The sequence below is a fragment of the Cyprinodon tularosa genome, unplaced genomic scaffold (genome assembly GCF_016077235.1).
Source record: "Cyprinodon tularosa strain WSP-4 unplaced genomic scaffold, ASM1607723v1 ctg564, whole genome shotgun sequence".
NCBI classification, from domain to species: Eukaryota; Metazoa; Chordata; class Actinopteri; order Cyprinodontiformes; family Cyprinodontidae; genus Cyprinodon; species Cyprinodon tularosa.
The window spans coordinates 378,482-507,461 of NW_024039301.1; the positions used below are offsets into that span (position 1 = coordinate 378,482).

A 128,980-nucleotide genomic window follows, 5' to 3' on the forward strand; every position below is an offset into this window, starting at 1 on the left:
TCTTTTGTTCTTGTCTTGTATTGTATTTGTTTGTTAAAACGTTAAAAACCAATAAATATAATTATAAAAAAAAAATAATAATAATAATAATCCGATTGTTTCAGCCCTACTATTTTACATCTAAAACCCTATACAGCCTTATGTGCCTGGCTTCAGCACAATGATTCAATAAGAAGAAAGAGACTGGACATAAATAGGAGAGTTTCAAGACCAAATACTGACCAAAAAAAACACATCTCAGAGTTTTTTGGAATAATAAAAAAAAAATTATCACAATGAGTGATGGTGGGGTTCTACATTTTTCCCCTTTCAAGATCCTGATGGAAACATGAGTTTAGATCTCTACCAGAAAATCCTGAATGAAGGCAATCAGGTTGTGTCTTTTAACTCAAGCACGCTTGATTTATTTCAACTAACATCAGAATTTAAGGTAGCAATGTCAGGATGAAATTTAAAATCACACTTTTATTTTTAAGTATTAAAAAGGCTACAATTCATACATTACAATAGTGTTTAAAATGTGACCGTTTTCAAACTAAATCATGACAGATATACAGTAGTTACCACAGATTGCATAACTACCAAAAATCACGGTGCATCACTCAGCTGAATTATCCAATCCTGTGGAAAGAGTAGCAAATACAGAATGTAAAACTTAATTTTTCTTTCAGAATATGTATTCTGATCAATTATTGTGTTACTTCCTGCTTTGCTGCCTTCTGCAGATGGACATTTTGAGGGGAGTGCAGTATAAGTGGATGAAAGTAAGAATATTAATCTTTAATAAAAAATATCTTTCCATATATCGCATAAAACATAGATCAGTTCTAACAAACAGCTGCACACTTCGAGGTAACCTAAAAAAGAAACACTCAAAAGAGAAAGCTTGGGAATAAAAACATATTTATATAGATATTGTACCATTAATAATAGAAATAAGGCTTATACAGCTATCATGTTTGATATGCACTGTAACTCACAGTTCTCCTACACAGTACACTTAATCACAGTTATAAAGATTTCACCAGATTCTATATAAAACAAAAGGCATTGCTGGATAAGTGGTTGAAGAGCACAGTAGGAACACTGGATGTAAATCAGGATGGGGAAGACTAAAGATTCCTAAATGCTACACTAGAATCGCACTAGATACAGCACATTTATTGCACGTGTGTCTTTTTAGAGCACACTTAGCCCTCCCCCCCTTCAGCACGACGGCATTTTGTAAAGATACCCACAAGATCAGCATGTACATATTTCTTCAAACATACAGCAGAAAGGGTTTTAGAAGGCCGACTCTGATGGTGTGGAAAGAAAATCACTATTAAGTACCTTTTCCTGTTACTTTGTATCCACAAGAGTTCAATGGTGAACTTTTCCTTTAAAGAGTCGGATTCATTAGTGCCTTGACAGGTTTTTGGCTCACAAGAAATCATTATTACCAGAGATCTGTGTATTAGAGCAGCTTTTTTAATCCGGCACTTTCACAGTTGGCTCATCCCAAAATTTACCCATCAGGAAAAAAAAAAAAGATAAAAATAACTATAAAATAATGTAAAAAAAAAAAGGCTCAGACTGTTGGATTAATATTAATAATACAAATAAAGTTAAAGTAAAAGCACAGTAGAGCATGGCCTCGCTTATCTTTGATTGTCTTGCATTTGGACGGCTAGTCAGAAAAGTCCCACGCAGCGTCTGTGGCGTCGGCGGCGACTGAGGACGGGGCGTGATGTAGGGAGCCTGGTGAGGTGGAGACTGGATGGTCCTCAGGGCTTGAGAGGGGCACTGCTGGGTACATCAAGCTGAGGAAAGAGTCTCTGGTGTGCCTCTTCACCTGCAACAAAGCAGACAGAGTCATACGTTGGACATTCAGGACAGACAGACATGCACACTCACACTTAATGCACTCGATTCTGATGCATTTTATTAAACTTAAATAAAAAAAAAAGCTTACTTGCCTTGGAGTTAACCACTTTGTTTTCAAAAACTCTAGTCTTAGAGTATTAAAAGCATTAAAGTCTATATTATACATATATTCCATCCCTTTTGATTCTGAATTCTTTATTCCTTATAAGGAGAATCATACAATTCCTAAAAATAAATGATTGTCTTCAGGGAAGCTTTGCAGGATTGAACCCATACCTGCTTGAAGAAGGCATGGCTCAACAGTTCCGAAGCGGACGGTCTATGGAGGACAATGACAACACGTGTTAAAAGTCAACATGTTTGTGTTGGAGTAAGTTCTGCATGTTTGATGAGCGCTGCAGCGACCTGCGCTCCGGCTGCTGCTGCAGACACAGCTGAACCAGGCTGTGCAGGGTAGCAGAGTGGTTTTTGGGTGCGGGGCTCTGAGGTCGGTCGGTGGGAGGAGCCGTGGCGCTGTGAGTGAGGCTCCCGGTGGCGACGCTCTCCCCGATCCCGGAGTCCACCCCGGAGCGAGACACCTTCAAGCCGCCCATCTCTCCCAGCGGGAAAGGAGCCACATCCAGCAGGCAGCAGTGGGAGCCGCGTAGCTTCTGAAGCAGCATCTGAACGAGGCGATCCATTCAATAAGCGAGACAGATCCACACACTGACCCGGAGACGTGTGACGAAAGAGATTACCTGAGTGGGAGGCATATCCTGGAACGGCACCCTGCCACTGACCAACTCACAGGCTACGATACCCAAACTGTAGATGTCCGACTTCACGCCGTATCCATGCAGGTCCTACTGAGGACAAAACCACCAAGAGAGGAGAAACATCACTGCTGGACCTAAAACAGATTCTTACAAGGAGTAATACCGAACCTGTGGCCTAAGTCCTGCTGTTAAAATGGTCTAGTCAAAGCCCAGAGAAAAACTCAAAGGCTCTGTGGCGTGATAGAAGCGAGATGCTTGAGCGCTGACCTGTCGTAACAGTTCCGGGCTCAGCCACGGCAGCAGCGCCGGGCTGTGGTGAGGCATGTCGAACACCGCCCTCACCCTCTTTCCGTCACGCATCATGCTGTAAATACTGTGAAGGCCTGAAAGGTAGACTCGCCCTTCCTCCGAGAGCAGGATATGACTGGCCTTCACCCCCCTGATCCCAGAACATGAGGAAGAAGAACATTAAAACCTTTACATTCAGGTTTACCAGTGCTTTTTATAAAAAAAAAAAGCACTTCTTTTCCACCCACCGGTGAACGTAGCCCATCCGATGCAGATACTCCAGTGCTTTGAGGACACCGTACAGCAAATAGGCTATTAGGGATTCACTCATCCCATCCGGGAAATACGTTCTGAGTAAGGCGTCTGCAGAACCTGCAGGAAAACAAAGAAAAAAGGCAATTCTTTAAGATATCCTGAGCTGAAAGGTTTTTAGAAGGTAAAATGGTCACAAAGGGAAAGCGAGGGTGTGGCTGACCGTAGGCCATAAGAGGCGTCAGCACCCACAGCTGGCTGGAGGAGCTGAAGACCAGGCGAGAAGTCAGCAGATTTGGATGGCGGAAGAGTCGGGCTAGAAGAATCTCACTCTGGAATAAAATGGAGATGCATACTTGTTTATTTTTTACACACTTTATTAATATCAAATTAAAAAAAACAACATTTTAGCTCCTTTAAGCCAATCTGTAACTCATTAACAGGTCATGTCACCCTTAGAAACAGCTGCCAATTATTACTGCAGAGGATCTTTAGTCTTTTTTTCCCAGATTTGTTTCATTTGGGCCATAATGGAGACACAGACCCTCTTCTCTTTTTCTCTTTCTACGTTTTTTCTGTACATATTTAAGTTCAGACTACAATTAAAGCATCATCTTAAAGAATAATGTTGTGATAAGCAACTTCCTTTTCATATAGAACCACGTTTGTTTGGATTGTGTCTTGGCCTTAATTCATATTTGTTAATCTTAAAATAGGCAGGAACAAAAAAGGAGAACCAACATAAACTTTTTTTTAAATTTATTTCTTATGAGCCACATCATAATGTTAGCCAGAATGTATAGATATAAATGAATATCTTTCAAGCAGTTTTTTTATTAGTAGAAAAAAGCTCCTAGCTGAGAAGCGCTCACACCTACAAATTGCACATTAGCAGACTTAGCTTCTGATTTCATAGCCAAGAAGATCAGAATTAACACAAAAAAAAAAAATGCAACAGATGATAGGGGGGCTTAAATTCACTCAAGGCTGCAAACCTCAGTTTTAGTGGGGCCTTAATCTAACAAGAATTGTGCCTTCAAAGAACCCCTGCACCCTGTGCAACACTAACAGAGAGAACAATGCTAATAAATACGCTCTGAAATGGTAGAAGATCATTACGTTAGCCTTTGAAAAGTAAAAAAATAAGAGAATTGATCTTCATGGGAGCATTAGGTTTATAGAACTGAATAGCTACATGAAAAGCTATAGAATATTTAATTTCCTTGTAGATATCTGACTGAGCTGTTAGTTTGTGGGTTTGGTTTTAACATCTCGACTGAATAATGGCTCTTCTTAAGGTTTATCTTTGTATGTTTACAAAACTTCAGCCTAAAATATAAAGAGCCCCAGATTATAAATCATGATTTGTTGCCTAAATCAACTGCAGAGGAACAGGTTAGATAATAGTGGTTATATAGGTGGGCTTTTGTGTTATAACCATGTTTTGTATTAAAGACTAACACACATTAAAACAAGATCACAGGTTTCATAAAGGGTCTAAAGGCTAATTATTAGGTCACCATGAGCTGCAGCAGTTCCTCCTCGGTGCACTCGTCCAGGTTGGTCTGCTTGACGGCCACCAGCTGGCCGGTGGGGATGTGGCGCGCCATGCTCACCCGGCTCAGGTTATTAAATCCTTTACCTGCGATCAAACTGAAATCTCACCATCTTTCTGAAAAATTCACTTCACATTAGAACTTCCATTTTTTTTTTCTTTTTCTTCTTCCATTCGGGTTGTCTCACCAAGCTCGAACAGCAGCTGGTAATGTGCCGGCTCGGGTGACAGCCCTGTGATGTCATCGCCGCCGGCCGGGCCTTGCAGGGTGTATTCAGAACTGTCAAAGCTCTGCGAGGTGTCAAACACATTCATGGAAACAAAAAACTCTTTAAACTCTAAATACATCCATGTTTGCAGTCAGAGTTACATGTAAGAATCAATTGAATCCAGTAAAACAAAAACAATCCAACATTTTTTTATTCCTTTCTTTAAACTCTTCATCTGAGGAAATACTTAAAAGACTTTGAGGTCACATGGATTATGCTCCTGTGCAATGCTTCCAGCAGGTGGCGCTGTAACCCAAGAAGGAGCAGAGTGAAGCATGTTTTTTTTCTGGTGATGCGGGCAGAGGTGCACACATTCCCTCTGCATCACATCGCCTCAGCAGTACATGACTAATTATTATTAATCAGTTAATAATAAATCTCTATCATGAACTACTGCATTAGGAATGGAGGATGATGTTGAGGCTAAGGGGAGGGTGTGCTTCCAGTAATGTCAAATATCACAGTCCCTTAAAAAGCATTCATAGCCCTGATATTTGTGGCTGGAACTGGAAAATGTGAGAACATTTTTTTTTTTTTTTGCAAGGCTTAGTTAATAATTCTGTCCTCATATTCTCCAGCTTTGAGCTTTTAAACAGCTCCAGCATTCATGTAAGGACCCGAGCCGATGGCAGATTATTAAAAGTGAACGGGTGGATGAGCGTTGGAGCTGGCCCGAGCCGACAGCATATCCACTACTGACCAGAAACTGGTGGCTGGTGTCTTCATAGCGGTCCTCTATGTCCATGGGCTGGACCTGAGCGTGGGATATACAGGAACAGTCCTGGGGAAGGGGGTGGAGGAGCATAGGTGAGACATGCCCAAACAGGAAGAGGGGAAATGGAGCTCAGGATGGTTGCAGGTTGGCAGTGAGAAGCAAGCATCAGGAAACATGGCGCAGGAAGGCATACATGGGTAAAAACAAGGTGATAAAAGCCAACAGAAAGGGAAAGGATGACCTGCTGTGACTTAAAGCAGGTAGAAAGGTGAGTGTGTGATAAGATAAAGCGTTTAACCTCCTTTAAGGACGTAGGGAACCTCAAATAAATAACACATGACATTTGATCATATTTACAGAGCCCCTAAAGGGACATGGAGGGAAAAAATTAACTAATGCGAGATCTCGCAAAACTATTGCAGAATCTCGCAAAAGTATTGGGGGATCTCGCAAAAGTATTGCAGGATCTCGCAAAAGTATTGGGGGATCTCGCAAAAGTATTGGGGGATCTCGCAAAAGTATTGCGGGATCTCGCAAAAGTATTGGGGGATCTCGCAAAAGTATTGGGGGATCTCGCAAAAGTATTGGGGGATCTCGCAAAAGTATTGCGGGATCTCGCAAAAGTATTGGGGGATCTCGCAAAAGTATTGGGGGATCTCGCAAAAGTATTGCAGGATCTCGCAAAAGTATTAGGGGATCTCTCAAAAGTATTGGGGGATCTCACAAAAGTATTGCAGGATCTCGCAAAAGTTTCTTTTTTGCGAGATCCCGCAATACTTTTGTGAGATCTCGCAAAACTATTGCAGGATCTCGCAAAAGTATTGTGGGATCTCGCAAAAGTATTGTGGGATCTCGCAAAAGTATTGGGGGATCTCGCAAAATTATTGCGGGATCCCCCAATTATTGCGGGATCTAGCAAAATTATTGCGGGATCTCGCAAAAGTATTGCAAGATCTCGCAAAAAATAAACTTTTGCGAGATCTCGCAAAACTATTGCAGGATCTTGCAAAAGTATTGGGGGATCTCGCAAAAGTATTGCGGGATCTCGCAAAAGTATTGCAAGATCTCGCAAAAAATAAACTTTTGCGAGATCCCACAAAAGTTGTTTTTTTCCCCTCCATGTCCCTTTAGGGGCTCCGTACATATTAGATTGTTAAATAAAAGGAAATACACATTTAAAAAGTGTGTCTTCATAGCGGTCTTCATAGCGGTCCTCTATGTCCATGGGCTGGACCTGAGCGTGGGATATACAGGAACAGTCCTGGGGAAGGGGGTGGAGGAGCATAGGTGAGACATGCCCAAACAGGAAGAGGGGAAATGGAGCTCAGGATGGTTGCAGGTTGGCAGTGAGAAGCAAGCATCAGGAAACATGGCGCAGGAAGGCATACATGGGTAAAAACAAGGTGATAAAAGCCAACAGAAAGGGAAAGGATGACCTGCTGTGACTTAAAGCAGGTAGAAAGGTGAGTGTGTGATAAGATAAAGCGTTTAACCTCCTTTAAGGACGTAGGGAACCTCAAATAAATAACACATGACATTTGATCATATTTACAGAGCCCCTAAAGGGACATGGAGGGAAAAAATTAACTAATGCGAGATCTCGCAAAACTATTGCAGAATCTCGCAAAAGTATTGGGGGATCTCGCAAAAGTATTGCAGGATCTCGCAAAAGTATTGGGGGATCTCGCAAAAGTATTGGGGGATCTCGCAAAAGTATTGCGGGATCTCGCAAAAGTATTGGGGGATCTCGCAAAAGTATTGGGGGATCTCACAAAAGTATTGCGGGATCTCGCAAAAGTATTAAGGGATCTCGCAAAAGTATTGCGGGATCTCGCAAAAGTATTGTAGGATCTAGCAAAAGTATTGGGGGATCTCGCAAAAGTATTGGGGGATCTCGCAAAAGTATTGCGGGATCTCGCAAAAGTATTGGGGATCTCGCAAAAGTATTGGGGGATCTCGCAAAAGTATTGGGGGATCTCGCAAAAGTATTGCAGGATCTCGCAAAAGTATTAGGGGATCTCTCAAAAGTATTGGGGGATCTCACAAAAGTATTGCAGGATCTCGCAAAAGTTTCTTTTTTGCGAGATCCCGCAATACTTTTGTGAGATCTCGCAAAACTATTGCAGGATCTCGCAAAAGTATTGTGGGATCTCGCAAAAGTATTGTGGGATCTCGCAAAAGTATTGGGGGATCTCGCAAAATTATTGCGGGATCCCCCAATTATTGCGGGATCTAGCAAAATTATTGCGGGATCTCGCAAAAGTATTGCAAGATCTCGCAAAAAATAAACTTTTGCGAGATCTCGCAAAACTATTGCAGGATCTTGCAAAAGTATTGGGGGATCTCGCAAAAGTATTGCGGGATCTCGCAAAAGTATTGCGGGATCTCGCAAAAGTATTGCGGGATCTCGCAAAAGTATTGCAAGATCTCGCAAAAAATAAACTTTTGCGAGATCCCACAAAAGTTGTTTTTTTCCCCTCCATGTCCCTTTAGGGGCTCCGTACATATTAGATTGTTAAATAAAAGGAAATACACATTTAAAAAGCAATACCGGGTTTAAGAAGGAAAGCAGCAGCCTCGTATATGACAAAGTAAAAACCAGGAAGTGTAACCATCACTCGAAAAGCAGGAGTTCAGGCAGTTTAAGACGATGTCAGCAAGTTCACCCCGAAGTCACACTGTGCCTCATCTAAAGATCATTACAGGGTTTATACACGGATGACTCTAATTTAATTCTTTTTTAATGCTCTTAGAATGAATTTTTATGACACGGAATCTGTTATACCTTATCTAATATATCTGATGAAATTGTTTTATAAACTTTTTTTTGTATAAACCATTTAAAATGCCACTATAACCACATTTAATGAATTTTGATGCCAATTAAGGCCTTAATTTAAAAAATAATAATTTGATGACTTTTAAAGATTTTTAATGATCCGCGGAAAGCCTGTTCAATGAAACAGAATTACATGCATGGCTGCACGAGTTAGGCTGACAAAGATGAATCTAGAGAACACCAAAAACATCTGGAATTAGCAAGACGTTCCTTGTTGCTACATCAGAAGTCGGCCATAAATCCCTCGGTCTCCCAGTGGCTCACAGACGTCATGTTTTTCCTAAAACTTTAGAAAATTAAATCCATGTTGAGAGGATGTACAGACAAAATTTCCACGAATGGCAACCCTGTATTTCCTATTTCACTAACCTAAAGGTACGACCACATTGACTGTTTGCCTGTTCTGTGTGTATATGTGACCGTGCACACATGCATATTTGTAAAAAGAAAAAAAAGAAATGTGAACTTTATTTCTGTGACTGGAATTATTGTATTGGGTTCTTTCCCCTTGAAAATATTTGGGGGAAAAAAGCAAATAGAAAAAAACAACAATGTGGAATAACCTCTTGTCAACAACGGAGACCAAACTGAAGATGTTAGCCATGATGCATGCATGACATTAATTAGCTAAACTGAAAAGAATCTTCTTCATAATGCATAAACATCCTGTAGATAGTCAAATATGCTGTATGTTCAAAGTAAAAAATATCCAACATAAATTATGTCAGGATGTTTGTGAAGGTGTGGTGGGTGACGATAGATGATGGGTGCCCAAGTTATGTTTAAATTCCCTATAAAATAAGAAATCAGACGTAAATCTGCTCGCTTTGAGATCAAAAATATTTAAGATCTAGCTACTTTAGGCTCTAATTTAATCTCTTAAAAACAACAACATTTCATCGATCTGAGAAGAAAACCATGCTGCCTTAAAGTCTTACCAAGAAAGACATGGAGTCCTTTTGGCGAAGGTGGAGTGACAGACTCTTTCATTCATTCGTTCAAGCGCTGCAGGGGTCCGATGGTGACAGAGGGAGACAGCAGGATGAGGCGCAGCAGTGAAGTATGAGACACACTGAGAATGCTCCTGTAGATGAGGAGCATCCATCAGAGCCGCTGCGGCTTACCTGGCTACATCAGCTGATCTGGAGCTCCGAGGAATCTCAATCCATCAGTGGAGGTCCATGTTTAGTGGAGATACCAGACTGATTCCTGTTGAACACAGCGGTGTAGTTAAGAGCAGAGGAGACCCACTATTAACAGTTATTAAAGCTGCCAGGAAACGTCCTCCATGCTCTATGGGTCAATATAGAGATTTTGACTTCCAAATAATTACATTTCCCAAGATTTGTTGACACCAATAAAAATCTATGGTGACAGATTGGAACGAAAAAACGAGCCACTAGTGCCACAAAAACTCAAAAAAATTTTTTTAAATAAATAAAATTACTGTTTTGCAAAAATGGATTCGAAATATAATAAGTTAAGTTTAAAGAATGTTTTTCAACAATTAAATAGGCCTGCTCTACTGTGTATTTGAGAAATTTCTTAAAATATTTAACAAGAAGCTGTGTAGAACTTTGTAATTATTGACTATATATATACACACATATATATATATATATATATATGCGTATGCACATACATATGTATATACGCATATATACATATGTATATACACATACATACATATATACATACATACATACATACACACACACACTCACACACATATATACATATACATACACACATATATAGACATACATATATATATATATACATACACATATATATATATACACATATATTTATACACACATATATACACGTATATATACACATACATATATACACATACATAAATATATGTGTATATATATGTATATACGTATATATATACACACATATATACACGTATATATACACACACATATATACACGTATATATACACACACATATATACACGTATATATACACACACATATATACACGTATATATACACATACATAAATATATGTGTATATATACATATATATGTATATATGTATATACATTTTTATAATACAGTAAATTTATCGACTACTAAATTAATTGACGATTATTTTAATTATCGATTAATCAGATCAATAGTTTCAGCCCATATATATATATATATATATATATATATATATATATATATATATATATATATATATATATATATATATATATATATATATGTGTGTGTGTGTGTATGTGTGTGAGTTATTTATTTTTTATTTTAATTTCGTTTTAATTATATAGCAAACACTATCAAACCTATCCAAAACCCAGTTGATATAATCAGTTTTAGATCTAAAGCAGTAACCTGACTGGCAGCTGATGTTTTAATGGAAACAGACTGAGATTAATGCAGCTAACTTTCTATGCGTTTTCATCCTCTGTCCTGTTTTAGTGTGAAGCTGCTGCTCACCTGAACCTCCCGACAGTTCGGCCACATAAACACCTTAAAGACACAAAGAGACGTTGGACAGTCCGCGCGCTGTGTCCTTCACACGCTCCATCTAGCGCGGCTCCTTCCCCCCATTACAATAGCTGCACGTAAACAACTAAGATTCCCCTGAATGTTTGACAAAAACAAAACAGACAGCTGTCTTGGGGGGGGGGGGGGGGGGGGACTTTTAATTTGACACCGATAACCGGCGCTTGATAGAGGCGTGATAAGGTTTGACCGTCGCCATTAGATGATGATGGCAGCTGTGAAACGCCCAGAGCTGAAGTTGGTGTCCGATTCGACGCTTCCTGTTTGGCTCATGAAGGCCACTATGGTTCATTAATTAAACACTTCATATTTTTCATTCTGTCTTTGATTTGTACTTTTTAGGGCAGAGTCGAAATTTTGCAAATTGTAATTCCAAATAAAACTAATACTTGTGTTTAAAAGAATTTAAAATGAGCACAGATTTATTTTTATTGTGCTGCTTTTTAAGATGTTTTTTCTTTATAATCTAAATTTAAAGGTATATTGGGGGATTTTTGTGAATTTTATGAAAAGACCTTCCCCTTAATAAAAAAAAAAAAAAGTGGTTAGAACAGTGTGCTTGTTCTCTGAGAAGGTTGCAAGGTCCCAGTTCGCCTGCACTCTGGGTCCCTGAGCAAAACCTTTAACCCCACACTGCTCCCTGGACACCACACAATGGCAGCCCAGGAGATGGGCTAAATGCAGAGAGTGAAAAGTGATAAGTGTGAGATTAATAAAGTTAAATTATTATCATTATTATTATTATTCAATTATTATTAAACGTGTGCAAGAGGGTGCACAAGCCCATTTTTCCTTGTGCACGTTCTGTTTGCATCGTTCATACAAGTTTACTTTCCAAAAAAAGATTAGCAATATTTCCGCTATGTCAAGTGAAAACGGAGACGAGCATGCAGGACGGCCTTACATAAACATATCACCACAGAATGATTGACAATTAGGAGGACTACTTATCTTGATGATCCACCTGGAAAAAGAAAACGCTCCACTAAACCTTTAATATAACCATGTTTCCTCCTTCGTGTCGTCTATCTGAGAAACAATTTATCCATCAGATTTGGACCGGGTAAAAGGGTTCAACATACTTTAGCTGAGTAAAATATGAGTAGAGTATTATAAGTGTTATAAAAGGCTTTACAAACAGTAAAATAAACCAGTTATAATGGACTTATATGCAGCAATAGCAGCTTCATTTTGCCTAGGAAGGGCATCTACAGGGTTAAAGATGTATTTATGGTCATACTGGAGCATTTTATTAGTTAGGTCAGACATTGATGCTGGATGAGATGATGTGGCCAAAGCATTGGTACCGATGTGATTGTGCATGAGAGGAAATAGAGGAAATGGAAAAAGAAAATCCCCCACTATACCTTTAAAATCACAGAACATCACAACATCACTCCTTTTTAATTTTAAAGTTCAAATAAAGGTTTAATGGCAAATTGACCAAAGCATTGACATTCATTGAACAGCAGATAAAAAGACAAGATAATAAAAGCACCCAGGTTGCTTGTATCTTTAAAATTGTGCATTTAGTTTGTTAAGTAGACAAAAATAAAAATAATATTTTTCTCTTGTGTGATGTGAACAATACGGAAGAGGATTAGGGCCACTGAAAAAAAATTTAATGATTTTTTAAATTTTATTTCAGTATAATATGAGAAAAAAAATCTCATAATTCTGACTTCTTTCTAAGAAGTCTGACTTTAATCTCGGAATTCAGACTTTTTTTCTCATAATTCTGAATTTTTTTCTCATAATTCAGACTTTATTCTAATATTTCAGACTTTTTTTCTCATAATTCAGACTTTGATTTCAGAATTCTGAGATTATCCAATAATTATCCAGATAAAGTCAGAATTGTGAGAAAAAAAGTCAGAATTTAGAGATTAAAGTCAGAATTCTCAGAATTGTGAGGGGAAATGTCAGAATTGAAAGATAAAGTCAAAATTCTGAAAACAAGGTCAGAATTCTGAGATTAAAGTCAGAATTGTGAGATTAAAGTCTGAATTCTGAGATTAAAGTCAAAATTCTAGCTTTTTTCGCATATTATACTGAAATAAAATGTAAAAATCAGTTAACTTTTTTTTTTTTTTCAATGGCCCCAATCCTCTTCATTAGAACAACATGTGTGGGGCCCCTTAGTGAAAATATTTTAGATTTAGAGAATTGCACTTAGAATAATGTGGCGGAATAACCCTTTAAATTCAGGAGGCGAGCATAAAGCTACAAATCTGAGGCCGACTTCAGCGTCATGCTTCTTCTCCATTGTTTGAGGCTTCGCTGAGAGGATTGCTACTATAACTGTTCACCGTCGGAATTCCACATGCAGTGGAAGTATATCGACACCGGGTAAGCTTTCTAACGACTCAAACTCCCGCTAAAGACGTTAACAAATCTCAGTTTGAGCTCGCGGAGGAGTTGCTCGCTGACGCAACGTTCCGACCATCTGCCGTCGAGGCGCACGAGACCGACCGTTACCGATTCTAACTGTTGCCCGTTTAGCTCATTAATACGGTAATAGAAACCCTGTATAACACTGTCTAACATTAAAATACTGTTATTTTAGAAAGAAATTCGATGAAGGCGTTTCTTTAAACGTGCCCAGCTTTTTGTTTACAGCTGAAAGGCCTACTGAAGGGCTTTTATTTTACAATGTGACTATCTGTAAACCAATTATTTTTTTTGTAACTAAATGAACAAACATTTCTGATTTGAAACAGTCTTAAAAAAGAGATAGAGGTTCAAAGCAGGGCAAAACACGGCCATCAGGGCCCCACAACTTCCCCTTTCACTCCTAATTTCACCAATGTTATTATTATTTTGCCTCTTAATATGTGTATATCATCTCAATTAACTATATTCATTGTATAAACAAAAGGAGGGTTGTTTATTTAATTATTTTCACATGAAAAAGGTGTTTACAAACTTCTATTATTAGTTTTTTTTTATTGATGATTTAGATAATTAAAAAAGGAAAAGAAAATCAGACAATGGGTTAAGTAAATAAAAATATGCAGCTTTTGGTGTATGTTTTAGGAAACTGTAAAATAAATATAATGGTTTCAAGTGATCTAGTTAAAGCCTGGGCTTGACAATGAATCAACATGCTTTGATATGACCTTAAACGCATCACTCAGGGTTCAGATTCCTCGATTCCTGCTGCCTCCCCTTTCTATGGATGCTCCGCTGACCTCAGATCAGATGTGTTTTTGTCTAAATGCGTACAGCCTTTGTGCACCTAAAGAACATCTCCAAGATTAAGGGACTAACGCAGCAGGATGTTGAAAAAGTAATTTATAAGTTCATTTTTAGTCAAATGTATTAATTCACTGGTGTATCCACAGGTTTGCCTAAATTAGATCCAGAATGCTGCTGCCTATATCCTCACTAAAACTAAGAAAGTTGAGCACAGCACCCCACTTCTAGTCGCGTAACAGCAAAATAAATAAGCTTTAAAATACTTCTGTTGGTTTAAAAAAAAATAAATAAATCACTGGATGACTTTGAACCAAAATACTTCAGAGAGTTGTTGACAGTTTATTTTTACCTCCTACCTTCGTCATACACTTTTGTAGGCAGTTCCTGTCCTCCCTTTCCTTCCTAGTGTCCTTCCTTCGTTTCTCACTCCCTCCTATTTACCTTTACCACATGTCTTTCCCTCTCTCTGATCTCATTTCCTGTCAGCATACTGTCAAATAAAAAACATATAAATCTTTATATAAGACCAGACCAGATTGATAAATCTAAAAAATAAGTCAATGTAAAGCTCCAATTTTTTAAAAGTTGCAAGAAGTATTTTTAAAACATAACTACAGATATATCTGGATCCATTCCAAGGCTTATATATAACGCAGCATTTTAGAGTCGAAGGTTGTGTGCCTTAATCTCCTTTACAGAGCCAGCTGTTTCAGCATCACTGTTGTGTAAGAGGATCTTGAAAGAGGACTGTCGACCGTCGTCAGCCTATTTCCCCATACTCAAACCCACACAGATAAACTGTATCCTCACATCTAGATGGTGCAGCACCGCCGGTGATGCCTATGAGGTGGGAATTATTTTTGTTTAAGAAAGCGAGAGCCTTATTTAAAGCGTACAATAGATAATAACAGCAAAAAATGCTTTTAAGATAAAACTGGATCGGTTAAATGTTAAACATATTAAAATGAACATAGCCTATTGAACCATGACCTAACACATTGTTTAAAAAAATAATAATATTAATAATAAACTTAAGATAAATACATAAATGAAAGCGCATGTATTATAAACTGAAAATGCATTACTGTGCTGCTCTATGATCTTACTGATCACTGCTTTCAAATAGTAAAATAAGAAAAAAAATAGCTCATGGCTCTTATCTGCATTTTTCCCTGATTCCATTGAACTGAACAATATGAATGAATAAAATAAAATACAAAAATCTATGGCACACAAAAAAACACCAAAAAATTTAGTGATGAATCACGGCAGCGGAACCAGAATTCAGCCAAAGGTTCTTCAATAAAGGCGTTTATTAAACAAAATAAGCAATACCAAAAAGGACCAAAGAATCAAAAAGACTGAAGCGAAAATAAAAGGAGCCTGGATGGAAGGAGGGGTGATAGAACCACACGCTGCTAAACGAGGGGTAGGTGGGATCCTCACGCCAGCAGCAGAATACCAGGAGGTAAACAGTCGGCACAGTCAGGGCAGAGGTCCGCGCCCCTAAGCAGCGCTCCGTCTCGATCAGAGTATGGTGCAGATCCCACCTGCCCCTCGCTTAGCAGTGTGTCCGCATCTATCACCTGCAGAATCAGCTCCACCCCTCCCTCCATCCAGGCTCCTTTTATTTTGGCTTCACGCAGCCACCTACGCGCAGCAGTTGCGGAAACTGCGCTCCGCCTCCTCAGACAACAGACTTAAGCCCAGCTTGAATTGTTAAACCAATCAAACATGCAAAGCACAACAAAAAATGTGAATAAAAGAAAGACACAATCATGTTTCAACCTGGGAATGTAGTGTTGGTGCGTGCAACACAACCGCACCAACACTACATTCCCCACAATGCAACGGTAGCCCGCAAAGTCACAGCATCACGCACAATAATTTCAATAATTGATTAATCTAATTTATTGTCTTAGCCCCAATGATAACCTTGTGTAAATATGTGGCATTTTGACCATAAATGCAAATAAAATTTGTAACATCACATATTTGCATCAGACAAATAATTATGTGATTGGGAAGCTCATCCTATAAAGAGATGCTCTTTCTGTCCTCCACTCTTTAAGGTCTGTGTGATTCCCTATAGGGAATGGAAAGCAGGACATGTGGTAGTTTATTTCCGAACCCAGAAATCAGCATCTGGTTCATGGTAACGAAAAAAAAAAAAGGAAATCCATCAACTTTCTACTTTATTTCCGAGAAATCTGTTCTCCTAAAGGGCAGATTAGACTTCTGCATCCGAACACATCAAATGTCGCTTTTGTTGATATGCTTGTGCGCCGTTGGTCTGGAATTTCTAGGGACGCGCAGCAGTTTTCCGTCCAAATGCAAGGGGGAGCCTACTCGAGAAATCGCGAGAACTTCGGCGGCGGAAGCTTTTATCTTCCAAAACAACAATGGCGCGTCTGCAAGATATCACCGTCACAGCGATAAATCTAGAGTTGCTAGACATCGAAGAGGAACAGGTTCTGTTAATGGAGTTGGCAAAAGGACCGATTAACCTTTCGTCGTAGTTGTCCATTGTAGTTTTTCCGCGGGTTTTAAAAATGGCGCTCCCCGGCACAGAATCGAGAAGGACGACCACACAGACAGCCGGAAAGGCACACCAAGGACCAATCGCAGCTGCTTTTTGTCTGCGTGCTTCCGCTTGAGGCCTGCATGAGTTTGCGACTGTCCGACACGTAGTCAGGATTTTTTTTAGACGGATTGACGGTTGCAGAGGCGATGCGTCAGAAGCATAAATTAGCCTTAACCCTGGATTATTCTCCCATCTGTTGCAGGTAAAGGTGTGCATGAGGTCACCGCCCATCAGCACAGCATCAGGATGTGATGTCACAGCAGTGACTGCCTTCCTGTCTTGTCCAGCTTTGTGCTCTTTGGAGCGGGGAACCCTCGTTCCCCCCTCTGAGGACGAGACATGTTTGAAGCGAAAACGCGAGCTGTGCAGAAGAAGGAGTCCAGCACGGAGACGGGTGAGGATCCGTTTTCGTCATCACGTACAGGTTTCCTACGTTTTTGCCTTTTCTTGTGGATCCACTGCCACGTCATGAGTCATGACACACGTTGGTGTTAACAGCCCTGCCTCTCTTTAGTACAGTATGTCTAGTCGTTACACCAGATGCTATTTTTAGCTCATGTCCCAGTTAACCACATATCTGCCCAAGTGGAAGGTCATTGGCTTGTTCAGCTCCAGACCCAAACAGAGGAAACACTCATTCATTCACTGAAGCTGCAGAGCAACACAAAGAGAACAAGACTTTAGAAATCTTTTCCATGTCTGAAGATTCCTCTTTTTGGAATTTAAAGTCTTTTTTTTTGTTTTGCAATTCTCCTGTGAGGGATTTGCACAAACCAGCCAGGAAACCACTGAAACTTTTGAAAAAAAAGTCTTAATTTATTCCAAAAATATTCAAAAAATGATAAACTGGGCCCAAAAACAGAGGTCAACAAAACAGAATTCAATTGAGGCTTTAACATAAAGAACTAAAGCACAAACTGACCTAACAACCTAACAAACAGGACATGAGGGAAAGTTAAATAGTGGCTGATCAGACCACTGTTGACACACAAGGGGGGTAACTGACTAACAAACTAATAAACAAATACATTTAATTAAATAAAAACTGGCCAGACACTAAATACTTTTTAAATTTAACTAATTAACAAAATTATCCAAACTAAGAATATTTAAACAAATTTCCCTTCCCATTACAAATGGTTCGACCCGCTGATTAGCCTGCAACCACCAATTGAGGAAAGCTGGAGCTCATTGCAGCCCTCCATCAGCAGATCCCAAGAACTCAAAGAAGAAAGAAATTAATCAATTGCTTCTTGACAAAAAAAAACAACCTGACAAATAAAAAGAGCTTAAAATCAGGAGCTTAATTATTCTATTGTCTGCTTGGCTTCCAGATGAGGGGCTGGGCAGCAGCGGGAGGCATTACACCTCCAGCTCTCTGGGCTCCTGCTCGGCCGGCTCCGGCTCCCTGTACCTGTCCGACAGTCAGGACTGGGTGGTCTCCCCGAGCTGCTCTCCGGATGAAGCCCCCGCTCAGACTAACTCCATCTCCCCCATGCTGGCTGAAGAGACTCTCCGGTACATGAGTAAGTGTGCATCAACATTCATCAACAAGGTTCTTGGGGCATCTTGCACATGATGGATTCATTTTACAGGGCTTACTTCCTGTTTCGTTAAAAATGGGAGGGATTTTTGTTGTGGATAAAATCCGACACAGAGTTGATCTCTGCATCTGCCTTGTTGTGTGTGAGAACTAAAGAGGAATGCACTGAGCCTGGCAGAGTGTAGCACAAGGGCCAGAGTCACGAGACCGGGTCTAAATGGCGGGAGGTTAGGGGAGGGGGGGATTCTTGGGAGGACAGACGGGAGGAAAGGACAGTAGAGAAAAGAGACGCAGCATGCCGGGTTTAAACATACGCAATGAAGAGGTTTATGATGCCGTCGCCGTGGAAGGTGAGCACAGCAAGCTCTCTGCTGGTTTGTTCTCCGTGTGTGCGTTTATGTTCAGCAAGGTCAGGGAGAGCATGGAAAGAAACGCTTCGGCCATGAGAAAGGAAGTAGGGTGAGTCTTGGCATTGTTTACTGTACAGTCAACCAAGTGCTGGTGAGCAGGAACTGCGCTTCTAGTTCAAAAAAAGGCTGCTTCCTTTTTCCATTCTGCTACAAAGCTGTGCTTTAAAATGCACCATAATCTGCAACTAAACACTAAAAAAGGTTTGGATGAAATTAGGGCTGCAACAACGAATCGATAAGATCGATAAAAATCGACTTTTAAAAGCGTTGGCAACGAATTTGATCATCGATTAGTTGTGTCGCGCGATTGTTGCGTCATCCGCCGCGCCGTCATCACTGCCTCTTGACTGAAAGAGGAAGAAAAAAAAATATGGCAGAGCGAGTCAGCGCCGCAGGTGCAGTGTTGCCAACTCAGCGACTTTTCAGACCCCTCCAGCGACTATTTTTCAAAAAAGCGACTAGCGACAAATCTGGCGACTTTTTTTCGGTGTCACTGGCGGCTTTTGGAGACTCTAACGTGAAAGCATGTATCGTTCCTACTCTGCCGTGGGGCGCCTCCCCCCGCTCCCGCAGGAGTCCCTCTCAGCGCTGCAGTCAAAGCCTCAGCGTCCAGACTGCAAATGAGGCGCGCATGCACTGGGATTGACGGCGCAAATTGATCACAATAATTAAAATAGCCTGCGCTTTGTAAAGTGAAAAAAGGGATAACATGCAACTTTTTTCAAAATAAATTAACATGGCACGGAACCACCATGTTTGTTTGGTTTTAAAGTGGGGAGACGTTACGTTAGTTTCTCAGGTAGCTCATCTGATGCTTTCCTTACCGTGTTAGTAGGTTACAGACAGGGATAAGGTTGGCTACTTATTTTACTTTTAATTTCATTTGAATTAGCTTAAGCAGCGTTTACATTTACTTTATAAATAAATTAACTTGCAAATTATGAGGGCAAGGCTTTTAAAGTTTAAATCTTCTGGCAAAGATAAAGTAAAGAAGATCCTGCAATTTATGGAAGTAAAGCAGAATAAAATCCAGCAAGATCAGTAATATGTCAATTAATTATATTTGCCACATTCCCATGTAAATATCTGTCTTTGGAGGATGTGTTCTTTAACACCCCTAGTTCTCTCATTTTTATTCCAAATACAATTTATAATTTGAATCACAGGGCTATTTTTATCTCTATGGTTCAGTATTTTCTCAAGTAGCAACTTTAACTGCTGTACTTTCCTGTCTTAAAAGGCCGAACTCTTCTAGTCTAAAAAAAACTCATTTGTTGAAATGGGGGGCCTATTGTTTGAACCCCTTAGGGGCTTTAAAAACAAAAAAGTATTTTTTTGCGCTTTATGAAACAAAGTAGCCTATATTTTGTGGATGTACAGCTACATTTCTCATGTAAGTTTGCGTAGTTTTAACACAAATATTTATTTTTCATATTGCACCAGTACAGTTAATGAGCAACCTGTACTTGTGTGCTTGTTTGTTCTGTCTAAAATGTTTATTTTGGAATAAAGAGGTTAATATAAAAAATATTTTTTGTCCGATTCATCGATTAATCGAAAAAATAATCGTCCGATTCATCGATTTTTAAAATAATCGTTAGTTGCAGCCCTAGATGAAATATTGTAAAGTTTCTGCAGCAGGTTTCAGTTTATATCTGCCTCATTGGTCTATTAATAGCTCTTAAAGAGGTTCGGTATGCTGTATGCGTCAATGCAGAGACAAAAATAAGAGGCTGTGACTTCCTGACATACTTTAATTTGACTAAATACGGTGTATTTTAAAAGTATTCATACCCTTTTACATGATTTTAACATACTGTTAAGAGAAGAGGAGAGCTGGGCAAAGGTTTTAAATAAGGAGCTTTGCAATGGAAAAAAATCAAAATCTAGATAAGTCATTTTTCTTAAAATAAGTGCATTTGTTCTTGGATTGAAGAGGTAAAAGAGACATTTTGCCAATGGAACAAGACAATTGGCATTTAAAATAAGAAAACACAATTCCATTGTCTTATTTCAAGTGCAAATTATCTAATTATCTTATTTTAAGAGTAAAAATACTCATTCCATTGGCAAACTTTCATTTACCTGCTCAAATTTAGGGTAAATACCCTTAATTTAGGAGATTTTTACTTATTTCTAGCTTGTTTTTCCAGTGTGTTCAGCTGGAGCCAAAATTAAACTTTTAGCCTACATGCACTGCTTTGGTCAAAACCACACTGCAGCCAGTTTTATAACAAGGTGTTGGCATTATAGTGCTGTGGAGATTCTTTTTTTAAGCAGGGAAGGGAAGCTTGTAATTGAAACTGATTTAAGAAAAGCAAGAAAATCCTGGATGGAATCCAGTTGGAAGGCGGCGACCAGAGCTACAGTGTTTCAAAATGGCCTAGTCAAAGTCTAGAGAATCCGTTTTGTATCTCCAATATCTTAAAGTTCTACCCAGAATGTTTATGAATCTGACTGCAACACATTTAAGATTCATCATTAATCACTAGCTTTAGTTAGAAGAATTCAAACTGTTTACCAAAACATCAAGTTAGTTCAGGAGTGACTGAGATTCAACCTTTGCTTCATGGCCTGATGACTGGTTTCCTATACGACCATAGGAAACTGTAACGCATCGTAATGTTGGGTTATTGGACCAAAGGCCCAAGCTGCCGTAACACCAAAGCGCCGACGTTTCATTGGAAGAATAAAAGTAATAAATGTCTAAATAACTCGCCTCATTATGTAAGAAGTTTAACTTCTCGGTTATGCAACGTGTTGTGGGCAAAGTCCAGTTGTCTTCCTTCTATGTAACTTTCTAGGTAAACGTAATAAACACTTGGGAGCATTCCTGCAAGTCAATATGATCAAAACTGTAGCATGGATGTGGATTACTGTAAGCCCGGCGATACGCTCCAGCCGCAAGGTAAAGCGATATTCCCGTGCACACGCTGGAGCCGGTTTTTCTGGGTTATCTTCAGCCGGCTGAGATTGGAGGAAAGGGCAGCGGGACCCAGAGGTCGTTGGAGGCTCTCAAATTACTGAATGGGCGCCCCGGTCTGTTTTCAGCAGCTGCATCACTTCTTTAGATTCAATGTCTGCTTAAAGGCTTTTATTACATTAGCAGAGCATGGGGGAGGAGATCTGATCTTTTGCTGCTCTTTGCACTTAATTATCCTTCGAGTCGTTATCCTGAAACTGTGTCAACTATGTTTGTTATTCAATCAGTGGAAAAGTATTTTAATAGGAAAGTGAAGAGAATAAGTCTATCGTTGTAGAAGTACGAGGCTTGATTTGGGAAGATGCCTGGCCGCTCCGACTGAGTGATCAGAGCTGCTGCTTCTCTTTAAACAGGTGGAACTGGGGGAGCTGTCTGTGCAGCCGGCTGAGACCCGCTCAGGTGCTAAAAGCAGATCAGACTAATCATTAGATCCTCAGGGTGCCTAAAAACTGATGTATTAAAGTCTCTCCTCTCACTCTTTGCTTCTCTCTCCAACTTTATGCCCCCCTTATATCTGTTTATTTCCCTTTCTACTGCTTTTCTCTGTTGAATTCTCTTGTGACAGTGCTTTGCAGGCGTCACCTTCCTCAATTTTCTTTCACCCCAGTTTTAACTCTTGGTATTTTACTCAAACTAAAAGGTAGTATTTAATGGTTAGGACTGCAATTCATGATTTTTAAAATTATTCTTTTAAGAAAACTAAATCCAAGACTTGAACCAGTTTTTATTCAGGCCACCAAATCCAAACACCTTCTATTGCAGCAACTGATTCCAGATACAAAGTTTTTATATTTAACATATTAAACCCCAGAGTTAGCTCAGACAAATAAACCCCCATAGAATGATGCTGCCGCCACCTGTGGGACACTTTTAGTAATTTAATTTTATAGTCAAAAAGTTTAGTTTTTAGAGGAATCTGTTCCCCAACATGACTTGTGGGAAACTTCAAGTACATTCCTAGATATTTACAACTTTCTTACAGTAGTGACTTTGTCCAAAACTAGTAGCTTACCCTATTTGCTGAGTGTTTTATCTCTGCAGCTCCCCCATAGGTCCCCGAGCATCCCATATTCTGATGATGGATTAAGCAGAGCTCTGTGAGATTTTCTTTTAATCTGATTTCTCCAAAAGAGTCTGAGGCTACTAGTACATGCCACACTTTTCAGATTTGTTATTTTTCTTTTTTTTTCCTTTATTCAGTGATTCTCTACTTTGTGTTTGGCTCTCACTATTAAAATGTGGAGAAAAGAAAATGTAGGACTATGAATACTTGCAAAGCGCTGCATATATAAACACGCTTCTTAAACTGTAACCTTTCCTTCCTCCGCCTCTCTGTAGCTTATCTTGCTTTGGATCCTGCTTCTTATTCCCACCATGGCTCTCAGAGTCTCTCCAAAGGTATTCGGCTCTCCCTCCCTCCCTGCCTGTCTGTCTGTTATTCCAACTTCCTGTTGAGCATCAGTGTGCGACAGTGGCTTATGTTTTCGATGCACTGAGGCTTGGAGCCGTTTTCTGCTCGTTTGCTTTTAGATAACAGCAGTAGGTGAATAGATCTGCTGAATGTTTAAAAGCTTTTATAGAACTTTTGGTTTGGCGTCTTATTTTTATTTTTCTGAGTGTACGTTGGTTAGGTAGTTAGTAAATCTAGCATTCCATTTGCTTTCTGTAGTTTTGGGTGAAAATGTGCTTGTTTTTTCTTAATTTAAAGTTTTGGTTTGAGTTGCATGGGTGTAGATTTTGGTTGATGTGCTGCAGCAATCATGGTAGATAACATGAAATCTAGCTTAATTTTCCTCGTTTAGTCCTCAGTTCCGATCGAATGGAGCAGATGACCAAGACGTACAATGACATCGAAGTGGTCACACATCTTTTAGCTGAGGTATGCGTCCCTTGTTTTTTTTTTTTTTAAACAAAGCTGCAGCCCGTTAAGCGTATGAACTCTTGAGTGTCTTGTCGTCTCATTGAACAGCGGGACAGAGACTTGGAGCTTGCAGCTCGGATCGGCCAGTCGCTTCTGCAGAGAAACCACCTGCTGCAAGAACGAAATGACGCCTTGGAGGAGCAGCTTGCACAAGCTGTAGACCAGGTGCTTATTTTTCCACAAAGTTTAACATCAGTCCTTTGTATCATTAATTTTAATGATTAATTTTTTTCCAATCAACTCTTCTTAAAATGTTGGATAAGTTACTAAATTAGATCAGTTCGGGAAGCGGTACTCTAATACAAATCTGCAAGAGGCCACAAAAAAATCTTTCAATGAATTAAAGGTCTTTTTATCACAGTTAATCTGATCTATATAATGCATATATATTCAAATACAGCAAGTCAAACATGTAAGGAATTAATAGAAGAAATCCTTGGTTAAAAATATATATAAGTGGTACGAAAATATTATACATTCTATACTTTCTTAGCCTCAGATTGAGCTCTATTGCTTCTTGTTTTTATAGATAACACAATAGTCTGAGAACATTTATTTCTGTTTTCCTACCAAGAATTTTAAAGATATGTCTTTTTAAGATGCTTAAACTTGCCCTAAATATGCTTCTGAGTCATTTTTATTGTTCCTTTCCAGGTTAACCAGCTCCAGCATGAGCTAACCAAGAAGGATGAACTCCTCCGGATAGTGGCCAGTGCCTCGGAGGAGGGTGAGCAAGACTCCAGCATGTCGACCCCCCAGCAGCCACCTCAGCTGCTGGGGGGGACCGCCGCCGCCACACTCAGCCAGCTGGAGCATCTGCAGAACAAGCTGGAAGAGCTGGAGGAGGAGAACCAGGCGCTGAGGTCTGAGGTACAGTTTAACCAACATTACAAAGAAAAGTATTTTTCCTGATTCTATCCAACCCTCTATTTACCTTAGCTTCCAGTCAAAGCACTATCTTATTACTTTTTTAACCCAAGATATATATTTTTTAGATATAGAAATGGAAATATTGTATTTTTTTTCTTCCAGGCATGTCAGCTGAAGAGGGATACTGTGACGTATGAGGAGAAGGAGCAGCAGCTCGTCAGCGACTGCGTTAAGGAACTTCGTGAGTCATTTGTACACACACACACACCTAAGGCCTTTTAACAAAGAAGAGCTGTCAAAATCATTCTTATTTTGTGATATTACAACTAGAAAAACTTAATTATTACTAAGGATTATATGCGATTGACTGAGGAAGCAGTGTACAGTTGAATTTTTACATAATTAAGGTCAGATTTGTGCTTTGTTGACTCATTTCATTGAATTTCAATTAAGCGTTTTGAAATCTGTCTAAAATAAAAAGCAATCAAACTTTTGAACCGTTTTCTATCAAACTGCAGTAGCTTTGCCTTGTATTGATGGCTCTCCCTCATCTCAGGCGAGTCCAACAGTCAGATGGTGTCTCTGAGCGATGAGTTGTCCCAGAAGAACAAAGAGCTGCTCAGACACCAGGAGGAAATCGCTCAGCTGCTTTCTCAGATAGTGGAGCTGCAACACAGAGTAAAGGAGGTGAGCACACCTGGTTTTTCCTAGCTTAAACCACATTTAACAGAAAATAAATAAACATCTAAAGTCTTGTTCTCCATTGACGGTTCTTTGAAGCTGGCTCTTGAGAAAGAAGAGCTCAGGATCCATCTCCAGGCCGCCAAAGATGCTCAGAGACAGCTAACAGCAGAGGTACAGATTTAGCAACTCATGCTGAATTTTATTATTATTATTAAGCATAACTTTTACAGGAGAACATTTGAATGTTTAGACTGCATCTTGTGCTTGTTTGTGCTCCCGGCAGCTAAACGAGCTGTCAGAAAGGAACGCTGAGTGTGTGGAAATGCTTCATGAGTCACAGGAGGAGATTAAAGAGCTTCGCAGTAGAAGCAGCCCCTCCTCTGGGATGAGACGACACCTCTCCTATGGTCTCTACCCCATGGTAAGAAAACATACGAGTTAGAAATAAATACACATTATATTGCAATGTTTTAAGTTCCCTTTCTTGGGAATGTTAACGCCATTCTGTCTCAGGAATCGCTAGCAGCGGAGATTGAAGGCTCAATGAGGAGAGAGCTAAGCATTGAGGAGGAGACCGCCTTTGAAGACCAAAGGTTGGAGACCCAAATGGGACAGAATTTTTTTGATAGAACATCTTCCATCTCTTTAGGCCAACTTGATCAGTTTGAGCCCTTATTACAAACTTAAACATACACAACAGTGTCATCTGCATATAATCAAAATGTGCAAAAGCATGATATATTAACCCTTTAAAATGAATTGTATCATATTTGATCTCCCCAGAATTTCCCAGAAGAGAGTCTTTCAAACTGTTCGCTCGGTTAACGCCTCAGCTTCTCGTGCTGCTCTGGCCGCCCCGCCTATCCCCGGTTCTGGACAGAGTTCTTTAGTTATGACAGCCCAACCTTTCCCGTCTGTACAAGGGTAAGGCAGTATTACCTTTTTTGACCTGCCATCAAAATACCATGACATATTTAAAGTGGTGATGCATGTCCGCTTGAAGGGAGGAGGTAAGAAGGGGGCAGCCAGGATCGCCAGGTGGAAACGACCTTACCAAAGCTCTCCATCGCCTGTCTTTACGGCGACAAAACTTCCTGTCTGAGCACCAGTTCTTTCAAACGGATTGTGAGAAGAAGCTGCAGACCCTGTCGGGGGCAGAAGCAGATGGGGAGGGCAGTGGCTGCAGCTCCCCTATGGGCAGCGTGCTCTCCTCGTTTTCAAACCTCTCCGATCTCACAGTTGCTTCCACCGTTTTCAAGACGTTCTTGCCTGAGAAGCTTCAGATCGTCAAGCCGATGGAAGGTAATGAATTAACTGCCACCTTATGATTTTAATACTTACTTCATAACATGTTTGAAATGCAGCGGTGGAGCTTTTAACTAGTTTAGTTCAATTACCGTATTTTCCAGACTACAGAGCGCACCTCACTATAAGCTGCGGCCACAAATTAATTTTTTTTTTTTTATGGAAACTTGCATATATAAGCCGCACCAAGCTATAAGGTGCTGATATCTACTGAAGCTTCTCCCACTAAACCTGTAGGGGGAGCTCTACATATAGCCTCTAGAGTAGGGACGAAGAAGAATGCTAGCTCCCGTTAGCTTGTTGGCTCACAGCAGTAAGAGCTTCTACTCAAAGATGTGCTACTTTAGCTCTTTATTTCAGCTCTGCAGGAGTTGAGCCCAGTCTCTTCATTGGTTCGGCAGCTTTAATGTGGCAAATAAAGGCCAATTTATACTTCTGACGCATAGCCTCTGTGCGCGAACACGCGCCCCATGCACCCCAAAAAAATCCTGACTACACGTCGGATGGTCGAAAACCCGCGCAGACCTCAAGCGGAAGTGCGCAGACAAAAAGCAGCTGTGATTGGTCCTTGGTATGGCTTTCCGGCTGTCTGTGTGGTCGTCCTTGTCGATTCGGTGCCAATAACGGATAACTTCGACGAAAGGTTGATCGAGGAGGTTCGGAAGTACAACCACTTGTACGATGCCTCAGACATGTTTTCTGAAAATAAAGACTCCTGCCAGCGCCACCGAAGAGGTTCTCGTGACCATCCGCCGAAGTTCTCGCGAGTTCTCGAATAGGCTCCCTCTAGCGCTTTGGCGGGAAACTGCTGTGCATCCCTAGAAATTCCAGACCGACGTTGCAGAAGCGTACCAGCAAAACTGGTTCGCGACCAGACGCAAGCGACATTTGATATGTGCGGTTGCAGAATATAATCTGGCCTTAAATGTCAAAATATTTGAATTCGGGACATTTGTTCTCCGTCATGTCTACTGCTAGCATGTTCTTATGCTAAATGAAAATTAGCCCCTTATTCTTTTATTTCCAACTTTGACTTCCTCCTCTGGCGGTTATAAGCGGCATGGTTCAAAGCGTAGGAAAAAAGTAGCGTCTTATAGTTCGGAAAATTCGGTAATAGTTTTCTTCTATAGACGAAAAAAGACAGAAGCTTAATTCATGAAATTTTTTAACACTTGCATGAAAATACTGCGAGACTCGGGTTACGTCTCACTTCGATGACAACGTCAGCTTAGATTTATGGCCATTTTAAAGTTTCCTTTCTTTCCCATCTTTGCTCATTTAGTGGAAAGTCATTTGAACCAGTTTACTGCATCTGTTGCCATGAGCATCTCCCCAAGTGGCTTAACGTCACATTAGCATGTCAAATAATTTATAAAACTTGGCCTATATTATCAGACATTCAAAAAATTTATTTATAAAATTAGCATTATAAACACCAATATGTCTATTGATGTAATATGCAGCTCTGAACTGTTGAACAATTCAAGTTAACTTGATTAATAGCCGTCTGCAGTTTCTGTTGAGCCTTTAATGCCTTCATCATTAAGATTAAAGTAGAAAACATTGCAAGATGCTAAAATAATCCCATCACTGTGTTGTAAACAATCATGCTGCTTCAAAATGTTCCTATTGTCTTATATTTACAAATTAAATCTAAAATCTGTTGCCCAATAATTTCTGATGAAAATTGAAGGGGATAATTTTTCTAATTTGTTTCGAGGCAAATTAGTTTTAAGCTCATTTTAGTTTTACTTCCTATCTTAAAATTAATTAGTCTCAAGTGTAAGACCTACGGTGCAGAATATATGATAAAAAGCTCAATATTTAGCTTTTAGTAAAAACTTTAGTGTCTTTGTAACGCAGACATTATTTATAACTGTTAGCTAGACATAGTTTGACTGACTTTATTTAGAGTTTAGTTTTAGAAGACTAATTAGTTCCTAAAATATTGTATTTATAATCTAAAAGTCTATATTAGTTTAAAATTAGCTGGATTATGTTAGCTTAATTGCAAGACTTGCAAGTGCTAATTGCTAATCTGAAGAAAACTGCCAAGGGTGAAGTACAGGTTTACATTACAGTAAAAAGTGTTTAGTGCTGAAAAAATAAATGGGTTTTCTATATTTTAAATAATATTCAAGGCTTTTGTCTTATTGTTTAAGCTAGCCTTTACAAGTAAGTGTGTTAATGTTAGCATTTCTTTATATTTTCTTGTTTTACAATAAAGCTTTAGTCTAAATGTATTAAACTCATTTCCCTTTTTTTTAAAACAACAAAATAAAACCTTTTATAAGATTGAAATAATTATGTATTTTTGGCTTTTGCTCACCTTTGGCAGCATTACAGCCAGAACTCACCTTTAGTATATGTTTGAAAACTTGACAAGCCTGTTTATTTTTTTTATCTTTTCTTCCATTTCTTCCTTAGTTTTGTATGTTTTGCTAGCAAGGCAAGCAAATATCTGCTCTTGCAGCCATATTTCCTGCTTTTATTTTACCCTGATATGTACTCTGAACAGGATTTGGAAAAGAAAAGGAAGAAGTTAGTTTCAAAGATGTCTCAATCAACCAAATTGTGCACAGCTGGTCCCTAATCAGGTCGAAGTAATCAGGATGCAGCTGAGCCTAGTTTCATAGCAAAGAATGTAGTTTTTTTTTAATGCAATGCGTTGTTGTAATATTTAATACAATTTTATGCATTTGCGAAAAAATATTTTTACAACTTTTAATATAGTTAGAGGTTTGATAGGCTTTGTAATAGTATTTTTTAGTTTGGTACACATCTGAACTGAATGAGTGAATGAAAACTATTGTTTTCTTAATATTGTGAACATCTGTAGGTTCCCTGACGCTCCATCACTGGCAGCAGCTCGCCAAACCTCACCTAGCCACCATCTTAGACCCACACCCTGGAGTTGTGACCAAAGGATTCCGGCCTCTGGCTCAGGATGCCGTGTTTCGGCTGTCGGACATGGAAGAGGATGAGGAGGGCGAAGAGCACCGAGGGATTGCAGTCCTTGAGAAAGGAACAACTGAGAAGAGTAAAGAGGAGCTCGACGGGGAAGAGGAGGAGGGCGGAATAACCTTCAATGTGCGCTCTTCATCCACGCCCGAGAACAGAAACCACCCCGTTGCACCTCTCACCAGTGCGCTTTTACCCTCCATCCGACCAACGTCACCCGGAGCGCCTTCTACTTCCTCCTCTGTCCAGTTGGACCTATGTTTGACACCCAATCAGGCAAGAAATTCCAATCAGTCGCCTCACCCCATCCCGGAAGCTTCTACAACAGCAGTCCAATCACAAATTAGAACTTCCACCTCTATATCATCTTCTCGTGGTAAAGTATTTGTTTAAATTTCTAAATCCATAAATACTGGATAATAACTTGGAGATGTATTAACAAGCTTTGTTTTGTGTCTAGTCCAAAACCCAGGGAAGAGTGAGAGCTCCACATTCTCTACCTACACCTTTACAACCTGTCGTATTCTCCACCCTACTGACATAACACAGGTCACACCGAGGTAAGTCGACTTTAATGCATGAAGGAAAAGATAAGATTCGTTTTTAGATTAAGAGGCCATGTTGAGTTCTCCAAAGATTAGATGGATGTTGACCTTTGTAACTGTTTTAAAGATGGTGACTCTACCTTTTTGTTTTGGTTTCCTAAGTTCCCAGTCGTCCCTTCTTGCCAATACGCCCAGCTCCATGAGAACCGGTCCAAGTACCCCTGTGACTCCCTGCAGACTGAGTTTGGGAGACTCTTTCCCTCCTCGACGCCTTCCAGCCCCCCCCGGCGGGCTGGCCAAACTGCTTCTGGAGAGAGGTATCTCTGCACAAGTTTCCACTGATCCCCCCACTCTGTCGCCAAGATGTGCTCCACGGCAACCCCTGTTACGACTCATGCCTGGCACACCTCCAAATTCCCCCTCCCAGTCCCCCACACCCTCCCCCGTGCCTTCAGAGTCTCGCCAACACCCGCCTGATAATTTTCTAGCCTCCCGTCCTGCTGAGCTCTTTCTCCAAGACGTGTACGGTTTGAAGCTGGGCCGAGCCCCACACCCGGACCTGCCAAGCCCATCCCAGGAAACCGCTACTCTATCCTCTAAGCCAGGCCAAGACAAGGCCAACCTGGTTAGCGTCGGTCTGGTAGAAAGACTCCGTCGTTTGGGCGTCGCTAAGGTGCTGCACGGTTCAGAGTCCGACGCTGCAGCTCCGCACCAAGAGTCTGCCACTTTTGTGTCAGCAGGCGGGGGAAGCTTGATGGACGGCCTCAGGCGTAACCAGAGTCTCCCAGCGATGATTGGTGCCAGAGTAGGCAGTAAATCAGCCGCTAATCCTACCGCGCCTCCTCATCCGACATCCCTAGCTATCCCTCCAGCACCATGGGGAAACCCTAAAGAACGACGGCGACATCTCGCCTCCATCTCTCTGCCTCCGAGAAGTTCAAAACACTAAAAGCATTCATACCATAATCCTCTAGGTTTACACCTCAATCCCAACTCTTTTCCTCTCTAGCTTTGAAGAGAGTAGAAGGAGGAGGAGGAACAGTCCTTAATTTTAATGAGGTTGATTTGAAGCACAACTTGTACTCATCTGCCGTTAAGCTCGACCTTTGCTTGACTCTTAAATTGAGTTTGCATTTCAGTAGTTCTCTTGTGATGCTCTGGAAGTTCAGGTGGAACTAGATGTAAGTTTGCTGCACAAATAAGAGATGTCTTCCTTTTTATTGTATACTATTCCTTACCTCCTCCTCTATGTCCTTCCTTTTCTCATTTCTTTCCTCCTTGTGTCCTACCCCATTTCTGTCAAGCGTTTCTTTCCATCTTCTGACGTATTTTCCCCATTTCCTTGTCCTTATTTCCCTCCGTTTTTTTCAATTCCTTCCTTCATAGTTTCTATTCCAGCTCATATTTAGCGTCTTTCCGCAGTAATAACATCTTCCCTAAATTCATTTGAAATATTTTAGATTTTAAAATTAAACTCTGGAAGGTTGAGCGTAGAAAAAATCTGGGATTTTTACATTTAGAAAGTCATAGAAACCCAGTGGGGAGGAAGTGGTCAGGTAAGTGTTTGAGGGTTTGTGGAAGTCGATCAGAAAGGATGAGAGAGTTTTTGAGGAAGAGAGAATTGTTAGAAGGTTGGTAAAGTGTCGACAGAGTAAGTTTTCATCTGAGCATCCAGAGTCTCGCTTTTCTAAGGGCTTGTTCTGTGGTCGGTGAGCAGAAATATTGAACAGTATCATTCCTGCTTGCATCCTTGTAAACTTAAATCCCATCTCCTGTAAATTTAAGCGTTCGACGTCAGTGGAGGAGTGATCCAACATGCTTTAATTACATTAAAACACTATTTAGACGACTTACAGCATAACATAATACTGCCAGGTTGATTTTGTAGTCCAGCCATGCCTGTAAACATAACAGTGTTTGATTGATTTTTAATATTAACATACCATAAATTTACCGTCCATGTGCTGTGGCAAAAGTGTCTGCATGAAAAACATTGCCTACATGTCCCAGCATGCATCTGTCAGCAGACAGGCGGGTCTTGGTTAAAGCAAGGCCTGAAATAAGATGGACAAAAACAAAAGGGATCGAGGAGGGTTTCTTCAGGTCTTTGTGTTTTGTATATTTTTAAGAATAGGAGGCCTTAATTAAAGGCAAGCACTGTTTTCATGAAAGTTTGTTGTATAGTTTGCACTTAGTTGGTTCAGCTGATCAGTTTTGAACTAAACAGAAAATATTTTATCTCTTCATTAGACAGGTCAGCTTCAGACTGTGAGGAAGGAGAAAAACGCTTTTCTGATCAGTTCTGCGGGTTAAGGGAAAATGCAGTACAAACATTGACCAGCAGATGGGGGTATTTCACATCTATAAAGTACTTGAAATAAGCAATGCCCCCTAAGTAAACATCCCAAAACCTTAACCTTCTGTTCATGGCTAACCTTTACTGACTGATGTTTTAAAGTATTTAAATCCAGAAATTAATAAACGTGTTTGTTAATAAATAAGCTAAAGATTTTATTTATGTTGCATTTTTTTCCACCTAAAGGGAATCCATGTGAACATAAACTTTATTTTTGTGAGAAGTTAATATTCTGCCTTGCACATGTTTCAATGAAGGGTTGTGGAAAGGAAAAGGGACTTTCTGCTAAAATGGAGAACCTTTGATTGATTGCATCTTTTAGATTTGTTGTTGTTGTCATATCCTGTTTTTCTTGTCGAACAGAAAGCTCAGCTTCATGGCTTTTTGGTGGACAAAGATAACGCAGAACTTCCTTGTTTCCCTTCTGTAATCAGGATTTTATGTTATTGCCTTTTTTTTTGTAAAATAAAGTTACTGAAATTAAAATGTCTGTTTTTTTTAATATAAATTTGATTGAACAGAAGCATTTTCCAAGAGGATACAGTCCAACTTATTTATTATGAACATGATAATTTAGGTGGCAATGTCATGCGATTTGCAGGCAGGTGGGAGGAGCTAAATAAGGTGAAATCCTTTAAGTTACTGCAAAGTAAGAAACGTTTTAAAACATTCCTGACATGGAACATGGAGGTGGCCCCAACATGCTGCGGGAAGTTTGGGACACTTCCCGGGGAAGAACAGACGCATCTTAACAGCAAAAGATTTCAGACTAGGGCAGAGTTTAACTTTCCTGCAGGTTTGGATCGAAGTATATTCATGTATTGGAATGGTCTAGTCAAAGTAAAAAAGTCAGTCCAGTTGAAAATTAGTTGCCAGGTTTGTTCATATATCCAATCTGAGCTAGAAAAGTTTTGCAAAGAAGAATGAGTAACATTACTGTTCTGTAAAAATGCAAAGCAGATAATTAATATCCCCCAAACATGTTTAAAAAGTATTTCCACTTTGCAATTATGCACCAGTTTCAATTGATTTGTCACAGAAAAAAATCAATAAAATACATGAAGATTTCTGGCTGTTATTTAGGGGGAAGTCGTGGGTGCATTGGAGTCCAGAAAGAAATCATGGAACCACACTGGATAATTTACCTCCCAGTTTAAATGTCCTCATCAAGGAGCTGTGGCACTGCAACCTCATAGAGGACAGATCTTAATGCTGTCGGAGCTAGCTGAAAACTGTCCAAGGGCGAAGTCCAGACCAACCCCGACCCCGCTCCCTACTCCAAAGGTGGGATAAAGCGGCTGGGTGAAGTTGGCCCGGAAGCTGTGGAGGTGCGTCATGTTGTCCGCCACGCTGTAGAAGGACAGCATTCCCGTAGAGAGATCCACGTAGATGCCCAGACGGGGCGAGTAGGTAACCAGAATGTCCCTCTTCTCGTTGTCGTGCATGGCCAAGCAGCAGGTGTCGGACAGCTCCAGGGTCCACGACTGGGCGTTGTAACCGAGGCCGGAGCGGGCGTCTGTGCCCTTCCTGCTCAGTGCCCCGTAGGCCACCCCCATAGAGGAGCCCCTGCCCCTCCACTCCACCTCCCAGTAGGAGCGCTGGGAGTTCAGCGGGCTCTGGCACATCACTTGGGTCCAGCCGTCGAAGCGCTGCGGGTTGTCAGAGTATTGCTGTGTCGGTCCTTGCAAGGTTGCCTTAGTGTTGCTTTCAGAGAGAACCAACCGCTTGTGAGCCGTGTTGGGGTCAAGGGTCAGGCTCACAGAAACTACAGGATAGAGAAAAAAAATATTAAATTTAAACAATTAAAAAGAAGTTTTAGTTTGTAATTCTTTGTCCACTCACACTGAAGGAACTCCTCCCTGGTTCTGGGTTCTGGTGCCTGAATGCTGTCAAGGTTGATTTCTCTCACTAGGAAAAATCACAGCCCATGAGCAGATCTTAGAGTTTATCCTTCGCTGAGAAATGAAATGTAAGGTTGAAATGAAATGTAAAGAACAGCGTGGACTCACAGGCAGGGAAAGCTGGAGCTTGAGTCATGGCGTCCGGCAGAGGGGTGTCCAAGAACAGACCTGGGTTAACTGTCCAAAGAGAAACAACGATCAGAAACTCACTAAAAGCTGGGAATTTATTACAGACAACTGATAAAGAGCGGCCATCTTACTCTCTGTTGGTGTTTCAGACACAGTGTCCATCGCCCCTGAGGAAACAAAGACAGGTTAGAGGAAAAATAAGATGTAGACTCCTCAGTTTTTATCAAATTTTGAGATTTTTTTTTTCCTTGACACGGCTATGGAGGAAGCATAGGGGCCTTACATGGGTTCCCTCCTGCATTATTAACAGGGGTGGCCTGGTTGGTGCCTCGCCGGCGTGAACGAAATATGCTGTTGATGGACGCATTGATGGACGCCATCCGACTGAAAGCTGCAAACATTAGAAGAGATAAATATTTAATGAGAATGATTTCTTTTACCAAATGGAGGTTGCAGGGTTTTATTTCTGCAACCTCCTTTTATATCCACATGGTGGCGAAAGAAGACAGCAATGGAAACGCACCATTGCTGGATGCTGGAGCTGGAGCTGGAACTGGAGCTGGAACGGGTACAGGAACCGGTACAGGAACCTGAGCGGCTGGGATTGAAGTCGGAGCTGCAGCTGAGGCGACTGAGATCTGACTGGACCTGCTCCACAGAGACCGAGCCCTGCTGGGACTGGGCTGGGCCTCTCGCTCTGTTTTAAGGTCAAAGGTGAAGAAATCAGTTAAAGTGGCCTTAAAAAAAGTATTCACACCCTCTAACATGCTTTCTGATTAAAACCCTACCAGTCTTGACCTTTGGAGGGGCTTTTATTTAAGTTCTCCAGAGTAAATGGGGCTGAATATAAAGTGCTGGATTCTTTAAAGCCCACTTACCAGTCTCTCTCTCCTCTCTTCTCCGTCTGTTCCCCTGTCCGGGAGAGTTTGTATTTCCTCTGTCTGCAACAAAAAACGATTTTTGTACTCATTTTTCTTTCTTTTCTTTAAAGATAAAAAAGCTCTCTTTTAGAAACCTCACCTCGGGGTGTGTCCCTGCTCCTCACATCGAGGGCTCCTGGGCCTGTTGGACATGGAAAGCACGTTAAGACTTTTTTTCTAAAAGCAAATAAAGAATAGGGGTTGCAGTACCTTGTCCTTTTCGGCCTTTACTCTGAAGACCCAATGGAGATGCAGAACGGTTGTTTGAGTTGATATTAAACACTAGAAAGAATTGGAGAAGTTCTTGTAAGTATTATTTATATGGTTCCCTTTGAGTTAATTTAGAGAAAACTCACATTTAGCAAATCCATCTTTCACTCCAGCCCGGCCGGCTAAAAATAGATCAGACACATTCTCGTTAAGGAAAAAGGCTAAATATGTTGACCGATCATCTGATGGCGAAAAAAAAAAGCAATGCTTAATACTTACAGTTCTTCAGAGTATAAAGTTGGGTGCTATTGACTGAAAGAGATTAGATGGAATAAAAGTTATGAGATGAAAGAAAATGACCAACATGAAGCCAAAACCAGAAAGGTTCTGCTGACGCACCTTGGTTGGCGATCTTCCCCAGCTCCAGATTGCACAGATCCTCCACCTGGTTCCTGAGGGCCAGGATCGCTCCTCCAACAGGATCAAAGGTGGCAGTCAAATTTACGCTCACATCCTCCAGGTCGCCACATTCAAGGGGAGCGCTCATCGAATCGCATGTCTGAGCGAAGACAGGACAAGCAGTTAAAAAAACTTAATTAAAAATAAAACAAACAAACATCCGAAACAGAAAAAAAGGAATTTGAAAAATATCAGCATTTGGCAAAAATGGGTTTGAATCTGAAAATGCAATAAAAAGGAAAATAAAATAATAAAAAGATACTTAAAATTTCAATTCTTATTATTTTACATATCTTTGTCAGTTTTTCAGATAAGGTGAACATTTAATATTTAATTTCAACTTTTATTTTTACTATGTTTTGCAGATATCCAATCATTTTGACCCCTCCCTGACTCCATAGATGTCTCTTTACAAAGATATCCATGTTCTAGAAGCATCTGTGTTGTTCTCTGCTGTAATATTTGAATGCAAAGCAAACAATCCTTTTTGTTTCCTGTTCCAACAGTAATGCTGTGCAAACTAAATCATTTCCCTTCCTTTCTAAAGCAACCGATTAAAAGTTACAGTCATGGTGTCGGTCATGCAGCCTGCTGGTTAATCAACCACTTAATACCACAGTTATACTTTTTTATATCTATAATAATGAAAATAAACACCTTTAACCAAAGTGCTACATAGAAATACAGGAAATTGTTAGTTAATATTTCTGATCAGGTTTCCATAGGTCATATATATTAAAATGTGTGTTAACTGAGTAAAACTATATGATTTTTACTTAAAAGAAGTTTAGTTTCTCATATTGGTGAGGCTTGTTTATGTTTTATTATTAAAAATGGTGAAATTATCACCTAAAATGATGTTATGTCCTTTCTTGGTGAACTTTAAAAGAGCTTTAAAAGTGTAAAATGATAAAATATTACTCTGTTATGTAGATTTGTAAATGTATTGTAAAGATATTTTGGTAGGTACGGTATAAAAACCTTTGCTTAGGTTGATGTTTGCTTTCCAGTGTTTAATGAGAACATATAAAGTGATTAATAAAAGTAAAAAGTTGATCATTTTGACATGTCTACATTAGTGACTGGTGACCTGCTGCTTTTTAATCAATCATTCCTACCTGCAGGTAGTAGATGTTGTCTTCGCAGCTCCCCAGCTCCTTCATCTCTCCGTCCCTCCTCTTTCTCTCCTTAATCTCACCCTCCAGACGCTCGACGACCTCCTGGGCCTTGCTCAGCTTCTCCAGGCTGGCCTGGTCCAGCACCTCCTCCAGCAGCTCCTGCAGACGTTCCACGGAGCGCTGCAGCTCCCTCAGAACGCTCTCCGTCTCGTCGTGGACCTTGTCTGCAGAACGCTGTCATACACATGGAGACCCTCTCACCAATTAGCTCTGACACCGCCGCCTTCAATCAAAACCTTTCATTTTTCCCGTGACCTCACCAACCTTCACCGCCTCCATCATCTTCTTCATGTCTTTTAGCTCCTGCTCCCGGACTTTCAGCCTCTGCTGGTTCTTTGTTTGGATTTCTAACAGGACTTTCTGCAAAAAAAGATGAAACCGTGTAGAAGCATGAAAAACAAGACGAGCAAAGGGAAACACCTGTAGGTGCCACTGACGGCATTGTGACTATGGGAAGCAGCGTAATAGGACAGGAATGTTGTTAGGCATGAATTTAGAGTCATTGCTTTACAGAAGGCGTAGAGGAAGAATACATGAGGCAGAAAGCCGTCAGATAAAACAATGAAAACCTCACAGGAGGGTAGACATACTGTATCCTGGAGTGTTGTACCTTCAGTGCCTCGAATAAGTATTGAAATGTTATTTATTTACATTAAAACCCCATCAAAGAACACAGTAGAAAGATAAACTTTTGACTATTTTGAAACAGTATCCTGCTATTGATTAAATGTATAAAACTGATCTTTTTATTAGTGATATTTTCAGTTTACTCAGGGCTAAAAGGGGCATAAGTCAGAAATAAATCATGACAGAACTTTCATGCCTGTGTTCAAAATAGTATTTACAGGAAGAAAACTTCACATCAGGAATCAGGTGTGTCTTAAGAAGTTGATGGAGAGATAGATGGAGCGAAATATGGGGATAAAACCAGTTGGAGACTGAAAAAGACTTAAAACTTGAGCTCTTTTTCACATTCTAATGGGATGTCAACATGTAAAATACAACCAGGGCTATTATGAAGAGGCTTAGATCAGATTACATTGAAATATCAGAATGTTTCAGTCAAATCTGGGCCTTAACTGAAGTGGGAATCTTGAACATTGATTAAATATGAGACTCTAGATCAGGGGTCACCAACGCGGTGCCCGCGGGCACCAAGGGGCCCTCAAGGACCACATGGGGTGCCCTCTTGGTCTTCTGAAAACAGAACAACTCACTCAGTGGGTTAAGTTTAATTCTTTTTTTATTCTGTTGCTCTTTTTTTAAATCATTTATGTATTATTTCATCATGTTAACTATTTCATCATATTTCAGTAATTTCAAAATGACAATATTAAAAAGAAAATTAGAAATGAGAAAAAGAATAAAATAAGAATAAAAATGAGTTTTTATGGACGATATTTACTCCAGTTCATAGGTCAGATTTGGTAGCCCGTCCTATGACTCGGTAGCCATGAAGTAGCCCTCAGCCTTAAAAAGGTTGGTGACCCCTGCTCTAGATGTTGCAGACAAAATACTAACCAAGTCCTTTTTTGTGGACTTGTAGTAACCCTGACCTTCCAAGGTCCAAGGAATAGAGACCTTTGCAAGGAGTGGCATATATTGCACTGAATTTGGGCCAAACAGGTAAACAATAACGGAAAGTGGTCCGTGAGGAGCCATCTTTTACACACCTGTCTCTCGATTCGTTCAGCCTTGGTGGACACACACTCGTGTTCTTTGTGTAGGTTGCTGGTGCACAGCCAGCAGACAAACATCTTGCACTGGCGACAGTAGAACTCCTGTAGGTACTTGTGCTGGGCGCAGATCTTCTCCGCCAGGTTGCTGGTCGGTGGGATGAGCTCATGCTTTTTGAGGGACTTCTTGGTCTGGTGGGGCTTCAAGTGGGTATCGCAGAAGGAGCTCATACAGACCAGGCAGCTCTTCAGGGCGGCACGCTGCTCCCCTTTGCACATGTCACACAGAGCTATTCCATGGGGTATGGCTGGTTTGGGTCCAGCACGAATACGCATAGACTCCCGCACCTCTGATTTAAGGGCTCCTTTGCGGAGCTGCTCAACGGCCTCGGCAAGCATGGTGTTCCTGGACAGGGAGGGCTTTGGGCAGAAGGTCTGGCGGCACTGGGGGCAGCTGTAGATCCCTTTGGGGTCATCCTTTGTCCAAAAGTCCTTGATGCAGGCCATGCAGTAGCTGTGTCCACAGGGTATGGTGACCGGATCATTTGGAAGATCCAGACACACGGGGCAGTTAAACTGCTCCTCTGTCCACAGCTTGGTACTCATTGTGATGCAGCCAAACACGACCGGAGGCAGAAGAGGGAAGATCAGGGATGTTTAGCCGAGTTCCTCCAAGATCCCAGAGGACAGCGTAAAAGAGAGCGATCCAGATATAAAGGTAGGTTGTGTGGTGTGTGGGTTCTCAGGAGGAAAAGGCTATGTCTCAGGTGAGAGTAGCCAAAAAAAGAAGAGAATGGGTGGGGCCAAACTCACCAGGCAGGTCTAGCAAGGAAAACAGGTGATGGCAGAAAACTGTTGAATGCATGAAGGGGAAGGTGTGAGTGTCCGGTCATTGTCATGATCCTGTGATTACGGACTAGAAAGCTTTCAGATATTCATTAGATTTTTTATTTTCTTGGGGTTTTTTTTTTCAGCAAGGAAAAAAAATCAGTTTAGCAGTGATTTTAAAAGTATACACTTTTGTTACTTAAGTACGGTAGAAGTATAGATACTGCAGTTTAAAACACTGGTAAAAGTTGAAGTATCAACTTGACCTCTTTACTCAAGTAAAAGTGAAAAAGTATGTGCTCCAAAAACTACTTAAAGTATAAAAGAATAAAGTAACCTTTAAAAAAAACAGCCAGATGCCACTATATGAATTGAAAGCTTAATTTTTAGACTATTTTGAAAAGTTCTTTGAGATAGGGCCAAGGATGAGAGAGGTCTTATTGGTCTCCGTCTCCCGATACGCTCTCGCCTGTGTCCGACCTTTCAGACATTTCAACATCTTTTTCTGAATCCAACATTGTAGCATGGTAGAGACAATTCACATTTCCAGTTTGAGGAACATCTGCTTGCTTCTCATGGTTTCCTTTAGCTAACCAATGATTGTTTGTGTTATATGACTCATCCAATTACACTAATTTTCACTAGATGTGGATGGCGCCAATGATCTGCATTGGATGGCGCACATGACGTGAAATAAATATTCATAAACATTAAACCGAAGCCAAGAGTAACAAGTAACCTTTGTTTAAAAAATGTTAGGAATAGAAAGTACAGATACTTGTGTGAAAGTGTAATGAGTAGAAGTCAGAAGTAGGAAGAATAATAAGTAATGGGGTAAAGTACAGATACCTAAAAAGTGTAAAAAAAAAAGTGCTAAGTATAGTAACAAAGTATTTGTACTTTGTTACTTGACACCTCTGCAGTTTAGGAATATATTTAGGGAGAGTTACAAGCAATAAGGAATAATATAACAACAAAGTTTGATAATCTGTGAGCGTTGCATAGGAGATGGTGAGAGGAGAAATAGGAAGAAATCATAGAAACACCCTTAAAGACGTATGAAATTAGTCAGGCATCTAAACTAGAAAGTATCTGATACTGGGAAAATATATTTACTTCCTTAAAAATAACTCTCAATATAAAAATGTTTAACTTCAGTAAATACAAATATGCAAGTACAAATACAAAAACTATCTAGACCTGCCTATCCATAAAATACCACATTGAGCCTGAATAATAAAACTGTGTTTTTGTATAACTCATCCAAAACTTTACTTTTCATATAATCAGGCTTCAATTATGACTTATATAAATAAATAAAAAATCAAATTTTTTAAATTAGAGTTGCTAACAGTTGCCTAGGCTGACAGTGGCTAGGCTAATTGAAGTTAGCCCTGGCAATGTTAGCATTTAGCAGAGCTGGTTTTTCAAGTGGCAGCTAAAATACAGTAAAACCTTCAGGTCAAACTTTTTTATGGGTAAAGTCTGCAAACAACCAAGGCTTCATATTTACATCATCACACTACAGCTAGCTAACATCTAAGCCAATTAGCATTACCTAGTTGTATATGCTAGCTACCAGCTACTTAAAACAATGTATATAATTTTACTTTTTTTTGTCTTAAAAATTAAATACAGGAAACTTGGTCCTCTTAAAACTGGAACTCAAATCTGTCTCATATAGATTTATGGTATATATTTTTTTCAGATTCACCACTATACAAGGAAGTATAGTACGGTATAAAAATGAGTGTTTTCTATGGTTGATTTAATTTTTCTTAGAATTTGCTGTATTTAATGCTAGATCTGTATTTAATGCTACATCATCATTTGAGTGTTTTGCTCCTGTAATCAACTTTTTTGGCTGACAAAAATATTAATTATAAGTACCTTTTTTAACCAAAATCATAATGCGAAACAAAATGTGTGCTATGAAATTATCTGTTTATGCGAAAAAGAGCTAATCCTGTTTGAGTGACGCAACATGGGATGTTTATCAAATCCTATCCCTCCCAATGGGTTCACTTTCCAAAGCTGGCTATTTTCCAATTTGGAGGCGTATAAACTGAGGGTTACTTCTTGAATATCATAACACCGTTTGATCCATCCTGAAAAAAGTATGTGGCACAACCCCTTTAAGAACAAAAAAAAGGGTAATCTTGTGTCAAAGCAGTTGCCGTTAAACAGGGTTATTAGACAAGACAATTATTTAGCATCAGATAGTAGCACTGACATTGTTAGGATTCAATTATTAGCATAATAAAACACAAAATTCCTTTAGGATTTCCAAAAGAAAGCTTTCAAACAGAGCCAGCCTTTCTGTTATCTGCTGAAATTCTCGCTCTCTCCAGCTCTTATGTAGCCTGAATAAACTGAAAACATGTCTCAGTGTGTAGTAAAAATTTATTAGTTACTCATGCAATATATTTTGCAGTCATTGTATCCTAATAAACTTAAAAACAAAGAAATATTTAGTGAAATATAATCACAGGTTCTGCTCAAATATAAGAAACTCCTTCTATTTATAGTTTGAGAGCAGCTTTTCTCCTCACAGCAGGTTGGCCCCGGAGACCCCCACCGCTAACAGCATGGTCCAAAGGGTTGCTGCAGCAGCGGCTGCCGCACCGCTAAAGGTCTTGTCATGGGCGTAGGTGATGATGTGCAGAGCCCCATGGTAGGCCTCCTCGCAGGTCGGCTGGATCTGGTCCTCGGGGAGTTCAAAGCCGTACGTTCCGTTATCTCTCAGCTCAAAGGTGAAGGTCAGGGGGATGTCCTGCATTCGAGCCCAGTCTCTAGATGAACCTGAGTTGGCATCTGAAAAGCGGATTATGTTTCTTTGATAAAATGCTTCAAAACTGTAATTTAAAGGAGCAAAAACAATGTCCAACATACATAATACATCCGGGGAGGTTCCTACTGTGTAGTTTTTCCCATGGACTTTCCAAATGGCTTCAGCTGCACCCTTTCCCACATTCATCTGAAGAGTCAGACAACAGCTTATGTCAGGTAATCAGAGAACAATCCAGAGATCTCTGCTCTTCATTGCTTTATTGAGAAAAACCTAATGGAAAATAGCAAGGAGTTGTTTACCCAATCCGAAACCTCTCAGGGCTTCATCTGTATTCATGACTTCATCTATCACTGACATATTATGGCAAAATGAGCAGAAAGATTTTGCTCAGCTGCGCTAGGCACCAGAGAATGACAGCGCTGGCCATGCACAAACACTTCGGCGGGGGAGTGTGAGAACACGCAAGGAAACGCTGCAGCCCCGTTTTAGTCACAGGGGGCCTCGACAGAGACCAGCCAGGACTGAGCTGTTTTATTTAAGATCTGTTTTCATGTTGAAAACATGGATACGTTTAGAAAAGATTGCTAATATCTGTTGTTTTCTTTCACTTTTTGGGCGATATTAAAATTTCCCTCTCATGCAGCGTCTGATTTTTGAAAATATAAGTGACTGTAATGATTAAGTTGCATAATCTAAAGAGTCCTTCACTTTTTTCCAGCTGCAATAAGGCTATGAGCTTCGCTTATCAAATAGTGCTGTATCTGGGCATATAACTGGAAAATTAGGTGGAAGGAAAACCTGCGGAGGCAACTGTGATAGTTTCAGACCAAACTACATTAAATCCAGATACTAGAGTCTGAGGGACACAGGATCTAAACTGCAGATGTGGGTTAAGTTTCCACAGTCACTGATCCCTGCTTGTAAGCTTTATCCAGATGCTAATTTTGTCAACCATCAAGGCTTTGTCCAATCTACTAAGTAATACCTGAAAACACATATAACATCTCTATATAATTTTTACAATTAACAGATTTTTTTGTTGCTATGACTACCAGAAAGAACAGAAATGCATGCTTTAACCAATATACTGATAAATGCATTTGAATTTAACGACTTAAATAAGCACATTTTTCTACTATATTCCACTTCAACAATACTGTTGCTTAAATGCTTCCCTCTGCTAAAAAAGACAAATGGATTGATGTGTATAAAGTTCCCTCTTTAAAAATGATTACCTGAATTATTCAGGCTCTCATTCATTACTACACTGCAAAAAAAAAATGAAATCTAAATAAGTAATTTTTTCTTTAAATAAGTGCATTTTTTCTTGAATTAAGGATTTAAGTAAGACACTTTGCCGATAGAACAAGCCAATTTACACTTAAAATAAGAAAAAAACAATTGCATTGTCTTATTTCAAGTGTATAATATCTAGATACCTTATTTTAAGAGTAAAAATACTAATTCCATTGGTAAATCATCTTATTTACCTGCTCTAATTAAGGGGAAATACCCTTAATTTAAGACATTTTTACTCATTTTTGCAGTGTATCAGGTCTTTCCCAGCTTCGTCCTGCATGTTCTTCTTTGCTGTTTGCAGATGGGGTTTATGATGCATGCAGTTTACTTACAGAGCAAACTTATTACATAATTTGTCATGGACGATCATTTAAACTTTTTTTCATGAACTCTGCATAGAGTGAAGCTGGATGAGTGTGTGGGAAAACATCTCGATTTGTAGAAATGTGCACATAAGGCTGCAAAAACTCCAACTGCAGATGGCCCTGCATAGCTACAGTGTATTGCATGAACAGAACATGCATGACTGTGTCTGAATGTAAATACCAGCTCCTCATAGTTGGGGGCGGTGAAGTTGGGGTGTCCGTAGGGAACCAGGAGCAGCTGGCCGTAGGAGTGGATGGTGAGGAAACACAGGAAGTCTTCCTTTCGGCTTCCGACAAAATAAGTTACGGCCTGGGCTTCGGGCTCTGAGATGGGCCCTCTCCCACAGTAGATGTTAAAGGAGCAGTCAGACGACACCCCAACGGCTAAATAAGGAGAGAGGAAACCTGAATCAGAAGAAACACCCTTCCTCCCCACTGACCAAACCAAAAGTTTCACTGCGTCGAGCTCAGCATCAAACGATGCTGATGAGACACTCACTGCCCCAGTTGGCATCAAAGTTGCGGTTGAGATCGGTGCCGTAGCAGCCGCCTGAAGGTCCTGGTGACCTGTTCTTCCTCCACAGTCGGGTCTGAACAGATCAGAGTGTTCAGTCAGATGTATCTAAATTCAGCGACACAAGAAATGAACCACTTGACATTTTTTCTGAATTTGCTGCCGTCTCCTATAGTTTGGGCATGAGGATCACCGGAAATCATCTTCAATGATTAAACCAGAACTCATTTCTACTCGAGTGCTGTTTTCCTAATAGCATATACTCTCATGTCCCGCTCACATGGGGCTCCAGAGTTTTATAGGAGATTGGACGACTTTAATTGGATAAATATCCATCAAGATACGGGGAAACTGACTGAGTTGTCCTTCCAGGAATACATGTAGCCATCTATGTTGAGCACCGGCGTGATGTAGAAGTCCATGTTCGTCATCATTGCTTCCATTTTAGCATCTGTTTTATATGTCTGGAGAATCTGATTCCAAAGAAAACAGATGGAAGGAGCTTAATACAGGGCAGAAAACTTACAAACAAAAAACCTACATGAATTAGCTTCTGCTTTTTGGTTTCAACACACTATAAAACAATGCAAGTTCTGTAGATCCAGTCTATTTACCTGTCTGACAAAGTACTGACAGAAGGCCGGAGCGATCCACTCTCTAGCGTGAATTCCACAGTCCATCCAGATGGCCTTTTTTTTGGCTTCAGTTTTCAGACCAATCTGGAAAACCGGAGCAAATGCGTCTAAATTTAAACAGCCTGTCTTTTTAAACACATGCATTTTATTCATCCAACATCTGCTTCACCCTCAGCAAGCTTATAGTCCTGTTCTCGTAAGTCTTCCCATAATCCACTATGGTCACCACATCGGGGTGATCCTTCTCCATCTGAGTCATCCAGGTGCTGATCTGTAAGGCGGAACAATTGAATCACATAGGATGCGTGTTTTAGTATAATTTAAAGCAATGACCCGGTTCCCTCACCTTCTCCATTGGATGGTACTTGTAGTAGTCATGCTCCGCTCTGTTGCTTGAAACACAAAATGCATTAGAACCTACTTCTACTCCTCTATTTTTATAAGAACAAATCTATTAATAGAAAAAATTCCGATATTTAGCTCCTAAAAAAATAATAATTGAATGAAAAATAAAGCAAAGATTTTTTTCATGATTAAAACCCACCTCTCCAGCGTTAATACCCCCGGCGCCAGGAGCAACGGCACAAATAAGAGACCCACCACGTTCATCATTGCGTCTTAGTTGAAGGAAACGCTTGTTTGATACTTTCCTTTGCAAAGCCTTGATTTACGTGATCTGATAAAGCTTGACCTTTGCCCCTGCTAAAGACGGACGGCGGACTAGCGTGCTATCACTGTTATGGTTAATGCTTCATCTTTTAGGAGCCTTTATTACTTTACACCTTTTATTGTCGAAGGTTATTGCTGCTTTGGGGGTAATCATCGAGCAAGTTCTCATATGTTAAATGACCTATAAAGATATGTAAATACAGCTATAATAAGGTGGACTTAGCCACTTAGTATCACAAAACACATGAATAAGCATATTGCTTCTATTATCTGACAGTTAGTGTTGAGAAGTTGGAACTCATTCTGGGTTTTTTACACCTAAACACGTCTAGTTGGATCAGTAAAAAGTAGTGCATTACTGCAAAGTATCCTGATAAATAGTTTTAAAGAGGTTTTAAACCTAAAAATATTAAAGGGTGGCATGGATTAGTAATTTTGCTGCTCTGGTAGCTGCAAGGGGTTTTATGTATATCCAGATGTAGAACAGCTGACGCTCAGGTAGATTAGATTTTGAAGGCATGCTGCAGCTTCGCAGATGGGTTTAGGCCTGGTCCGTGATTGTACCTCCAAAAAATCTTTATCTTTTTAAACCCGTGGTTCTTTAAACCCTGCTTTGAAATTCTCCTCAACCTTTCTGCTGTGTCTCTTGGCCCACATGAACTAAAGTTTTCCATTCAGCAAGTGGTCAAAAAACATGGAGTACAGGCAGAGGGAAGCTCTTGTTATATAGAAATGCACATAAAACAATAGTTTGCTTGTGTTTTTTCATGGTTACCAAACTGTGATTGTTAGTTATGCTACGAATCAATGGTTTATGTGCATCAAGGCGCCTCAGGAGGTATTGGAACGCGTCTTGAGTGCTTCTGAGCGTTTGAGTTGACGCAGCAACTTCTGCTTGTGTAGCGTGGAAATTTTTAACTTTTGCTTCTTCTTACAGCTGCCTTTGACTCTGTGGACCACTGCTCAAGTGGATCAAGTCCTAGCGCGACTTGAGCAGTGGGTGGGCATTAGGGGATCTGCTTTCATGGTTCCAGTCTTATTTGACTGATCGGAGGTTTTCTGTGCAGCTAGGTGAATTCACCATCTTCAGCCCCTCTCAGTTCTGGGGTTCCCCAAGGCTCCATTCTTGGACCTATTCTTTTTATTCTTTATATGTTACCATGAGGGTCAATTTTCAGGAACCATAATCTTTCTTTTCATGGTTATGCTGATGACGTCCAGATCTACTTTCCTTTAGCATCAAAATCCAACAACCACATACGGTCATTTTCTGACCGCTTAAATAATGTGGATAACCTCAAACGTTTTGAATCTGAATGAAAGTTGCCATGATTAGACTAAGGTTCAGACCTAAATGCAGAGGACCAAACAGGGAGACCAGGGAAAAGGTTTAACAGGTTTTATTGAAGAAATTATTCAGAAAGAAGTGTTGCTCTGAACACTGCTCAATCGGAACTGAAAAGTGAGGGGAAGACACAGCGGTTAGTTCAGGCTCAGTGGGAAATTTGACTCGTGAACTTGGAGAAGAGGATTTGGTTGCTGACTCACGTTTCCATAGAAGTTGTTGAATCCTTGACTCCAGTCTGTATGCTGTAGTTCCAGTGTTTGTCTGATTCGGTGGAGGGCGGAACAGGGTTTACCCAGAATTCAGTTTTTAATAGGTGAACGGCAGAGATGTGTCAAAAAATACTCTGGTAAAAGTGGAAGTACTGATTAAACTTCTTTACTCAAGTAAAAGTAACAAAGTACAGGCTTGTAAATTTACTTAAAGTATAAAAGTAAAAGTAGAAACCACTTTTTTCATGCCGTTGCCTACATTTTAAATGGATGTCTGCCAATAGGACTAGATCTCCGTTGTGTTCATTTTCAATCATCTCGTCGTCCATGCTACTATGCTAACGCCACCGCCACCAAGCTGCAATGATTTGCCGTGAATGAATACCTCAGAATCTGTCGATTCATCTTGTAGTGGTGCGTCAAATGCAACGTAGATTCCCATCCAATTAGATTGAATTTGGTATTGATGACGTGAAAAATAATAACGGTAACTCCATTGAAATGATTCAAAACTAAAGTAACGAGCCAATTTTTAAAAATGTAAGGAGTAGAAAGTACAGATATTTGTGTAAAAATGTAAGGAGTAGAAGTAAAAAGTCGCCATAAAAATAAGTAGTAAAGTAAAGTAAAAATATCAGAAAAATCTACTTGAGTACAGTAACGAAGTATTTGTACTTCGTTACTTCCCATCACTGGTGAACGGAGAAAACTGACCGCCACTCAGATTTCCTGCGGTACTTGAACAGGTCGTAGTGGAGATTAATCCCTTTCTCAGTGCGAAGCTCAAACGATCTCTTGAGGAAAGTGGATCCAAACCTCCTGTTTGAACCCCAGCTCAGTTTGTAGCTCAGTTGATCCTTCCAGGGAGAGAAGGTCTGAAAAATCAAGTTAGCAGGATGACTTCCCCAAACTGGCAAACACTCTGGTGTCGAGGTAGTGGCAGTCAGCAGCTTAAGAACACTCCGTTAACGAGGAAACCATCAGCAGGTGCGTAAGGAGGGCTAGGCGCCTCCTGGTGGAGGAAGGGAGACAAACACAGAAACACAAACACACAGACAGGAGTCCTGACAAAAGTAAGACAAAAATTATAATGTTTGGTTGTAGTCCAGCAGTTTTTCCTCCTGGCTCCTTGGGCCCTCTTACACCTAACATTCGATCATGAGTAAATAATCTTGGTGTGATATTTGATGACGGTTTGAAATTCGATCGGCAGGTTAGTTCAGTTGTAAAAAACAACTTTTACCAGGTAAGAATTTTATCAAAAGTGAAAGGGTACCTGCCACACAGAGATCTGGAGACTGTAATCCAAGCTTTTATTAATACATGATTGGATTACTGTAATTCTTTATATGCTGGCTTGGACCACTTTCTTTTAGACCGTCTGCAGTTTGTATAAAGTGCAGCTGCCCGTCTTCTTACTGGCACACATAAACATGGCCACATATCACCCGAGCCTCGCTGCACTGGCTCCCGGTTCTTTTTAGGATCGATTTTAATTTTATTGTTTGTTTTGGTCTAGCCCACCAGTATTTGACAATGCTTCTCCAAATCCATGCCCCGGCCAGAACGCTGAGATCCTCTAATCAGTTGCTACTGTTCATGTCTAAAACCAGATTTAAAAACACACTTCTTCTCCCTGTCTTTTAATCAAGTCTAAACTAGGAACATTTTATTTCAAATTGTATTTAATTTTAAAATTTCTTTTAAATGAAAAATTTATCCTATTATATTTTATCTCCATTGACTTTTTCTTTTTGCATTGTGTTTATGTATTTTAGTTTTCCGTTTTTATCTTATGCTCTGCAACTGTTATTCCTGTACACCGCTTTGGTCAACCCCGGTTGTTTTAAATGTGCTTTTTAAATACAGTTTGAGTTGAGCCATCAACCAATCAGAGAAGCCGATCTGGGAGCTGGCAGGGAGACAGACGCAGTGCTGCTGATGCAGATCGCTATGATCACTCCTCTGTTACTGTTTATAACGCCTAAATTAACTAAAAATGTCGAAACCTGCTGGCAAAACATGTTCGCTTTTATTATCCTGCTGCCTTCACTTTGTACCACATACCTGAAAAACGCTAACATTTACTCCCAGCTACCATGAACAGTAGCAGAAACCCCCCTGAGAATTTCAAATGACAGTCTACGGCCGGTATGTGGGGGTCTGAGCGGCACAGACGATGTTTTCAGGTAGATTTTCTCAATGAAAAACATATTAAAACAACTTTTTACCCACTTATAACAGCAAATATAGCAAAGCCGCTCTCTGCTATTGAACACAAGAGCAGCAGACGCATCCGTACGCATCAGGACACACTTTACTGGACGCTAGTAGACACTCCTGAAGTGCGTCTGACCTTAATGTGTACAAGCTTAAAAAATTAAGCATCAGGTGCTTTTTTGCTGCTTTTTGCTGTGCACGGTCTGAACAAAGCATTAGACTATAGCACAAAAAGAAAATAGAAATAGGGGATATTGCAATTTTTTGACAACAGTTATTACAATCATTGATCAAATACACCTAAAGGACAGATAATACCAGAAATAAGTGCTTAACAAATGTTATAGTTCCAGACTGTATATGTTCCAGCTTTTTTCGGTGGACTTCACACGGCTGTTTGAGTAATACTGATGGTCTTTTGCATATTTGTAACAACAGGCATTAAGGGTTTAAAATAGGTTTACTCTTATAAATAATCTGCGTCACATAATCTTAATAATATATAACATGTGGGGACTCCCACTCTGGGTCCCTGAGCAAAGACCCTTAACCCCACACTGCTCCCAGGGTCAAATGCAGAGAGTTAATTTCGTCGCTCTCTACTTGTGACAGTGTAATGGCAATAAAAAATTCTACCACTGTAGTAAAACCAATACTGCAGGCCTGAGGGCGGCCTGCAACCATTAAAGGAATAGTACACCCAAAACATGATTAGCCTTCATTTTCTACTCACCCCCATGCTGAACAACACTCTGGAGTACTTTTTTGATATCTCAAATGCATCTGGAGATCTGGGAGGCTTCTTGCTGTCTGCTGACATTCAAATAATGGAGGTCTATGGTGCCCGAGACAGAAAGGTCCATAAAAGTCCACAAAAAATGTGTCAATATTCCTCCATACTGCTCGTCCAATGTATTCCAAGTGTCCTGAGAGGGTAGCATCCAGAATTTACTCGAAACGAAGTCATTTAGAATGTTTTTAGAGCATAAACAGTAGTGTATAGGATTTCCTGAAAGCCCGTTCACGAGTCTACGGAAACCGCGGCAGACCAACCCAGACGAAAGTGCACATTCAGCTCAGCAAAGAACTCATGCTCTTCCTCAACACTGAAGTCCTCAGACATTTTTCTTTCGTTGTTTCTTTCTTTGCACAGGTAAACAGCACATTTCTTCTTCTACGCTTGCATTATCGGCAGAGCAGACGCTGAATGCGCACTTTCATCTGGTTTGGTCTGCCGGCTTCCGTAGCGTCGTGAACTCGCAGGCGCGCGCTTTCAAGAAATCATATACACTACTGTTTATGCTCTAAAAACATTCTAAATGACTTCGTTTCGAGTAAATTCTGGATTCTACCCACTCAGGACACTTGGAATACATTGGACGAGCAGTATGGAGGAATATTGACACGTTTTTTGTGGACTTTTATGGACCTTTCTGTCTCGGGCACCGTAGACCTCCATTATTTGAATGTCAGCAGACAGCAAGAAGCCTCCCAGATCTCCAGATGCATTTGAGATATCAAAAAAGTACTCCAGAGTGTTGTTCAGCATGGGGGTGAGTAGAAAATGAAGGCTAATCATGTTTTGGGTGTACTATTCCTTTAATTTAGCTGGTATTTTGCTCTGATTCGGGGGAATCTTCCTAAAAGTAATAAAATTGAACAACCAAAAGCCATATAATAGTGTGTTAAACATGTGTAAATGTAGTTAACGTTGGCCGGATACATACTTTTACGTTGAACACATTATAAAAGATAAGATGAGATACAAACACCATAAAAAAAAAGTGATGAATCTCTGTAGATTATCAGTCATCTAGGCTGTAAAAACAACTAATGGAAAAGAGCAAAGGTCCAAATCATATATGTTTACCCTGCACAGTATTCCTGCCCATTTAAACCTTTTTCTGCATCTGGACATATTGCAATCACGGCGCATTTCCAGAGTCTCTGTTAAATATGGTTGGAAAATAAAAAAGGTCTCTAGTTCAGCTAATCTGCACTGAAAGAATGAACCATTTCAGAAGAATCTAACATTGCATCCCTGAGAAGCCAATAGAAGCTTCTAACAGATGAGTGATGAGCAGAATCAGTGATTGAACTGGTGCATGAGAAATATTTACATATTCAGAGCTTCTGGAGGGAGCAGCAGGTTGCAATCAGCGCTCCTTGTGCATCCTTAAATAGGTAAACACATGGTGCCAAATGTGGCACAACAGGTCTGGTTTTAAAAAGCCATCATATTTGGACTCTTGTTAGATAAAAAATGCTCCTTCATGTCTCAAGGGAAGCTAGTTAAAACTCAGATCAATTTGACTGTGGTACATTAAAGATAGTTATGATGCCAAAAGGAGAACTAAATGATGTAAAGTATATTTGATTCTTGATCCTTAAAGGTGTGTTTCTGTTACCTTTCCTTCAGAAAGCTTCTTTAAGACTATTGGATATTCAGTGGTAGCATCTTACCAGCAGGGGTCAGAACAGTGCTAAGAGTAAAACAGACTAAATGACAGCTTGTTCTTTAAAAAGGAAAGGAAAGCAGAGATGGGAACTGGATGGAGGGAGATCCAGAAGAGCAACTGAAAGTGATCTTGTTGGGCTTACAGAAACTGTTTTTCTGGGTCCAAATCAGATGGGCCACCTCCCTTCTTCATCAAAAAAATAAAGTTAAGGTGAATAGAGTAGCTGATCATGTTTACGTGACATTTTCTGGGTGTTTATTGGGCATGTTGGACGCCTACATACCCCTTCTGACCAGGGAAAACCTTGCAGTCTACTAGAACGTGCTGGAAAACATTGCTCAGCTCATTGGAGGGCTTCTCTGTTCTCCATCATAATCAGCTTCCTCAAAAAATCATCTCAAAATGTGCATTTTTCATGTTGAAACATGCATGTTAGGTCTTATTTAAAACCTGTTTGACAGGTTATAAATCAAGTGGCTTGTTTTTTTTCTTTTGTGTCTTTGTTCAAATCAGAAAAGTCGATAAGAGCACTCTCTCTGCAGAACACAATTTTGGTTATTCTCCTTGATTTATATTACCTGTAGAAAGATACTTACATACTATAATAGCATTAGCCTAGCTTGCTTTTCCGAAAACTGCCTCTGATCAACCCTCTGAAATCATTTAGTCGTCACATTGGCTCCTGATCAGTGTTAAATGCTTGTGTACATTTACATCTATTGAGTAAGAGATTGGGAAACGATGGTACATGAATGTGACAAACTGCTAATGTTGCTACGTTCCCTTGAACCTGCACACACACAAGTCTTTTGCGCACCCTCACGAGAAAAAAATTGTCATGAAAAGGGGTCTGAATGAGCTCTAGATAGATTTGTTTCTCCTTAAATTATTAAATTTGAATAAAAAAAAAAGTTTGGTATGATTGTACACGTAGATTACCGGGTTATGACTCCTGCAAAGACTGATGTATCGAATCAAGAGAGGTCTCCTGTGATCGCCACACCCTCTATGACTGATTTGCTTCACTCAGTCTCCTAAATGTATAAAATAATTTGCATTTTTGGTGGTTTAAATCTGGTTGTGTCATGATTTTATCCAAAGATTTGACCGACATGCAGAAAACCAAACAGAGAGACCAGGGGAAGGTTTAACAGGTTTATTGAGAACTGGTAGTGATGGGTCCAGTTCTGCTCTGAACTCTGGTGAACCGGGAATGAAAAGTGAAGGGGAAGTTCCTGTGGTTAGTTCAGGCTCAGTGGGAAATTTGAGCTTTGATTTGCAAAAGGGAATAAAGGCAACAGGACTCACGTTTCCAGAAAAAGGTGTCTTTCTTTGAATCCAGTCGGTGTGGGTTGTCCCAGTAGTAGCCTTGCTCGTTGGAGGGCGGACAGGGTTTAACCAGGTTGAGGTGTTTCCTTGAGGAACAGAGGAGCTGACTGCCACGTAGATTTCCTGCGGTACTTTAACAGTTTCTTGTGGAGATGAATCCCCTGCTCAGAGAGAAGCCCAAACAATCCTTGGGGAAAAGTAGATCCAAACCACCAGTTTGTATCCTCAGCTCTGTTTGAGGCTCAGACAATCCTTCCAGGGGGAGAAGGTTCAAAACTTCCAGTTTGCAGGATGACTTCCCAAAACTGGCAAACACTCTGGTGTCGAGGTAGTGGCAGTCAGCAGCTTAAGAGTCCTCCAGTAATGAAGCAACAATCCGCAGGTGTGTGAGAAGGCCAACGAGAACCAGGCGCCACCTGGTGGTGGAGGGAAAACAAACAAAAACACAACCCACACAAACTGGATTCCTAACAGTTTGCAACTAGCTAATGTCTAAATTTAAATCTCTCTGAAATTTGGTGACTTTATTGTCACGGTACAGGATACGTTACAGGCAGCATTTTTTTTTTTTTGGCAGGATTAATTACCTGTTATCATCCACGTCTTGTTCATTTTGTTCCTTGTTGTTTCTCTAACTCTCATCACAAGAATACTTGGTTTTAGAGATAATGCATTGAAAATAGCCTTTAAAGCAGTGCTTAGCATTTCCTCAACAAAATGCACATTTCAGTCCTTTGAAATGAGTCAATAAAGCAATGCTTCCTTGTCTTTTTCCTGCTGTATTTTTCTCCTTTTTTAGTTACCCTCTGAAAATGAGAATGCTTGCCATCTTTTCCACCCCCCTGACAAGCCAGGTCTTTGTTCCTCTACCTCTGCTGACATGTGCATCATGTCTTCCTGCCAGTTGCTCATAAGATTCAGAGACAAGACCTGTCTGAGACCTGTGCACTGTGCACACCAACCCTGTTTGTGTCTATGTGTGCCCCAGATACTGAATCAAAACACATATCACAGGTTCTTTCTTCACGATGAAGGATGAAAGCTCTAATGCTTTTAGATTAGAGAGACAGGCCACTCCGTTGCACTTAGATGCAACCTTAAAAAACAACTTCCTCTCTATAGGCTGTGACTGCAAACACTTACAAACACGGATACCTAACTGTACTCCAAGCATTGAACAGCTTGGGGAACTTTAAGGCTTAAAATGACATAACGAATCACCATGATAAAGCGTTGACTCATGTATTCATCGACACCATAATGGTTTACCAAGCTTGTTAACTTGGAGCTGCGCAGATTTGGCAGGAAAATATTTTACTGCACATTCCTGAGGCGTTAAGAGTGTGCATAGATCATTCTAAAAGTCATCTCTGTCCGGGCTACAATGACGTGTTATAATTAAAGTCTTGGGCATTTGATTTGTTTTGGACTCTTACATTGATTTCTTTGGACTCAAGCCTCACTTTTGGTTTCCTGAGCGTTAGATAGAGTGTGATTTACAAGGCGCCACACAGCTTAATGGGTCTAGATAGGGGCCATGCTGCTGGCCTAGGTGTGCTCAGCTCTTGGCTTTCACTACATACTCACTCATTTGTTTTCCCCTGAGTATCTAAGGTCGTTAATGTTGCAAAAAAATGTTATAGAAATAAAAAAATATATATATTAAAGCACTGTGAACTAATCAAAGGAAAGAAGTCTCATTCAAAGCATTCTTTCTGTCTAGGCTTTTCATCCTTTGCAAGATACTTCACCTGGCTTGCCTGCTGTTACTCAGAGGGCCCTGTGGCACCATAATGTGCTCAGACTTGATGAAGCCCTATTAAAATACAGGTCATTTACCAGAAAATTTAAAAGAAAATGATAAATTCTGGTTAAATACAGAAAATCAAACAAATAACAGCAACTACATTGAAAAAAACATAACTGTGGCAAAGTGTAACAGCATAAATTGTCAAAGTTCCAGGAAATTAGCATAAAGTTCCTGGAACTTTCACATGCTCAGACTAGCTTTTTAACTGTGCTCAAGCAAGCAAACTCCTTCAAGCATTTACTTTACAAAAAATATAGTTTCTAAAGTAATTAAAGAATTTAAGACATTAAGCATGTCTCAAACTGTCCTTATCATGCAAAAGCATTTGTAAGTCCTCCATTACTGCTTTCATTTTATACTTTTAAATAGAGACATCTTAAGACGGTAAATAGAGACATCTTAAAGCTTAAGTGTGTAATTTTTAGCGACATCTAACGTCCAGACTTCAGACCGCAGCAACATGAACATCTCCCCCCCACCGCTTCTCCCACCCAACAGTACGGCGAGCGTTACGGGACAAAATCTCTTCCACGACGTCCGCATCACCTACCTTCTCAAGTGATGAGGTTTGTTTACATAGATAATTTTACAGATAGTATTTCATTAGTCTGTGTAGGGTATAGATTTCATGTAGACTTAAAGGAATAGTACACCCAAAACATGATTAGCCTTCATTTTCTACTCACCTCCATGCTGAACAACACTCTGGAGTACTTTTTTGATATCTCAAATGCATCTGGAGATCTGGGAGGCTTCTTGCTGTCTGCTGACATTCAAATAATGGAGGTCCATGGCGCCCGAGACAGAAAGGTCCATAAAAGTCCACAAAAACGTGTCAATATTCCTCCATACTGCTCGTCCAATGTAATCCAAGTGTCCTGAGTGGGTAGCATCCAGAATTTACTCGAAACAAAGTCATTTAGAATGTTTTTAGAGCATAAACAGTAGTGTATAGGATTTCCTAATAGCGCCCCCATGCGCGCTCACGATTCTACGGAAGCCGGCAGACCAAACCGGAAGAAAGTGCGCATTCAGCGTCTGGTCTGCCGATAATGCAAGCGTAGAAGAAGAAATGTGCTGTTTACCTGTGCAAAGAAAGAAACAACGAAAGAAAAATGTCTGAGGACTTCAGTGTTGAGGAAGAGCATGATTTCTTTGCCGAGCTGAATGCGCTGGTTTGGTCTGCCGGCTTCCGTAGAATCGCGAGCGCGCATGGGGGCGCTATTAGGAAATCCTATACACTACTGTTTATGCTCTAAAAACATTCTAAATGACTTTGTTTCGAGTAAATTCTGGATGCTACCCACTCAGGACACTTGGATTACATTGGACGAGCAGTATGGAGGAATATAATACAAGTTTTTGTGGACTTTTGTGGACCTTTCTGTCTCGGGCGCCATAGACCTCCATTATTTGAATGTCAGCAGACAGCAAGAAGCCTCCCAGATCTCCAGATGCATTTGAGATATCAAAAAAGTACTCCAGAGTTTTGTTCAGCATGGGGGTGAGTAGAAAATGAAGGCTAATCATGTTTTGGGTGTACTATTCCTTTAAGATAATAAATATTCCCGTAATGGGTGATCTCGCAATCGCTAGTTTGTTGGCTCTGCGCTGCCGTAGCGCAAAGATGTCTGCCTCCATGGCTGCGAGACCCGCTCCTATGTAATTATAAATAACGAATTCTAAGGCAACGCAAATATTAAGGTTAAGAGGCTGAGCTCGTAGATGATGATAAATAACATAGTTATGTATAATATATTACATTTCTGACTGTATATCCCTGTAATTATTACACACTGTAGCTTTAAGACGGTTAGTATGTATTAGGATGCATGTTTTCTAACCCAAAACAAGTTTTTGGGCCGATATATAAAGAGTCGAACTCAATGGTAATTCTGAGAGTTTGAATTGAAAAAGCTTCATGGATTAGAAGCGAAATATCTTCAAACTTGGAAATCAAGTCCAGTGATTTGTTTTTTCAACAGTTTTGGAATCTTTAAATCAAATTATGATTTCTTTAGTTAATAAAATCAAGTGACTCATAAGGTAGTCAATTTAATTCTGTGGTTGCTCACTTTAAAACTAACTGTGCTGATGCAAAATCAAAAAACGATGGAGGGTTTGGGTCAGCAGGAATGTGGCGGCTGATGGTCCTCCAAATGAAATACTGAAGTATTTAATTGTTTTCATTTTGTCACAGTGTTGGGTTTTTAATATGGACATCCTGATTAAAGTCCATCCATCCATTTTCTTACACGCTTAATCCCAACTGGGGTCGCAAGGGGTTCCGGTGCTTATCTCCAGCTGTCTACAGGCGAGAGGTGGGGTACACCCTGGACAGGTCACCAGTCCATCGCAGGGCAACACAGAGACAAACAGAACAAACTCACACCTACACTGCAAAAAATGTAAATCTAAGTAAGTTAATTTTTCTTAAAACAAGTGCATTTCTTCTTGAATTGAGCAGGTAAGTAAGACTCTTTGCCAATGGAATAAGACAATTTACATTTAAAATAAGAAAAAAAGACTATAGTCTCTTACTTCAAGCGCATAATATCTAATTTATCTTATTTTAAGGGTAAAAATGCTCATTCCATTGGCAGATCATCTTATTTTCCTTCTCAAATTTAAGGTAAATACACTTGTTTAAAGATATGTTTACTAATTTTCAGAACGTTTTTGCAGTGTAAGGAGAATTTAGAGACTGTGGGAGGAAGCCGGAGTACCCGGAGAGAACCCACACATGCTCAGGGAGAACATGCAAACTCCATGCGGAAAGGCTGGGAATCGAAACTGGAGCCTTCTTGCATTGCTACCCCCTGCCCCACTAATTAAAGTCATGTATATCAATTAAATGTTATTCTAGACTTTGACTAGACCACTTACTTGGTTTTGTGCAATAGAGAGGTTGACCTACAGGTTTAACTTTAACACTAGTCATAATGAGCAGCCGCAAACCATTATTGACTCTTAGAATTTGGTTGATATTGTTATTCCATTGGTGTTTGATACGTAAAAAACTAAATGTTGGATTATAAATTATTTGATATAAAAATAGTTGAACAATCTAAACCATTTCAGAATAAAATAAAAGGGAAAAGAGAATAAACATGTAAAGGGATACATACATTTTCACTGTACTATATAACAAATTGTTCATTATATAAATGAGCAGAAGTGAGTGCATTGAACCGAATGAGCTGCAGGTGAAAACCAGTTCTTTAGTGGTTCTAAATTAAACAGAGCTTGGCTGACTGCGAAACTCCAAGGAAAACACATGCTAAGCAACAATTTGACTTTATTTGCACGTCAGTATCAACTCTGAAGCAAGCTAAATCTGCTGCAGTGAGAGGTTGCTAATATTTAAGATTCATTTTTACTCCATCTTTAATGGTGGATGTAATATTCCATCAATTATGTTGAAATTAATTAACGTAGCTAAGCTGCATGTCACAGGAATCTATATGAAAACTGATAAGGTTTCTTACTAGCACACTGGGAGTTTTCATCTATCCTTTGTCACTGTCTTTTAGTTATAAGTTAAAGTCATATTGCATTAAAATAAAAACCTAAATTATTAATTGTCAGAGTTTCAGACCTGGAAAAACCTCCAGTTATCAGATTACAGTCATTTGAGAGGTTTTAGGTGTCATTTATCTTCCTGGCTGCCTGTCTAAACCTGATGATGAAAACAGCTACTACATCAGTCATCTTTATGCTTATATGAACTGACGCTTTGTCATAGAATCCAATTAAATCCAAGTACTTGTAGCTCGAGTTCAGCGAGGAGGTAGAAGGAAGGAAGGAAGGAAGAGACTTTCCGTCCAATCAATGTTGCCAAACAAAATAAAGATTATTTTACATTGTCCTGCAGGATTTTCCACTCAGGTTAGGGACACAAATATTTCACTGTCATCTTATTTTAATCTACTGACTTTAAAAGATGTCTTTAATTAAATCTATGAGATTCATTTTATCAACAATGTGTGCCAGTTGGAGGGCTTTTTCACCTCTGTTACAGAGACAAATATCTTTGGTGGTTGAAGGTGAAACGTCGACTCAGACTCTAATATTTAGCTTCATCCAGCTTAATATTTAGATTCAACTCGGATCAGCTGCTCTGTCACTGCTGAAGAAATGCATGCTCAGAGCATGATGCTGCCACCACAGCAACTCATAGTGGCAATGACACACGCTAGATCAACGTCATGTTAGTGCAACTAGCCGTATGACGTTTCATTTAAAGGAAAAGTCCTGAAAGTACTTTAAATGTGAAATTATTACATACTGTTCAGTAAATGATAAGTGCTTTTAATTAAGAGTAATTTCATTTGAATGTGCTTTACCGGAGACATAGGTGTGTGTCAAAGAACACTACTGCCACCTTTTGGTTTGTGATGGAAAAGGTGCGGTATCGACTGTTGATCAAGTTCCAGTGCTGTATCTAAAGTTTGTCACAACGCGCTATTATGCAAGTCATCCTGAAAACATTTTTCTTCCAAACGTTGGCTACATATTACTTGGTTTTTTTTTCTCCGGCCAGAAGTTTGATGGCAAATCGTCTCTCTTCAAGTTGGCAATCCAACGACGAACCTGTCCGTGGAGGATCAGGAATCAGAAAGGTGAAATCAAATATTTTTTTTCACTTTTACCCGATGTATTACAACATCCAACTGCTATGCACGTGGGCATTGTCAATTTAGCTATAGCTCTTGTGAATTTCAATATTGAAGTCCTCTGGAAATCTAAAATAATTGTTATTTTTGGCGCAGTGGGTAGCACTGCTGCCTTGCAGCGAGAAGGTTCTGGGTTTGATTGGTTCTGGGGTCTTTCTGCATGGAGTTTGCATGTTCTCCCTGAACATGTGTGGGTTCTCTCCGGGTACTCCGGTTTCCTCCCACAGTCCAAAAACACGACTGTTAGGTTAAATGGCTTCTCTAGATTCTCCTTAGGTGTGAGCGTGAATGGTTGTTTGTCTCTATGTTGCCCTGCGATGGACTGGCACCCTTCGCGACCCCGCTTAGGATTAAGCATGTAAGAAAATGGATGGCTGGGTGGATGGATTCCAGATGTATCTATTTAAAGTACTGATTAATGCTAAAATCATTAAATCGTTGCAAACATATTAATTTTAGGTATAAATAATGACCCGTTTCTTTTATGGGTCCAAAAGTGAAAAGGACTGGATGCACTACACGCTTCAGATTTGTACCTCCAGTAAATACTGTCCTCTTCTACAAAAGTAAAAAATACCAGCAAAACCTCACCTAGGTTAGGATGTTCTGACCAGAAGAGTTTAAAAACATCAGACATACCGATCTTGACCTGTGCAAAGCCAGCAGAGATCAATACGCAGCTCTGCAAAGTGCAACTCTGATTGCTAGGTCGGAGGAGGATGGATGAGACTTTTGGCAATGCTTTAATAAGCTGTTATCAGGGCCTGGAAAAAAGAAAAAAAAAACAGCAGCACATTAGCCGGGCTGGAGCAGCGTCCACACATATATAGATATACCTCCCACACATTACAGCGGGATGAAAGCACTTTAAAACCATCAGCAGGGCCGACAGCAAGTACCCAACAAAAACAAACGGTGCAGCATGCCTCCCCCACAGAACAAGCTGTCCCCCCCTCGACCCCTGCAGCCTTTTTAGCATCGATATCTGCTCCTCAAGAGGTAACGCATGAACCGAATGGAAACCCTGAGGCTCCACTGATTCGTTCCTCATAAACAATGCCGTCACGCCTCACCTCAGAGGTCCCCGGACGTCTCGTATTTTCCTCCCAGGTCGGCAAAATTGCCAAATGGAAAATGTAATAGTTGCTTTACAGAAAACAAAAACAAAATCTCTAATAGATTGTTTGCTTTGAAAAGAGGTTATTTCAATCAGGGGGCGGGTAAACAAGCCAGTGGCGTTCATGTAGGACGTGTCAACCTGTTTTAGCGGAAACACAGGATGTGTGGCGTCCATGGCTTCATAGCCGGGGCGCCATGCTGTTCTTTAAATCACCAGGCAATTTAAGGAAGAGGGCTTGTTACTTCTCTGTGAACAACTTTAGATTGTTGCTGATTGACCCACTCGTCACTAGACATGCTGGAAAGATTCGAAAGATGTTCCCCTGGTGCAGAAAAAAACAGCTGCTTCCATTGTTGGAGAGAAAGTGACAAAAAAAAAACATGTCCTGCAATAAAATAAACCCTAAGAAATCCTGAAAGATCTGATCATAATTTTTTGGACGGATATATAGCATATTTTACGTAAAAGTAAAGCACAAATGAGCAATGCAGCTTCTTCTTTGTAACACGGTTCTTTAAAATACCTCTAAATAAAAGGCTGTGTAGAGTAAAGTAGGGTCAGATAAGGTCAAAACTAAACAGGAAATAACCTAAGTCTGCATGTGATTTTCATCTTTATGGGTTTTTTTAACTATAAAATCTATTTAAGCTAAAGATGTCTCCAGATTTTTATTAATAGTTCTGATTTAGGGGAACTTATGAGGCAGTTTTCGAGCTTTAAATCATGCAAGGGATTTTAACCCACAATAAAAAGCTTAAAGTCAACAGATCTAAATGTTTGGTTTTTGATGCAAACAGGTTAGACATTGGAATGATAACAGAGAAGCATGACTGGAAACATTTTTTAACAATCGTTGTTCTGGAGAACCAATATCAGATGATAACTCAGAGCTGCCTGGCAAAATAAAGTGTGGCTTTAATCAAAATCATTTCCATTCTACTTTTTTGTCATGTGTGCAAAGAGCATAGTGGTTTGACTCCTATTTAGGATCTTTCTGGATTTTGCATCTTGCCGCTCCCTTTTTCATTGCTGCTAATCCAATGATTTTCTTAAAGCATTGATACAATTAAAGACAATTAAAGATGGTTTAAGTTACAACATCTATTAAAAAGTAAGCTGTAGAGATCCTCAATTCAGATGGGAGAATCTGAAGACTCTCTAAACATGAAAAAAAAGCCTTTATTGAAAGAAAGTCATAAGTGGTGCAGTTTGCTAAAAACCATGTGGAGAAAACACCAAACACATAAATGACGGTGGTCTGGAATACTTTGGCCAACACTGTGTGCAAAGGAAAATTAACTGCTACCTTATCCTGAACAAAACATTATCACTGTGAAACACGGTAGTGGCAGCATCAAGCTGTGGGGATATATGGAAGCTGGTCAGAGTAGGTGCAAATCTGAATGAAGGTTGAAACTTTTTACAGGCTGGAAGATTTAAAACCATGATATAGGTGAACCTTAAAATGAGAGAAAATTGCTGAACATACAGTAAGAGCTAAAGGTGTACAGACTGTATTCTGATGTAAGAAAGGAAACAGTTGAAAAGCAATTGCAATTGGGTTTGAATAAAGTTGTTGGATTTTTTTTTCCTTATATAAATAAAATAAAGAGAAATATTTCATGTTGATCCTAATATTTTTTGAAAGATTTCATTGGTCGGAGAAGTGCCCGGAAGCTCATTTGTGGGTTATTGTCGCAGTCGTGGGGCTGCTGCAGCACCCCCTAGTGGCGAGAGGGAGATTTAAAATAAATGCAGGATTTATAAATTTCTTATGAATATTTTGGGAACTTGTTTTGACTGTTTTTATTTTACTATTATGTGTATTTATTTGGAATGTAATTTAATAATTTTGAGTCCCAATCGACATAACTCTGTGGAAGTTACATTGTCAGTAAGTAAGAGCATAGTGCCACCGCATCCTTTCATATCTATTCGTGCAGTTTAACGTAACCATAGTATTTTAGGGTGTTATTTTGATCTTGTGTACTTTGTGTAATGGATGTAGAGAACTGTTCATTAATGTTTAAATAGTAAAATAATATAATTATTTCTTTGTGGTTTGTGTAAAAGGATTTGGGAGCTAATAGAGTCAGATGTGACATAAACACAGTGACACAGGTTCATCCCAGCTGACCACATTGTTATAGTGTCATTATGCTGTGTAATTAATAGCGCATATATTCACCTGAGAACTGATTATGTCTGTGTGTTACAGAGCCTGGTTGCATGCACTAAAGTGTATATGACAATAAATGAGTGAATCTCAATCTATTTAATAATTTATTTTTATTTTATTTTAAATAGGCCTGCCTCCTGTTCAAAATGACTTCCAGTGGCCCTGGTCCCAGTCAAAGAATCTCAGGCAAAGAGACCAATGAGTTCATTCAGAAAAGCGGTTATGCACATTTAAAAGGAATTAACTCTGCAGGGCTGATCATAAAGAAAATTAAGCTAGGTATCTTTTTCCTTCCAACCGTAATTATAAATCTCCTTGTTCTGTTTCAGCCAGGGGCGGATTTACCATTAGGCAAAACTAGGCAGTTGCCTAGGGCCCCAAGTTCCTGGGGGGCCTCATAAACCTAATTTTACGTGTATTGTTAATACAGGTATTACCCATTTGTGCACATTAATTATGTTTTTGATAAAATTCCTTTCTCTAAATTGCCGTCACAATGCTTATATTATTAAGGTGTCCACCCCGGCGCCCTTTAGTGTCCACCACATTGGAACAGCCCATTTGCTGAGTATGTGCAGAAAGGTCTACTATACTTTTTATTAAGACAGCATGGATGTTTAAATATATGCGTCTATTTGTTAGCAAATGCTGTAGGGAAGTTTAGATTGTCTTTATTTGGAAAATATGGATGTTTTGCTCATTCCTGTTGAGACAATGTAGATTGACTGAGGGGTGGCCCTTTCGGTGTACATTGGTTTTTGACAGGCCGCCCCTATTAAAATTTTCTGGGAACGCCTCTGCTGTTAATTACGGAAGAGGATTAGGGCCACTGAAAAAAAATAAAAAGAAGTTAATCGATTCTTAAATTTTATTTCAGTTTAATATGACAAAAAAGTCAGAATTCTGAGATTAAAATCAGAATTCTGACTTTTTTCTCAGAATTCTGACTTTAATCTCATAATTCTGACTGAATTCTGGCAGCTAACAAACATGTTAGTATCAAGCTGTAGCCATGTCTGTTTTAGAGATTAGCTCTCTTGTTTTAATCACTTTCTGCTCTTCCATTAATGAAATAGCATCACTGGGGACCCCTCGGGCACATAAAAAGTTGCCTAATTCCGTCATTTTCCACCATTGTGTTACTGGCTCCCAAACAAATCACATCTTCGTCAGTGAAGCTGAGTGCTCCCACATCTCTTCCTTCATGGTGCCCATCTACATTAAGATCCAAAAATTCTGAGATTAAAGTCAGAATTCTGAGATTAAAGTCAGAATTCTGATTTAAAAAAGTCAGAATTCTGAGATTTAAAGTCAGAATTCTGATTTAAAAAAGTCAGAATTCTGAGATTTAAAGTCAGAATTCTGATTTTAAAAAGTCAGAATTCTGAGATTAAAGTCAGAAATCTGAGAAAAAATTCAGAATTCTGACTTTAATGTCAAAATTCTGAGATTTAAAGTCAGAATTCTGACTTTTGTCTCAGAATTCTGAGATTTAAGTCAGAATTTGGTGATTTAAGTCAGAATTCTGAGTTTTAAAGTCAGAATTCTGAGATTTAAAGTCAGAATTCTGATTTTAAAAAGTCAGAATTCTGAGATTAAAGTCAAAAATTTGAGAAAAAATTCAGAATTCTGACTTTAATGTCAAAATTCTGAGATTTAAAGTCAGAATTCTGACTTTTGTCTCAGAATTCTGAGATTTAATTCAGAATTCTGAGATTTAAGTCAGAATTCTGATTTTAAAAAGTCAGAATTCTGAGATTAAAGTCAGAAATCTGAGAAAAAATTCAGAATTCGGACTTTATTGTCAAAATTCTGAGATTTAAAGTCAGAATTCTGACTTTTGTCTCAGAATTCTGAGATTTAAGTCAGAATTTGGTGATTTAAGTCAGAATTCTGAGTTTTAAAGTCAGAAGTCAGAATTCTGAGATTTAAAGTCAGAATTCTGATTTTAAAAAGTCAGAATTCTGAGATTAAAGTCAGAAATCTGAGAAAAAATTCAGAATTCTGACTTTAATGTCAAAATTCTGAGATTTAAAGTCAGAATTCTGACTTTTGTCTCAGAATTCTGAGATTTAATTCAGAATTCTGAGATTTAAGTCAGAATTCTGATTTTAAAAAGTCAGAATTCTGAGATTAAAGTCAGAAATCTGAGAAAAAATTCAGAATTCGGACTTTATTGTCAAAATTCTGAGATTTAAAGTCAGAATTCTGACTTTTGTCTCAGAATTCTGAGATTTAAGTCAGAATTTGGTGATTTAAGTCAGAATTCTGAGTTTTAAAGTCAGAAGTCAGAATTCTGAGATTTAAAGTCAGAATTCTGATTTTAAAAAGTCAGAATTCTGAGATTAAAGTCAGAAATCTGAGAAAAAATTCAGAATTCTGACTTTAATGTCAAAATTCTGACATTTAAAGTCAGAATTCTGACTTTTGTCTCAGAATTCTGAGATTTAAGTCAGAATTTGGTGATTTAAGTCAGAATTCTGACTTTTGTCTCAGAATTCTGAGATTTAAGTCAGAATTTGGTGATTTAAGTCAGAATTCTGAGTTTTAAAGTCAGAATTCTGAGATTTAAAGTCAGAATTCTGATTTTAAAAAGTCAGAATTCTGAGATTAAAGTCAAAAATTTGAGAAAAAATTCAGAATTCTGACTTTAATGTCAAAATTCTGAGATTTAAAGTCAGAATTCTGACTTTTGTCTCAGAATTCTGAGATTTAATTCAGAATTCTGAGATTTAAGTCAGAATTCTGATTTTAAAAAGTCAGAATTCTGAGATTAAAGTCAGAAATCTGAGAAAAAATTCAGAATTCGGACTTTATTGTCAAAATTCTGAGATTTAAAGTCAGAATTCTGACTTTTGTCTCAGAATTCTGAGATTTAAGTCAGAATTTGGTGATTTAAGTCAGAATTCTGAGTTTTAAAGTCAGAAGTCAGAATTCTGAGATTTAAAGTCAGAATTCTGATTTTAAAAAGTCAGAATTCTGAGATTAAAGTCAGAAATCTGAGAAAAAATTCAGAATTCTGACTTTAATGTCAAAATTCTGAGATTTAAAGTCAGAATTCTGACTTTTGTCTCAGAATTCTGAGATTTAATTCAGAATTCTGAGATTTAAGTCAGAATTCTGATTTTAAAAAGTCAGAATTCTGAGATTAAAGTCAGAAATCTGAGAAAAAATTCAGAATTCGGACTTTATTGTCAAAATTCTGAGATTTAAAGTCAGAATTCTGACTTTTGTCTCAGAATTCTGAGATTTAAGTCAGAATTTGGTGATTTAAGTCAGAATTCTGAGTTTTAAAGTCAGAAGTCAGAATTCTGAGATTTAAAGTCAGAATTCTGATTTTAAAAAGTCAGAATTCTGAGATTAAAGTCAGAAATCTGAGAAAAAATTCAGAATTCTGACTTTAATGTCAAAATTCTGACATTTAAAGTCAGAATTCTGACTTTTGTCTCAGAATTCTGAGATTTAAGTCAGAATTTGGTGATTTAAGTCAGAATTCTGACTTTTGTCTCAGAATTCTGAGATTTAAGTCAGAATTTGGTGATTTAAGTCAGAATTCTGAGTTTTAAAGTCAGAATTCTGAGATTTAAAGTCAGAATTCTGATTTTAAAAAGTCAGAATTCTGAGATTAAAGTCAGAAATCTGAGAAAAAATTCAGAATTCTGACTTTAATGTCAAAATTCTGAGATTTAAAGTCAGAATTCTGACTTTTGTCTCAGAATTCTGACTTTTTAAGTCAGAATTTGGATTTTTTTCCCATATTAAACTGAAATAAAATTTCTGTCAACTTTTTGTATTTTTTCAGTGTCCCTAATCCTCTTCCGTAGTAAATCATTTTGCAAAGCTGTAAATGTTGACTTGCAGCTTTGGTCTGAGCTGTGATGAGTTGAATGAAGCGAGAGAGGGAGAGAGAAAGAGAGAGAGAGTGCAAATAAGAGAGTGAGTGAAGAAAGCTGCACAGTTCCCCGTAGCAGCGCTGCCTCATTCCTCCACAGCCTGCCTGCAGTCCGCTCGCTCTAAGCGCCTTTAGCCGCTCTCCAATTAACATCTGCAGCCTTTTCAATCACTTTGGTCTGTTGGAGCCAGACGCGCACAGCTCCACTCCTCGCCAACTTTGCCTGCGCGTCCTAAAAATCTCTGCGTAATGTAATGAAGAAAAAAGGCAACGGTGACAAATATTTCCAAGCGAGGAGGGTTTGAAGCCGGTCCTCACAGGTGTGGTAAAACAAGGGGCGCTAATTGGCCTGCCGGACTGGGAGGATGGATGCGCTCGCGGGGAACGGGAGCGCGCGCAAAGTGCTGGGCGGCTGGGGGAATATCAGCGGGGAACTTATGGACGATAACACGAGCTGCTCCAACAGCTCTGTGGGGAACCGACCGGCCACCAGAGCGCGAGGTAAAACCACACCTTTTCTCTTATATACATATATATGTATATATATATATATATATATATATATATATATATATATATATATATATACATGCATAAAATAGGTTATTTCTAATATATATATATATTTGGTTAATATAACAAAGTATTAATAATAAAGTTATCTATCTATCTATCTATCTATCTATCTATCTATCTATCTATGCTTTCTTTTCTGTTGTATATATATATATATATATATACATGGACAAAATAGTTATATTTCTAATCCATACATATATAGTAAATATAGCAAAGTAATAATAATAAAGCTATCTATCTATCTATCTATCTATCTATCTATCTATCTATCTATCTATCTATCTATCTATCTATCTATCTATCTATCTATCTATCTATCTATCTATCTATCTATCTATACATATATGTATTGCCTGTCTAATTTTTTAGGGACGTTTGTCAGTTTCTTTATTTTTTTCTAAAAAATAAGGTTTTACCACATAAAATCTTTCTCTTAAAATTACCATTTATGAATTATTTCCTCTTTGCAAGAAAAAACCCATTGGTGGAATTAATGGAATATGTTAAATGGTTGGTGTAGAAGCACAAACTAAAATGAAAAATAAAAAAAAGCCTCTTGTCCAAAGCCTCCCGTGCACCGGTGTGTGCTTCATCCAGTGATGATTTGCAAGCCTGTTTTTTTTTTTTTTTGTGTTAATCAACTTCTCCAGCTCTGCTGTATACAATAAATCACAGAGCTGGGCAAATTTACTGCCGCTTTCTTCCCGCCCCTGCATCAACAACGACCAGATGAATACTGTGTGAAAAGAAGCTGTTTTAATTCACAATGTTTGTTTTGCATGTTTCTAATTCGGAAGTGCTAAAGAAATTAAACCCAGCAGTGGAGGAGATAAAGCCCCCTGAGTCCTCTATCATGGCACCAGTTGCACATCCAAGACTGACTTGCTAATGAGGTCTGAACAAGAGTGAAGCCTCATTTTAATATTTTCTCTTTTCTGTCTCTGCGCAGTATTGAAAAGAGATTTGAAATACTTCCCCCAATAAATAATTCAGCCATTTCTTCACCTATTGAGACCTACTCTTTAAAACCTGAGATGTAAGTGAGCTGTGAAGCTCTTTAGCAGCACATGAGCTCAGTTACTACAAAAAAAAGGAATCAAACACCTTGAACCTTTTAAGTTTTAGATTCATAGAAATGCTCCATTTTTGTTCCTAGTCCCCCAAACATGGGGTGAGACTGGGTCTTCATTTATTTAGCAGCATTATTTACCTTCATCATCCTTCTTCTTCAGGTCAGAAGGGAGCATTGGAGCCTGTTTTTGCATGTTTGTTTCTCTAAGGGGTCTGTATTTATGACAGGAAATTAAAATCCCTACCTTCACCACTTGTCTACATGATTTTGTAATTTTCTACCAGGACTGAGCTTCAAATGCAGCGGTAGTATATTTGATGTTTTATCATTTGAAAAATGAAAGAGAGACAGACAAAAACAGATTCTCTTGGTCTTGATATTAAAGACGTGCGGAGGTAGAAAGCCTTGCAGGGTAGGGAGATGAGACCAACAACAAGCTTAGATTGGCCAACAAAGGCAAATAACTGAGGGTGCCAACTGAGACCAGACTGAAACCAGACTGAGAACAACTGAGACCAGACCAGTGGCAGGGGAGAACAACAGAGCATACCAGTTCTATAAGAAGGGTGAGATTTAGTCCAACACCAACTGAAAAAAGGGTCAAGGCAAGGACTAGACTTCAAAGGGAGACAAGACCATACAACCCTAGAGCAAAGCATGCCAAGACCAAATTTTATAGGTGAGGCACAGCCAAGACCTGAGTATACCAAGACTGTAAGACTGTGAGAGTGATGAAAACTGGTCCAAGACCAATGGCAGAGGACACAAAGTTAAGACCAAGACTTCAAAGGCATGCAACACCAAGAATAGGGTGTACTCAGGGCCGTAACAACCATTGAGGACACAATGATCGTGTCTTCTGTATTTTATTAATTAATTCATTGCTCAAATTGTGCAACATATTCTCATTATCAGTTCGTATGAAATCGTACGAAAAGTTTTGCACAGTATTTCGCACGTTTTTGAAGTTTTTCTTGAAAAAGACAGATCAGTGCGCATGCGCAGGCAGACAGACGAAAAAAGCAGATCCGCGGACGGACATAAAACTGGGAAAAACAGTGCAGTAATTACTTCTTCATGTCTCTAACTACATTGTTTGCTGTTTTGTATCTTAGGGTTAGGGTCAGGGTTAGGGTTAATTGTATGTTAAATTCTATGTTATTGAATGGTGCGTAAGATGCGCATGCACAAGGATATCTTGTCTCGAGGCAAGACGAAAAAATACGACGAAATACGGCAAAAAAAACGTCAAAAACGTACAAAATTACGGTGCATAACTTTTCGTACGATTTCATACGAACTCATAATGAGAATACACTGAATTTTGACATTCACCAAAATAAATTCCAGTTAAACTGACTGTAGTCAGTCTATCGTGAAAGCATTCGCTAAGATGATTTACTAATGCCTACTTATGGCTTTATACAGGAATAAGTCGGACACGTTGTCTCTTCTTGGTCTCACACACCATTTTTTTGCACATGCTCAGTGTAACACAGTAGTGCACGTATGCAGTTTAACATGGCTTTGCAACACAAAACAGAAATATACTCAACAAGGACGACGATCTTGGTCTCTCACTAAACTGTGAGGTGTTTTATATTTCAAGAAAGAAAACTAGCGCAACTATCTAATAAAAGCAGCTGTTTAAACCTCCTAAGTCAACATGCACTCTCACTATGGTAACTAGATGTTCTGACTCTTGACCTCAGTATTTTTGGGCCCTGCGTACAGCGCTGGGTATACTAACATAAAATAAAGACAAAAGCATATAAAAATTTTGAAGGGCCATTAACAACAGGGCAGGAGAACAAGAGCAGTGTTAGAAGATTTTCAAGAAATTGTTGCAATTACAATATTTAGTTGTTGCTGCAACTATTTTAAGAAAGTCTGGCTAAGGCAGCTCATTCGAAAGCTAACATGGGGCTCCGGACTAACTGGATCTACTTGTGTGTTTAACTTTTTCAGTAGGTGCATTGGTGCATTTAAGTAAACCAAAAATTTTACCTAAGTAGACTCTTATTTTTTTAGCATTAGCTGTAGGCAGAGCTAGTGGGAGAGCCAGGTTCACCTGAAAGATTAAACTCCTCTAGTTTTCTTCCTTTTTTGTGCTGCACAGACAGAAAACTTGAACTTTTCCATATTTTCCATCTGAAAGGCAATCATTTGTCTTTCAATGATTGCTAAATGTGTAATTTGAAGTTTAACAGATTTTCTAAAAGTATAGGCTTGGTAGAATTGGACACTTATCAAATCCCATCCCCATCCTTTAAACAATTATGGTCAGTCGGTTTCCTTCATAATGATTCTACAATCCACTTAAATACATAAAAACCCCAAACAAAACAACAAAAAAGTATTTGCAAAAAAAACAAAACAAAACAAAAACACCCAAACATACACCAATAATTAACATTTAAAAACAAGTACAAAATTATAACAAGGACAATAAATAAATGATGGTTAACCATTTATATCTTATACCAAAAGCACTATTTAAGCCCCGCACCTATCCCTGTATTGCTTAATAAACATTCCTTTATCTTTTTTAAACATCTTTTATCTTATTTTTTTGATTGCACAACCTGTTTCAGATCTACGTTTCACTATTTCACAAATCTAGTGATCTTTTAATTTTTTCCACTTTATATAACCCCTCGAAATATATTCTTAAATATTATCAGTATATATAATCTGCTTATTGTTGTCTAATTTATCATATTTGAAAGGTTTAATGAATGATAGATAATGACAATGAAATTAAATTGTTTAGAGAGCTGTCTAAACAAAAATTTTCTTTTGTTTTACACTTGTGTAAACAAAATGATAAATAAATCTGTCTAAGTCTTTAAGATTTAAAGTGCTTTGGCTGCCATAATGAAGTACATTTACCAATAAAAGTGACATGTCTCTACAAACTGCTTTTTTGTAAAGTTGCATCATTTGACGTCACGTGGGTGAGTCAAACAATCCTACTTTAGCTCTGTGTGAGAGTAGGTAGTTCCATGTCATTTTTGAGTAACGAGTTTGGTGAAAGTTTGACATTGCATTTATTGATCATAAACACGGTCAAATATTGTGTTTGTTGAACTCTGATGAATGATGCTGAACTAAATGAGACTTGTTCCCTCAGAGAGACGGATGCCACCACTGTTCCAGGCCAAATGCCAATTATAAAGGAGCAGACGACTCAGCAAACAGGAAATCACACTTGCTAGTGGATGTTGGAGAAACTTTAGATAATTGGAAGATTTATTTTCTCTGGCGACGAAGCGCGAACAAGAAGTATCAGTGCCCCACTGGCAGCTAGTGTTTCCTCACTGCTTACCACCTAAGGTTTTCTGTGCTTGATTTGTTTTCAAGTTCTAAAAGCAAATCACCATACAAAATCTCTTAGAATGATGTATTTGGTTCAGAAAAAACAGCAGGAGGCTGCTGTACTGAACTATCGCGGTAAAATCGCCTCCACTAACTGCTCTCAGACCACAACTCTTTTCTTCTTTAGCCATTATTTCTTCCACGGGTCTCTCTTTGCTCTCTTGGGCATCCAACAGGCTCAGAGTTATAGAGTTGTAGTCCATCCAATGGCGTAAATATCAGGAAGCAGAGACAGCAATTGCTTACGGGCCCACAACCTCTTAGGGGCCCCATCACTGACACCTGGTGGACCCCCTACGTAATTGTTGACTACGACATCTATTTGTAAATGTAATGGTGTGAAAAATTCCGCTTAAACTTACCTGATATTGAAGTTGCTGTCCGCATCGGACCATATTTATACCGCAACACATGCTAGATTTCAACATGATGGTGAGCCGTTTAAAGACGACACCAATAGCAAACCAGACAGTGGTACTTTTAATTACCATATTAATAATTGTGTATAGTTCATTAGACGGTTGGTAAAAAATACACTCATATAATACGTTTCACCATAACCGTTATGTCCAATGTGTTAGCGATGATGGATACCAAACAGAGGTACTTAAGCGGATTCCAGAAAAGAAAAAGCAAAGAAGAGCTGCTGGAAGAAGGAATAAATTTCCCATAATAAACACGTTCTTTCAAAGAACCGAAGAGGGAGAGGTGGACGTTGCTGCTACAGTGAATAAAGATTGCGACCAGGAGATGAATGGAGAGAGTATGGGTGAGGAGGGGGCTGTGAAGGTCAAGGTAGCCCGATGGCTTGTTGTGCTAACATCAGACATCCCAAGTGTCACGGAAGTTCCGGGAGTCTCCCTAATATAGATAGTTGTTCACAGATGCCCGCAAGTTGGATAAACTGTTCCGGATCTTAGACTATGCGAAGTGGTGTTTTTTTTTAATGCTAGTAAGAGCCTGCAGGCAGTACAATAATTAATGCATCATGTGCGGATTGGTTCCATAAGCATCTCCCTGAAAGGACTGAAAGGAACTTGAGATGTCGGTAACGTGGTATATTTTTGGTATATATAATTTTAATACCTTAACAGTAATGATATGTGTATAGCAAAATACTTTGTTTTGACAATATTGCAGACATTGCTGTTTTCTGATTTTTTTAAACATGAGGGCTGTCATGTTGTCTGTGCTGCTCAATAGTGAGCAATGAATGAAGCATCAAGTAATGAACCTTTAGGCAAAGCATTGGGTTGGAAGCCTTCATTGCCCCTGAGGCTTCATTTGGCCATCAATAGGTACGGTTAGTCAAAAACAGAAGCAACAAAGGCTAAAAGTTACCACTTCAGCTTAACACTCTGGGATTGAAGTGCTGGCAGCCAACTCCTTAAGTAGTCAGAAGCTGATGAGGAACAGGTGCAGGCAATCAGCAGAGCAACCCAACCAACCATGCTCCCAGTTGACCTCTGGAGGATGGTGTTGAAAACTGCAGATTGGTATCCATTGTTCATTGCTGTAAAGCTATGCAAACTCGAGTCAAACTCTGTTCTTTAAATAATCTTGACTGTAGGAAAAGTATAGCATAAGGCTGATATCTAGTGATGGGTTAATGGGGCATCTTGAAACATTTCAACACATTGCTAAACTCTATTGGTACTGCATAGATACTGTCTTACTGACCCCTGCTGGACCTTTAAAGATACTACAGGTAGCTGATTTTACAGACGAAACTGAATTGATTTGATGACCTAGTACAATTATATAATTTAAGTTATTGTATGTTATATTGTATTATTTCATATCTAAGTTTAAATTGAAAATATATTTGATGTTTTTAGACGCGGCCAATAAATGATGTAAACATATATCATAACGTGAAATTTTAAATGGAAAATGTGAATGAGAATGCTTGTGGATTAGGATTTTAAATCATATTGTTAAAACAGTAAGTGCAGTAAAAACAGTAAATAAACTAAGAGTCAATTTGAAATTACCCTTAATTCAGATAAGTTGAGTGATAACTGAGAGGAAAAGGATGACACAGCGATAAAGTTAAAATAAAAACACAAGGGCTGAAACGTTCTTATTACTTTTAGGTTTCTCCAAAATTGTTGATAATTTAAGCGATAAACCACAAAAGACATTTTTTTTTTTTAGCAGATGCATCATGTTGACAGATACGTTTTTAAACAGTTTAGTGTATCAGTCAGTTAGACATAAGTCCTGTATCGGTCACATGACTTTCTTGAAACGACACGCATGCACCGACGCATCAGTGTTGCTGGACCCATCACTACTGATATCCAACCTTGTGACTCTCTGCTGTAGAGTTATTAAAGGCTGCCCCAAACCACATATACTAAGTTAAGTGTGGTAAATTGATGTACAATAGAGAATACAAAGTGATTTCTGATCGTTAAAATGTTTTTCTTTGTAAATAATCGAAATGCTTCTTGACTGTTTTGACAGTAAATGCTTATATGATTAACCATTGTAAGCCTAACAAAAAAAATTTTGTTTACTTTCTAAAATTGCATGCCAACAATTTTCTTCTACATCCATATTCTTATTATATTTTCCAAATGTAATTTTAGTTTTACCAAAATTTAAAGCCAGATTATTTAAGTCAAACCAGAGTTTTAGCTTTTTCTTATATGCTTGGTGATGATTTAACCCTTTAAAGCCCGATCCAAGAATGAAACAAAACAGAAAATAACTTTTTTTTGGTTTGAAGTCCTTATTTGGCCTTTTTACAAAATATGTAAAAAGAAAAAACAGAAATACATTTTTGATATTAATAATTTATTACTATGCGATAAGTCAAGATTATTTTTTGTGTAGTCTTCTGCCCTCTGTTATCAGGTATATCTGATTGTGTACAATAGGATTTTGAGCAAAGTTTTTACCATTAAATTATGCAAAAGGTGTCAGACACAAAACATTTCAGAAAACGTATGTATCAAATATGATACATTTGGCATTACAGGGTTAATCTAGCAGTTTCTGTGATATTGTTCCCAAATACAAAATTTCTATCATCTACAAGTAGGGGTGAAGAAAAAAATCGATTTGAGCTCAAATCGCGTTTCTAACATTAAAGATTCAGAATCTATTCTCATTTTCTTTAAAAACAATTTTTTTTTTGTGGGTGTGGATGTGCCTCATCAGGCACCATAGTGTTTGATGAAATCAATGAGCAGTGTGAGCTATGCACGGGCATGCAAGCATTAGTCTAGCATTCTAGGTTGTGTGAGCTACTGTGTTTGTTGCCGCGAAAGTATTGAGGACGGAGAAAAAGAAATTCAACCGCCTCCGCGGTCTTTAAAAGCAACCATTTGGAAACACTTTAGATTTTACCTTCAACCCGGCCCGGCTAAGAAAGGGCTTGATATGACTCATGCGATTTGCAGAGATTGCAACGGTAAAGTTAAGTATTTCGGGAGTACTTCAAATCCCCATTCTCATCTCGAAAGACATCACCCAAAGTTGTTGGTAGAATTGGATAATTCAGTAAAGACAGTGCCAACACGACGTGCCAACCAGCGACCATTTTGGAAAAACTGCCATATAACTGTGTACGGGCAAAGATGATAACAAAATCCATCGCTTGTTTTATCGCAAAACAAAAAAAAAAGCAGTGTATAAATCCAAGACATGTTGTCACGGATTTACCTTTCGGTGTTTACATTATTGCAATAGGTAAATTAAACATTTGCAATTTTAAAGTCTTTATAAATGTACTCTTCTTTAATGCCAGCAGACTGGAATAGATCCTGAGAATCGAATCGTTTTTGATTTAAAAGAATCGGGAAAAAAATCGAATTGTGACCCCAAGAATCGATTGTAAATCGAATCGTGATAATCCCAAAGATTCACAGCCCTATCTACAAGTATCATTTTTAATATCTTTGAAACCATACTTATATATTATCAATATCATAAAAAATCGGGATCCCAATACCGATCCCTGGAGGACACCACAAGAAATGTCCAGAGAAGGCAAAACGCATCATTCTCAGTGTGAGGGATTTCTGTCGATTTATTGAAATGATGCTAACAGCTAGGTTTTTTTAGATAGAAAACTTTGAACCAATTTGGCTGTATGATCTGGTTTAACTGTCTCTGTAAAGTGCATTAAGATGAAGTGTGGGAAATTGCCGCCATTTAATTAAACTGAAATGAATCAACCAATTTCATGTTTTTCTGCCTGTTACTCAGCATTTGTAATAGTTATCATGCTTGACATATTTCTTTGTGATTTGCTCTTTTTTATTTTCATTCCTAACTGATGTGATGCTTATTGCGATTGGAGCTTTTAAGCTTATAGAGATGCTGTAAAGCTCAGCTGACATATTTCTCATCACATTAATGACTGAAGTCTCATAAGAGCAGATCGGGTCAGGCAGGTTCCTTTGTATTTGGAACATCTGTATCCACACCTTGGCGGTTCTTGGACTCTGTCTGCTCAACAGATGATTCAAAGTGGCACTTTGCTGAGCACACTGTCCTTCTGAGAGCCTGTGACTTACCATGATGGGGATTTCATAAGCATTAAATTAACACAGCTTGTCAATGAAAGGCTCAGCATTGGGGAACAATCAAAAAACAGGGAAACTTCTTACAGAAGATGAGCTGTTAGCTACACTGATAGTATACAGTTATTTCTTTACCTTCAGTTTATAAGTCTCTTGACATCTTCCTGTACTAAAGATACAGATTAACTGTTTAGAGAGGCTGAAACTAACTGCTAATCCAAGAGGGTCAAAACCAAAACAGACCTCCACTTTATCCAAAAACAGAAAACAGTTGAAGTTCTGGAAGACGACCGAGAGCTTATTCCAGACAAAGCAAGAGTTCAGGAAGGTTGGAAGCCTTAAATGAAGACCCCTTGGAGACCTGAGCAGAGACTTGCAAGGCCACCAATTTTGGTGGAGGGAAAGTGTAGGATGCCAACTAAACAGAAACTTTGGAGGCTGAAGATGTCAACGAAGGCATGGAGGCAGAAGTCGGCCGACCATAGAGCTGGAAACGATACAAGGGCAGACGAGGACCAGCAGACCAACAAAAAGGCCAGTAGGTCAGCTGAACAGAGTTCTCAGGGGCAAGCAAAGAAAAAATCTTGCAGCTTGGCATTGATGGTGTGATAGCTTCCAGCCAACCTTTCAAGAGAAAGGGAAGAAGTCATGGGAAAATTAAGCTCTGGAGGCTATGGCTCAGGCCAGCAATCTGGAAGTTTGTCGGACTCTGACTGTGACCTGGGGATCTGAGGCGACGGGAACTTGGAACCAAGTTGGTGGAGCCCCGAAAACTTGGAGCATGGTGAAATATTTTAACCATGGTGGAGACAAGGACACTTGCATATAGTAGAACTAGGCCACAGTGACTTTGAGTTTTGGCGGAATGCAGAGTATTTGGAGCTTATGTGAAGCTTTGAGTGCTCGAAGCCTCAGGTAGGGCTTTTCCACCGATGTCGTCACGCCCTCAAAACCCCGCCCGCTTTGCATCCAAAAATTCAAAACACATCTCTGCAATGTGATTGGCCCGCCAGTTCTAGGGCCTGGGGGCATTGATCGAGGCTAGACCACTCGCAGGCAAAAATGATTTTGGCGGTTAGGGCTAGTTTACTAGGCTCTTTCTGAGTATATCTTTAAATAAAATCAATGTTTCTACAACTGCTTCATGGTTCAGAAAATGCATGGGGTGTCCACAGATTATTAACGAAGGATTTTTTTTTTCTCGTACACACAAGAATGTTTTTTTTCCAGAAATATTATACAGAGAAGAAATTTCCAACCAAAGCTTCTTACAAACATATCAGAGTTCATCGATCGATATCGATCGATACCTCCTATTGATCCCTGATAATATACAGTAGTAGCCATTCAATTTCCTTGATGGGTCCTTGGCTGGTCCCCTACAATTCATTTTTAAACATCAATCTTTGTACTAATATATTATTACTGTCATGATTTGTGAACATTAAGATCTAAATAGAAGCTCCATCTCCTGATCAGACCCTGTAATTCAGTGGGCCATTTTAAATGGTTGCTACTGTAAACTGAGATCTCCTGCTGATCCTTAATAGCTTTGGTCCAAATATCCTGCTAACCCCTCAGAATAAGATCAGCAGCTGCCCATCTGACTATATAACCAGCGTTCAGACCGGTCCCTAGTGCCAGATTATTACGAGCCATCTGTGAGTTTAATCCAGCTTTCCTGTTACCTGTCTTCCTGCCTGATTCTGTTGGCCTCCAGAATCTCAGTGATTGATGCAGAGGCTGTGGTGTACTTCCTAACAACAGTAGCAGAAGTAGAAGCTATCACACACTACTGATCGCAAGGGACGCTAACTTAAGCTGCAGTGTCCACCTGATGCATGGTGAAGGACCACCTCACACCTAATAACAAGAACAGAGCGTGCAGAATCCCCCTACATCCCTGCGATGGAAAAGGGGCCGAATCTTCCTTCGGACACCTAGCGACAAGAGTAGAAGCTGCAGTGTCCTGCAGATGCCAAGCAGTGACAGCAGATACTGCAGCATCATCCTGAAGCTACCATGACAAAATCTTAAGCTGACGTGTCCTCCTGAGCCCAGTGTGACAAGAAGTTTTGACATCTGGAAGATTAGCAGAGACAGAACCACCAGTAGACTTGTTAAATAAGTTGATGAAAGCAATGATCAATGGTCATAACAGTATTTAATTGTTTAAAAGGTCCATTGACATCTGGCCCAGGAAAAACTTGCACCTTTTAATCAGATGTCCACGCTCTCTGTCACCTGGAAACACTTAGGGAGAGAATAATCAGAGTCCTGCAGCCAATGAAGCAGCAATGAAAGAATCTGTTTGTTTTAGAGTCTTTCCTCTTTTGGCAATTAGTTTTAAGTGCGAACCAGACGTTTGGGTTACTTGCTGTCGGTAACGTTACATTTAGTGCTGTAGCAACTTTTGACACCACAGCTATGAAATGCAGGCTTCAGTTGCCGCTGGCATGTTGGATTCTAGGGGAGCAAGAGGAGAACAATACGGGTAGAGACAATCCGGCTCAGCAGGGAATGGCTTGTTGACTGAGCGGCAGATCTAAGAGGCAGAGGCAAGAGCTGACATGTCTGAATGAGCTGCAGAGACAGGAGCTGGGGTGTGCTGTTTATGCCGTGTGGAGAAAATAGCAGCAAGTAAGGTCGGAGGGTTGCGTGAAACTGCAGCAAACTTTTGCCTATAATAACGAGAACCAGGGTGGCTCCAGAGGAGGTGCGCTCTATTTCCTTCAGCAGGACAGGAGAGGGTAGGATTTTTGTGTCACCTCTGTACAGTTCTTCTGGATTCTGTCAGGACCAACCGAATCTGTTCATCAGTTTGGACCATTATCAGTTATGAGGACCAAAACAAAAACTAATGCTCCAGGGCCAAATGGTGAGTATCACGATTTTAATGAAATCCTAAGGCAGGTGAAAAAGTAAACAGGCAATACACATAAAAACAAAAAAAGGACTTGATGAACACTAGAAGCTGAGTGAGATAACAGGTGCAACAGGTGCAACGGACATAAGGAATCACAGGTGCATCCAAACTAATAGATAATGAATGGTAATAGCTTAAGGAGAAATAATTAAGCAGGAATAATGAGGAAAAATATAAGAACACCGATCCAAAGTTATAGAAACAATGACTAGAAAAAGTAAAGACAAAACCAACTAAAACGCTTCAGAAATAAGCCAGAGAAATAAACTTGCAGGACCAGACCGTAACTGTCATTTTCTAAAAATAAAGGTGTGTAGAGAGCAAGAAATATTGAAGCTGTTTGAGTGAACACTATCTCAATGACCTTTGTATTGTAGTACCATTCTATTAGGTAGTGGCTATTACAAAAAAAAAATAATTGACTTTTTATAGTAATGTGGATTTAATACAGCACAAGTCAAGTTTCTCCATTATCATTTTGTCCTTTAGTTTCTAGGTCATTAACTAATCTCATATCATTTATATTTCATATACAGTGTTTTAAGAAATAATAAAGGACCAAATTTAAACCAATTTATTTCCTCTATGAAAAAGTTGTTTTGCACCTTTTTTCTATTTATTTTGGTTTTATCAGTACTTAGATCTTTTTTTAAATATTGAATATGCCTCTTGATAAACAAACATGCTGCAAAACCGTGCAGACAGTTATTAAGTGGAGTTGCAGAAACGTTCTACCTTACATTGAAGCAGTAAATACACCGGACATGTAACAGTGCGTAGGCGTAACAACGCGGCATGCGGGCGCTACACATGTCACAGCTTTCTGTTTAAAACAGTTGTTATTCACACCGGACGCGTAATATGCTCGTTTAGTGCTGCTATTATGCGCATTGATTTAGGATGAGTTTCTAATTTCAGACCCCTATACATTCCAGTTTGGGCTAGGAAGAAACAAAAACGCAACATCCGGTTCCACAGTTAACTTTAGGCTAAGGTTAATCTTCTTCTTGGTGCCCTGGTGGAGGAATAAGCCGACATCAAAGGTTCTGTTAAAAAAGGTTATAAAGCGTACTGTAGATCTACTTGCCTTTTAACCAATTCAAAAAGCTGCAAAGAAATTAGGTGCAACAACACATTGGTACTGTGGTAAACAAGGTCCTCTGACCAGCTTCAATTATTTGGACAGTCCATTGACCATTTAAAGTGGTTTCATTTTGTATCATCCATCCATCCATCGAAAGGACGTCCCTCCGTTCCTCCATCCATCCATCCATCCATCCATCCATCCATCCATCCTTCCATCCATCCATCCATCCATCCATCCATCCATCCGTCCGTCCGTCCGTCCGTCCGTCTGTCCCTCCGTCCATCCATCCATCCCCATCGATACATCCTTCCATCATCCATCCGTCCGTCTGTCCCTCCCTCCGTCCATACATCAACCCATCCGTCCATCCACTCACCCACCCATCCATCCATCTGTCCGTCCATCCACCCACCCACCCGTCCGTCCACTCACCCACCCATCCATCCATCCATCCACCCGTCCGTCCATCCATCCATCCGTCCATCCATCCACCCACCCACCCGTCCGTCCGTCCTTCCATCCATCCATCTTTCCGTCCATTCACCCACCCATCCATCGATCCATCCATCCATCCATCCCTCCGTGCGTCCATTCATCCACCCACCCATCCATCCATCTCTCCTTGCATCCATCCATCTTTCCGTCCATCCACCCACCAATCCGTCCATCCATCCATCCATCCATCCATCCATCCACCCACCCACCCAGCCACCCATCCCTCCGTGCGTCCATTCATCCATCCACCCATCCGTCCGTCCGTCCCTCCTTGCATCCATCCATCCATCCATGCATCTTTCTGTCCATCCACCCACCAATCCATCCGTCCATCAATCCATCCATCCAACCATCCATCCATCTTTCCGTTCATCCACCCACCAATCCATCCATCCATCCATCCATCCATCCATCCATCCATCCATCCATCCATCCATCCATCCATCCATCCATCCATCCATCCATCCATCCATCCTGCCAGTGTGTAAGTCGGGTTCTTAAGTCCAGCATTTCCAAAACTGTTTTGTTGTTTTCACTTTGGCAGCAAAAATAATTACTGTTAATTAAAAATAATACTTTGTTTTAAAATGGCTATATTTATATTACAGCACATTTAAACTGCAGCTGAACTACGTGATGAACGGCTCTTATCTCCACTTTACCAAGCAACAGATTTTTACTCTGTGCATTAAAAGGGCCCCCAGTGTTTAAAGGAAAGTCTAATTAGGGAACTGGACAGCACTTTGATTTCAACAGAATTACACGGGCTTCAGTCTAGGCTTGGTTTGCATATTAATTTAGGGGATCCAGATAACAAACATCTTGGCTGAGGGTGTAATTCAATACAGAATTCCCTGAAGATGTGGCTCCTCTAATAGCTGTGAGATGCTAGTTTCAATTATACTGCAATGTGAACTGAGAGAAAAGGAAATGAGATCCCTTAAATAAGAGGCCACTGCATTTAATTTAGATGTTTTTTTTTTCCTTTGCTAGTTCCATAGTTTTTAACAACCTTTCTCTGATACTACTACTCTGGATAAATAAGCAAACAAATAAAATCTTTGGCTATAGTGACACTCAAAACACAAACAACTGGTGTATAAACAATCAAACAGGAAAAAAAGCTAATCTTTCATATGGATGCATTTTAATATCTGGTTCCGAACAGAAATGTACATTTAACAGCTAAAATGAACCCAAATACAGAAACTCAAAATAATGTTTTGTATAAATTTCACAAAATTAGTTCAATTCTAGCAAAATTACTTAGAACAAATTTAAAAAGTTGCATCATTAGCATGATAGCTAATTTGAGATTAGCGTTAGCACTGCAAGTAAGCTAACTGAAACTTGATACAAACTTCAATGTTATATAATTTAATGTTGAATAATAATAGATAAAAATTAGAATAGTATTCTTTAGTCATAAAAAACTTAAAAACATTTATGCTTAAAATGTTATATGCTACAGAGCACATGAATCAGAGAATATAAAGTGTAAAACACTTTCATTAATTAAATTTGGCATTTAAAAAACAAGAAAATCATTTTTACGCTTTAATATGTTTCTATTTTACTTTTAAATCTGTAAAACTTTTACAACCAAGTAATATAGAAGCTTAATTATGATATATCTGTTTATTTGCTAGTTGTTATTATGGATTTGATTGAAATTTAGATTTAAACTGTAATAATAAAAAGCTAAATGTTAGGTGGGATTCTTTGTATTGAGTCACCAATTTTTTCCAAGTTCTGGTCCACATTTTGGCCCGTTGACTCTTATAATATATAACAGCTTAGTTAGCTATAAGTTACTATCACTTTTTACCTTTTTGTAAATAAGATTTATATGATAATATATCTTTACATTAAACGTTTATAAAAGAAAAATAAATTAGAAGATGAATATGGTCTGAAATGTCCAAACTGGTGGTTAATTAATGAACGGTAGGTCAGTCCAAATCCTAAATTTCATAAAAACAACATCATGATTAAATACAAATCACAATGATAATTGTCAGCTGCAGCTGGAAGCTTTCTATTGCTTGAAATAAAAAAAAATAAAAATAAAAAAAAACACAAAATGTAACTGCAACAAAAAGCTTGTACTGTGACTAAAAGTTTTAGAAAAATGCATATGAAGTAATCAGAAACGTATTTTACAAACCCACAGTTATGGAAGTCTGCTTAGGGATCTTAGTTGTTGCTTAATTGAAAACGTCTTGCGAGCCTGACTGACAGCTATTGACTGCCATATTGCTTAACGCCATTGTTTTTACAGTGACTGCAGCGCTGTGTGGATATAATTAACCCAATTTGTCACCCTGAGGAGAGACTGCAGTGCAGCTACTCTGCCTAATGTTTTTGTCTGAATGGTAATGGGATCACATTTACTACTTGTGTGTCAAAATGCCATGAAGTTGTGTTGCTGTTTTCGACCTTTTTTAACTTGTTTGAATGATTTCATGTCAAAATGTCCCTTTTAGATGTGGTGAAATGCGTTGAAAAGCTGGAGAAAAAGGAAAACTACTGGCATTTAAAGCTCATTTAAATGTGGGCTTCATGGCTGATTAAATATGCACTGAGCCTGTTCATGTACAGTAGATTCCCTGCAGCAGAATCTCCATGTAATGTAGAATCAATATTAATCTCTCGTGGTGAGGCTTGTTCAGTTAAACTGAGGTGCTGACTTACAGCAACCCTCTCATTACGTGATACAATACAGACGGCCTTAAGTGCACTAAGCAGCATGCTAATTGCTGTTAAAGGAGTATTTTGTTTGTAATGCAGTTCATTGTGTAGGAGAACAGGAGTTAAATCAGGAATCATATCCGTCTAGAAAATCACAGAGCCAACAAACGTGGGAATAGTGGGGAAAAAAAGGCCAAATTATTTTTGTAGCCAGTCGCTTTTCTATAAAGGAAACAGGAGCTGGAGAAAGAAAATAAACCTGTCCACATCCCAGTCTCCTTATTGAATCACTTGTGAGAACAATACGTGATGTAAAGTCTTACTTTTGCACTTTAAAAAACTGTTATTTACACCTTTTGAAACGCAGATAATGTACCGGAATAACGCAAATGAAACGTGCACTAAGATTTATAAAAGACGGATTGCTGATCATTGCAAAATGCTGCAAAATCCCTACATTTATTATTTACATTCGGTCAAAAAACACAAATGCCACTGAATAAAGTGTAAATCAAATGCAACCAACTACTTTTAGATGTCACTGTAATATAGAGTCCACCTGTGAGGGATTTATTCTCATTATAAATGCAGATGCTTTGTGAAGACCTCAGGACATTATTGACAAAAGCAAAATAAGAGCAGAGCAGATAGGTTCGGGGAGGAAGTTGTTGGGAAGTTTAAAGCAGAGTTAAGTTATAAAATATCACCTCAGTCTTTGAACCCAGCTTCACAGAGTGCTAATCAATCTGCCATCTGAAAACGGAAAGCGTATAGAAGAACTAACTGGCTCCACTTAAACTGGCTGGGCAACAATCTCATAACCCTGAAGCAATAGCTCCATTATTTAACACGGTGTTGGCAGCAATACATTGTAGGGAGGTTCTTTCTTCAGCAGAAAGCTGAACAACCTTGGATGAAAACATTTTAGAGGCAGCCAAAGACTTGATATCCTGCATTTTCCAGCCAGATAATAACCTTAAAGTTACAGCCAGTGCAGCAGGTTCTAAGTCCAGATTGAGCTTTCTGTAGAAACCACAATAAGCAGTTGAAAATGATATATTGTGAAGTATTTATAGCTGTTAGCTCCAGCTAAATGCATTTTCAAATAAATATTTATTTTTACCAAAAATAAAATGGAAACATTGGACAGAAAATAATGGTTTTAATCCTACAAGGTCATTTATTTTACTCCTGCGATAAGCAACAGGTGAGGAAATGAAACCAGGAAGCTAAGAGAAAGTCGTTATTGTGAGATAGGATTGTTTCTGAGACCAGCATTAAAGAGAATTAACAGAGATCTAGTTAAGTTGACCACATTCAGAGGTTCTATAATCTGCTGCAGAGCTCACTCCTGTAAGCTGCAGGAATGATAATATACCTCAGGCCACACAGAAGGGCTCCACACTCTTTAGTCTCGCCTCCAGCTAATGAAAATCAATACCACATTTGGGCTGGGGTCTACTGTGCATCCACAAGCTGCAGCAATTATAAGACATTTTATTTTTTCTGAAGGCTGCTGGCCAGCTGCGCTGAGATTGCATGTGTGGTGTTGGTGTTAAAGTGTGGGCCAGGTACTTGGATGCAAAACCTAGAGGTGACGAGGGATTACAGTGTGTGGCTATGCATTCTGATGCAAGGTGTGGTCCATTTGGGCTTGCATCAGCTAGCACACTGTGAGGTGTAAGATAATTTATATTTTTTTTATGATGCAACAAAACTACATTAAAAGAAACTCTGTATTAAGAAGTTATATTTCATTCATATTTCATATCCCGAAATACCAAAGAACCCCAAAGGTGGTTATTTATGCTAATAAAGTAATATAGTTTCATTTCTCAAAGAACCCTGCTGAGCTTTTCCTGTGAGAAAATAAACTAGTATCTTCTTTAGCATCTTCTTTATATATATCCTTGACCATCAGCGTTGATTTCATAGGTGCATTTCCTGCTGCATTAAATATTTACCAAGGAAAATAATATTATGCTGCTGCAGAGGCTTCCCTCTGATTCATGTTCTGCCTGTTCAAGAAGCAGCCAAATGATTGCGTGCTAATTTTGTCTTTGGTTCATTAAAGACTTTATCTTTTTTGTTGAAAAGGGAAAAAACAGCCATCCTAACTGATCCGACCCAGTGTGAAAAAGTTCACTTGTATGTTAATGTTAACTAGCTCGTCAAAATCATTTAAATAGAACCAGTCCGACTACATGAGATCTCAACAGGAGAGAAAAAAAGATGTAATTAAAAGATGAAGAAAAAAGTCACTGACTTCTATCAGCGTGGATTTTTTCCCCCCAAATCACAGTACCTTTAATATAGAGACATTTATAGTATACAGTCAACATATTCGGAGGTCCCAATGGAAGAAGAAACTGCATCTGTAGAACTGTGAGGGTCTGTGTTTAAGATGCTGCAAAAAAATTTTTTATATAAAGAGATTATTAAAAATTTTTTGTTTTTTTTTCTAGCTGAGAAGTTCACTAGATAACTAAAAAATTTGATAAAAAACACTTTAAATGATCTCACTTTCATGTTGGAAATTCAAGCTTTTATCTCAAATCTATCAAAAAAACTTCAAAATCATAGACAGGTTTCAGGTATTACCCCCGGCTCATACCGACTCCGGTCTTACCGTTGCGGTGCGGTGGGTGCGGCGCCGCAGTGATTCCAAGTCATTAAAAAGACGTAAACCTCTCTCACCGGCTGCTGAGCTGTCCGGCTGCGGTTACCGAGACACTCCGGGTGCTGCAGAAAATTCAACAAGAAAGCTATCCTTGCGGCGTGCCGGAGCCCTCCGCAACAAGCTCTCGCAAATATCCTTATTTGGGCCGTGTTATCGCGTGAAGTTACGTGAACTCAAGTGAACTTCTGTTAAATCTCCGGACCTGTTGCCGGAGCCGTAGAGCTGCACCGCACCGTAGTCAAAAGGGCGGTGTGAGAGGGGGTGTGCGGGAGTTGCGGTCTCCGTCGGCTCGGAAACCGCACCGGAGCCAGTGTGAGCAAGGGGTTACAGGCTAACAATGGAACCAAACGACCCATTCATCAGTTACCATTTGCATGTTTCCAAGTGATACAAGGCTTTGTCTATATAAGACTCAAACTCACTGCGGATCCAGACTTTTGAAATGAGAAAGCTTCCTGCAGAGGTGGCGAAACGTCTTCAAATCTCGGGACCAAGTCCAGTGGATATTTTTTGAACTTTTACGGAATATCAAAAAAACTGCTCTTCCTCACCCACCGTGGGCGTTCTCCCTTTTTTCCTCCAAGCTTGGGTTCTCTACCAGAGGACTGAGAGCTTGAGGGTTCTTTCTAGTATCTTTGTTTTTCCTAGAACTGCACTTTTCTGGACCGAGATCTCTGATGTATTTCCAGGGATCTGCTATAACCACTCCTCCAGTTTGGGGGTCACTGCTCCAAGTTCCCCAATGACCACGGGTACCACTGATGTCTTGACCTTCCAGGTTTTCTCCGGCTCTTCTTTGAATCCCTAGTATTTCTTTAGATTCTCATCTTCCTTTTCCTGATGTTGCAGTCACTTGGTATTGCTATGTCAACCTCTGCTTTTTGTCCACCACCACAATGTCCGGTTGGTTTGCCATTACCATTCGGTCCGTCTGTAACTGGAAGTCCCACAGGATCTTGGCTTGATCGTTCTCTACCATCTTTGGAGGTGTTTCCCACTTTGACCTTGGGGTTTCCAGCCCATACTCTGTACAGATGTTCCTGTATACTATTCCAGTCATGGTTATGGCGCTCCATGTAAGCTTTCCCTGCCAGCATCTTACACCCTGCAGTTATGTGTGGATTGTCTCAGGGGCCTCTTTGCACAGTCTGCACTTGGGGTCTTGTCTGATGTGGTAGATCAGGGCTTCAATTAGTCTGGTGCTCAGGGCCTGCTCCTGTGCAGCCATGATGAGTGCCTCTGTGCTGTCCTTCAGTCCGCCTTTGTCTAGCTATTGGTAGGATTTCCTGATATCCAAAACTTTGCTTATGTTTTAGTGGTACATCCCATGTAGGGGCTTATCCTGCCATGATGGAACTTCCAGCACCTCATCGTCTTATATATATATATATATATATATATATATATATATATATATATATATATATATATATATATATATATATATATATATATATATATATATATATATATATCAGGGCTGAAACTATTAATCAGATTAATGGTAATTAATCGATTGTTGAAATAATTGTCAACTAATTTAGAATTTAGTCATCGACTTATTGTTAAATGGAGTATAAAGACTTTAAAACAGGCCTGTAGCTGACAGAGCAACCTACTTAGAGCACTAATTATATCAAATTATTAAAAAAATACATAAACATTTTATTTTAAAAAAATTGTCTATCAACATGCTTTATCCAGAACTCCTGAAGTGGAAATGTTTCAGTTTCACCTGGTTTCACTTTGTAAAAAATCTTCTTTAAGGAACATTTGGCGATCCGGTTATTAAACGATTAATTGAAAAAATAATCAACAGATTAATTGATGTGCAAAATAATCATTAGTTGTATCCCATACAATATTTTTATTTATATATATGTACTTGCCAATCCGTACCGGCCAATCATTTTGGTAATCGCAAACACAGTAATGATCAATTCTACCTAAAATATTTTAAAAACATAAAATGTTTGGAATTTCTAAAACCCGTCCTTGTATTCCTCCTATCTGTTCCTACCATTCTACATCCTAAAACTAAGAACAGCTCTTTGTTCATTATAATAATTCCCGCCTCCTGCATGTCCCCAATAAATCTACAGGCGGAGCTCTGTTAGCTCATTTGAAATTGCACAGCCCATCAGAACTGGCAGAACTAGTGGTCATTAGGAACTGTTTGAAACATTTTGTCATCTAACAGGAATTTTCTAGATGAAACACCACCTCACAGCAAGGTTATGATTAAAAGAATAGGTCAGGGATGCAGCTGTGCTCTGAGATTTTTATTGCCCATTATTTGTGATCCCTGATGATTTATAAACGTATCGTGCTGAGATCCAAACTCACTTCCAAGGATGTAAAAGTACTTCTCTTTCTCCACTACCCAAGCCTCACCAGATGACAGAGCACCAAAACAGTGATATGCGCTTGTGTTGTCTTGCTACTCTGCTAATAATGTAATGCAACATAATGACCCTCTTAATAATGTTCGGGAAGCATAATTATGGATCAGATTGAAGCAATTGTGACTAAATGAATGGTAGAAATGGCATTCCTGTCATGGGTCAAGCCAAAAAGGCTCCATCTCAACCATTTGTTTTGTAAAAAAGCAGAGGTGATGCTTTTATGTGCACTGTATTTATGTTTCTGGGTTTTAACACACCTGCCAAACTAGGATAGTTAGAGTGGCTCAGGTTATCTTGAACTATCTCTATCGTTATGCTGCTATAGGCTTAGACTACTGGAGGACATAGCGACCCTTTCTCATCATTCTGCTTCATTTCAACTATATTCTCCCAATCTGCAGAATCATTGGCTGTGTGTTTCCTGGACGGGGCCACCTTTTAATGTTGCCTTTTGTATCTCTGCTTCTGTCTTCTTGAATCCCAATCCCAGTCGGCTCACACTGAGCCTGGTTCTGCTGGAGGTTTCTTCTTGTTAAGAGGGAGTTTTTTCTCTCCACTGTCGCTACAAGTATGCTTGGTGTAAGGGATTGTTTTCGAGTCAATGAAACGATGCAATTGACTGGTTTTCCTTAGATAGAAAACTTTGAATTAATCTGACTGGATGATGTGTTGTGAATTGGCGCTACAGAAATAAACTGAATTGAATTAAAAATAAGAAGGTATTCAGTGAACGTCGTTCATGCACAACACTGGCTTGCGCTCAGTGTTCAGGAAATCTTGGAGTAGCCTTTCTAGACATCACAAAAACCTCAGTTCATGCTTCCTTTCCTCTATAAAGTGGTTTCCTATCCTATGAAAGTACAAAATAAATCAAAGTACAAACAAAAAATTTTCTGAGCAGGTATATAAATATATGAAAATAAAGACAGTTTCTAGCAGTAACTGTGTTTTTTAGGAGCAAATTCTTGAGCTAGAATTTAGTTTTAAAGTGAAAATTCTGTGAAATATCTTATTTAAAATTTCATATTAAGGTGCAAAAGCACGACCTATGATGATGATAAGGATCTTAGAATCATTGGCTTATTTTACACATTCAATTTTCTTTTTTCTTGTCTATTTAATTCTATGGTCGGCACAAAATGTTTAATCAAAATAAGTTTTCTTTTAAAAGCTTTGTGTTATCTTTTATTTAGGTAATGCATTTTAAAATATTTTACATTAAATAAATATTCATTGTGAAGTTTTAATTGTTCTAAACAATATACAGTATATTTCTGAAAACTTTTAACCACTTGACCTTCTTTTCCTTTACTTTTATAGTACGTACCATCATTTCTGACAAAAGTTAGACTTAATTTAATGGTTTAATTTAAGAGAGTGAAACATGTTAAGCCCTTAGACAAATAATTGCTTAAATCTCTTTAATCTGCTATATTTATCACTCCAAACAAAATAAAATACTTGATATTTACACAAAAGTTAATGAAAAGGTTGTTTTTTTGTTTGTTTTATTAAATATATGCACACACTAATCCTTAAACTATTAAGCTAACTATTAAGCCAGCTGGTGGGGGAGCTAATGGTAGGACACTACTCCTTTAGATTGACCAAATCTTACAGTTTAAATTAAATAATTTGCTCAATTGACTTAAGTAGGTTTTCTGTGTATTTAAGCAGGATTCCACCACAGTTTTCTAATAAATAAAAATTAAATATGAATGACTTCAACCCTTAAACCCAATTAAACCCTCTTTTTTTTTTTGGTGGGAGCTAATGGATTTCAAACTGTTTATCTAGGTATCCATTGGCCATTAGAAATAAGTTTAATTCAGAAAAGCTCAAGCATTGCACATTTTAAAACCTTACTTTAGCTTAGTTTACATTTAGCCCTTTGGCAAGAAAAATCTAAATGTCATGTGTTGACTTTTGCCTCTCAGATTTAGCCGTCTAAAAATCAGTGGAATTCTAGCCATGCTTCTTACAGGGAAAACAATAAGATTGAATGAAAACAGAAATAATCTGCTGCTCAGGATTACTAAAGTTATATAGTTTAATATCTGATGTGGCACGAAGAGCAACGTTAAATCCTTCTTTTGTTCTTTAGCTGGGATTCATGAGCAGGGCTTTGCGTTCAATTTGCTGTGTGGCACGCTATCTGCAGGCCCTGCTGAAGACCTTTGACATGTCTTCAAGTCGTGGACCTAGTCAGCGAAGCACATGGCTGACCACGACCTTGTCCTGTCAAATGCTCTCTTTCTCAAACAAGCTCCCTGTCACAGGCTGGTGTGAGTGAAGGGAGCATCCCCAAAACCCTCTGGCAGGGCAACCCTGCTCTGATACTTGTCTGCTTAGAATGAAGAAAACATCTCGAAAAACACGCTTTTCCCCCAAGAACTGGATCAGTCTGCATTTTAGAGTTTAAATGATAGCGGTGTTTTCCTTTGAAGTCACAGTTTAACTGGTTATATTCATTCAGACAAAAAAATATTTTAACAAATGTAAAGTTAGAATATATCAGTAAATTTTAACAATATCCATATCAATTTTAAAGACTTTGTAATGTCAACCTGGGACTAAAGATTACTTATAAAATAGGGCAAATTAAACAATTTAGTGTACAGTGTGCTGCTTGCATTTTAATTTGCAAACTATACATTATCACCAACATACTATTACCATACTATTTTTCACCTGCATTATTTTAAGGATTATTTAGATCATGTGAAGCCAGCGTGTAGCGAGGTTTAACCTCTCAAAACCCACCCGATCGCTGGCGGTTGTTTTTTATGGAAGCAAATTGTTACAATATTTCAAATGAAAAAGCATTTCTGAAAATGCTTTTTCATTTAAAATATGGTAACGATTTGCAAGTGGCTGCGTTGTTTGGCTCATAAATTAAATTAGTAATCAATCATCCTGCTTGCATTTTCTTCTTTAACACAGCTTATCTTTTTACTTAATTAAAATAAAAAAGAAAAAGACATTTGAGATTTATTTTTCAAAATGTAGCCCAGCAAATACATTCCAAAATTCAATTTGAAAATGAAAAAGCATTTCCAGAAATTTAAGAATGTGGCTGCATTACTTGACTCATAAATAAAATTAGTAATCAATCATTCTATTTGCATTTTTTTCTTTAAGACTGCACATTTTATGCCATAATCAAAGAGAAAACAAAATTTCGAAATGAAAAAAGCATTCTGAGCGGCGGGTGCTGCAGAGTGATGTCAGCATCCGCTCTTCCTCAGGTCCTTGCTGACTGGGCTACCCATCTTGTTCGGTAGGGGGCGCTGTGCAAATCTGCATTGCATTACAATGCAGACGTCACGCATCAGCAAGGACCTGAGGAAGAGCGGATGCTGACATCACTCTGCTGCGCCCGCCGCTCAGGATGCTTTTTTCATTTCGAGTTATGGACAGTACTTTGCAGGCAGACCACGAAAACGAAAAAGCAATGTCCGCTGTGTTTTCTCTTTGTTTATGGCATAAAATGAACAGTCTTAAAGAAGAGAATGCAAATGCAAATAGGATGATTGATTACTAATTTGATTTATGAGTCAAGCAATGCAGCCACATTCTTAAAATGAAAAATCATATCTGGAAATGCTTTTTCATTTTCAAATTGAATTTTGGTATGTATTTGCTGGGCTACATTTTGAAAAATAAATCTCATATGACTTTTTCTTTTTCATTTTAATTAAGTAAAAGGATGAGCAGTGTTAAAGAAGAAAATGGAAAAAGCAAACAGGGGGATTGTCCGTATTTTCACGACTATAAGGCGCACTTAAACGTCTTTTTTTTCCCTCAAAATGTGCGGTGCGCCCTATGGTGCGGTGCGCCCTATGTGTGTTGTAACTGCGACTTTTGAGACCACCTCATTGAGGAGATGATGAAAGAGTGGCTGAATGTAAGGAGACCAGGTGGGTTTTTTTCCCACTCATCACCATTAATCTCTGACTCCATGCGTGCCCATCTCACAGCTGATGTGAAAAACATGGGGAAACAAATTAACCCTGTGCTCGCTGTTCAACCGCTCGACATCGGTGTGAACTGGACCCAGCAGGTGCAGCAGAAGCAGCGAGTTTACATGCAAAGTCAATGGTTGACGCGCGTATAGGCGCAGCAAAAGGTCCCGCAGCGCGTTTTGGTGCAGCACGTCGGGAGCGTTTAAGCATCTGATGCACCGCCAACGCGCTGCTGCTGCTCAGATGGAAAAATTGAAGTTTTGCTGCTGGACGCGCCGCATCAACCAATCAGAGAAGCTGATCTGGGAGCTGGCAGCGAGACAGACAGCGCTCTGATGACATATGATATTAACGCAAATGAAAAGGCTGGGTGAACGCTGTGCTCGCCGTTATCCCGGGGGTCTGACAAAGGAACTTCCACCGCTCGACATCGGTTTGAAGCGGCCGTTCACAGTAAGGCTGCGAGCGGCGTGGGAGCGATGGATGACAGACTGAGACCACAGTTTCAGGATAAATGGAAGGCAGCGCCGGGCAAGTTACGCCACCGTTTGCGGATGGATTGTAGATGGACTGTGTCTGCTGGCTCTGTTGTTCAAGCTTTCGCAAAAGCCGGCATTATTTCTGAGGAGCTGCGCTGCACGGAAAGTGACTCTGACAGCGAAGAAGGGGAAACTGGCATGTCTGATTTAGCGCAGCTGTTTTATTCAGAGGAATGCTGAGGATAACAGAGGATGATGACTTTGATGGGTTTGATTAATACTTTGTAATAAATACATGAATAAAGCACAATCATACTCAGGTTTGCTCCTATTTTTCTACCTGAAAGCTTAATTCAATGGCAGCCTCTGAGCGCGTCTCCTCCGCTTCACCGCGGTGGCTGCCAGGTGTTTTTTCATCTAAATAATCTAAATCTTGCAGCTATATTTGCTGTGATCAGTGGGAATAAATAAGTATAAATATGTTTTTAAGTGAGAAAGTCCACCTGAAAACTTAATAATTGCAGTCAGTTCATCCAGATTATCTATTTCTGTCGGATGCGCTCAGACCCCCACATACCAGCGGTGCGCCGACAGGAGAAATCCTTTCGTTCACCGCGGCTGCTGGCAGGTGTTTTTCATCTAAATAATCTAAATCTTGCAGCTATATTTGCTGTGATCAGTGGGAATAAAGTAGTTTTAATATGTTTTTAAGTGAGAAAGTCCACCTGAAAACTTCATAATTGCAGTCAGTTCATCCAGATTATCTATTTCTGTCGGAGGCGCTCAGACCCCCACATACCAGCGGTGCGCTGACAGCAGAAATCTCTTCATCAGCAGCCTGTAGGCTGGGCAGCCTGGGGTTCACCGCGGCTGCTGGCAGGTGTTTTTCATCTAAATAATTTTAGCTGCAGGCACCAGGATACCGGCAATAAAAGCGAACATATTCCGTCAGCAGGTTTCAGGATTTTAAGTTAATTTAGGAGTGATCACAGCGCTGTGTCATCTGTCTCACGGCCAGCTGCCAGGTTTGATTAATACTTTGTAATAAATACATGAATAAAGCACAGTCATACTCAGTTTTGCCCCCGCTGTATTTTTAAATACGCAGTAGAGGTATTTAAAGGTAGTAGAGGACTTGTACCTGTATATAAAAAACGCGCCCTATAGTCCGGTGCGCCTTATGTGTGTGTTAAATACAGAAATGGGACACATAACTGAGAGTGCGCCTTTTAGTCCGGTGCGCCTTATGGTCGTGAAAATACGGTACTAATTTCATTTATGAGTCAACAATGCAGCCACATTCTTAAAATGAAAAAGCATTTCTGAAAGTGCTTTTTCATTTGAAATATGGTAACGATTTGCTTCCATAGTTTTTATAGCGTTTACAACTAATAACCCAAAATGCATGAAAATTACATCAGTAAAATTTTTTATCAATATAGACATGTTAGACGTCGTTGGAAAGCTTAGATTCTCCACAATTCAACTACCAAGTTAATTTTATGGAGACAGCGAGCAGCAATGCACAATTAGATATAACAGCATGTCAAAATGTAAACATTACAAAACAGCCACAACAAAATACAGTTAAAGACGTCCACAAGTGTCTATTATCTGTGTCTATTATTAAATCTAAATTTGACTATTTTCATTTATATTTTCAGAAACTAGAAGGTGTTAGCTTTCAAATGATGTATCACACATTTAACCTCTCAAAACCCACCGTTTCAAAGTGTCAAATAATGACTCAGAATGCATGAAAATTACACAGGTAGCATTTTTTACCAATATAGACATGTTAGACATCATTGGAACGCTTAGATTCTCCACAATTCAATCGCTTAGTTCATTTTATGGACATAGTGAACACCAAAGACAATTAAAACAGATAAAGTAGCACATCAAAATGTTCCATGACAAAGCAGCCACAACAAGCAAGCATGTCTTTATAACTGCTGTTCAAAAAAGACCTATTATTTTTTGAGAGTAAAAAACAACAAATTTGAGTTATGTTTGAACCAATGCAGCTTGGGTTGTGTTTTACTCACCCAATTTTCATGTATATATTCACAAATTAGAAGGTGTTAGCTTTCAAATAATGTATCACACATGTAATTTGGGCTTGCAGTTCCTCAGTTATTTGCTTTTCCATTTGGGTATGCAAAACGGCCGAGGATTACTTCAAATTAGGGGGGTTTTAAGACGTTTTAAAGCGTCTACTACTGATCATTTACCAGGTTTCTCCTTCAATAACAAATAAACGATCAGCGTGCATAAAGATGCAGATAGTTGAGTAAAAACTCAATTTTAATTATCCATAGAATTTTTTAATTATTTAACATGGTTATAGTCAGGCATTATTGGGACTCAACTATGACTTTCCCCTCCAATACTTGATGCTAGGCTTGAACTTGGAAGATACCTGTTGAACATCCCGATCATGTAGATAGTATGTGTTTGATTCCTAAAACATTTGAATATTTCTCCTTAACCCTATAATGCCAAATGTATCATATTTGATACATACGGTTTCTGAAATGTTTTGCGTCTGACACCTTTTGCATAATTTAATGGTAAAAACTTTGCTCAAAATCCTACTGTACACAATCAGATATACCTGATAACAGAGGGCAGAAGACTACACAAAAAATAATCTTGACTTATCGCATAGTAATAAATTATTAATATCAAAAATGTATTTCTGTTTTTTCTTTTTACATATTGTGTTAAAAGGCCAAATAAGGAATTCAAAGCAAAAAAAAAGAAGTAATTTTCTGTTTTGTTTTATTCTTGGATCGGGCTTTAAAGGGTTAAAGAGAAATATTTCTCCTGAGGTGTTGATGTCACAAAGTGTCTGGTAAGTTAAGTTTAACTCATTTTCAAAGGCAGGGGAAAAAAAACTAAATCTGGGTACTTTAAATGGTGGCAAAATAAGCTTAATTGCTAAACTAAAGCATGATTGATTAAACCTCATTTTGATAACTCTACACTTACAGATTTATGAGAACACAGTCTGAGATTTTTGCAGCGTTATTCTACAAGTAGAAAGAGAAAAATTGATTTATATGGATTATATCGAATCTGAACAAGGTTATGGATTTCAAGTCATATTTTAATTATCTTATTCATCTAAGAGAGTATTTTTATTTCTTGTATTGCTACTAAATATTGTTTTTTGCTGCAGTTTTTATTCTATTAAATGGGGTCTCTTAAAATTAGATCTTAGATCTCAATGAGTACCTTTATAAATAAACATTAAATAACAAAAAGCTTAATAAAATTACCTTTCTCCGTCTCCCAGTCATTCTTTTACTTTTAAACGCCTCCAGATTTCAGTCTCTTTCTAGGATAAATTTAAATGATCTCTGTGATTTTCATCCTGTTTTCCCCAAGTGCACTCTGTCACACTCTGCTCTAACATGATGATGCTATTTGTCCTTATTTTAGAAGATCATTACAATTATTACTTGGCTCTCAGGGAAAGCTGGGACACATTAGCTCTGGCACAATATGAAGTGCTGTTATTGCCAGATTATCGCATCCTGTAAGACTTTCATGTTTATGCAACAGAACTATTGCGGTTGCCTGGTTTGTTCTGTCTGGGACTCTCAGATGTGATTGGATTTTTATTTCTCCTATCATTGAATTGTATTATATAATGTTTTATTACTTAAATAAACCACTGCATGAACAGTATTCTTACAAGACTAGTTTTATTAATCTACATATCTCTACTTTACATGCTCTTCCGTTTGTTTTTATTTCTTGTCTTGCTATAAGAGAAATCTTTGCAATGAAACAAGCAGATAACACTCTCACGATGATGTCTCTCTGTATTTGTCTCCACCAGAGATGGATTCCTTTCGCATCCTGCTCTACTCCCTCATCTTCTTGCTCAGCGTATTCGGCAACCTGCTGATCATCGTGGTCCTGACGCTGAACAAGCGCATGCGGACCGTCACCAACTCCTTCCTGCTGTCGTTGGCGGTCAGCGACCTGATGATGGCCATCTTCTGCATGCCCTTCACGCTCATCCCAAACATCCTGGAGAACTTCATATTCGGGGCAACCATGTGCAAGATAGTCACCTACCTAATGGGTAAGCTTGGCTTTGGTAACACTGAATGGGGAATGTCTAGCTTCCCTGCTCCTGCTGCAGACAATCCTTACCACAGCACAGTTCTTTCATAACGGGGACGGTGTGTTTAGGGTCAACTGCTGTTAGTTTTCACCACTCATGCACATCGTTTTCGAGTAATGGCGTTACATAATAACGTTGTTGGTAACAGCGCACTCTCTCTGCAGCAGGAAGAGATTTTTACTGCAGGAAGGAGCAGGGAGCTGTGAACAAAACAACAAAAATGGCGCCGCCAATGCTTCTGGGTGTTTTCATCGAATGTTGGTGATTTTAAAGTAATTTTGAGTGATCATTGCACTTTCCCGGCGGGCAAATACAATGAAATTTGTACTCTCCCAACAATAAAAACTACTTGCCCCGGGAGATCGGGCGATGGTTAACATCGAGCCCTGGTGTGAGTTGAGCTGGATATCAGTCGCTTCATATTATCCACAAAATTCCACCTGACTATAGCTCTTCCATTGTCTGCTAGGTCGGACACTTCAAACGCAGACGCACTTGATGTCGCAGCCTGGTTCTGCTGGAGGTTTCTTCCTGTTAAAAGGGAGTTTTTCCTCTCCACTGTCGCAACAGGTATGCTTAGTGTGAGGGATTGCATTCAAGTCAATGAGTCAATGCAATCAACTGGTTTTCCTTAGATAGAAAACTTTGAATCAATTTGACTGGATGATCTTGTGAACTGTAAAGCATCAAATAATAAGGATATTTATAGATAGATGCTATAATAAGATACTTTTCTGTAAAAATGTACATAATGTCTCTTTAAATATTTTACATTAACTCTAACAATCCAATGTGATTCAGCTGTTTAATCCAAATGGCTTCAAGATGGCAGCTACTTACACACCTAAAAATGGCTTCATATGCAACCAGGGCCTGCTTTCTACAAGGTTTACTTTTTCCCCTTCGGAGCCTCGGCGTCTCTGTAAAAGAGCTCCAACGGTCACACATCTTTGGGAGTGTGACTTAGCGATGAGCTGGCTCCCACCAGGCCAGAGTTAAGGTGCCACGTGAGGTCTGACTCAGACTGAGGCACAAGAGGTCGAGATCCGCTTTGAAACTTTGTCTCCTCGCTTTGAGCCTTCAATGGTTGAGGGGAGGTATTGAATGGTGGGGCTCACAATCCTATTATTGTCAGAGAAATGTGATGCACCATCTGTGAGGATACACCAGCCGAATCTCCTTTTCAATTACAGGGCTCTCTGAACTGGGAAAAGATGGAGGGTGGTAGCAGGCGCAGCTTTATCAGACTCTAAATGTAATTTTTGGATTTTTTTTGGTATCATTTTATTCTCTATTTCACAGCCAAGACTGCAGGTTATATTAAATGATGAAAGACACTTAACCACGGAATAGAGTGTGTTCAAACTGTGAGTTACCCACAGCGATACACAGAGATGTGGAATAAAACCTTGAAATAATGAAAGCATTAATTTAACAAAACCCCAAATCTCTGTGAAAATTTCAGATGAATCTATGTTTAAGTACATTACAGTGTTCACTTATTAATATTTTTAATTTTTTATGGCAGTAATTTTCAACCCTGGCTCTCAAGGCAAACTGCCTTGCATCTTTAAGGCTATGTTCCCACAACAGCCTGAAGTGACCCAAATTCAATTTTTTTTGCCCGTATTTTTATTTTTTTTATACTTAATCAGGACAGAGCACATTAATGAACAATCTTATACTTCTGTACAGATTGTAAATGAGCCAGATTATAGCATAGTTGCTAATTTACATCTGTCATCCTAAAGGCAAAACAACACAAGATCACATAATACAATACCAGTCAAAACACATAGACACACGTTCAATCAATGACGTTACAACAATAAAATTAGTGAGTGCATGACTGGGAGCTTTTAGGAAGCTGTTTAAGGTGCTTTTTAAATGTGCAATAAGTGGGACATTCCCTGATGTTTGTTGGTAGGCGACCTGTATCGGATCTTTTTCATGATAGTCTGAACAACACAGATCTGATTTTTTTCTAATGCGACCCAGGCTACTTGGCCGTGTGGTCCTGAACCTGATATGGATCTTATGTTTTCAACGGCGACCTTTGTCTGAACGGCCAGGTCGCATTCATCCGACCTGAATGCCATTAATACTTGACAAAGGTCACAATTCTGCATCTTTCTATGTAAAAGCAGCAAGAAAAACCACCATGGTGGGCAATAACGCTCACACTGAGCCTGGTTCTGCTGGAGGTTTCTTCCTGTTAAAAGGGAGTTTTTCCTCTCCACTGTCGCAACAGGTATGCTTAGTGTGAGGGATTGCATTCAAGTCAATGAGTCAATGCAATCAACTGGTTTTCCTTAGATAGAAAACTTTGAATCAATTTGACTGGATGATCTTGTGAACTGTAAAGTGCCTTGAGATGACATGTGTTGTGAATTGGCGCTATAGAAATAAACTGAATTGAATTAATGCAGAGAGCAGTCTATTTTCAATCATCTTAAAAAAAGATTGTGTTGTTAATGCACTGGTTGTAGGTTGTCCATATTTACACAGAGCACGCTTGTTTGGGACGTCATTGCGTCCTCTATTAGGCATGGGGGACACTTAAGCTGTTGAATGTCATTCACACAGGAGATCATATACAAGTTGGCTCTATGTGGAAATGTGAACGACCAGACAAAAGTATTGGACTTCACAAATAAATCAGGCCTGCAGTGGAAAAGTGGGCTTAGATTTTCCCCTGTTTCAAGACACATTATTAGGATTATTGCAGTTCAGCAAACCCTGTTAATTTTCAATAAATTTAAGGTGTGTGAAAGCTGGGAAACAGGGTTGAAAAACACTGATTTATGGCATGGTTCTCCATACTTTTAAAAAAACCTTTTAAAATAAAGGCACAGTTTTATAAGGTACTCTTTGTGTTTTCTATTTTAATTAGGGTCAATTATGTTCTAATTAGTTACTAATTATAGAGATAATAATTGTATTAACTCTTCAAAGTGGGAAAGAAAGGTAATTATACTATCCAACCTCTCCGAAGAAATATTGTGGATTTACAAATTTCATCCCTGATCAAAATCTGAAGACCAGTTTAAAAAATTGCATTAATTAGCAATTTTGCACTGTTGGCTCTTAAGTTTCTAATTAGCCTTAAAATAAAATATATAAAGAAGAAATGGGCACAACCAAAAGCAGTGAGCAGGCGATTTATTGAGAGCAACAAATTAACTCAAATAGGCTGTTTTGTTCACTTTCTCTGAATATGTTTGCATTAATTATCTGCAGAACCAAGGCTCAGGATGGATGCAGCAAGATGCTCATTTTGCATTTCTTTACCCTGTGAACCATAAGCCATTACATACTTCAGTGATGAGATAGCTTAAAAAGTTCGGCTAGGTTCAAAGGGGATCCTCAGGCTTATGGAACAAAAAATTTTAAAGAGTAGTAGATGCAAAGAAATCTCATCGGTGCTGAACCAGAGGATCCAGATGGTTCTCAAATGTGAAGGGTGTGGAAAAGACTGGGTTTTTCAGTAGGATGATGCTCTGATTCACATTACCCATCTGATTGGACCATCCTGCTTGTTTAGTACAGTGGAGAACATTTAGGGATTGATGGCAAGGTAGGTTTATAAAATGGACATCAGTTCCAGACAGTGGAAGCCCTTAGTGAAGCCATTTTACTGTTTGCAGCAACATTCCTACTCGCCTATTGGAGATCAATCATGCCAACCAATTTATGAAGTGAATAATAATGGTAAAGTACAAAGTAGGTTATGAGGTTTTGGGGTTTGTTCTCTGATGAACAGCCTATTGAACTTTTATGCTCCTGTTCCCATTTCTTCTTTTTTTTTCATTTTGAAGCCTTACTTAGGCTACGTTCAGACTGCAGGCCTTGATGCTCAGTTCTGATTTTTTAGTGAAATCAGTTTTTTTTTGCGTTGCCGTTCACATTTCTAAATGGATGCGACTTGTATGTGATCTCCTGTGTGAACTGCAGTCATACAGAGCAAGTGTCCCGCATGCGCAGTAGAGGACGCCATGACTTCACAGGCCAGCGTGCTCTGTGTTTACGGAAGTAAACATGGATGCGATTGCCGGGGCGCATCTAGCGAGCTTTCCCAACCATAAAAACTCAATCTTTTCACATGGTTAAACATAAATACTGCTCTCTGCATCATTATCTGCCATGGTTGGTTGCCATGGCAGATTCATCTTGGATTCAGGACCACCTAGCCAAGTGGCCTGGGTCGGATTGGAAAAAATCAGATCTGTGTTGTTCAGACAGCCATAAAAAGTTCAGATCAAGGTCGCATATGGGCAAAAAAAAAAGCGAATTTGGGTCACTTCAGGCTGCAGTGTGAACGTAGCCTTAGAAATGTCTTAAAACCTAACAGGCAAAAATGCAAATGTATGCAATCTTTAACCGTTTGTAAGATTTTAATCAGGAGTGCAGTTTTTTTCTTTTTAAATATCCAGCCTTCTTTAATCTTATTTCCATGATAAAATGAAATAACTCCTTTATAAAAAGTATTCCTTCTTCAGACTGATCCATTTTTATTTATGATACTTAAACAAAAACAAAAACACAAAAAAAACCCCGCCTTGAACGAGGCTTATTATAGCAGTAGTGTTTCTTTTTTAAAGTTATTTCTTCTTCTAAGCTACATTTGAAACTTTTTGGGCAGATGTTTGGGAAAGAACTCCCAACATCTGCCTTTGCAAAGCTCTATAAAGGGAGCAGTAGGAGGAGGTTTTATTCATTACCTTTTGCCATGGTTTCCTTCTAATGGTGCAACCAAATTTCCAGTTCCCTCAAACTTTTCTGCAACTTTCTCTCATTGTTCTGACTTTTCCCTCCCATATCTATCTGCTGTCTCATTCCAATGAAATCAATGCCTTGCTTCAGTGCAGAATCATCAACTAGAGTCATTTTGAAGTAAAATATGACCCTCCCAACATTAACATCTGCTTTTCCATTAGCAATCAAACGTCCTCTGTAGCATCGTCTTGCTTTAGTCGAAGCTGATCAATACAGAGGATCAATTTGAGGAGCGTCTTGGATCGACTTTGTGGCAAAACAGCTCAACAAACTCATCAGTTCATTGAGAAATTATCTGTTAAAACCCACATTACACCGGCATCCTTCTATTCCACCAACCGGAGCAGGAATCCGTTCATTGGCTGCACCTCCATAATTCACGTGAACGATCGGTCCGTACCGTTTTGCTGGCAGTAATTAGATTGATGTTGTAATATTGCTCGTCCCTCTAGGTGTATCCTTTTCAATCACGTTTCTGTATCCATGTTTGTGTTTTTGTTGCTGCTCTTATGATCCAGTTGCTGATCAACTTACAAGCTCTGTTTTCTAACTCTCGCCCCCAGGGTGAAGTTCACATAAAGCTTTGGAGTTTAAAGGTGGCTTCTAGCTAAAATTTACTTATCCAACAGGGGGCACATTCAGCACCCTGCAACCCAAAATCCACTTTTTAGACATTTAAACGTATTTAGAGCAACACTCAGCAGAGCATTACATGACAGATAGCAGGTAATTGGCCTAAAGTAAATCTTCTCTCCCTGGTGGAGATCTGCAGAGGGAACCAGGACTTCAAAACTTCAGATTTCGAAAGCTTCTTATCAGAACCACTGAGCTTGAATCCAGCTTAACAGACAAGAAACGGATTAGACCGTCCACTTTTCCAGCTAGAAAAAGGAAACACGGTTGGTTCTTGGACTGGCAATTAACTAAAAGGGTGCAGAAACTCCTCTCCTTGGAGATGAGTCTAACTGAGCAGCCAAGGGTCAGGGGGTGACTCTTTGATCAGCACTCCTGTCAGAATACTCCACCAGGATGGCTGTAGAGTGCCAATAACAAAGACTCCTGAAACATTAGGATGGAAAACTGTGTGCTCTGTTTAATCATAGAAGACAAAATGTGGCAGAAGCACTGATACCGAGATGACTGGAGTTAGATGGTTTGTTATACACTACCATTTTTGAAGGAAAGCACTGTACTTTTCAATGAAGACAACTTCAAACTAGTCTTAACTTTAAAGAAATACACTATACATTGTTAATGTGGTAAATGACTATTCTAGCTGCAAATGTCTGGTTTTTGGTGCAATATCTACATAGGTGTATAAAGGCCCATTTCCAGCATCTATCACTCCAGTGTTCTAATGGTACAATGTGTTTGCTTAATGGCTCAGAAGGCTAATTGATGATTAGAAAATCCTTGTGCAATCATGTTCACACATCTGAAAACAGTTTAGCTCGTTACAGAAGCTACAAAACTGACCTTCCTTTGAGCAGATTGAGTTTCTGGAGCATCACATTTGTGGGGTCAATTAAACGCTCAAAATGGCCAGAAAAAGAGAACTTTCATCTGAAACTGGACAGTCTATTCTTAGTCTTAGAAATGAAGGCTATTCCATGTGAGAAATTGCTAAGAAATTGAAGATTTCCTACAACGGTGTGTACTATTCCCTTCAGAGGACGGCACAAACAGGCTACTGCGGGTACTATTTAATGAAGATGCCAGTTGAGGACCTGTAAGGCATCTGTTTCTCAAACTAGAGACTCTAATGTACTTATCTTCTTGCTCAGTTGTGCAACGCGGCCTCCCACTTCTTTTTCTACTCTGGTTAGAGCCTGTTGGTGCTGTCCTCTGAAGGGAGTAAATAAGGACATTTCAATGTGACCCCAAACTGAACGGTAGTGTATATGTATTAAAATCTTGCCGACATCTTACTTTTTAAAACTTATTCCACATTTTGCCGATTTTTTGTTTTATAGATCAAGTCAAAGTAGAACATATTTGGGAAACAGAAGACATATGAAACCTGATTTATTATAATAGCTTCCAAAACTGCAAACTCCAACTTCCACGAACCTTGCCTACAAAGCTGTTAGGTTTAAACACCAAACATTTTATTCAGTAACCTGTACAAAGAAAGACACAGAGAATTTTGTATAATTTACTTGCAAGGAGAGGGGGTCAGAAACTGCATTCAGTTACAACCTCCAACCCACTCTGAAACAGTTTCCGCTTTCTCCAAGCTTTTATTAAGGAACGCCCTGGCTACAATGTTGGTTCCGACTGCTAAAAGGGAGGAGGGGGTGAAACCAGTCGGAACCAGAAGTTTTGCATCACATCATACAATATCATAAGATAAGGAGAGCTTCACTCCTCATCCGGTGCCAGTACGTGCAATTCTCCCCTTTCTCCTGCACACACTAGTAACAAGCATTAGAAAGACAGCAAGTGAAACATTTCAACACTTTGTGTAATACAAGTATACAGGAATATGCAAATGTGTAAATATTAATGTATAAGTATAATATGATTAAAGTAGAATAACTTGTACAATTAATCCAACATTTCCCTCCTGTTTATTCACTTTAAGCTATTTATTTTATCATTCAGTAGTTACTTCTTTTCAGATTTTCAACTATGAAATCATGTTTTAACTGTAAAGGGTACACTCAGAGGTACTTTAAACTGGTGGGTTACTGTTAATGTCATTGGAATTAGGATAAAAGTCAGGAAAATGCAAAGAGATTTCATCCTCTGCGCTGTCTTCATCATCAGATGGGTATTTTTCAGTGGGCATGAGGGCATACATTTCTGCTTTCATGGGTTGTATTGCTGTGGTAATTAGTCTATTTAGCAGCGCTCTAATACATGGAATACAACAACATCCACATAAGGTCAAGATGGCGGCAAATACAGCTATAGACATTAAAATAGAAAGCACCAATTGTTTGTATTTACCAAAAATGTCTCCAAATCCATCCCACATTTTTGTGTCAACTCCAGAATGGTCTTTCATTTTGCTGTTAAGAGAGCGAAGGCCTTCAAGGGCCTTTGTGAGGCTGCCATCAGCAGCAGTGTTGTTGGGAATAAAGGTGCAACACTGATCTCCAAAAATAGAGCACACACCACCTTTTTCAGCTAACAACATGTCAACAGCAATACGGTTCTGGAAAGCCATCACAGAGGTAGCTGACAATTGTTCATGGACGGCGGAGAAGCCTTGTTCTGTTTTATTTCCCAGCCTCTGGACGTTATAGTGGATGTAGTTGATTCTGTCTACATTTTTATTTAGAGTACACCACCAGCATAAGAAAGATTCAAATCCTGCAGAAACTTGATTGGCTAGTTTATACTCATCAGGAACACCTCTGGGTACACCAATGCTATCAATATAAGTAGGGTCATCTCCACTCCATGCATTTTTCAGATGCCCTCCTCCTTCTAGTATGCTCTGTGTGAGGTAAAATGCTGTTTGCAGTCGTCAACAATTCATCCGTTGTGAGTGATGTAACAGAAACAGGTAAAATCAAGGTGACAGCAGCACATAATCCAGTGGTGTTACATGGAAGTCTGTCAAACAATTTGTCATCTCCACACCACCACCAGATGTCGCTGCGGGATTGGGGTTTAAAAAAGGTGGATACCAGTAAAATACTTGCACATTGTGTTTCATTTAGTGTGCCTAGTTTCGGGCCCCCTCCGGTCCTGTTTACACAGGTGAAATTTGCCACAGCTACTTTTTTCAAAAAGATTGGTTTCTTTTTCTCAGTTGTGGTCAGGGGATAGATGTTATCCCAATAGGTGCAATTATCAGATGGGACCGTATAATTCATTATATTTAGAAGACATTGAGGAGTTATGGTGGCAGGAACCACACGTAACAGCGGTCTGGCTCCCATACACACAAGACAATCATTAGACACTGTTTTAGCTGCTTGTTCTGCCATTAAAAGCCAGTTGTTTGTTTGCCCAGAGATTCCAGTGATGACTTGAAACAATTCATCTGTTTTAAGCGGACCATTAATATTTTGAATTTTTATCTGTTCACCTTGGGCAGAAGTAAGAATCCCTTGTATCTCATCTCCTTCTTGTGTAATATTTACGGGGCACAAATACAAAGGCCAACATGGATCGGTTCCACTAGACCGTGCACATAGAAATGAGGAAGAACAGTCTTCCTTCTCAAGGGGTTCTGCCGTGGAGTTTATTGTCAGAGTGAAAACTTTGGAGGCATGGTTAACAGTGAACCCTGATATTCTACTCATCCATTTCTTAGCTAAAGGTGTCCATCCATACGATCCCTTTTTCCACTGTCCAGTGGTTCTAAATACGTCTCCCCAACCATTATGAGTTCTTTGAACTACGCGAGGAAATAGGTAGAAATCATAACCGTGCCAATTTCCCGGGTCATGTTTTTAATCTTTGCGAGAATGTTTGAAAAGGAATAGTCACCAAACTGATTACTCTAATAGAGTTATAGCAGAGATAGACGTCCCTTTTACAAATAACTGGATCATGGGGGCAACAAGAATCCTTGCCCTGAGTGAGAGCTAAAGACAAAACTAATATGAATAATCGCAACATCATCTAGGTTCAAACTTCAAAAAGTGTTCTGTGGATAATCTTTTTACACAATGGTCTACTTCCTATGACCTCTCGGCAGAGTTGTTGAACCTTCACCAGTTTGAGATGGTTGTATGCTAAAAAATACAACCCCCTTTGTACGATGGACTTCCTCTGAAGGTCGGTGAAGGAGACCAAATGTGTAATCAGGTACCACAGTAGAATTACTAGAGTGCTAAGCAGTATGGTAAGGTTCCAGAGAATAATTAAGAAGGTGATTTTACTTATTACTCATCTGATCTAACTATCACTTTCTTGCAATCCATTTAGAAAACAAATCTATTATAACCAAACAGAATTGAAAGGATAAATAGGTTTAGGGAAAGCACCTTTTTTAGGTCTTAAATTTCCTTGAAGATTATGTTTAGCACATATTAGACATGCTTTACAAAAGTTTTTTTTTTTTTGCATAGAATATAAATCCATATGCTGTATAATGATGCTCAATGCTCAATCAATCCTACAATCCCCCCGTTTGAGACATGAGTAAAATCATGACTCAATATAGCAGCATTTTTTTTTTTTTTTTTTTATTTGGAAGGATTGGTTTATGTTCTGGTCACATATAGGTGCCATCATGGATTTTAAGATAGTTTGGCTGATTAACATGTTTGTTTCGTTGAATGGCATCCCCACTTCACATGTTTTTAATAAGAAATGTTATGTTTAATACAATGTTACGATGAAATTAGGACAGCAACTAACAATTATTTCGTAAATCGATCAGTCTATCGTTAATTCTTTCGATTAATTGGTTAGCCAAAAGTTCTGTGAAGAAGATTACTAATGACATTAAACCAGGTGAAACCAAAACATCTCCTCCTGAAGAGCTCCGGACGGAAAGTATTGACAGACAAAAACATTTTATAATCGTATTTGCAAAATGTTTATAAATTTATCTTACAGTTTTGGTATGATTACTGATCCAAGTGGGTTACTCTGTCGGGGAAAGCCAGATTTTACATGTATATTATGTTTTAGAGTCTCTATACTCCATTTAATGATGAATCACTAAATTTGTTTACGAATATGCAAATAATCAATGAACATGATTCATGTTTTCAGCCACAGATAAAATACATGAGATGGGCAACACAGAGTAACTACAGCCCAGATGTTCAACTTTCATAGTGAAGTTATTATTTTAATGAATGTATTATTTTGCTTGATACAGAGAGTGCATAGTAGGTAAAAATATAAGAGTGAGGTTTAACTCTGCACGATTCTATATATTCAGAAGAAAGTACTGCATTTACCGTCTGTCTCAGTTGTTCAATTAAAATCATTTACAAAGTGGAAAACAGTCCTAATTCCACATTCATCAGAGCCGGTGATACTTCAACATTGATAAACAGCATCTAGTTAGTGTAGTGCTTAAAAATGTTTATTAATGTAGCAAAATGCTCCTTTTCTCTTTAAACAATGAATTCCTCTCATCAGTACTGATGCTCATGTCAAGCATAAAAAAAAAGGCATGCATAATGCATAGTACCAATGACACCAGACCAATAGTGTCCCTTCCAAAGTTCAAATCAAACCTACGCCCTCGGGTGCCATCCTTCATTGCAGCGCCCCTTTTTTTATTTTTTATTTATTATTTATCCAATTAAGGTTTTTATAGTCTTTATCAGGACCTGGAGAGTCTTTGTACCACATGGTAATATGTAGGTCATTCGGGTCCATGGACTGCTGTACAATTCGAACAGACTGTCTTCCCTCCTGAAGCAGCGCTTCTCCGATGTTTAAAGGAGGTTTGTTGGGAAAGTCCAGAGTGTAATGGTAATGTGGGATGCCCAGCCTCTATCTGAGCAAAGCATGGCTAGAGCATCCCTGCCTAAGAGGTTAACTGGACATTCAGGTAAAGTCAGTACAGACAGCCGGCAGGAGAGTCCTTCAGGGTCTCTCAACCACACAAGCTGGATCTCCTGCACAGCCTTTAAATGACCTTGAGCTGATCGGACTATGACAGTCTCAGGTCCTTGGCCAGCACCTGGAATTTGTTGTTTAACAGTTGTTCTGCATGCACCACTGTCACACAGGAAAACTGCTGGGGTGCTATTCACATGTATAGTTAATACAACTAATCCTTATTTGTGCATATTAATTATGTTTTTGATAAAAATGCTTTTGCTAAAATGCCATCAGAAGGCTGATAAATAGAGAGGAAAAAGGGACAAGAAGAGAGGGACTAAGGAAAAAATGGATTTTCAGCTGGCCCCTGACCCGCCAAAGGATTGGGCAGCTCAATTAAAGGAAACACTCAATTTCAGGTTTGGGTTCAGGGGCTGGCAGTGGGGAGATTAAGCCTCCCCCCATATCTTTTGACCAAGCCCCCACAGGTCCCCCAGAACGGGTAACCCTTGTGGAGGTGCTGGGCATAGGAGAATAAGCCGGTGGATTCTCAACTTTAGGAGCTGTCAAGACTGGGGCTGAAGCAGAAGCAGCAGCAGCACCAAGTTCCTTTGGGTCTTGCTGTAAAGCTGCTTGTGCAGCTGCTTGTGCTTGCTGTAATAATGCTGAATATGGACCTACAGGTAAATCATCTTTACGATGGGTATGTGCAAGGGTATGGGTTCTTTTATTGTGGTTCTGCAGGCTCCTGTATCACACAAAATTTAACAGGAGTGCCCTGGACCATCAGAACTTTTTCTGGTCTATATTTTTCTTTTAAAAAACAAATCTTCTAGGTTTAAGACATCCATATTTTCACCCTCTATCTCTCTAATAGAAAATGGTTGCTCATCTAGTCATGCTGAGCTTCCTGCATTTTGTGGGTTGCTTCGACAATCTCTAGCCATGTGGCCTCCTTTCCCACATGACCAACACGCTCTGGAATTATCAGTTGAGCGTGATCCAAAACCTCTTCCACGGCCTCGGCCTCTGCCTCGGCCCCTACCTCTGGACTGCTGATAAAACACAGTGTCCTCTTCCTCCTAATGAAACACAGTGGATTCTTTATTGTGATTCTTTTTACTTTTTATGACTTTCTCTGCCTGCAGGGCGTGATTTATATACTTTTGGAGTGTTGCACCACTCATCTCTATGTGGTGACGATTTACCCATTCTTGAATTACACATTCTTCCACATCCTTCTTTGGAGAGGGAATTCCTTCTACTGCTTTTCTTTGTCTCTCCTCTCTCTCTCTCTTAACTCTACGCTTTCCCTCTTCTCTCTGTCCTGCTAATTTCATCCAGACCATGGTTTGCATGTAACCTTCTTTTGCCATCAAAGTGTCTTTATTTTTGCTTTTTGTTTTTATTTTTTGTTGCAATTCTTTAATGTTTGCGGTGCTCAATTTGCCATAAAACCGTAGTTTTTTATCCAGTAACACAACGGCTCTACCGCCGATGGGTCATCATTTTCAACTGCTTTCCAATCTTTACACTGGAGTTTCTCTAATAACTTCTGTTTTTCTTTACTTTGCCCTTTTCCCATTTTTAACTAAATTTGCGCCCAGTGGGTTTTCAACACCTGTTGTTGTTCTAAACACTGGGGCTTCAGACAAGATGGTGATCAACTACTTTTTGTGGTAAAACTCACTTCAACCTTTACAGGTGGAGTTTTCTTGTCTACAAACATCCACAAAAGCTCACCATTTAACCCTTGTCTTTTTGGTATGAAATACAGATATCTAGTGATATCTATATTTCCTTTCACACACACACTCACACACACACACACTGCGCAGTTAACTTTTACTTTATTTTAAACACAGAGGACGCCGCCATCCTACGCAGAATTTAACTAGTTTACAACTCGGGGAGCCTGCCCTTACAAACTAGGGGAGCCTGCCCTCCCGCGGACTTTAACTGTTTTAAAATTTCTATTTTACCTGATAGAGTCTAGAATTGTCAGGGTTTTAGTACAAAAGGGAATCTCGTTACCCCACACTGAGAGGACTTCGCTGTCCTTCACTTCTATCTTTTTTTTTTTTTTTTATATTATTATATTTTTATAAATTTTTTATATTTTTATATATTTTTCTTCCAATAATTCACTCACTCCTTATTAAAAGAAAAACTACTCACAATTCTCTGCGTCCTCGAAATGCTTCAACCGTCGGTCGGACCCCAGCTTGTAAGGGAGAGACCAGTCCCGTAAAGGGTCTGTTTGCTGCGGCCGCAGGCTTATCTGGATCTCACTCACCTGCTGGGGGTCGTCGGGTATCTTGCAATCCGGCTCGAAGGACCAATTAATGTTAGGTTTAAACACCAAAAATTTTATTCAGTAACCTGTACAAAGAAAGACACAGAGAATTTAGTATAATTTACTTGCAAGGAGAGGGGGTCAGAAACTGCATTCAGTTACAACCTCCAACCCACTCTGAAACAGTTTCCGCTTTCTCCAAGCTTTTATTAAGGAACGCCCTGGCTACAATGTTGGTTCCGACTGCTAAAAGGGAGGAGGGGGTGAAACCAGTCGGAACCAGAAGTTTTGCATCACATCATACCAAGGGCGTAGGAATATGTTTACAATTGGGGGGGACACATGTCGGAAATCTGAGATTCGTAAATATTCAACAGAAACATATCTTAAGTACGCTACTTAAAAAAAAGGCTATTTAATCTTTTACTTTATTCCTTTATAAATGTGTTTGCAAAAATAATGCATTGAAAATGAAGATAATGCATTTGTTCATAAGATGTGAGCATATCACCAAACAAAATGACTGGAGTCTTTTATTAAGCAAAGGGAGATGTCTTTCAAGGGCTTCAGCCCTTGGCATATTTAGTGTCCGCATACGCACTAGAAAATCTAAACAATTCAGTAGGCCACACAAGTGCAAAGTTTGATATGTTTTATTTTGTCAAACTTGCAATAATGGTCAAAAATGAATTTATATAGGTTGACTGACAGAGGGAGCTGACAGTGTGTTGAAGAATTATGGACAGGGCGCTTTGAAGCATCTGGTTCAAAAACGCATTATCAACCTTTGGTAGAAATCCATCCATCCTTCCATTTTCTGTACACCCTGTCCCTTAGTGGGGTCGGGAGGTGCTGGTGCGGGGTCCACCCTAGACAGGTCGCCAGTCTGTCCAGACCTTTGGTAGAAATGGCGCCTTTAATTCCAATTTGCAGTACAGAACAGAGAAAACTACAGAGTTGTCAACGTTGTGTTAATCTGTTTATAGTGTAAAAAGAGGAGCCAGCAGTTTATTTGAGGAAATAAAGATGCAGAAGTTAATTAGTTGGTTAATTAGTGGTTGTGCAGCAGTCCGCTGCACGACCAATGCGGCCGCCGCTGCTAAGAATTAGAATTAATTCTCCCTGTGGTTTTAACTTACGATCAGGAGCGTGGCAGATATAACATCTGCCATTTCGGGGAATCAAAACCATGCAAAAAATAAAAAATCCTCGTAAAACGCACACCCAGACCGGGCTAATTTCAACACAAGTTGTGTTAGGTGACTGTTACTCACACTGACGTTTCAATTTAAAAAAAATCTGAGTAAGTCCTACTGCTGTTTCAGCCTTTTAGTTGGTGGTGGCATTGTACTGAAATGAGATATAAAAAAAAATATATAAAAAAAACATTTTGGCTAGCGTGGCAAACGTCTAGAGAAAGTTAGCAGTTAAATATTGGATGAGTGATCAGCCCAAGACTACGGAAGAGGATTAGGGCCACTGAAAAAAAAAAAAAAAGTTTAATACGGGAAAAAAGTCAGAATTCTGACTTTTATTTTCAGAATTAAGACTTTTTTTCTCAGAATTTTGGATCTTAATGTAGATGGGCACCATGAAGGCAGAGATGTGGAGCACTCAGCTTCACTGACAAAGATGTGAGTTGTTTGAGAGAGCCAGTGACACATTGGTGGAAAATTACAGAATTAGGCAACTTTTTACGTGCCCGAGGGGTCCCCTCATTAATAGAGGAGCAGAAGGTCATTAAAACAAGAAAGCTAGTCTCTAAAAGAGACATGGCTATGGCTTGATGCTAACATGTTTGTTGTTAAACATACTTTTGTTATATTACATTTGTGTTGTGTTTTCCAAATAGTGTAGAAAATGAATGGTGGGTTTATAATATTTACCTTTTATGAGCAGGACAGGAAGCAGAGAAGTGTAGCATTACCTCCAACTAGTTAAACTCATAATTATGAAGTTATTCAACAAATTCCTCAAGTAAAAAAGTGCAACTTTTATTTTTTATTTATTTTTTTTTTTACCAGATTTGTTGATTAATTTCAGAATTATGTATTCCTTCCAAATTTCCAAATCTGAATAATTTTTTAAACCAATATCTACATTATTTAACATTTAGTTTGTTTTAGCAGTACTTCCTGTTATATTTCTTTATACGTATATTTTACATTTTCTTGCACAGCAAGCTCAGCAGATTTGAAATTGTGTGCTTGTGTAAACACAAGTAGTCAATCTTTACTCTAAACATATATTCTGGTTATTTTTTAGTTAGACCTTCTTGTTTTTTTGTTTTTATATATCTGTATAGTACCCCCCCCCAAACACCAAAAGAAAAACTGTAAATTGATTAGAAATATTAATCATCTGTCAGATATCTGAGAAAAAAGTCAAAATTCTGAGATTAAAGTCAGAAATCTGAGAAAAAAGTCAGAAGAAAAAAGTCAGAATTCTGAGATTAAAGTCAGAATTCTGAGAAAAGTCAGAATTCTGACTTTTCCCCCCATGTTAAACTAAAAAAAAAAAAAAATGTAAAAATCAGTTAACTTTTTTCAGTGGCCCTAATCCTCTTCCTACAAGTCTAAGATGCCTAAACCAAAAAGATTCAGTTTCTATATATGAAAGTGAACTGACAACAAGACGTTATAAATAAGCAATATTCATAGCAGCATTCCCGACAGACCATTTTACCTCATTCACAAGTTTCTGACTTTCTGTATCGCTGTTTCCCTCCCGTCTGAGTGCTCAAACACTCAACAGTTCACAGAGGGGAGGGGGAGTACAGTGACGTAACGCTATGTTGCGCCTTCAAAATAAAAGCACGATAGTTAAAAAATTGTCAAAATCTAATATTTTGCGGTACAATTTTTGGGGGGGACATATCCACCTGGCTTTTATATTGGGGGGGACATGTCCCCCCCGTCCCCCCCGCTTCCTACGCCGCTGCATCATACAATATCATAAGATAAGGAGAGCTTCACTCCTCATCCGGTGCCAGTACGTGCAATTCTCCCCTTTCCACCAATCTCCTTGACCTTGCATCCTGCACACACTAGTAACAAGCATTAGAAAGACAGCAAGTGAAACATTTCAACACTTTGTGTAATACAAGTATACAGGAATATGCAAATGTGTAAATATGAATGTATAAGTATAATATGATTAAAGTAGAATAACTTGTACAATTAATCCAACACAAGCCGAATGCCATCACCATGTTTCAGTGTTCAGATGGTGTATTAAGGGTGTTCATTTTCCTCCTGAAGTGGCAATGTTTCTGTTGGATAAATGTTTTTGGTCTATTCCATATGTTTGCTGTCTCTTTTATGCGACCCACGTCAAAATACAAACAGGACTTTTAAGGCAAGGCAAGGCAAGTTTATTAATCGCACAATTCAGTGGAAACAATTAAGGGTTTAAATAAATTAAAACAGTAAAACCGTAGGAACATAAAAGCAGGATAAAAGCAAGTAAAGATAAAACCATAATAAAAGCTGGTAATAAAGCTAATAAACTAAACTAATGATTAGGGATGGGAATCGAAAACCGGTTCCTGTTAAGAACCGGTTCCGTATTTTCTGATTCCATGGCATCGTTTGGCAGCTCGCTGAACGATTCTTTTTTCGATTCCCGCAGTACCAGAGCCTAGAGCGCCGGCTCTGGGGAGCACGACTTACGTCACGTTTTTACGTAAGTTACGCAAGTTACGCAAGTTACGCAAGTTGGAAGAACTATTCGAGGAGGAAGACAATGAGCTGCGGTCACTTTGTGAATCAAAGCCCCGTCTTTCCTTAGCCCAGAGGGTAGATCAGGAAATCTAGCTCTGTAAAAGCTTGCCCTCCATCCCCTGCAGGGATTGCGCGACACTGTGGTGGTGGAACAAGCAAGATACGCTGCCCTTGCTATCTGGACTGGCTGAAAACTACCTCTGTGTGCAGGCTTCCTCCACCTCATCTGAGAGGGTGTTCTCCACAGCTGGAGACACCATAAGCCCTGAAAGATCCCGTATCCTTCCAGAAAAAGCAGATATGCTCATCTTTCTGCAAAAGAACTGTTAATTTTCCCTACTACTGTTTTATAATTAGTATTTTTTGTTATTTAAAATAGGTTATTATCCCATCATTTGTTATTAGACATTGTTGGTTATTAAGTTTGTTCTTGCATTCATTTTTCATTTAAACACAGATGTTACTCCAGTTTCACATTTCCTGTGGACATCTTGATCTTGTTTAGTTTGTAAGATTGTGCAATAGTTAAGTAAACAAAGTTGATGCTGATAATCAAACTGTTTATTCTCCTTTTCCCCCCAAATTGGAATCGAAAAAAGAATCGATAAAGAATCGAATCGTTTCATAGAATCGAAAAGGGAATCGGAATCGTGAAAATCTTTTCAATTCCCAACCCTACTAATGATACCACAGTTAAAACTTCAACAGCCAAAGGCAGATCTAAACAAATGGGTTTTTAACTTTGACTTAAATTAACTCAGTATTTAAGGCCTTTTTCAGTCTTCTGGGGGTTTGGTCCAGATCAGTGGAGCATATGAACTAAATGCTGCTTCTGTATGTTTGGTTCTAGTTCTGGGTGAACAGAGTAGGCTGGAGCTAGAAGACCTTAGTGGTCTGGGAGGTTGATCCACGGACAACAAATCTGCTGTGTATTGAGGTGCTGATCCATTCAGTGATTTATAGACTAGCAGAAGGATTTTAAAGTATTTTCTCTGAGCTACAGGGAGCCAATGTAAGGACTTTAGAACTGGGCTGAACTGTGCTCTACTTTCTTAGTTCTAGTGAGAACACAGGCAGCAGCACTTTGAATCAGCTGCAGCTATCTGATTTACTTTTTAGGCAAACCAATGAAGAGACTGTTCCAGTGATTAATTCTACTAAAGATAAATGATTATTACCTAAGTTTTACTTTTATTCAGTTGGAGAAAATTATGGCACATCCACTTATTTATCTGCTCTATGCATCCAACGCTCTGATAGGTTCATAGTCACCTGGTGACATTGTGATATAAAGCTGTGTGTCATCTGTATAGTTACGGTAATTGAATTTGTTGGAGAATGTAGATATTGAATAGGAGGGGGGCCCAAAATACAGCCTTGAGGAACCCCACATATGAATTTTCTGGTCTCTGATTTAAAGTTCTTCGCTCACACATAAAAGACCCTGTAGGATTTAAACCACTCAAATGCTGTACCAAAAAAGCTGACCCAGTTTTCCAGAAGCTCTGATAAAAATCAAGTGATCAGTAGAGTGGAACTGTGGTTCTTCCACTGTCTGTAATCATACAGATGTCATCAAACATCTAGATCAGTCCAGTCTCTTTACTGTTCCTTCTTTCCACTTCTGCATAAAAAACAGATACAAGATGTTAACTAAAAATTTTTCTGTCAGAATTACCAGAGCTGTGGAACTCTGCAGCTCCTCCAGGGATAAAACTATCCTCTTGGGGGCTACTTGGATTTATATTTGATCAGTATTAAACATTTAATAAATTGCAGGTGTTGGTTTTAACTGGTGTGAAAGCTTTTATAAATCAATCTATATGCAAAAGAATAATTTGTACTAATGAATATATCAGGTTTTGCTCAAGATTTCTATTCTAGGAGTCAAATAAAACTGATTGGGGATCCGCTCCGTCCCCCCGACGGCTCCTGATAAAACAGGCGTCTGAGTGCTGTGGGGATGAGATGTTGAAGGGGTTGATGAATGTGGGCTAAGGATTTCAACCACATCATCAATTTAAATCACTGGAGTATCAGCCACCTCAGTCTGACTATGAAATGAGCTCACTGCTCTCGTTCTGTGGCTTTTTTCTTCGTTATTTTCCCTGACTTTTCATGCATTTCATGTGCTTGCCATAGAAGATTAAACTGTCTCATTATGTTTCCCAGCGTAACATTTGATAAATTAATATTTATATGTAATCTGGCATTTAGATAAAACTATAGATTTGGTATTTCTTTGTAAGCTTTTACTTGTTTAATGTAATAAACTAGTAATGCTGGATCCTAGAATTGCATATTCTTTCAGGCTTGTGCAGGTATATGTTTCTGACAGCCTTAGAGGGATAGTTAAGACTTCTGAAACTATTATTGTGAAGGTAATCTCTATTACAGTAACTATACAACTATATTTTTTGCCGTTATACTGGGTTTAACTTAAAGGAAACAAGACCTCAAAAGTCAAACACAGAAAATTAGATTTTTGCATAAAAACAATAACAAAATGTTTGTTTTTTTGTTGAGGTTTTTGCGGAAATAGTGGCTCGCTATTGTAAAGTAGTCTGACAGGAAAGGGAGCACAACAGAGAGGGAGAGACATGCGGCAAATGACCACAGGCCGGACTTAAACCCGGGTTGGTAGTTTTGTAGTCTTTGGATTATCTGTAGTTTTGATTGTCAATAAAACATGTTTTACTTCTGGAATAAATCAAAGGAGAATTCCTCAAATAGACTTTGATCGTTTAAGACGGACTTGTGTTTCATTTCTGCCATTTGAGCAGCTTTTCTTATCTCCTTAATTTCAGACTCTAAAAAGCAAACAGATTTCTAGTTTCTCCAGCATATAATAGTATAAACTCATTCAAGCATCAACAAAGGAACCCCTCTACACCTTCCGCCCTGTATGTGATCCCTGTAGCTCTCTGCATGTGGGCTTGAGCGACTCATTGTGCGAGACTGTTTCAGCAGCGCCTGTTCACCGTTAAGATCTGTGTGCGGATCGTGGCACCCTCCCACCTCCTTCTGCTGATGCGGTCGTCACGGTCGGCCAGCTGTGTGCAGAGGTGATTGGTTTGCCGTGAATGTTCCCTTTATTCTGCTTCGGAGTCGAAGGGTCATCCTCAGCCCTGCAGACAATTAAGAAAAGAAATCCAGCTGGAACTCTACATTTAAGAAGTTGAGCTGCTTTTTTTTATGACCATACACTTTTCCCACAGCTCCCTTTGGTTTAAATATGAAGGTTTTATGTTTTGCAAATCAAAATAAAAATAGGACAAAAACACTTTTTATTAATCCAGTTAACAAATGCAAGTATAATATATATGCAATTGTAAAAGCAGGCTTCCCGTTTAACAGAAAATTGTGTTTCTATATTGGACATTTGCGAGTAAAACACCTATTAGCCAGCAGCCAGATATTACTGACTGGGTTCATGCGTTGCTGCCAAAAGGTCCTGAACCTTACAGACATCGATTCTACTAAATCTTCTGCACGCCTCCTGCTTTCCACAGCAGATTCTTTAAATCCTGGAGGTTTTCTAGTTCTCCATGAGACATGTTTGTCCAGTACATCCTGCAGATGCTTGATTAGATCAGGATTTAGTGAACAATGAAGTCAAGCTGACTCATATTCAAACTATTCTAAAGCATTTTATACCCTGTGACACGCTATGGTCCTACTGTTAGTTGTTGCTGCAACACAATGGCCTCATGGATAGATACTTCATCCTTGCCTGCTTTACTCCCTCCCAACAAATGCGACACTAACATCAGTTAGATACATCCTGCTAAAACATCAGAGTTTATTGTATTTATTTTGGGTTTTTACGTGATAGACCAACATATAGTAGTGCAGTGAGTTATGTCTCCACCAAATCTGCTTAGCTAGAGATTATTACACTTTCCTTTTGGACAATATCAACTATCAGAAGGAATTAAGCTGGACTATGACTGGGTTGCTCTGGCAAATCAATATAAAAACCCAAAATTTTTTCCGGACACTTCTTGCAATAAAAAAGGCATAACTGGAAGATTATGAACACCATGCAAACCAGTGGTGATTTCTCAATGAATATTAGGGGACGCTAAACCTCCCCTGTAAATGTTGTAATATTATTGGTAAAATATGCATTGTCAAACATCATAAATGTAGTTATTACACTGCAATAAATATGCACTAAAATGCGCCTGATTTCATGAGCATGCTGCTAATTAGTCAGCTGTTTATTCCACTCTAGGACGAAATCTCCCCTCTGGAGCAACAGGACACAGCCTGTCAGGCTCTATGAGAAATCCCTGTTGAGGTTTAAGCATCGGTCTAATAATAATAATAATAATACATTTTATTTAAAAGACACCTTTTCTGGACACTCAAAGTCACTGTACAAAAAGCATAAAAAACAGTGTCAGAAACAAAATATTTATGAGGTAAGCAGGGAGAAAGTAGAGCCCTGATTGGATAACAAGCTAAATGTATCACCTCCAGTGAGGCTAAACCTCTTAGAGGGTCTATGGAGCAGGGGCGGGTTGTGAAGCCCGCTGCTTGATGCTGATTAGCAGAAGATACTTGAAGATTTTTGAATGACAGTGGCCAGACAGCGAGGAGGTTTTCCTCATGATTTAAGAGGGGAAAGTGATCATTCAGTCAGTGATGTGATGTTTTTTTTTTTGAAAAATATAAAAAATTGCGGTATTCTCTCCCAATTACATCAGTCGGTGCATCTGTGCCTCTTGACACAGGTTAATTCAGGTCAAGACGCATCCTATCTATAACATCCCATCTTTGTGAAGCGGAATATTCTGCAGGTACAGTGACCAAAACAAAGCTACGGAGCAGACTGGACATCAGGAGCACACTTCGTGTGTCATTGTCTCCGATTACGCCTAGATGGGACCGGCTTGTTGTTATATTTATATGCTTTCATGCGGTCCGTGAAAATATTGTATGACATATAGCTGTCCGTGGTGCAAAAAAGGTTGGGGACCGCTGATTTAACCCATTTACACTACCCTTGAAAAACTGTGCCGAAACCGGTCCGAGCTCAGTAACTGAGATAAGTTATCGTGTGTAAATGGAAAGCAAACTGAACTGAACCGAGCTAGACACAACCGAACCGAGCTAACTGCAGACCAGTTCCAGAGGTGGGCTCTGCTCGGTTTTTCCCCGGCTCGGTTCTCTGATAACAAGAGTGCATGAGCAGAATGCGTCATCTCCGTCTGGCTGCACATCCCGATTCACACTCCATTCCAGTAGTTGGCGGTAATGCCCCACCGGAAGTTGCTAGCCAACCAACACATAACAGAAGAAGAAGAACAACTATAAACAACAATCGAAATCTTCACGCAAATAATGGCATTTTAAATAATAACACCGAGGTACAGCAATAAAAATCAAGCATAACTTTCTGAATGTGACGGACGCCGCCATTTTGATTCACTTGATTCCCTCCTCCTCGTCTTCTTCTTGTGTTTTATGGCGGTTGGCAAACAACTTTTGGTGCATTACCGCCACCAACTGCTTGATTTCCTCCTTCAATACTGGAAGTAATACCGCAGATCGTCACTAGGAGGAGAGGAGTCGAGGAACCGAGATGGCGTGATGTGTAAACGGTCGTCAGAACCGAGCTTGGCCTGGTTAACTGATCCGAGCTCGGACCGGTCTCGGCATGGATCGGTTTTTCAAGGGTAGTGTAAATGGAGTAATTTTCACCCGTTGTAGTGATGTGTTTTATGTGTTTCAACATCTGTTAATGCAATATGTAATGTTTGGATTGAATTAACACCATTGAGTCTCTCCTGTTTTAGAGAACAGCAGCCGCCACTGATGCAAACATAATATTAATGTTCCTCGAGGATCAGAACATTGAAACTTTATATCAGGTCTGAAAACCTCCTAGATCTTTACCTCACTGAGAACCTGTGGAGCATTCTCCAGAAAGCAGGTGGAGCAGCATTGAAAATTGGAAAACTTGTAGAGGATATGAAGAAATGAACGAAAGAATGAAAGCACATCACTTCTAAAATGTGTTTGCAGAAAATGAAAGCCCCCCTCCCCCCCCTTCTCGTCTATGATTTGAGCTTTGCTTCGTGTGTCTCTCCCAGCTCAATTATTACCAAACTTTAATAGGCTTGCTTATCATCCAGTTTGAAAATCCCAGCACAAAATTAATGAAGGTGGAGGGGTATGCTGCGATGAGCGAGTCTTCCTCTTTATCTCCGTGGGACAGTGGGTGGTGGTTTCAGTCTGATGCATTGTAGGATCCTGTCAGGTTTATAAAAAACCTCTCTGAGAGCTGAATGCTTTTAATAAGGCACCGTACAAAATGTTTGACGTCTCTGGGCATTCAGCCGTCTTTCTGAGGCGCTGATGTTCTCTTTGTTCTCAAGTACTTTTGTTCAGCCGTATGAATAAGATATAAAAGCCGATCTGTACTACTGTCAGATCTCACGTCAAATGTCACCCTGCATGCTCTCACTGTTCTCTTGTTTCTTTATATTGTGGCTGTTGTTGTTCCTTTCCATGAAATTTGTAATGTGCTAGCTTTTGACAGTGATATTTAACACAACAGCTGTTAAATTCAACTGTATTTTGATGTTTTTATGTTTAGGTTCAGCTTAATAAATCAAAATATTATGAACATTTTATTTTTAATCAAAAACGAGAACGATTAAAGAAAGCCGTGCCTTTTATGGGCTTTTCTACATCTCTGTTACTATTGCCTTTTTTTAAAACACACTTTTTCCTTCCACTGAACATTTTCTACTTATATGGAGAAACACAGCCATCTAGAAATCAAGCTTTCATCCATATGATTTTACAGGCCATGCTTTTTCATATGTTGAATATTTTCTGTTGGTCTTATGTAATATTTAAACTTTAGAGAAACAGAATTTTGAGTTTTCAATACCCATAGGCCACAATCATCAATACCCCTTTCCCACTGGCGGAAAAGCCAGTTTAAAACCAGGAATAACAGGCTTTTAGTAGGAGTGGGAGCAGCTCACTGATGTGCGTCTGCCTGGTTAAAAAGACTCGGCAAGTGTTCTGCGTTAAAATCGTCTCCAATCTGATCGGCATGCTGTGGGAACACTAGGGGTGTAAATAATAATCGTTTTGTATCGATATATCAATCCAACAGCCGACGATCTGATGCATCGATACGTCCGCAAGAGTATAGATCAGACATTTTTGATCTATGCCCAATATTTAAGCGTGGTCTGTGCCACACACTGTGGGTCTAGATACGGCCGAGGCGGCGAGGAAGTGAGGGCGAGTTTAGTCCGACGACGGAGGGACATGAGGGCAAAAAAGAGCGGAGATCCAGGAGGAAAAAGGGTCCCAGCGTTCTCACGCACGTCGCTCCTCTAGCGGGTCAAACTTCACGAGTTGTTTTCCGCAATTTCAGTCATAAAAACAAAACAAGCCGGCCTCCTGTCTGCGGCACTGTTTGCAGTCAGCTACAGTTTGGGAGAGGTGCCGCGGAGCGTCTGTGGAGGGGGCGGGACGTCTGAAGCCGAGGTATTGCATTGCACTCATTGCACTGATTTTGTGCATTATTTTTTTTAATGCAAGGCCTTTCAGAATCTATAACCTCAGTAAATGAGGTTTTAATAGGAATAGGTGGAGTAAAACTTTTCTACTTCTGTTATTTGCTGTAGTTTCTCAAATAAAATGCATAGCGATATTACAGTGTTCATCGATTTATTTCAAATTTGAAACATTGTCTAGCCTGTAAGGTGTAAAAAAAAAAAAAAAAAAAAGAACCAATTAATCGAATCGTATCGTGGTGTATTCTTGAGTATCGAAAATAATCGAATCCTTGGGTCAGGAAATCAATACTGAATCAAATCTCCATGATGGGTGTGATTTACACCCCTAGGGAACACCAGAGCTAACCTGACTCCGCCAGATGGATTTGCTCCGCATATCCATCTGGAAACCTTCGGTTGAAGTAATTTTGGGAAGGGGCGAAAACACTGGTTAGCTGATTGGCCTATGTTGGTGATAGACGGGCCAAATAAACCAATCAGATCAACGAAGCATATGACGTACTAACAGCCAGGCTACTCTTGCCGAAACCAGTCGGGAGAAGAGCAAAAACATCTTTTCCTCTGAGAAAAGCCTCCAGAGCAGTGTTTTGCTCTCCTTTCAGTGAAGAAATACTCTGTAATTCCGATAAAACTTGCTCGAAATCCACACTAACGCTAGTTTCATTGGCTGAAGCCGCCATGTTCTTTAGACTGAACTGTCGCGCTTCTCGTTGCGTCACACCTCAACCCGCCTCCAAGCAAACGCTGATTGGATGTTCGTTTGGTGAACGGCTCCAAATTTTCTTCAACGGAGAGTCTCCAGACTGACTAGCGAGCGAAATCTTGAAAGCTCGCGAGATCAGGATGGTCTCACGAGGCTACACCAGAGCCAGGTTGAGCAGCTAAATTACATGACACCTTTGAATGCAACATACGGACGTCAACACACCGCACCAGTTGCTTATGATCTAACAAGCTGAAACAACTCTGTTTACATTATTAAACATAAAGCACACTTACTACGCCCTTGCTTCCTTACACGTTGCTCTCCATTGTTTACTTTCCTGAGTTCTGTCACACTGGCGACATCATCAATAATTACCCAGCATGATGGTCTCACCAGACACCCTGCTGGAGGAAGAGCGAGGGATTAGACAGAGCATTTTTTTTGCCAATGGGAATGGAGCCAAATGCCGATTTTTAGTCTGTCGACCCATCTTTGAAAAACATGCGTTAATGTGCTATTTTAGTGGGAGAGAGGCTTGATTTTAACTTTAACAAATGGCTAAAATACGCCGCTATGTGTGTATCTAATCTGTTAAGTTGAACTTTTTTGATCAATTTACTGAACCGTAGTACACTGCTGGGTCTCTTAAATGAAGCCACACGCCTGATTGACGCATAACAGATTACCGTTATGGATTTATTCGCAGAGGGATCCAGGATTAAGTGAACACTCTATGCTGCTGTTTTTGACAAACAGGTGGAGGCATGTTAATACCATTTGTCTCACCATGAGTCACTTTGGGTTTATACCCCCCTACTGCAGATCATACATATTCATTCATGCTAATCCAGCTTTCCATTGGGCTGTCTCTGTAAATGTCAGGCCCTTATAGAGGGGACAAAAAAGTTACTCATCTTCAAAGAATATATGTTTTTGTGTCTATTATGGTGATGATGGGGAATACTGTTTAATAAATTTGCTTAGCTTTTATTAGAGGGGTTTATAATGAAAATATTTGCTTTAACCAAACATTTTTAAAGCTTCTACTATTGAATAAGTATTTATTGTGCTCCAGTATTGATTGCTCTGGTTTCTTGTCCCTATTATGAGCTAATTTAATTAAGGCACAGTGTCTCACAGTTACACCATGGCTGGCTCCTTGTTAAGGTGGAAAAAACCCCGGCTCTAATGAACAGGCCGTGTGCTTCTTGGTAAATATACTGCAGAGTCAGTAAGGAAGAAAAGTGAAAAAAAAATTCAATTCAGAACAGATTGCACAATCTAACTTTTTTGTATTCGAAACAAAATGGTAAATATAGTGTGTTTATAATGAGTTCAAATCCTATAACTGTCCTATAACTAATTTCAAGCCTTAGAGCTAAACCAATAATTAAAACAAACCTTCCAAACTTGGTGTACATTTAGAGTACATTTCAAGTAAATTTACTTATTGCACCATTTTTCTACCCTTTTTACGTCAATATACATATAAAATTGAGATATTAGCTGGCTAATAAGTTGGTCTGTCCAACTATGTGCAGTGTGCAGTCTGTACTAACACTGTATATGTTTTTTTTTCTTTCTTTAAATAAATAACTTTTGGTCGTGAGAAAATGGAAGTTTTAGAATCTTTCTTTCAGCCAGCTGACCTTCAGAGAGCAGCAACAGGTGGTAGAAGGGCAGCGCTGTTTTCCTCTATGCTCTGAGGAACCTGAGGAAAACCTGAGGAAAAGGGAAGTGACATAATGCAGAGGTACAGTAGGCAGTGTAGTGGCGATTGTTTGTCAACCAAACATCCAATAAAGTTTCAATAAGCCACTACTTAGGTAACCTGACTCCGCCAGATGTATTTGCTCCGCATATCCATCTGGAAGCCTTCCGTTGAAGTAATTTTGGGAAGGGGCGAAAATACTGGTTAGCTGATTGGCCTATGTTGGTGATAGACGGGCCAAATAAACCAATCAGATCGAGGCATATGACGTACTAACAGAGCGACGACGAAGAGGAGCCAATTGATAGATCACACTCTTGCCGAAACCAGTCGGGAGAAGAGCAAAAACATCTTTTCCTCTGAGAAAAGCCTCCAGAGCAGTGTTTTGCTCTTCTTTCAGTGAATAAATACTCTGTAATTCCGATAAAACTTGCTCGATAGCCATGCTAACGCTAGTTTCATCGGCACACCTCAACCCGCCTCAAAGCCAACGCTGATTGGACGTTCGTTTTGTGAACGGCTCCAAATCTTCTTCAACGGAGAGTCTCCAGACTGATTAGCGAGTGAAATCTTGAAAGCTCGCGAGATCAGGATGGTCTCTCTCACGAAGCTACTACTAAGGCACTGGAGTCAAGTTTTCTTGACGCAGGCAAAAGAAGTTGAAGTCCAAACTTGTAGATGTTCAGTTGATTTATTTCCTATATTTTTGCAACATTACAGAGTTCAAACATTCCCTTGCTCTGTCACCTCTCTTGCACTGGTAAAAACCCATAGGCCCCAAACCCAAATGCCTGCTGGTCCTTACCAGGCTCCTACATTTATAGAAAGTGGACCGCCCAAATTTCTTCCTGTTTTACATAATAAAGAAAGAAAAAAATGATAAAACAACAAAAAATAACTACACAAAATTCAACAATTAACCTATAAATAAATTCTGTAAATAATACAAAAAATATATAAGTTTAGGAATTAACACAAATCAAATGGATAAAGAAATAAAGAATAAATAGCTCCAACAGGCTGCCTTAAAGAGCAGATTGCAGGTTAAAACCTCATGTTTGTCAGTGTGTAGAAAAGTTTGGTTTTTGAATGAAAATCTACTTATATGAAGTATTTTGTCTTTTTTTCTTTGTGAGAAAAATTTCACTTCTGTATCTAAAAAAGTCACCCGAAGTGACATGACGTCAGTTTGCTTAGTTTTAAAGCAGTGAACCGTGGATACCAAAGCTAATTCAGACAATAAAGACACTTTAAATGTGTAAAACTACACATATGATACCACAACCCTATAACTATGAGCCTGTTGGATACCTAAGAGAGCAGAGAGAGACCCGCAGGGGAATTAATGGCCAAAGGAGACAGAAAGAGTTGTGGTCAGAGAGCAATTAGTGGAGTTAGTGGAGGCAATTTTACCGCAAAAGTTTATTTCAGCAAAAAAAAAAAAAAAATAGCATCTTGCTATTTTTCTAAATCAAAGGCGTCCTTATGAGAGATTTTGCACGTTGATCTGTTAGAACCTGAAAACAGATCATACAAAATCTCAGGTGGTAAGCAGTGAGAAACACCAGCTGCCGGTAGGGCAATGTCTGCTGCTTCCTGTTCACTCTGCGCCACTAGATAAAATAGATCTGGTTGTCTTCCTGTTAAACTTTTGCCAGCATTCATATCGATCCCAATCATAGTTCCCAGTCAGACATCCAATAGCAAGTACATGCGGTATCTCCAGTTTACTGAGACGTCGGCTCCTGTAAGATTTGCAAAAGGACTGGAACAGCGGTGGTATCTTAGTCTATCTGAGGGAACATGTTTCATTCATTTCAGCACCTTTGAGCAGCAGCCAGTGCAGCCCCCAAAACTGCAATATTTGACCATATTTATGATCAATAACAACAATCTCAAACTTCTACCAAACTCAATTACATATCCGCTCTACATGATATCTACCTACTCTCTACATAAAGCTGAAGCAGCACTGACTATTTGACTCCTTGACCTGAAATCAAATGATGCAACTTGTTAAAGATGCAGTTTTCAGACACACTGCTAAGAAATGTAACTTATTAGTAAATTTACGTCATCCAAACTTTTCAAACATGATCCATTAGACTCTTAGTTTTGTAGAAACTTTAACTTGCAAGTGGTTTAAAAAACTGGGCAATCTAAAAATTTCATACAGTATTTCAAAAACATCTTTTATTGTTTTTTTCACGTAATGCTAATAGCTTTTAGTAGCTTCACGTCTGGATGAGTTTACACTTTGTTTTTCAATATCAGTTGATTCTATTAAGTGTAAATCTGTTTCCTTCTCAGCAACACTGTTAGAAACACGAGGTAACAAATATCTGTTACAACCATCTTTGTTATTATGTAAGTATAAATTGCTACATGGTGTATCTGTATGTAACTTGTCATGGCAACCAGGAATCATTCATTAGTTGAGCTGTTCATTAAGCCAAATCCTAATTATGGGCTAAAAGGAAAGATCATAAAAAGTATGATATGTGGTTTTGTATTCTGGATGTAAAGCAGAGTGACTAGATAATTTTTTTTACAATTTATATGTAGATGACTCGTAGCATTCGTAGCAATATACGACTCACATTACAGAGAGCAGGGCTGGCATTAATTCTTATAAACGTGAAATATTTTCTCTCCAGACGTGGCAAACTTATAGTTTATCCCCTTGGCTAAATATTGTTTATTTTATTTGTTTGTTTTGTTATTTCTTATAACTCGATTTATTTTGCAGAATGAAGCTTCTTGATGGAATTTCATTGATAATTCAGTATCTGAGCTGAAAGCCTAAACTGACTCCAGATGTAGTTTGTCATTTAGCGAACACAAGATAAGTTTCTGACTTTGTAAATTATGTAAAAAAAAATGTTGCCAAAGGGTTGTTACTTAAGATCAACCCAAAGGAGGCAAGGAATGAAGGAAAACAGATAGGACAGAAGAAAGTATGTAACCCATAAGACAAGTTAGGAAACACACAAAGAAATGAAGTAAGAACAAAGGAGGGAAATGAGGATTCAAGGAAGGAAACACAGATTCAAGGAAAGGAAAGGATGGTTTAGAGAACATAAGGACACAAGAAAGGAAGGACAGGGAAGGTAGGAAGAAGACATTAAAGGAAAAGAAAAAAAAGATAAAAATTACTCCTAAGAGACTAAATGAAGAAGTAAAAGAGAAATTATACCTTCAAAAACTGCATCATTTCACACTTTCTATCGAGTGAAAAACAGAAAAGAACAAACGATCGAATAATAAAATGAATATAGGAAACACTGATAGCAAGAACAGGAAGAAGAACACAAGGAGGTGAGGTAGGACAGAGAGAAGGAAGGAAGGAAGGAAGGAAGAAATAAGGGAAGTAAGGAAGGAAGGAATTAGGGAAGCAAGGAAGGAAGGAATTAGGGAAGCAATGAAGGAAGGAAGGAAGGAATTAGGGAATGAATGAATTAGGGAAAGCAGAAAGGAAGGAAGGAAGGAAGGAAGGAAGGAAGGAAGGAATTAGGGAACGGAGAAAGGAAGGAATGAAGGAAGAAATAAGGGAAGGAAGGAAGGAAGGAAGGAATTAGGGAAGGAATGAATTAGGTAAAGGAGAAAGCAAGGAAGGAAGGAAGGAAGAAATAAGGGAAGGAAGGAAGGAAGGAAGGAAGGAAGGAAGGAAGGAAGGAAGGAAGGAAGGAAGGAAGGAAGGAAGGAAGGAAGGAAGGAAGGAAGGAAGGAAGGAAGGAAGGAAGGAAAACAGAATGGACAAAAAAGACTAAACTCAAAACAAAACTAGAAAAAGCTGTTTCGGAGAAACAGCAAGTGGGAATGCTTTTGCTGAATGAATAAAGCTGAAATTAACTGCAGAACATATGAAAATGTGATAGGAAGTCATCAGAAACTTCAAACTGCAGAAAACAATTGAATCATCTGAAGATTTTTGTAGGGTAGAATTATTTGGCACTAAAATGGCAGAAAGAAACTCATCTTAAAAGCTGCACAGCCAAACCATACATAATATCAAAAATGTCATTAATATGTGCACTAGAAGGGTCAAATTTTTTAAAAGGGGGGTTTTAAAAAAAATTT

General features: G+C 39.2%; 5 protein-coding genes across 7 annotated transcripts; 2 read left to right on the forward strand and 3 right to left on the reverse strand.

The window, feature by feature from the left end:
- Positions 1 to 445: 445 nt before the first annotated feature.
- stradb (STE20 related adaptor beta) lies at positions 446 to 11,178 on the reverse strand. The gene is made up of 13 exons (XM_038305799.1): positions 10,994 to 11,178; positions 9,664 to 9,748; positions 9,478 to 9,544; positions 5,686 to 5,766; positions 4,905 to 5,007; positions 4,682 to 4,803; positions 3,385 to 3,493; positions 3,158 to 3,281; positions 2,889 to 3,060; positions 2,604 to 2,708; positions 2,272 to 2,528; positions 2,143 to 2,185; positions 446 to 1,834 (listed from the first exon to the last, which is right to left on the reverse strand). Exons 3-13 carry the CDS (start codon positions 9,487 to 9,489, stop codon positions 1,670 to 1,672), a joined length of 1,293 nt encoding a protein of 430 aa, XP_038161727.1. The 5' UTR covers positions 9,490 to 9,544; positions 9,664 to 9,748; positions 10,994 to 11,178; the 3' UTR covers positions 446 to 1,669.
- A 2,102-nt stretch (positions 11,179 to 13,280) lies between these two features.
- trak2 (trafficking protein, kinesin binding 2) lies at positions 13,281 to 32,908 on the forward strand. Of its 2 annotated transcripts, XM_038305794.1 has the most exons (17): positions 13,281 to 13,411; positions 17,047 to 17,238; positions 18,179 to 18,370; positions 23,119 to 23,178; positions 23,583 to 23,659; positions 23,750 to 23,866; positions 24,356 to 24,571; positions 24,734 to 24,812; positions 25,128 to 25,258; positions 25,352 to 25,426; positions 25,539 to 25,676; positions 25,769 to 25,848; positions 26,039 to 26,179; positions 26,259 to 26,557; positions 29,400 to 29,897; positions 29,982 to 30,081; positions 30,229 to 32,908. In XM_038305794.1, exons 2-17 carry the CDS (start codon positions 17,184 to 17,186, stop codon positions 31,013 to 31,015), a joined length of 3,045 nt encoding a protein of 1,014 aa, XP_038161722.1. In that variant the 5' UTR covers positions 13,281 to 13,411; positions 17,047 to 17,183; the 3' UTR covers positions 31,016 to 32,908. The 2 variants fall into 2 exon arrangements, with proteins under 2 accessions (XP_038161722.1, XP_038161723.1); XM_038305795.1 differs by lacking the exon at positions 23,119 to 23,178.
- Positions 32,909 to 32,961: 53 nt separating this feature from the next.
- trim25l (tripartite motif containing 25, like) lies at positions 32,962 to 39,672 on the reverse strand. The gene is made up of 15 exons (XM_038305786.1): positions 38,893 to 39,672; positions 37,484 to 37,579; positions 37,160 to 37,393; positions 35,982 to 36,141; positions 35,862 to 35,894; positions 35,729 to 35,764; positions 35,578 to 35,654; positions 35,473 to 35,527; positions 35,331 to 35,393; positions 34,976 to 35,149; positions 34,736 to 34,843; positions 34,584 to 34,619; positions 34,432 to 34,500; positions 34,265 to 34,330; positions 32,962 to 34,187 (listed from the first exon to the last, which is right to left on the reverse strand). The coding sequence occupies exons 1-15, from the start codon at positions 39,499 to 39,501 to the stop codon at positions 33,613 to 33,615; spliced, it is 2,391 nt and encodes a 796-aa protein (XP_038161714.1). The 5' UTR covers positions 39,502 to 39,672; the 3' UTR covers positions 32,962 to 33,612.
- Positions 39,673 to 42,108: 2,436 nt separating this feature from the next.
- On the reverse strand, positions 42,109 to 46,028 carry cpo (carboxypeptidase O). Of its 2 annotated transcripts, none has more exons than XM_038305796.1 (9): positions 45,872 to 46,028; positions 45,674 to 45,719; positions 45,497 to 45,598; positions 45,307 to 45,411; positions 45,049 to 45,165; positions 44,678 to 44,768; positions 44,360 to 44,562; positions 42,616 to 42,700; positions 42,109 to 42,537 (listed from the first exon to the last, which is right to left on the reverse strand). In XM_038305796.1, the coding sequence occupies exons 1-9, from the start codon at positions 45,937 to 45,939 to the stop codon at positions 42,272 to 42,274; spliced, it is 1,083 nt and encodes a 360-aa protein (XP_038161724.1). In that variant the 5' UTR covers positions 45,940 to 46,028; the 3' UTR covers positions 42,109 to 42,271. The 2 variants fall into 2 exon arrangements, with proteins under 2 accessions (XP_038161724.1, XP_038161725.1); XM_038305797.1 differs by having other exon boundaries at positions 45,674 to 45,713; positions 45,872 to 46,023.
- A 21,287-nt stretch (positions 46,029 to 67,315) lies between these two features.
- Positions 67,316 to 97,629, forward strand: LOC119796982 (cholecystokinin receptor-like; the record flags this gene model as incomplete). Its single annotated transcript, XM_038305787.1, has 2 exons — positions 67,316 to 67,739; positions 97,381 to 97,629. Coding segments are annotated over exons 1-2 (385 nt in total), but the record flags the coding sequence as incomplete, so codon positions are not given.
- Between the last annotated feature and the right edge of the window lie 31,351 nt (positions 97,630 to 128,980).

Coding starts and splice junctions, on each gene's coding strand:
- trak2 (XM_038305794.1), top strand. CDS start 17,184: ATGTTTGAAGCGAAAACGCGAGCTGTGCAGAAGAAGGAGTCCAGCACG. Junction 24,572..24,733: donor ACCAGGCGCTGAGGTCTGAG/GTACAGTTTAAC, acceptor TTTTTCTTCCAG/GCATGTCAGCTGAAGAGGGA. Junction 25,849..26,038: donor ACCGCCTTTGAAGACCAAAG/GTTGGAGACCCA, acceptor TGATCTCCCCAG/AATTTCCCAGAAGAGAGTCT.
- stradb (XM_038305799.1), bottom strand. Junction 3,061..3,157: donor CGGATGGGCTACGTTCACCG/GTGGGTGGAAAA, acceptor TTCTGGGATCAG/GGGGGTGAAGGCCAGTCATA. Junction 2,529..2,603: donor AGGATATGCCTCCCACTCAG/GTAATCTCTTTC, acceptor CGCCTCGTTCAG/ATGCTGCTTCAGAAGCTACG.
- cpo (XM_038305796.1), bottom strand. CDS start 45,939: ATGATGAACGTGGTGGGTCTCTTATTTGTGCCGTTGCTCCTGGCGCCG. Junction 45,599..45,673: donor AGTACCATCCAATGGAGAAG/GTGAGGGAACCG, acceptor TCCGCCTTACAG/ATCAGCACCTGGATGACTCA. Junction 44,769..45,048: donor ATTCCTGGAAGGACAACTCA/GTCAGTTTCCCC, acceptor TGATCTGTTCAG/ACCCGACTGTGGAGGAAGAA.
- trim25l (XM_038305786.1), bottom strand. CDS start 39,501: ATGAGTACCAAGCTGTGGACAGAGGAGCAGTTTAACTGCCCCGTGTGT. Junction 35,895..35,981: donor GGGGAAGATCGCCAACCAAG/GTGCGTCAGCAG, acceptor AATCTCTTTCAG/TCAATAGCACCCAACTTTAT. Junction 35,150..35,330: donor AAGAGAGGAGAGAGAGACTG/GTAAGTGGGCTT, acceptor ACCTTAAAACAG/AGCGAGAGGCCCAGCCCAGT.